The sequence below is a fragment of the Theropithecus gelada genome, chromosome 4 (assembly GCF_003255815.1).
Source record: "Theropithecus gelada isolate Dixy chromosome 4, Tgel_1.0, whole genome shotgun sequence".
Taxonomy (NCBI): Eukaryota; Metazoa; Chordata; class Mammalia; order Primates; family Cercopithecidae; genus Theropithecus; species Theropithecus gelada.
Window position 1 is genome coordinate 10940258 of NC_037671.1, and position 144179 is coordinate 11084436.

The 144179-nt window shown below is 40.6% G+C and overlaps 2 protein-coding genes across 6 annotated transcripts; both read right to left on the reverse strand.

Annotated features, from left to right (window-relative positions):
- Positions 1–17279: 17279 nt before the first annotated feature.
- On the reverse strand, positions 17280–78164 carry BLOC1S5 (biogenesis of lysosomal organelles complex 1 subunit 5). Of its 4 annotated transcripts, XM_025383882.1 has the most exons (6): positions 71482–71631; positions 69751–69833; positions 61959–62061; positions 49474–49603; positions 30491–30549; positions 17280–19552 (listed from the first exon to the last, which is right to left on the reverse strand). In XM_025383882.1, the coding sequence occupies exons 3-6, from the start codon at positions 61959–61961 to the stop codon at positions 19373–19375; spliced, it is 372 nt and encodes a 123-aa protein (XP_025239667.1). In that variant the 5' UTR covers positions 61962–62061; positions 69751–69833; positions 71482–71631; the 3' UTR covers positions 17280–19372. The 4 variants fall into 4 exon arrangements, with proteins under 4 accessions (XP_025239667.1, XP_025239666.1, XP_025239668.1 ...); XM_025383881.1 differs by lacking the exon at positions 61959–62061 and having other exon boundaries at positions 71482–71625; XM_025383883.1 differs by lacking the exons at positions 61959–62061; positions 69751–69833; positions 71482–71631 and adding an exon at positions 78109–78164.
- A 6756-nt stretch (positions 78165–84920) lies between these two features.
- EEF1E1 (eukaryotic translation elongation factor 1 epsilon 1) lies at positions 84921–109451 on the reverse strand. Of its 2 annotated transcripts, none has more exons than XM_025383886.1 (4): positions 109289–109428; positions 104002–104202; positions 96969–97064; positions 84921–85307 (listed from the first exon to the last, which is right to left on the reverse strand). In XM_025383886.1, exons 1-4 carry the CDS (start codon positions 109373–109375, stop codon positions 85233–85235), a joined length of 459 nt encoding a protein of 152 aa, XP_025239671.1. In that variant the 5' UTR covers positions 109376–109428; the 3' UTR covers positions 84921–85232. The 2 variants fall into 2 exon arrangements, with proteins under 2 accessions (XP_025239671.1, XP_025239670.1); XM_025383885.1 differs by lacking the exon at positions 84921–85307 and adding an exon at positions 86248–86691 and having other exon boundaries at positions 109289–109451.
- Positions 109452–144179: the final 34728 nt, after the last annotated feature.

A 144179-nucleotide genomic window follows, 5' to 3' on the forward strand; every position in this document is an offset into this window, starting at 1 on the left:
TACCTTAAGTGACTCTGTGGTATACTATATTTTTCTCATTCATTTGATTTTGTGATTTATCTAGAATAAAACATCACCTACTTTTTCTTTTACTCAAGGCAGAATCATTTTTAGTTAACACTGGCTTTTGGCTTTAGCATGTGGCATTAGTGCCAGGGCAGGGTCCGCTAGGAGAGAGGACAGCATCCAGAGTCCAGGAGCTGTGTGCGGGGGTGCGGCCAGCACCAGCATCCTCCATGTGCATCCTTTCTTTGGACTTTCTGGTTTTGTTCCCCCCAGCACAAGACCACATTACCTCACACTTTACTTGGCAGTTTCCCAAGTAAACTTCCAGCACCTCCACCCTTCCCCTCTTTGCTGCCTGGAGCCACACTAGTGGCAGAATAGCATCATGCTATTCTCCGTCCAGGAACTAGCTGGCTTTCCTGGTCTCTGTGGCATCTGGTCTGAAGTTCTCCCTTCAAGGTCCTACATAATTAGCTTCCATCTACTTTAGCCAATTACTTTTTCATGACTTCACCAACCCAACTGTACTTAAGGCATGCAGGGGACGTCACCTTTCTTTAGCAGACAAAATGCTTATTCTTATTCTCCCATCTGGAATTTTCTACCTGTTCCCTCTACAGGGTAATTAATATACTACGAAGAATGTAGACTTTGGAGTCAGACAAGATATAGCTATGACTCTCAGTCAGATTATCTCTCTGTCTCTCTTTCTATGTATTTTTAAACACATATTGAGCGGTTACAGCATATGAAAAACCGTGTGAAGATCTTTGTCTCATTAAGTAATTTATTCCTCACTGTATACCTATGAGGTCACTATTATTAAGTTCCCGGTTTACAGATGAAACAATGAAAGCACAAGGAGATGAAGGGTAGCCAGTCGGTGAGGAGCTGAGATTCAAATCTATCACTGCCTGGAATGCAGAGCCAATCATCCTAACCATGACTTAAGAGCATCTCACTAGTTGTATAAACTTGAGCAAACTGCTTAACCTCTCCAGTCCTTAATATTCTCATGTATAAACAGGGATATAAATGTCTACTCAGCAAGATTAATGAGATTATGTGTATAAAGTTGCTATCAAAGAGTCTGGCGTTCAAAAGAGGCTCCATAAATGTTTCTGTCTTGTCTCTTTTCTGCCCAATTACATTCCATTCATCTTTTACATCCTGCCTCTTCCATGCAGCCTCTTTGGAAGATGCAATGACCTATTGCAGCCTACACTGATTTCTTCCTCCTGTAAAATCCAGGCATTCTAAAACGTAGTTTTAAGCTGTTTCCCAATGATTTCATTTAACTTAGCCTTTGCTTCCTCAACAGAGGTTTTTTACAAGGCAGTAATCACATATTATATACCTCATTTACATCCCCTATAATTAGCCAAGGATACATGTGACTGGCCTAGTGATACAGTCCCTGCATACAGTCTAAGACAGACGTTGCTTTAGAAAAATTTCATTCTATATTTAACAATGCTTATAAAAAGGTATACGGCAAATACAAATTCATAATCCACCATTTATACAGTATAGGTAACAATGAATTAAAAATTCATACAGACTTCAATTTAACTTTCCTACCTGTGTATGCCTGTGCTATGCCTAGTCATTGAAGACTAACAGACAATTGGTATTTGCTTACGAAGCTATACTATATCTTGCCAAAATTCAGTATTACCAAGAAAATGACCATTCCAGAAAACATTAATAACACTTATCCTTAAATATAAACAGCAGCCCATTAGGGCTAAGTGCTTCACAGACAGCTTCATAGAGTTGAGTATTCATGGCTGGCGATTGCCCTCTGAGGTAGCTATGACGACTAGTAAGGTAACTGGAATTTACAGAATTGGGTAACTACTGTGTTAAGCCAATCCTGGGAGTGAGCCAAGATAAGAAAGCCAAAAATGATTCCACTGCTATAAACTAAAGCCAAACAATGAAGACAACTGATTTAAGACTCCAGACACTGTTCATTCTCAAGTTCTTAACTAGGCCTAGACCACTGAAATCTGGCTCCAGCATATTCCATGGAATGAACGATGTGCCAAGGCCTATGCCTGGCCCTCCTCCACCCAGGACTGCTTTCCCCACACGGCAGGCTGCACAGCCCCACTCGCTGTCCGTGGGGCAAGGTGGCACAAACCCTACTTCTGCTTTTAGCTTTTGTCACTGACTCTTCTTCAAGAGGTAATTTGACCTATTACCTTTTTAATAAAACAAATTGCCTCATTCCACCTATAGCTTCTCAATTTGAGTCTCCTGGCTTGAAAAGAGCCAGTGGGAGTCAAGAAACAATGAGAAAGGTAAGGGATTTTCTAACATGGATGTGTGGCCAACCACACTGTTCAGCCGGGCTGCAGCCAGGCCAAATGGAAAGATGTCTTAAAAAAAGAAAACCTCAATTTAGCGATTTTCATAATTTATGAGGAATTGGTTAATTTCAGATACAATCAGAAATAAGCATTTTTATTTTTTAATTGTTTTGTGGAGATGGGGTCTCACTACGTTGCCCAGGCTGGTCTCAAACTCTTGGGCTCAAGTAATCCTCCTGCCTCAGTCTCCTGAGGCTGGAGCCATCATATCCGGATGCCTGAAATAAGTAGTTTTAAATGCCAGTTTCACACTATACCTTTAAAAGTTATACATTTCACTACAGCAAATGTCAAGCAAATTGATTTTGAGGTGGAATAAAGACACACGACATCGATACCTAAGCTTCCACACAGGGAAGAGGATTTACAAAGACCCAGAAAGCCAGACAGAGAATGGTCTATCTTTCTGGGAAAAGTGTCCAGAGGCAGCCGACGAGACCCCATAAGTAATGCTGCAGTGTCTCAAGTCCCTCTTCAGTCTGCTCAGTGTCCCTCCCTGTGACTCTTACATGCGATTTATTACACCTTTCACTCACAGGGGAGGATGTGTCAACACAAAGGCAAATTCAAACATTCCGATGAAATCTAAAACACAATCTAGTTTCCAAACAGCTTTCTAGTTGGCCTTGTACAGGCTCAACAGCCAGATGACTATTCTCAATTTTTTTCTCATCCCTGATTAAATAATTTACAGTACTGACTTCCCTTCAAATGAGAATTCCAGAAAGCATTGCCTAAACATTAGCAATCTTCTTAATTGTTATTCTTTGCCATGGGTACCATCAGGCTACCTTGGTGATGTTTAAATTGTTAAGGATTATAAAGATGCCTCTTCATAGGAGTATCTACCAATCCACATTCAAGGTAAAGGAGCCACGGGGACCAAAAAACTCTTACACTACCTCAACACATGTTTTGCTGAAATAGATATTCATTCTTTTCTTTTCTTTTCTTTTCTTTTTTTTTTTTTTTGAGATGGAGTCTCGCTCTGTTGCCAGGCTGGAGTGAAGTAGCGTGATCTCGGCTCACGGCAACCTCTGCCTCCAGGGATCAAGCGATTCTCCTGCCTCAGCCTCCCAAGTAGCTGGGACTACAGGCATGTACCACCACATTCGGCTCATTTTTGTATTTTTAGTAAAGACGGGGTTTCACCGAGTTAGCCAGGATGGTCTCAATCTCTTGACCTCATGATCTGCCCGCCTCGGCCTCCCAAAGTGCTGGGATTACAGGCATGAGCCACTGTGTCCGGCCGATATTCATTCTTTCTAGAAAGTTTGCATTTCTTATCTGGAAAGTCTGAAACAGAAGTCCCAAATTCTCTTTAGGAGTAAAAGGAAAACAAAGCTGTAAAATAAGAATAGTTCAATAAACTGCAAGTAATCTCTGGGATGGTTCCCAAAAGTGTACAAAAAGGAACCCAGGGTCATCATCTCCCAAGAGGCTGGAAGGCAGTACAAAGACAAAGAGCCCACCATAGCCAGAGCCCCTCTCAACAGTGCCGAGTGCTTGCTGATTTATTACCTCTGGTCTCTGGACTGGACTGAAGGAAACTGGAATGTCATACCTTCATTCACAACACTGTCTCATGGAATTATTTTTTCCGGATTCCTTGGGAAGTTAAAGTATTTGAGAAGAATATCAGGAACTGTTGTTTCAGCCTGTTTTGTGAGTAGATAATTGCCTTCCAACTCCATTATTTCAGGAAATGATGTGTGCGGCATTGTTCCTAGATGAGGGGAGCAATGTGTTTCAGCAAGACCCATACATGCATATGAAAACAAAACAAAACAAAAGGCGTGCAGTCTAAGTCACTTCACTGAACTCAGACTTTTAAAATCTGGTCTCTAGATAAGAGGCTGGCCCCAGACAACCTACTCACATACCAGTAACATTCTTTTGAAAGGGTGTAAGCAAAATTTGTTTTAAGAAGTGAGAAATTTTTACGAAAATTACTAAATGTGGTAATAAATAACTTGGACAAATTAAGTGCTATCAAAATGGGTTCAGCAGAGACCTATTTGAAAGGCTAAATTTTTCTCTAATTTGGGTCTGAGTCAAAGACCAGCATGGGAACTAGAAGTAAAACACATTTCATCCTGAGAAATACCTTTGATTCTATGGAATATATTAGCTGATCTTCCTGAAATGTGACATCATTTGTGGTACCAGCTGTAAGGGTGTGCCATCTAAGGATTTACTAAACTAGTATTTCTTTGGTTTAATATGTATTTTAAGACCACAGAAAAAAGTCTAATCCAACTAAGTGGTCCAGGGGGAACTGTTATGGACTTTGTCCTAAGAAGCTTAAATTTCTTATGATCATGACCTGTTGACCTTTTAATGGATGGATTATACAAAGCAAATTCCCAAATGGACATCTAGAATTGATAATGATAAGAACTGTTACAAAGGAAACATTAAATATAGCACCTGTGAGGTTCTATTTTACATATATTAACTCATTTAATTCTCAAAACAAACTTATGAGGTTAAGTATTGGTCCTTTTACCATCCCTGTTTTACAGATGGAGAAACTAAGGCACAGATATTGAGGTTTGAGATGCCTATTAATCAGGCAGTCAAATATATGATGGAAAAAAACAGGGCTGCAGATACAAATTGGGGAGTTTATAGTTAACATCCTAAAACTGGCTGCAAGGAAGTATCTGCAGGGAAGAGATAGTTGGAGGTCTGGCCTTGAGACATATCAATAATTAGAGGTTGGAAAGAGGAGGAACAGCCAGAGAGGCAGAAAGCAAACCAGGAATAGCTGGTCATCAAAAAGCCAAGTGAAGAAAGTGTTTCTAGGAGGGAGTAATCAATTGTACCTACTGCTGTGGAAAAATAGTGTGAAAACTCAGGACCATCGGATTTGGCCCAATGAAGATGGCTGGTGGTTTCAGGGGAGGAGAAGTACTGAAAGCCAGGCTGGAAAGGGTTCAAGGGAGAATACAGAATGAGGTAAGTGGACACAGCAGCAAATACTGGCAGCTCTTTCCAGGTATTTTGCTATAAACGTGAGCAGATAAATGGCGCAGTAGCTAAAGGGAAAATGGGGAGCATAGGGAAGGCTTCTTGGGGTTAGGTGGCAGTTATAATGCATTTATAATATGCTGAATTAATGATTTTGCATAATCTAAATTTTCTTCATCTTCTGAAAAAATAAAATTAGTTTGATAATTAATGTTCAAAACATGCATTTTTGTTCTGCATACATTTAATCCACGTTGTTTTGTTTTGCAAGAAGCAGGATAGGTTACAAATGGTTGTCCACACTTGGTTCAGCCAGTCAGTCAGCCTCAGCAATGAGTGTTCCAGATTACTTTTCGGTTGCTATAGCCTGCAATTTTGCTGTCCCTAATACTTACAGAGGGAACTTGCTCTTTTCTTCATGAAAACTTAGTCTAGATGCTCCTAGGTGGGCAATGGAGGGGAAATGTCCACATAGAGAACAGTAACTAGACCTCATGGGACAACATCCACCTTCTCCTTTGAGATTGCTCCCTGCCATCACCACTATCCAATACATTTGGTGTTGAGGGACAACCCCTTGCTTAACTTCCTCTACACAGCCGAGATCATGTTGGAACATTTAAAAAAAGTTTCATGGAGAATTTGGGGGTTACAACATGGAAATGGCTGCACAATAAAATATAACTAGAAAATCTGGTTTACAAAGCATAACTCACTCATCTCTGGTTCAGGTGCTCCTACAAAGATGACCGTGTGACTTGTAGTCCACTTCCATGAGGCAGAGGTTATCTGTAACCCCTGCCCACTGCGGAGGGAGAGGGAGAAGAAAAAAAAAGGGGCAGGGGAAGAGAGAGGGTGAGAGAGAGAGAGAGGTAGGTTCTCACACCCACCTAGTCCTCTTTAAGAACGCATCCCTTTCTCAGGTGATTAACATTAGTAAGGTCTATTCATTTCAGGACTTAAGTATAGAATTATTCTGTGGCCTTAATTAGATACCTACATAAGATTTTAACACAATAAACCCAACATCCATACAAGGCACGCACACACACACACACACACACACACACACCAGATACAGAAGAGAAGAGGGATTTTGTTATGCTCTCATGGTTTCAGATACCACCAGGACCTGGGATCTCCAAGTGGGAGCCTAATTCACTTCATAAGATACCTAGGTCTGTGAAAGCCAGGAGGAGCCAGTTGGAGCAAGAAGGAAGGGGTGAAAACAAATCCTTGGGGACTGCTCTGCACTTTCACCAGTCATTTGTTCAGCCCTAGGGGAATCCCGTAGGCAGCAACCTCAGGGCCGACTTACCCCACAGAACACCCCACAAGAAGGAAACCAAGAAGAAAATGTTACAGACCTCGTTTAATGTGCACATGGAGATGCTTTTATCCAGTGATGCGTTTAGGGAACCATCAGTGTCACCAAGCGCTGTAAGTTGTGTGTGTGTGTCTAGTGGTGGTAGAAAGGGGTGCTTCTCATCTGCTTCTCCTTTTTGTCAAAAATCTTAGTAAAAACTTCAAAATCTCTTCAGCACCAGATAAAAGGGAAACTGTGAGACTCTTTCTGGAAGTGAGTTGAAGAACAAACTGTTTTGAGGTAGGAAGTAAACAGAAAGGGAAGCAGGCCGGTGGGAGGCTGGGGCTGCGGCTGCAGAGTGAATGGCCCTAAACAGCAGACGCCTCCTTCAGGGACCGGGAGCTAAGAGATTCTGCTCTGCTTTCCCACCTGGCAATATGATTTTCAGAGCTGCAGCCAAATGGGTACATCCCAGGTCCCACCAGTTAAGACTCAATACAGTTCTTTAAAAAAAAAAAAAACAAAAAACCTCAAATATAGTGGCTGATGATTAGCTTAGAGCATTACATATCACTACTGGCACTATGGTATTTTGAGGCATGATACCATCTTTGTGGGCCAGCTAAAAGCTAATCACCATGTGCATCATTGTTTCTATTGGGAGATGCATTCCAAGTTCCAAACAAATGACCTAAGTGAGGTTTTGGGGGAAAACACTGCTAATTGGGGTAATTTTTTTTCCAAAAAGGTAAAATTTCAAGTTTCTACTTTTGCAGTATATAGCTTACTTTAAAAGCTTCAAAGCCTTTCCAGAGAGAAATAGCAAAGTTTATAAACCAGGTGATGACAGACTATTGAGGATCCTGAAGTTTTGATTAGAAACAATGAAACACATTCATCTAGTCTTTATGCATTCGTCATATCCAATTATTGTAAAACATAAATGCAATGTAAATAGCAAGGATAACTCAAATCTTCCTTAACCAAACTAACACACAGTGAGCCTTGTAATACAGCAAGAACTTCCCTTTTCTTTTCTCTTTATTTCAATAGTTTTTGGGGAATTGGTTGCATGGAAAAGTTCTTTAGTGGTGGTTTCTGAGATTTTGGTGCACCCATCACCTGAGCAGTGTACACTGTACCCAATGTGTAGTCTTTTATCTCTCACCCCTTTACATCCTTCCTCCCGAGTCCCCAAAATCCATTAAATCATTCTTATGCCTTTGTATCCTCATAGCTTAGCCCCCACGAACTTCCTTTTTTAATATGTGGTCAGCACATGTCCTATGCAAGGGATATAAAACACCATAACAGCATAAAACACATTCTTTGTCCTTGAATAATTTAGTCTTCTGGGAAAGGAAATGGGAAATCCTTAATTAGAGGTAGCTGCTTAATAAAGCCTGATGTATTTTCACACTGATTATAAAAAGCAAAATACTTGCCTAAAAGACAAAGACCATTTAATAACTTTCTTGATTTCCTACTTATAGTAATGGTGTTCTCAAAAGCAAAAATTGAGTCACTTTGGGCTAAGAATTACTATTTTACATAAAAAAGAAATAGAGATTATCTAAATCTGAAGCCATGCCAGTAATTGTCATAAAGTAACATAAACAGTCCATAGACATATCTATATATGGATGTTAAAAATTCCCATAATCTTAAATTCCAAACCAAGATCTTCATCTCTATCCCTGCCCTGTCTAGACTAGGAATTACTATTTTCAGCTACATTCTAAAAAAATCCTTATGCAGGCTAATAATTTCCTCAATCTATCAGTCATACATCTGAGTCCACAGAGTAACCTTCCTGTAACACTTTCATCGTGTCACTTACGCTAAGGGTCCCATTACCTACAGGATAAGCACAAATTATTAAAGTTGGAAATGATGTGAAAACCATCTATGTAATGTGTTTAAAGTCTCTGTACAAATTTAGTGATGGACGCATGACCAAAATGCAAGTCTTCTCTCAACCCAGTGAACTTTCCAATTTCCAGACTGATCCACTACTGCTTCAACATCAAAGAAGTCTATGGATTATTGTCTAAACTTCCCAAAAGTATGCCCACCTGTGTTTTTGATAAACAAGGGCAGAAACCGAGCTTCAGTCAGCTTCTTAGCCCTAGTTCCTGGAACACAGGTGCTTGCTGAACTAAACTGAGTTGGAAAGGTTCTGCCATCCTTTTCATAATGCAAATCCTATTGCATTCAAGTTTTATCTTTATTACAAATGATTCTGTGATCACAACTCACAAAGACAGTTCCTACTTGGGACTCTTTAGTCATACACAGCCTGCTTAGCATATCACAGTCTTTGGTGTGGTATTATGTAATGTTACAGGCTTAGTTTTCTACTTTATTATTACATGTGCACAACTCAATTATAAATTCCTTTATGATAGAGTCCTATTTCTGACTTATCTGCTTTTTGGAATACAATCCTAACAGAGAACAATGCTCATATGTTTATTAAATCCTACTCTGGCTTCCATGCTAGGTGGGGAAAAAAATACTGACAACTAGCTCTTAAATTTCTATTTTCAACCAATTGCTGTATTTTTGTGCCTGTAAACATTAATTTAAAAATTATAACTGCCTTAACTTGGAGGAATGAACCAAGAGTTTTTTTCTCTTTTCTCTTTTTTTTTTTGGAGATGGAGTCCCGCTCTGTCACCCAGCCTGGAGTGTAGTGGCACAATCCCGATCAGTGCATTGCAACCTCCACCTCCTGGGTTCAAGCGATTCTCCTGCTTCAGCCTCCCGAGTAGCTGGGACTACAGGTGCGCGCCACCATGCCCAGCTAACTTTTTTTTTTTGTATTTTTAGTAGAGACAGGGTTCCGCCACGTTGGCCAGGCTGGAACTCCTGACCTCAAGTGATCCACCCGCCTCGGCCTCCCAAACCACTGGGACTACAGGCGTGAGCCACAGTGCCCGGCCAACTTTTCCAAAACCCATATAAAAACATTATTAGGAATATTCCATTTCTTAATTTGATTTTGGTTATACAAGGTGTAGCTTACTGATTTGTGTACCATTGTATACTTCAACATAGCCCAAATATAAAGGGATTTCTCACTGTACTTTTATTGCTAATAAAACCGCACACCACTTACGTAATGAAAGAATCTGTATGTTTATGACATGAAGAAAGTGAGAAAAAAATACAATTCTCCTAAAAATACAGCACTCCTAAAAAAATATAGCACTCATAACTATCACGGAACACATAGGCTTTTCCTACATTTTGGTATTTTTATTCAGCTATATAACTTACATTTATTATCTCCTACATATCTTTGTCCATAGATGGTATGCACCCATCCACATAAAACTGTTCAGAGGGGGGAAACATGTTATTACAGTGACACCTGCTGGTGTTCAGTTATAAATTTTATATTCTAACTGAAGGACAGATTTTTTGGTGTCAAAATTTTTCTTAATAAAATATAATATTAATGTTTTCCACTGAAATAACTTGTATAATTGTTACAAACAAATCTATGTAATACACGGCTGACCACCTAAGATTTTTATTTTGTGACAATTATCTTACTGTAATTTTATTAACATTTTCTTTAAAAAGACACTTTCCCAATAAAGCAGCGTAAGTATTCAGATGACATCAAGTTTTTTAAAAAGTGAAATAACGTGTGGTTTTCTTTTCAAATTCTCTACAAATTCTATTTTAAGGGAAACTATTATATTAAATCAACATTTACAGAATATTTTCTCTGAATGGTAATGTTAGCAATATAAACAATTTCACAAAAGTCAAAAATCAGGTCTATGTAGAGAAAATCTTAAGCACAACACAGATAAACTTGTACATTGACTTCTATTATGGTAAAACTTCACACTCATAAATGGTGATAATATTTGCAATGGAGGCTAACGTTTAATGCCTGCCAGGTCTCAACCAAACTTTTGTTTTTTAAAGTTAAAAGGGGAAAACAGGCTGGGCCCGGTAGCTCACGCCTGTAATCCCAGCACTTTGGGAGGCCGAGGCAGGCGGATCACGAGGTCAGGAGATCAAGACCATCCTGGCTAACACGGTGAAACCCTTTCTCCACTAAAAATACAAAAAAAATTAGCCAGGCGTGGTGGCAGGTGCCTGTAGTCCCAGCTACTTGGGAGGCTGAGGCGGGAGAATGGCGTGAACCCTGGAGGCGGAGCTTGCAGTGAGCTATCGCGCCACTGCACTCCAGCCTGGGCAACAGAGCAAGACTTTGTCTCAAAAAAAAAAAAGCTTAAACAGGGGAAAACAATTGCTCCAAAGAATGCTGGAATGCACATATCCTCATTCATTTGAAGTTTTTTTAAAAAAACCGGTACTGACCACATTGGCTGCAGAGTGGTCCTGCTGGCGACAGGGGACTGATGAAAGGGCTGGATCTTGTGCACACACTCTCTCCTCTCTTGCTATCAGTAAATGCTGCACCACTTGAGCCTGGTGTTGCCTGCTCTAAATGTCCTTGAATCATGCACTGGCCTCTTCCCAGGGTGGCACTTATCTATCTTAATCTTACCTACATTCATGTTACATTCTTTTTTTTTTTTTTTTCCCATTTTTGTGTAGAGACAAAGTCTCACCATGTTGCCCAGTCTGGTCTTGAATTCCTGGTCTCGTGATCCTCCTGCCCCTGCCTCCCAAAGTGCTGGGATTACAGGTGTGAGCCACTGTGCTTGGCTTTTTTAAATTGATAGATAATTGTATATATTTATTAGGTACAATGTGATGGGTTGATACATGCATACATTACAGAATGATCCAATCAGGCTAATTAACATATCTATCACCTCATGTTATATTCTATCCTATGGCAAGGCCTGACCACACAGCGAATGGAGAAATAATAGTAAGTATCTCTAATGATTCAAAATATTTCAGAGCAGAATTTCACATATTGACTTATTGTTTGTAGTACATGAGACTATCACTTTAGAAAGCAATGTAATTATAAAGAAAAAATTTTGGATTCATCTGTACTATGGATTTTCATATCACTTACGGAATTTTTTAAATACCATGAAGGTATTTAGTCTATCTGATGTGTTGTTGCTAGCTCAACATCAGGTGGGCAAAACACTATATTCCTTGTATTTCTGTGCTGTTTTGCTCTCTCTTTAAAAAAATATAATGGGTATTTCTTGGTTATAATGATGAAATAAGATTAAACTACATATGAGGCACTTAAAAAGTAGGCTCTACATTGTGTTATACAAATATGAGTATTGTGTTTAACTTACCTTAATTTTGACTATTTCTTCAGAGATAATTTGAACCTTGAGTTTTTGTGAGGATCAAATATTAATGTACATACTAACTTACTGCTCTTTGATGTGTATCACATCTGAAAATCCAAGTTTGTTTTCTCTTGCTTATGGAACATAAATAGGAAAATACCAGAGGAAATGCTGTTTTGCTATTGTTGCCAGACCAATCACAAGAAAGCATTATTTGTAGCAGTTAAGATTCAAAAATGAGCAGAGAGCTGGGCACAGTGGTTCACGCCTATCATCCCAGCACTTTGGGAGGCTGAGGCAGGTGAAGTCAGGTGTTTCAGACGCCAACGTGGCGAAACCACATCTCTACTAAAAATACAAAAATCAGCTGGGTGTGGTGGCAGGTGCTTGTAATCCCAGCTACTTGGGAGGCTGAGGCAGGAGAATCGCTTGAACCCAGGAGGCGGAGGTTGCAGTGAGCCAAGGTTGCACCATTGCACTCCAGCCTGGGCAACAAGAGCAAAACTCCGTCTCAAAAAAAAAAAAAAAAAAGCGGAATGAGGAAGAGCAGGCAGTAAGTGATATGATACAACTGATTTCCAGTCTCCATTCATTGTATGACCTTGATTTGCACCAAGTCAATAAAATATTAACATTTTATTGGGGTTGAAAATTATGAAATAATTATAAAACCTTTCTGAAAGACTAAGAACAAGCTACTAGAAAATATATCGTCTGTAATGGAAGCTTCAAATATTTTGACTGAATTAATGTTTAAAATATTTTTCAGGTATTTTTCATCCTGACAGAGACTTACAGCCCCAAATGGGCAGGGGGGGGGGGGGGGAGCCTCCAGGGTATAATTTCAAGAAAGGCAGACATTATGCTAAATTCCAAAGCAATCAAACCCTCTACCTTTTCATTTGCAATGGCAAACAGAAAACCCACTACCTCTAGACATATGCACAGTAGAAAACTGTTCAAACAGCACATGGAAATGTTCAGATAGAAAGTTTATGCATTATAAGAGCAAAGAAGAGAATTCACTATGTATCTTGGAGGCATCTGTGACTCCTCCAGATTTTCATGGCACTTTGGGTTTAATAGCACAGATCAAGCCCCTTCTATCTAACATGCCCATAATAGTAGCCTGAGACATTGTCGCAAACCACGATAATGTCCTAAAGATTAAAAATTCCAAAATTGAGTATTCAGATAAGAGTTATGCAGGTTTAGAACACTACTGGACTCTTCTTTGCCTTCATTAGCTCATAAACAGTAAAAGGCCAATCCAATAGAAGCAATAGAGACAACCATTATTAGTTCATGGATAATAGGAAATAATCTAATATAAAAGATTTAGTATAATATTGAAAGAAAAGTAAAAAACTATTCTTTACACTAGAATATGGGCATGTTCTTTTTTGGAGAAATTCTAGTATAATAAAATCACCATGTACTTGTCTAACATGCCATTTCTGTACAGAGAAATCTGTCTAGCCACTGAACACCAGTAATGCTAGAAAACAATTTAAACTTTATTTATTATTCTTGGTTGAATTTAAGGCAAATTAGTGACAACAACTGAAGGCAGATCAGGAGACAGGGACATTCCATAGGGTAACTGAGCTCTGGATAACTGCCCTAAAGGCGTCCCCATCCCTGCAGCCTAGGAAGGCCCCCACTTGTTAGAAGCCATACCTGCCTGAGGGACAGGAATCAAAGTGAGGGACTTCCCACCTGCCGTAACGAAACACCACAGGCTTGGTGGCTTAAATAAAAATTAATTTTCTTACAGATGTGCTGGCAAGAAGTCTAAGGTCAAGGTCCTGAAAAATGTGGTTCCTATGAGGCCCCTCTTCCTGGCTTGCAGATGGCTGCCTTCCTGCTGTGATCTCAGGACTTTTCCTCTATGTGCAGAAAGAGAGCTCTGGGGTCTCACTTCCACGCCCTATGACCTCATGACCTCATTTAACCTTAATTACCTCCTTAAAGGCCGTATCTCCAAATACAGTCACACTGGGGTTACAGCTTTACTCGATGAATCCAGGGGAGACAAAATTCAGTCCATGACCAGGACTGAGCTGGATGAGCAGGAGGATTTGTAAAGCCTCAGAGGGCACTGTCCTCAGGAAGTAAACTAGGAGAACACCTAAATTTACCCTTCTTCATTATTCAAGAAGAGATACAAAGGAAGGAAAATGTCTCCTCTGGGAACGCCTCATCACAGCCAACAGTCACGGGTGTGTAGGGCTGACATCCACATTGTGTGTGAGTGTGGGTGCAAAAGCTTAAGGAGCAGAAAAGGGAGAGGCAGGGAATCCAAGGTGAAAACTGATTTTGAAGTGGTCTGTGGTTTGTAGCGTTGCAAGAAACAAACTGATGCTACAGGGGGAAAAAAAATCTTCTCTGTAGGACTATACTTGAAATTTTTAAAAAACCTCCGAAAAGAAAGTTCAGAGGAATGTGAGCTTTAAATAAAAAATGACTGACCACATTAGGAAACTAGTCACCATAAACTTGTTTCAGCAAAAACAACAAGCAACAAACTATAAATTCAGATCCACAAAAAATATTGAAATTACCACACACAGAATGTAAAATAAGTACTTTTAATATGTTTAAAGAAAAGAAAAAGAGGGAATAATGGAACTATCCCAGGGAACCCAGGAAAGTTTAAGAAAGAACCAAACAACTCTTCTGAAAATCAAAAAATATAATAACTGTAATTAACAACTTAATAGATGGGCAAAATAGGTTAGAGATAGAGTGAAGACAGAATTAATGAAATAGATTTAAAGAAATTATCCAGAATTCAACACCTAGAGACAGAGAGATGGGAAATATGAAACAGGGATTAAGAGATACGGAGAGGACGGTGAGATCATAAAACGGAAGTGTAATCTGATTTCCTGAAGGAGAGAACAGAGAGAATGAGGGAGATACAATATTCAAAGAGGCAGTAGCTGAGAATTTTTCAGAATTTATGAAAAGTACCAATTCTCAGATTCAGGAATCTCAATGAATCCCAACAGGACAATGAAAAGAAATACGCAGCTAAACATACTGTAGTATGGCCACATTTGACTGTAGAACACTAAAGATAAAGATCTTAAATATGACTTGGGAAAGAAGGCAGATTAGCTACAAATACTGATCAGACTGACAACTGTCATTTCAGAAGCAGCAATGGAAGCAAGAAGACAGTAGAATATTATTAAATACTGAGAAAACAGCTGTCAATCTATAATCGTATACCTAGCTAACTTTCAAGGATAATAAAATAGTAAACTTCTAGGTAAATCTACATAAACATGGACTGTACAAAATAACTACTTTTGTAGTTAAACGGAGATAGAACTAGAATTCCAGGCAACAATTTGTAAGTTGAAGAGATAAATCAGACTTTGTACAAAAATCTCTAATGTACAGGAAGAGAGTAAAGATGTTTACTTTAGATTCTGTTAACTATGCAAGTTAAATTTCCTACTAAGCACTTCATTAAAAGTTAATTTTTACATGTAAATAAAATACATATCAAAAGTGATTTGGAAACTGGGAAATGTTTAACTTTGAAAGTAGAAGAAAAGTAGATGGAAAAACAAAACAAAAACTCAAGCTGAAAGAAAGCAAGAAACAGAAAAGGTGGGACAAAAAGCACAAAATAAGATGATATAAATAAATATCAATATATCAGTAATTCTGAGAAATGTAAATGGATTGAACTCCTTAGCTGACAAATGATCAGAAAGAAAGAAAAACATCCAGTCACACTTTTTTTTGTTTTTTAAGAAAGAGTCTTGCTCTGTCACCCAGGCTGGAGTGCAGTGGCGTAATCTTGGCTCACTGCAACCTCTGCCTCCTGGGCTCAAGCGATTCTCCTGCCTCAGCCTCTTGGGTAGCTAGGACTACAGGTGCACGCCACCATGCCCAGCTAATTTTTGTATTTTTAGTAGAGATGGGATTTCACCATGTCGGCCAGGATGGTCTCGATCTCCTGACCTCATGATCTGCCCACCTCGCCCTCCCAAAGTGCTGGGACTACGGGCATGAGCTACCGCCCTGGCCCCAGTCACACAGTTTTTAAGGGGCATATCTAAAACATAACAGCAAGGTTTAACAGAAGGATTAAAAAAAAGATATATCCTATAAATCTAGCTAGCTGGCATAATTATATAAATATAATATATATTTTATGTATTTTTATATGTCTATATTTATAATTATAACAAGACTTCAAAATATATAAAAATATATAAAACTAAAATTGACAAAATTATAGGGAGAAACTGGTAAGTTCAGTAGAATAGAAAATTTCAACACATCTCAGAGTCTGAGAGATTAAGTAGAAGACAAAAGAATAGTAAAATGGAAAAAAATTGAACTACATAATTAACAACTTTGGTCTAACAGACATCCAACAACTGAAAAACAAGCATACTTTTCAAGCAATCATGAAACATTTACAAAAACAAGTTATAATCTAGGTCATAAAGCAAATCTCAACAAATATTAACAGATCAGTCTTACCTGTACCTATTTTCTGTCCACAATTCAAATTCAATTAAAACAGAAATCAATAAACATAAAATTTAAAAATATACATGCTAGGAAATGGGAAAAAAAGCCTCATACATATGTTAGTCCAGAAAGAAATCATAATTAAAAATACACAGAACTTAAATCTTTCTATAGTGCTTTAAAAATATAAAACATTATTTCATTTGATCCTTACAGTAATCCGATGAGCAACGTAGAACCCATAGTATCTCTGCTCAACAGCATAAACACAGCAGAAATGTTACAAACTGGCTGGGCACAGTGGCTCATGCCTGTAATCTCAGCACTTTGGGAGGCTGAGGTCGGCAGATCACTTGAGATTAAGAGTTCAAGACCAGCCTGGCCAACATGGTAAAACTCCTTCTCTACTAAAAATATAAAAATTAGCTGGACATGGTGGTACATGCCTGTAATATCAGCTACTCAGGAGGCCGAGAAACAAGAATTGTTTGAACCCAGGAGGCAAAGTTTGCAGTGAGCCGAGATCACGCCACTGCACTCCAGCCTGGGTGACACAGTGGGACTCTGTCTCAAAAAAAAAGGAAAGAAATGTTACAAATTATGCAGTTATTAAAATTATTTTTTACATGTAAATAAAATACATATTAAAAGTGATTTGGCAACTGGGAAACAGAAGCAGAAGTGTTCACCACTAAAAATATCAAAAGGAAGGTAAATAAACCAACTCTTATAGAAGCTATGCTGAATAGTTAAAAATGTTACAAGGAAATAACTGAGTATCTTAATGTCTAAAGCTCAAAAAGCCCATCAATTCATTTTGGTTTAGGAAGTCCCTTAGGTATTTATGGAATATGTACAAACTTACAAGGTAAAGTATTATTCACATGAGATGAACACAAACTATCAGAAATCTTTGCTATACAAGCTGGGTAGCCACAGTTAAGAATATATTCCCCTCACACATACAATCTTAATTTCTTGGTTACAGCATTCGTTCAATGATGTGTTGGCAATTAATTGCATTCCAAAAAGTGTCCATGGTACAAAGGGAATTTTCATTTAAGGCTCCCCTCCCTTTTCATGTGTGGGATATTTTTGGAAGTATTTTTTTTTCCATCTACTGAAAGAGAATTAAGAAAATTCCAACATGCCTTGGTGTCAGCAAGTGTGCTTTTTAGTCCAGGTACCAGCAAATGATTGATGAGCCTGTCAAGCCTACAGTAGCGGATAGAGAAAGTTGGCAGAAGTTCAGTGTTACTGAAAAAAAATCTCAAATACTTATTTCATCTCCTCTATTAAGTTTAATCACATTTTCAACATGCAGCCAAGAATGAAGCTTTGACAGTAAGCCATACATTTACACAGGCAGGCATTGTCAATTTTCTGCAGTCGCCACACTGAGATAACACAAGAGAGCTGGATATTTTCTTTCGTGTGCCTTTCTTTACTAAAGAGCAATAAAAAGTATGTGAAAGATTTATCCATACCTCAAATTCGTTTACCATAAATCTCTTGAAATTATTGCATTTACTTTTGCTTGGTTTATGGCAAATAAAAAATCAACTTAGTTCTTCAGTTAGATTTTTTTTTTTTTTTTGAGACAGAGTCTCACTCTGTCATCCAAGCTGGAGTGCAGCAGTGCCATCTCAGCTCACTGCAACCTCCACCTCCCAAGTTCAGGTGATTTCCATGCCTCAGCCTCCTGAGCAGCTGGGATTACAGCGTGCACCACCACGCCGGGCTAATTTTTGTATTTTTAGTAGAGACAGGGTTTCACCATGTTGGCCAGGCTGGGCTTGAACTCCTAGTCCTCAAATGATCCGCCTGCCTCGGCCTCCCAAAGTGTTGAGATTACAGGTGTGAGCCACTGCACCCAGCCTCAAATTAGATTGTTAAATGCAGGTTTTTAAAGATCACAGTGATGACAGAACTGGTACATGTTTCATCATAATATACCTGCTTATGAGAACAGACATTAGCACTAAAAAGGATTTACATTTAACATGGACCATTTGCCATGTGGGCAAACACTTCTGGTTCATTCAAAGCCAGGAACTTTATATGGTTCCAGAGGGACTCCCTGGCAGATTTTGTTGATTACTCCACTAAACAGTCGAAACATGTATAGATATTATTTATCTTATAAAGCTTACCCACAGCAAAACAGACACAAAAATGAGGTAAATACTATGGGCAAGATTATAGTTCTTGGAAAAACTAAATGTCAAAATATATTTTTGGTAAGCTGTTCTTACTAAGCATGATGTAAAAGCTGAAAATAGTTAAGTGTTGGAAGGCCACAAAACTTAACGTGTCTTCTCATCCACGGAAGCCCGTGGCATTACGCTGCACTGTAAAATGAGCAACGCTTCCCAAGAGGCAGTTCCAATACCAACATGGCCATCTTTGCCGCAGTAGGGACAATGTTGTCACTCCCACCTCTCTGAAATGTGAGCTCTGCTCCAAGGACAGTTGGGTTTTTTTTTTTTTTTTTTGGTCTGCATTACTCATGCAGTAACACTTTGTACGTTCTTTCAACAGCCAAGGAGGCTGTGACAGCTAGCTTCTATACCTGCCCCTTAAGCCACAACAATAAACAATTGTTAACCCTATATAGAAATGAATTAAATGATCTTTTTAAGAAGTCTATACCTACAGTTCTCTGAGCTAATCAATGGAAAAGATGATCAATTCTGACTAACAAAGAGTACATTTATTCCATTGTCCTTCCTACTTCTCTTCATTCAAATAATCATATAGGCACTTAAAGCTGGAAAGATGTAGCACCTTTCTTTAAACATCCAATCAGAATGCCAGTAGAAGCTTCTTTCTTCTGATACAAGAGTGCCACTGAATATATTGCTAAGCTTGAAGCAGAGGCTAAATGGTTTGGTGGGAATATTTTTCAGGAGAGAGGTGAACATATTCACATTAGTTTGTGATTGTTGTGGTTCAAGTTCTTAAAAAGTTGAAAATTTCGCTAGGTCCTTCTCCATCTCAGCATATTGTTCTTTAAGCCTCCCCATGGCTTTTCTGTGCTCTTCATCCACTTCAGCCCTTTTGTTGGGTTGCTCCTTCATGAAGTCGTCCCACTGGAGCGTATGCTGTTTCTCACTAGCTACTAAGTGGTCACTATGAATCTGAGAAAAGAAATTAGAAAGTCACATGACATTTTCCAGACAATAATTTCATAACATTATCTCTTGATATTTGGTTACCGTAACAATCAGCTGGGAAGTCACAAGGAAAAAGTTGTGTTATAATATCCAAAAAAAGATGACACATTAGAGACAGCTAAGGCTTCTCTCATTAAAATTAAACATGGATATTCTCATTTCCTAAATTTTAAAAGCAGGCTGGGCACAGTGGCTCACGCCTGTAATCCCAGCATTCTAGGAGGCCAAGGCGGGTGGATCACCTGAGGTAAGGAGTTTGAGACCAGCCTAGCCAACATGGCAAAACTCCGTCTCTACTAAAAATACAAAAATTAGCTGGGTGTGGTGGCACATGGCTGTAGTCCCAGCTACCTGGGAGGCTGAGGCATAAGAATCGCTTGAACCCAGAAGGCAGAGGTTGCAGTGAGCTGAGATGGCACCACTGCATCCTAGCCTGGGTGACAGAGTGACCCTCCGTCTCAAAAAAAAAAAAAAAATATATATATATATATATATATATTTTTAAAGCGTATAGTATAAAACGATAAAATCAAACACAATCCAAGTATTTTTTCATATTTCTATTTCTCCTCAAATACCATTTCACTGCAGATATTTTAAAACCAATTTAAAAAAATACATACTAAAAGAATCATTGCTATAAGAAGTCAAAATGTCTGTCTTACATAAAATATTTTTAAGTGCATTAAAAAGAATCATAAATTATTAGTCACTAGAGGAGAACTCGAGAAATCTCTTCTGGGCTGGGCACAGTGGCTCGCGCCTGTAATCCCAGCACTTTGGGAAGCTGAGGCGGGCAGATCACCTGAGGTCAGGAGTTCAAGACCAGCCTGGCCAACATGGCAGAACCCTGTCTCTACTAAAAATATAAAAATTAGCCGGTGTGGTGGCGTGCACCTGTGATCCCAGCTACTCGGGAAACTGAGGCAGGAGAACTGCTTAAACCCAGGAGACAGAGGTTGCAGTGAGATGAGATCACGCCATTGCACTCCAGCCTAGGTGACAAAGTGAGACTCCCTCTCAAAAAAAAAAGAAAGAAATCTCCTCTGGGTCAGTTCTAGTCCTTAAAGCAAATCAACATCTCAAACATCTGCGTCAAATGTCTCAGTTCTTGAGATGTTCCTTAATACTGCTATATAAGGATGAAAGGTTTTTTGTTTTTCTTTCTAGCACCACAGTAATACAGATAAAATGCTGTATAAATAAAAAAGGTATAAATTTAGTTTTCTCCCTCCTTCCAAAGTATAATTTCAATTATTAACTTTGAATACGTACAACAAAAATCTAAATAGAGAGTATGAAAAAATAACTTTACATCCCTATTTCAACTATTCTACATGTATGTCATTAGCAGTTAAGTTTTGATACAGATTAGGTTCTATTAAACAAACAAAAACTGGGATATGCAAACTATAAAAACATACAAGGTCGAATTGCTTGAACCCGGGAGGCGGAGGTTGCAGTGAGCCAAGACTGCACCATTGCACTCCAGCCTGGGTGACAGAGCGAGACTCTGTCTCAAAAACAAAAACAAAACACACACACACACACACCCCCCAACAAAGCACCCAAAGTCACTGTTAATTCTGGCATATTAATTCCAGCACTTGAATGAAAAAGGGACACGCAGCGTACTCAGATGCTGGTTAACTCACATGTCAGCCACTAGAAAAACAGCTACTAGGAAAAAGAAACCATCTTCAGGCTGTTCATCATATTCTTGCTGTTCTATTTTCTCTCTCATTCGGGTCAGGACGACAAACAGGATGAAGGGCTGAATAAACCAATGTGCTCTAAGTACCCATAAAATGCAAATTTCTGCTAGTTGTTTTGCATAGCTACTTCTAAAAGCCTCTCCTTTAAGATGACATTATTCTCATTTTACAGACAAAGAAATTAAGGCTTAAGGACACTTTTATCCTCCATGGTCACTCACCTAATAGCTTGGTTGTAGATTCAAATTTAGTTCTTTCTGATACCCAAACCCACGCCTTTTCTATCACAGAGTACAAATCAGATCTTTCTAGAGGAAGTTTTACGTAGGTAGCTAAAAATCTCTTTCACAAGACAAACGCTCTTGTGAGAGCCTTTTTGCTAGGCTGATCTGAAGCTCCTCAGCACCAAGACTGTTCAACTTCAGACTCACGTCAACTTCTTTCCAATTGAAAATTCTTGGTCAAACATTCCTCTAAAATGTTTGACTGTTACTTTACAGTCAAACATTGCTCTAAAATATGTCCCACAGACACTTGGGATCTGAACAGATATTACAGTGGTAGGGAGAGAGGATTAGGGAGGGGTTTACTCATCCAATAAATTTGTTAAACAGGTTAAACAAAATGCAAAGAATTATTTTAACTTTTCAGCCTTATAGATTATAACTCTCCAAAAGATGCATGAAGAGTTTATTGAACTATTCTGATGGAACTTTAGAAATAACTGTTACAGTCTAAGAGAAAAGCCACAGTCACACTAGAAAAAGAAAAAATGCAGATAAACTTCATCAAAATGATATTTAGCTTTAGTTGTGTTTTAATAAACACAGAGAATATTAAACATGCATACTCAGATGTTATTTAATTTGGTCATTTCTTTGTAAATGAAAAGTCATCATTGGCTCAGCTGACCCTGCGATGTGGACCACAAGGCAAGAGCCCGTGTTCCCCCTCCCAACCAGAATGCATTTTATCCAGTACAGCCCAATAAAGAAAAATGTAGCTTTGGCAGGCATATAAACCTCGCTTCAAATTCTGGTCTACCTGTCACTAGTTGCATGATGCTGAGCAACTTAGTTTCTTTAACTTTAAAATGAGGAAAATAAATACTCCGCATCCATAAATAATACTTATAAAGACTAGAGGTAGAACATGTCAAGTTCCTAGCTCAGTGCCTGAGGAACTTAATAAAAGGTAAATATTATACAAATCACAAGCGAAGCATCTAGAAGGCAGATCACTCTACTTTTATCCCCCTGCCATTTCAGTTTTTGTTCTTTAATTTTAATAATTTTAGCAACATATTGTAATAATTCAAACAATATAGACAACTCAAGAGCAACAGACTTTCCCCTCCATTCTTATATTCAATTTAATCCTCGATGCAGCCATTATTAACCATTTGGCTATAAGAACAGCCTTTAAGATACTGCAATATATTAGTGAATAAGATACTGCCAAAGATCAGTATTTCTATTGTGTAGTTTCAGAATATTATGAATAAAGATAAACATATTCAAGTAGCCTGTTCATATCAGGCATATCGCTTATTGGCCTTGTAGGCTGAGTGAAAATAAGCTAAAAGATGACAATCGCCAAATCCAAATAAAAATCTAGTTTTGCTTCCTCATCAAGAAGTTCTTACAGTCACTCCATGCTATCGTTTCCTAGTTGCCCAGGCTGGAGGGCAGTGGCACAATCTTAGCTCACTGCAACCTCTGCCTCCCGGGTTCAAGCGATTCTCCTGCCTCAGCCTCCCAAATAGCTGGGATTACAGGCGCCCACCAACACACCAGGCTAATTTTTGTATTTTTAGTAGAGACAAGGTTTCACCACGTTGGCCAGGCTGGTCTGGAACTCCTGACCTCAGGTGATCCACCCACCTCTGCCTCCCAAAGTGCTGGGATTACAGGCATGAGCCACCGTGTCCGGCCCATTCTTACATTTTTTACAACAATTAGTAAAGAAAAAAGGGGAGGGGGTCGCCTATACATTCATGTATTGACAATACTGCGGTCTTTACATACAAATAAAACCCAGCTACCTGGAAATAACATTTATCTGAAACTTAGTTGAGAACGTGGTAAGACCTTTAAGTCATCCAAAAGAAAAAGGTACTACAAAGTCCATTTACAAATATTGCAGGGCTCATGAAAAGCTCTTCTGATTCTGAGCCTATTTGACCTACATCATACACAATTCTAACCAGCTTAGTTAACTGGTTTCTAAGACAACACCCTATTAAAAAATCACAAGTTAGAAAATGAAAAGGCTGATAAACGAGGGAAGAATAACAGGCATCAGCCTTATAGCAAAAGAGGAGGCAGATAAAAAACTTAAAACACACAGTATCTGAGGGCGGCTGCTACAGAAACAGCACAGTATCTTTCTCCTTCCCTAATGACATCACCATATTCACCATTATATAAAGTCGGATATGCTCAATAATGCCTGATTCCTACAAAATTATTCTGTAACATTTAATAAATTTTTTAAAAAACATAAAAGTATAGAATATCTTTTTTAAGATTTCCATCCAAAGTCATCAAAGTTCATGGTGACAGATGACAAGAAGACCCATCGAGACATGGAGACCTACAACATCTCCATTAAGGAGATGCCCCTCAATGTTGCTGACCTTGTCTGAGAGGCTGTCCTGCTACCTGGCCCCAGCTAGGGGCAGAGGAGCAGCAGGCGTGTGAGGATGGCATGGACATCTTGTCACTTTTTTCTCTGTACAAATACCACTTCCTGAGGCAAAAGAAGTTAACTGTGAACACGTCAGACACCCTTTTCTTTGGGGTAGGCTCTTGCCCTAGGGGCCATTTCTTCTCCCCAAAAACACTAATTCATTTCCCTAAGCTAGTTACCTCCAGATTCCAGAGGTTCTCCCCACCCCAGCTGAGTTTCTCTGGATATCATTCAAGGGACTATGTCACTGAACTTCATTTGCTGGAACAAATCTGGAGGGAGAGCTCATAAAACTCCTGAGTGAGGCTGCCCAGGGGATTGTCCCCATGTAGGGGAAGCAGAGGAGAGAAAATGGTAGCCATTTTTACATTGACATTGTTTTGTATAGTGTTTATTGATTCAAGAAACATAAAATTCTGAATAAAATGACGTGGAAACTGCTCCTTAAAGATAAAATAAAGAAATCAGAAAAACAACAAAAAAAAGTGGTTAAAGTTATAAGAACGTTGTGCTTAAAGAATATAAAAACCTTGGTTTTTTCATAGAATTACCATACAAAGCAGCAATTCCACTATTGGGCATATTTCCAAAAAAATTAAAAGTAGGAACTTGAACAGCTATTTGTACACCCACATTTACAGCAATGTTATGCATAATAGCTAAAGGTGGGAGAACCTAAATGTCCATAGACAAATGAACAGATAAACAGAATGTAGTCTACACATACAATGGAATATTATTCAGCCTTAAAAAAGAAGGAAATTCTGACACATGCTACAGCATGGACGAATCTCGACGACATTACACTAAAGAAATAGGCCAGTCACAAAAGAGACAAACGTTGTATGAGTCTACTTACACGATGAACCTAGAGCAGTCAAATTCATAGAGCTAGAAAGTAGAATGGTGGTTTCCAGGGGTGGAGAGAAAGGGGAATGAGGAGTTACTGCTTACTGGGTACAGAGTTTCAGTTTTGAATATGAAAGAGTCCTGTGGGCTGGGTGCGGTGGCTCACGCCTGTAATCCCAGCACTTTGGGAAGCTAAGGTGGGTGGATCACCTGAGGTTAGGAGTTCAAGACCAGCCTGGCCAACATGGCAAAGCCCCGTCTCTACTGAAAATACAAAAATTAGCTGGGCATGCTGGGCATGATGGCAGGCGCCTGTTGTCGCAGTTACTCGGTAGGCTGAGGTGGGAGAATCGCTTGAACCTGGGAGGTGGAAGTTGCAGTGAGCCGAGATCACGCCCCTGCACTCCACCCTGGGTGACAGAAGCAAAACTCCATGTCAAAAAATTAGCAATAAATAAATTTAGAAAAAAAAGGTTCTGTGGATGGATGGTGGTGATGGTTGAACAACAATGTGAATATAGATAATGCCACTGAAATGTACATTTTAAAATGGTTATGAAGGTAAATGTTATGTTATATGAATTCTGCCACAATAAAAAAAAAAGTACATCAAGTTTCAGTGGGCTCTTCTTAAATGGAATCAACTGCACTCTTCAAGATAAACTTAGAAAATGCCAACTTTAAAAGAAAATGAAGAGAATTTATTAATAATCTATAACTACACACCAAAAGCAATTAACTATAATGGTGCTATCTCTTTCTACTTAGTAAAATATATACATAAGTTACAACAGAGAAAGAAATAATAATAAACTGGCATGCATGCAGGCACTCACCGCCCTCCACCAATTAAAGATAATTTGAAATAGAAACCAATCCTGAAGACAGGTGTCTAGAACCAGGTATATAAAAGAAGTCTGGATTACGAAATAGAAACACACTTCTGCAGAGATTCGTCTAAGTCAGTGATTTTCAATGGGGGGCAGGGGAGGGCATTTTACACCCCTCTCCCCCAGGAGATTGTTGGTTATCATAACACAGGTTGTGGGAAGGTGCTACTGGCATCTAGTCGATAAAGGTCAAGGATGCTGCTAAACATCCTGCAATGCACAGGACAGCACCCACAATAAGGAATTACCAGGTCCAAATAGTGCTGAGGTTGAGAAACCCTGGTCTACAGGAAAACTCTGAATAATCCAACTAAGGTCTAAAAGGTCTTTTAGAGCATCTGCCAGTAATATACATGCCATTAATTTTATATATGCCTTACAGAGACACAGGAAAAACCATTTCCTTTGGTAAGGAGTGTCAGTATAACAACTGCCAAAAACGATTTTATATAGAACAGTATGTACTGATACGTTACTCCATTTTCAAACTCTATTAAAAACAATGTATAAGCCATTTGAACTTGCTGCTCTCATGAAAGTAATCATAAAGAAGGATAACTGCATCTAATAAATATTTGTGGACAAGGTGAATCAAAAGCATTCACATTTACTTCATAATTACTTCCAGTCTGGTTGAACAGGGCTTCAAAAATTGACACCTGTGCATGAACCTAAATTTAAATTATTGACAGATATTATTAACCATCTCATCTCCACCGGTGGCATATTTTTAAGAGCCAGTGAATTTTATAAGCCAATAATATTTTCCTTTCACTATTCTTATTGCTAGTGCCCAAAATGCAACTTTGTACTAGTGGTAGTTTTGAAGACATGTCAAATAACTAGGGAATGTGCATTTATTGTTCTTCTGAATGTACTTTTAGATATCAATTGTGGGAAATATGATTTGTATGAATGACGTTTATCAGTTTACTTCCTACAGAAATCCACAAATTGTCTTGACATAAAAGAATTAATGAATTCAAGATCAGCCTGACCAAGATGGTGAAACCTCGTCTCTACTAAAAATACAAAAATTAGCCACAAGTGGTGGTGTGTGCCCGTAATCCCAGCTACTTGGGAGGCTGAGGCAGGAGAATCGCTTGAACCCAGGAGGCAGAGGTTGCAGTGAGCTGAGATGGCGCCACTGCACTCCAGCCTGGGTAACAGAGTGAGACTCCATCTCAAAAAAAAAAAAAAAAAAAAAAAAAAAAGAATTAATGAGTAATGGCAGGAGTCTATTTGATTTCATTACTACTCCCATCTTTGTTCTGAGAACCTTTCAAATATATAAAATGTATGCAATGGTATAACCAAGGGCAACAATTAACATTAGGTTGAAAATGCAGCTAGAGGTCAGGTCTTTTGCTTTGTTTACATTGGCTAGATGAGAAATTAAACTTTACCTTTATGACATATGTGTGTGTGCACACACGTGTATGTGTGGGGTTTGAAACCTCTGCCATGTCACAGTTTCAGAAGAAGCTACATATGGCAGTAAAACAAAAAAGTAAAAGAAAAAGAAAAAAGAAATAAAGACACGACTGAAAGTTTATTGCTCTAATAAAAATGTAAAGAATTTTTACTTTTCTCTGAGCAAAGAAGTACATCTGTTTATGACTTTAAGCTGGTTAATTTATTAAATTATCTTCAGGAAAGAAAATCAGGGTAACAAATCTAAGTCTGCTTACAAACTAAGTCTCACAGACTTACCAACTTCTGGTGAAACAAAGTTTCAGTATATTTTAAAATACTAATTTTTAATATATATTCTATAAAAATTAGTCTTAAAATACCCCTAGACATAATATCTATAAGAAATGTCCTTCAGGCTGGGCACAGTGGCTCATGTCTGTAATTCCAGCACTTTGGGAGACTGAGGCGGGTAGATCATCCGAGGTCAGGAGTTCGAGACCAGCCTGGCCAACATGGCGAAACCCTGTCTCTACTAAAAATACAAAAATTAGCTAGGATTACAGGTGTAATCCCAGCTACTTGGGAAGCTGAGGCAGGAGAACAGTTTAAATCTGGGAGGTGGAGATTGCAGTGAGCCATTGCACCACTGCCCTCCAGCCTGGGCGGCGACGGAGTGAGACTTCGTCTCAAAGAAAAGAGAAAAAAAAAAGAAAAAGAAAAAAAGAAGTATACTTCATATTAAATATTAAAATATTCTTTTTTTTTTTTTGAGATGGAGTTTCACTCTTGTTGTCCAGACTGGAATGCAATGGTGCAAACTTGGCTCACCGCAACCTCCGCCTCCCGGGTTCAAGTGATTCTCCTGCCTCAGCCTCCCCAGTAGCTGGGATTAAACGAGGCATGCACCACCACATCCAGCTAATTATATATTTTTTAGGAGACACGGGGTTTTTCCATGTTGGTCAGGCTGGTCTCAAACTCCCGACCTCAAGTGATCCGCTCGCCTCAGCCTCCCAAAGTGCTGGGATTACAAGTGTGAGCCACCACGCTCGGCTTAAAATATTCTTATTTCTTGTGACCAGTGCTTTTTAAACCATGGGATAGACAGCACTTTTTAATTTGCAAAATTATCAATGGGAAGGTTTCTCAAGTGCTTCTTCACAGACTCTAACAGACTATGGCAGGGCTCTTATCCACACAGTGACTGCTCGCATCTTAAACAAATAGTGAGTTGGCAGGAAAAAAATGCTACTCTACATTTTGACAGTGAGATACAATTTTCAAAGTCATTTCAAATAATTTTTATAATGCAATTTACCCTTCGATCTATCAGATAAGTAGAATAGATCATTATTTTGCAGACGAGGAGCTGGAAGCTCAAGGATTTGTCCAAGGGCTTATAGCTAGCTAGTAAAGGGAACCAATACCAGAAATAAAAGAAGCCAGGTATTCTTACCCAATCTGGTCATCTTCCTACTATACACAGGGCCAATACACCACATGTAGAAATAGTTCAAAGCGACAAGAGAAACTGTTCAAATTAAAATTTAATTTTCAGTTCCTTCTGCTCAAGAATGACAAAAATTGCCATTTTTCAGAACTATAACTGCTTTGACAATGTCTTAGAAAAACAGACCAATTAATGTGCTGGTGCACACTCACCTGAAATCTACTTAAATCATATAGCAACATGTCAGAGAGGTAACATGTAGCATGCGATACGTCTTCATTTTTATTTTGAGAGCCAAGAGAACCGCATGTGTTGAAATATACAGCCAGTGTTCTATCAGATAGTTATTCGGCTTCTCAAAAAACGGAAAGTTTCTGATGTCCCCACAACAAATTGTTTAATACAGCATTTAAGATCATCCACAATAATCTCTAGAAATGTCCATTTAGACAGTCTCCATACCAGGTCCACGAGACAATATTGACTTCTCACATCTTTCGCCTTTACTTACAATGTATTCCTTGCCCTACAATATCTCTCTTCTCATCTTCCAGTAACTGAATTCCTACCAATCAAGGTCAGGCTTGAATGCCATCGTCTTCCTAATAAATTATACTTTTGCCAAGATCCTAAAAAGTTATTAGTAATGATCACAGTTCTCACTTTATCCTCTATTATTACAGGGTTAGTGCTTTGGGACTCCAAGACTTTTAGCTCCTTAAGTGTAGGAACTGCCCTAAAATTAGCAAAATCCATCATCCCCAGTGGCACCTAGCACAGCAGAGGAATTAAAAATGTATCTGCTGTCCAGTCTGTCATGGTCCACTTACGTCCCCCAGCCCTGCCTGCCTTTCCAGCACTCCCTGCACGCTGTGCAAGCACCCCATCCTGACACAAACCTCCCTGACCACAGATCTGCCTGGCCACTGCATCCAGGAGCTCAGCCATGGCCCTGCTTCCCGAATGGCCTGCGGGGTCCCACTATCCTTGGGCAGCATTCCCATCTGTCTTAAATGTCAAGTCCTTTCAATAAAGTGTAAATTAGCAAATTGTTGACTTTTCAAACTTTATATTAACGTTTAGATTTAAGCAGAGGGTACAGAAACTGAAACTCTGAGAAGGCTCATTCCATTATATTTTTATACAGGGACAGATCTGAACTATTATTGTGGATTAACCACAACACATTCCAGATAAATGGAGACAGTAACATTTGTCGATACACACACACAAGCAAAAAGGTATTATTTTCAGAGTGACTTAGTCTTTTCAATGTTTTTTAATAAGTGTAAGATGTATCTTCATCAGTTTAGAGCAATGAGTAAGTTACAAAAACACTTGATGATAATTGCAAGTGAAAAACACCAAATTATCACAGGAACTTAAATTCTTGTGCTATTTTTCCACATCTGAATTTAGTTAACATATAATTCAAATAAGCAAAGCACTGCCCAGCAAATGATTCAAATACTCCTATGGCTATTCATTAAATAACCTATCCACAGGCATGAATGCTTCCTTTTCTAGAAGAAATATACATAATATACTCAATACTTCAGGCTCAGAGGAAAGATTTATATCTCCAATCTGGTGGATATTTGTTGTTACATGTAAAAGTCCTATTTTCTCTCTCCTCCAGGAGACAAATACCACTTTCAGGGAAAAGATGGAAATGTTGAAAAGGAAAAAAGAGAGTTCTGCAATTTCAATTTATAAAAATATTGATGGTATGACCACGTGACCATACCTTCTCAACACATCTTCAATGAATCAGCCATTTTAAAATATGTAAAAATCACTGCATTCAGAGAATTTTCTGATCAAAAGCAATTGCTAATAATGTAACAAACACCCAAGACTTATATGCCCCGTTATCTAAATGATCTTTTACCTTTTTTCGTTCCTGTTCCCTCTGTTGGAGTCTACAGACTGAATCATTAGCTGCTTGCACTGAAATAAAAAAGACATGGGTTTTCAGTCAGCAGACCGTGTTCAAGGAAACACATACCTGGGGGAGGAGTATGTGTGGAGAGCATGTGGATTGTTTTAGATCTCAAAAAACTATGAGAAAACTGACATTATTTTGGTGGTGGTGAGATGGCCAGAAAGGGAAAGTAAGTTTTGCCAATATATTCAGGATGTCATAATTAGAACAATAATTCTTGAGCTTTGAGCTATAAGCTGAAGGACATTTAAATACTAACTCCAATGACAGACTGTCTACGACCACCTCAGAATTCTCCAAAAAGATATAAAATGCCAATAAATTTATCACAACATTCTGATTGTGACGTTACATTGTCTGTCTGTCCCCACCGTCCCCCCTTTCTCTCATTCATACTACTGCTCTCTCACTGCAGTACCTGGTAACTACATGACTTCAACACCTTTCTACTCTTCTTGCCTGTGCTCTCTTGATTTCTAATTTATCCCAGCTGCCACTGCAAGATTCCGCTTCCTCTAGACCATCTCCATTAAGTCATTTCTCTTTCTCAAGAACTAACTGCTAGTAATAATTATTCTAATTATTTATTGAGTATTTACTAAGTGCCAAGATCTATGTATTATCCCTCTTAATCCCACATTCGTATTAGGAAATGATCACTATTCCATTTTACAGATGACAAAACTGAGGTAAAGAGAGGTGAAGCTGTCAATCAAGGAGGTTATACAACTAATAAGTACAGGAAACAGGATTTCAAATCAGATCTTTCTGGCTATAAAGACTTGGCTCTTACTATCAACACTCTACTGCCTCTTTAATTATTTCATCAGTGAAACCAGTTGTAATTCTTCCCTTATTTAAACCTTTTCATCTGCCAGACACATTTTTTTCTGTCGATAAATGTTCTCACTTACTTCATCCAAATAAAGACATGTAGTGTGCAGGCTAAGAGTGAGCCTTAGTCAGTCAAATTTGGCACTCAGTTGTGTGAATGATCTTGGGCATGTTCGCTCGCTCAATTATTCATTTGTCAAATGTTTACTGAGCATTTGCTTTGTGCCAGGCACTGTTCTTGTTGGCGCTCCTATCTCTCAGCACCTTAGTTCCTCATCTGTAATATGAACATAACTACTAATGACAGGGCTTCAGAAGTGACATAAAATTTAAATGAGAACACAGTACATACTATGCTTAAAAGTAAATAATTTCAATATTAATAATGATAACCACTTAGAGTAGTTCTTTATATAAAATAAGCAGTCAGGCCGGGCGCGGTGGCTCACGCATGCCTGTAATCCCAGCACTTTGGGAGGCTGTGGCGGGTGGATCACCTGACGTCAGGAGTTCGAGACTAGCCTGACCAACATGGTGAAACTCTGTCTCTACTAAAAATACAAAAATCAGCTGAGAACGGTGGCACACGCCTGTAGTCCCAGCTACTTGGGAGGCTGAGGCAAGAGAATCGCTTGAACCTGGGAGGCGGAGGTTGCAGTGAGCCAAGATCGTGCCACTGCACTCCAGCCTGGGTGACAGAGCGAGACTCCATCTCAAAATAAATAAATAAATATATATATATATGTGTGTGTGTGTATATATATATAAAATAAGCAATCAAGAACTGTTCACTGTTACCAATATTCTATTTATTGTACTATCCCTAAAGAAAATCCTTTCCTTATTTCTTTTCACTAATTAAACTGTTTTGTTTCAAAAGCCCAGTTCAAGGTTTACTGTCTTCATAAAGCCCTCCTGTTAGTCTCTTCCCTCTGAGGATTTTCCCTATTTGAAATTCCTTTATCAGATGTGTGTGTGTATCCTACCATTTATTAATATCTTGCATTTGCTGAAATTGGAGGTTTGTCTAATTGTTTTAAAATTATGTCTTCCCACCCCACCCCAATCCGGCCCCAACTAGGTCACAAGTTCCACAATAGGGCAGGGACTGTGATTTCTCTTTCAGAGAAATGTTAGGCCTTTCCCTCTGGGAATATGGTAGAAGAGAAGAATTTTGTTTTCAAAAAGTTGTGTTTTTATCAGTAACCATTAATTTTAGCTATATCAAAAGTAATATTTAAGTACTGAAAATTAGGTTCCCAATCATTTTTTTTTAATAAAAGAAAATATTTTTTTAAAAAAGAGTTGATTAGATCTGCCTTCTTTCTGTGGCATATTAATATGACATCATCTTTCCCAAGCAGTGCTTCTATCATTTCCTGGGCTGGTTTTTTCCCCCACTGGCTCTGCGAACATAACTTAAAATCCATTTGGCAGCTGTTAGGAGCTTCATCACTTTCAGAAGATTCTGAGCCTAACCTAAAAGAAGAGTTACAGGCTTCTGCCACCTACTTTGTGATTTGTAACGTCCTTTAAAATTGTAATCAGAACACATCTGACAAAAGTGCACTTCTGTTCCGCATCACGATTGCTACGTTTAGACAGAATATCCACTTTCAGAAATCACAGTCCCTTTGAAGCAATTTGCCTTTTAACTCTTCAGGCACACAATGGAAAAGGTTTACTTTCTGAATTTATGAAACTTGCTTTTCTAAAGTTGAAGACAATCACCATACTGCACCAAACATTCCCTTTTTGATCAATTAGTGACACCAAGAAGGCCCATTTCTCTGAACCTTCCCATCACATCTGCATCACTTACTGGTTGTATAACTCAGTACGAAGCCATCTGCCCTGTTGTCTCAGTGTTTTAGGAGAGACTTAAAAAAAAAGTCAAGAATTTATCAAGTGCTTTTCTCTTAACCAAAAGATTATTCAAGTAGATCTGTGCCACGCACCACAGTTAACAATGTCCTATTTTCCTCACATAAAAGAGAAACAAATTCACTATATCATGGTGTCTATAAGTAAACCTCAAACACACACATAAGAAAATAATTTCAGGACTTGCAGTTCCAAAATGCGGGTATAGAAGCGAGCTAGCTTCACTCTCCACAACAGAAAACGAAAATCAGGTACACAGTGCCAGCAATACCCCAGAACTCAAACATGTGGGTGAGACAGTTCTCAGGGCCACAGAGACATGAAAACACTCTGAGGAGACAGGAACAGAATCGCACTTCCATCTCTGTACCATTCCTTCCCCAACCTGCCTTGGCACCAAGCACATGGGAAATTTCCCTGACTCATGGTTTCTATGCTAAAAGAGGGATCACAGTGGACGATCAGCTTCCCCACCATCTTGGGCTCCCTGGCAGGAGAACTGTCCCTGCCTTAACCCATGGAAAGCATTGGTGATACCTTAGAGGCAGACATATCCTCGAGGACAGCCAGAGATAAAGGAGAGAGGTGCCACTTCCACCCCCAGCCTTTTAGAAACTCTGTTCTGTAACTCAGCCAAAGAAGACATCAAATCAAAGTGGCTACTCAGCAGCACCACACTGCAGGAGATTCGTTCCACAGGTGCCCTGGGTACAGAGGCTGCCTAGCCAGCCTTCCCACACTAACAAGATATCCCTTTGGGGACCTCCCCTATTCAAGATGAGTGGCATTTTGATTGTTTACTAGAACGGGTTTAAGACGCCATCTAGTGCTGAAAAGAAGCAGTGACCTAGTGAAAGAAAAAAGAAATCTGCAGGTAAAATACAAAGAATCTGTAAGCAAATGGATCCAATAAAAACAGAAACAAGACAGAGGAAATGGGAATAAATAACTAATGCTTCAATGCAAAGACACACATGTACATCCACAAGAAACAACAGCAAACAAGGAACGTCTGAAGACCTCCCTAAACAGACAAAGCAAAGAACCAGTCAGTGAATGACCTCAGTGAGATGGCAATAAATGAACTCTCTGACCAACAACGCAAAATAGCAGTTTTAAGGAAACTCAGTGATCTACAGGATAACACAGAAAAAATAATTCAGAAATTTAACAAAGAGATTAAAATAGATTTTTTTTCTTTTGAGACAGCTGTTGCCCAAGCTGGAGTGCAGTGGCACAATCTCAGCATACCACAACCTCCGCCTCCTGGGTTCAAGTGATTCTCCTGCCTCAGCCTTCTGAGTAGATGGGACTATAGGCGTGCACCACCACCCAGCTAATTTTTGTATTCTTAATAGAGACGGTGTTTTACCATGTTGGTCAGGCTGGTCTCAAACTCCTGACCTCATGATCCACCCGCCTTGGCCTCCCAAAGTGCTGGGATTACAGGTGTCAGCCACCACACCCAGTCAGATTAAAATAATTTTAAAAAATCAAACAGAAATCTTGAAACTGGGAAATACATTTGCTGAACTGAAAAATTCACTAGAGACTCTCAGCAGTAGAATGAATCAAGCAGAGGAGAGTCAGTGAGCTCAAGAAAGGTCAGACACAGTGGCTCACTCCTGTAATCCCAACACTTTGGGATGCCAAGGCAGGCAGATCACTTGATGTCAGAAGTTTGAGACCAGCCTGACCAACATGGTGAAACCCTGTCTCTACTAAAAATAGAAAAATTAGCTGGGTATTGTGGCAGGCGCCTGTAATCCCAGCTACTTGGGAGGCTAAGGCAGGAGAATCGCTTGAACCCAGAAGACACAGGTTGCAGTAAGCCAAGATCACGCCACTGCACTCCAGCCTGAGCGACAGAGCGACAGTCTAAAAGAGAGAAAAAGAAAATCACATCTCAACAGACTCAGAAAAAGCAACTGACAAAATCCAGCATCTCTTTATGATTAAAATCCTCAGCATAACTGGTATAGAAGGGACACACCCTAAGGTAAAAAAGCCATCTATGACAAATCCACAGTCAACATTAGACTGAATGGGAAAACGTGAAAGCACTCTCCCCGAGAACCGGAACAAGACAAGAATGCCTACTTTCACCATTGCTATTCAACATAGTACTGGAAGTTCTAGCCAGAGCAGTCAGACAAGAGAAAGAAAGGGCATCCAAATCGGTAAAGAGGAAGGAAAATTGTCAGTGGTCGCTGATGATATTATTGTATACCTAAAAACCCCTTAAGACTCATCCAAAAAGCCCCCATAACTGATAAATGAATTCAGAAGGTTTCAGGATACAAAATCAATGTACACAAATTAGGAGCACTGCTATACACCAATAGCAACGAAGCTGAGAATCAAATTCAGAGCTCAACCCCTTTTAGAATAGCTGCCAAAAAAGCAAAATACTTAGGAATATACTTAACCAAGGATGTGAAAGACCTCCACAAGGAAAACAACAAAACACTGCTGAAAGAAATCACAGACAACACATATGGAAACATATCCCATGCTCAGGAATGGGTAGAATAAATATTGTGAAATCTCCATAATGCCAAAAGCAATCTACAAATTCAATGCAATTCCCATCAAAATATCATTATCAATATTCACAGAACTAGAAAAAAAAATCCTAAAATTCAGATGGAACCAAAAAAGAGCCCACATAGCCAAAGCAAGATTAAGCAAAAATAACTAACCTGAGGTCATCACATTACCTGACTTCAAATTACACTACAAGGTTATAGTCACCAAAACAGCATGGAACTGGCATGAAAACAGGCACATAGACAAATGGAACAGAATAGAGAACCCAAAAAGAAAGCCAAATACTTACAGCCAAATGATCTTTGACAAAGACAACAAAAACATAAACTAGGGAAAGGACACCCTATTCAACAAATGTTGCTGGGATAATTGGCATGTCACATGTAGAAGAATGAAACTGGATCCTCCTCTCTCACCTTATGCAAAAATCAACTCAAGATGGATCAAAGACTTAAATATAAGACCTAAAACCATAAAAATTCTAGAAGATGGCCGGGCGCGGTGGCTCAAGCCTGTAATCCCAGCACTTTGGGAGGCCGAGACAGGCAGATCACGAGGTCAGGAGATCGAGACCATCCTGGCTAACACGGTGAAACCCTGTCTCTACTAAAAAACACAAAAAACTAGCCAGGCGAGGTGGCGGGCGCCTGTAGTCCCAGCTACTCGGAGGCTGAGGCAGGAGAATGGCGTAAACCTGGGAGGCGGAGTTCGCAGTGAGCTGAGATCCGGCCACTGCACTCCAGCCTGGGCGACAGAGCAAGACTCCGTCTCAAAAAAAAAAAAAATTCTAGAAGATGACAGTGGAAAAACCCTTCCAGACACTGGCTTGGGCAAAGACTCAAAAGCAAATGCAACAAAAACAAAGATAAATAGATGGGACTCAATTAAACTAAAAAGCTTCTGCACAGCAAAAGAAATAATCAGCAAACAGACAACCCACAGAGTAGGAAAAAAATAAAACTATGCACCCCACAAGAGACTAATATGCAGAATCTACAAAGAACTCAAACAAATCAGCAAGAGAAAAACGATGCCATCAAAAATGGGCTAAGGACGTGAATAGACAGTTCTCAAAAGATATACAAATGGCCAACAAACATGAAAAATGTTCAACATCAATAATTTTTGGGGATATGCAAATCAAAACCAGAATTTGATACCACCTTACTGCTGCAAGAATGGCCATCATTTTAAAAAATTTTTAAAAATTGATGGAACGTATCTCAAAATAATAAGAGTTATTTTATGACAAACCCATAGCCAATATCATACTCAATGGGCAAAACCTGGAAGCATTCCCTTTGAAAACCGGCAAAAGACAAGGATGCCCTCTCTTACCACTCCTATTCAACATAGTGTTGGAAGTTCTGGCCAGGGCAATCAGGTATGAGAAAGAAACAAAGGGTATTCAATCAGGAAAAGAGGAAGTCAAATTGTCCCTGTTTGCAGATAACATGATTGTATATTGAGAAAACCCCATTGTCTCAGCCCAAAATCTCCTTAAGCTGATAAGCAACTTCAGCAAAGTCTCAGGATACAAAATCAATGTGCAAAAATCACAAGCATTCCTATACACCATTAACAGAAAAATAGAGAGCCAAATCATGAGTGAACTCCCATTCAAAATTGCTACACAGAGAATAAAATACCTAGGAATCCAATTTACAAGGGATGTGAAGGACCTTCAAGGAGAACTACAAACCACTGCTCAATGAGATAAAAGAGGACACAAACAAATGGAAGAATATTCCATGCTCATGAAGAATCAATATCCATGAAAATGGCCATACTGCCCGAAGTAATTTACAGATTCAATCTATCCCCTTCAAGCTACCAATGACTTTCTTCACAGAATTGGAAAAAACTACTTTAAAATGCATATGGAACCAAAAAAGAGCCCACATTGCCAAGACAATCCTAAATCAAAAGAACAAAGCTGGAGGCATTCAAACTATACTACAAGGCTACAGTAACCAAAACAGCATGGTACTGGTACCAAAACAGATATATAGACCAATGGAACAGGACAGAGGCCTCAGAAATAATGCCACACATCTACAACCATCTGATCTTTGACAAACCTGACAAAAACAAGCAATGGGGAAAGGATTCCCTATTTAATAAATGGTGCTGGGAAAATCGGCTAGCCATATTTAGAAAGCTGAAACTGGATCCCTTCCTTACACCTTATACAAAAATTAATTAAAGATGGATTGAAGACTTAAATTTTAGACCTAAAACCATAAAAACCATGGAAGAAAATATAGGCAATACCATTCAGGACATAGGCATGGGCAAGGACTTCATGGCTAAAACACCAAAAGCAATGGCAACAAAAGCCAAAATTGACAAATGCGATCTAATTAAACTAAAGTGCTTCTGCACAGCAAAAGAAACTACCACCAGAGTGAACAGGAAACCTACAGAATGGGAGAAAATTTTTGCAATCTACCCATCTGACAAAGGGCTAATATCCAGAATCTACAAAGAACTCAAACAAATTTACAAGAGAAAAACAAACAACCCTATCAAAAAGTGGGCAAAGGATATGAACAGACACTTCTCAAAAGAAGACATCTATGCAGCCAACAGACACATGAAAATATGCTCATCATCACTGGTCATCAAAGAAATGCAAATCAAAACCACAATGAGATACCATCTCATACCAGTTAGAATGGCGATCATTAAAAAGTCAGGAAACAACAGGTGCTGGAGAGGATGTGGAGAAATAGGAATGCTTTTACACTGTTGGTGGGAGTGTAAATTAGTTCAACCATTGTAGAAGACAGTATAGCAATTCCTCAAGGATCTAGAACTAGAATTACCATTTGACCCAGCCATCCCATTACTAGATATATACCCAAAGGATTATAAATCATGCTACTATAAAGACACATGCACCCGTATGTTTATTGCAGCACTATTCATAATAGCAAATACTTGGAACCAACCCAAATATCCATCAATGACAGACTGGATTAAGAAAATGTTGCACATATACACCATGAAATACTACACAGCCATAAAAATGGATGAGTTCATGTCCTTTGTAGGTACATGGACGAAGCTGTAAACCATCATTCTCAGCAAACTATCACAAGGACAGAAAACCAAACACTGCATGTTCTCATTCATAGGTGAGAATTGACAATGAGGTCACTTGGACACAGGGCAGGGAACATCACACACCGGGGCCTGTCGTGGGGTGGGGGGCTGGGGGAGGGATAGCATTAGGAGAGATACCTAATGTAAATGACAAGTTGATGGGTACAGCAAACCAACATGGCACATGATACCTATGTATCAAACCTGTACGTTGTGCACATGTACCCTAGAACTTGAAATATAATAATAAAAAAAATTGATGTTGGCATGGATGTGGTGAAAGGGGAACACTTTTACACTGCTGGTGGGAATGTAAACTAGTACAACCACTATGCAAGACAGTGTGGAGATTCCTTAAAGAACTAAGAGTAGATCTACCATTTGATCCAGCAATCCTACTACTGGGTATCTACCCAGAGGAAAATAAGTCATCATACGAAAAAGACACTTGCACACGCATGTTTACAACAGCAGAATTCACAATCACAGAAATATGGAACCAGCCCAAATGCCCATCAATCAACAAGTGGATAAAGAAAATGTGGTGTGTATATATATACATACACACATGCACACAGATATACACACACACTGTGGAATACTATTCAGCCATAAAAAGGAATGAAATAATGACATTCACATCAACCTGGATGGAATTAGAGACCATCATTCTAAGTAAAATAACTCAGGAAGAGAAAACCAAATGTCGTTATGTTCTCACTTATAAGTGGGAGCTAAGCTATGAGGACACAAAGGCATAAGAATAATACAGTGAACTTTGGGGACTCAGGGAAGGATAGGAGAGAGGCAAGGGATAAAAAACTACACATTGGGTACAGTGTACACTGCTCAAGTGATGGGTGCACCAAAATCTCAGAAATCACCACTTAAGAACTTATCCATATACCCAAATACCACTGTTCCCCAAAGTCTATTTTTAAAAAGGAATAAGAATCCATTTTTTTTTAAAGGCATAGAGTGGCTGAATAAACAAGACCCATCTCTATGCTGCCTATGAGAAAGGCACTTCACCTATAAAGACATGCAAGGTCTATGTGCTGATGAAAAGAACACATATTCTGCAGCAGTTGGGTGAAATGTTCAGTAAATGTCAGTTAGGCTTTACATTTCCATGCAACCAGAAAAAGATATTCCATGCAACTGGAGACCAAAAAGAGCAGGAGTAACTACACTTAAATCAAATAAAGCAGACTACAAATCAAAGACTGTAAAAAGAGACAAAGAAGGTCACTATATAATCATACAGGGGTCAGTTCAGCAAGAGGGTGTAACAATTATAAATATCTACGTACTCAACACTGGAACTCCCAAGTACATAAAGCAAACATTAATAGATCTAAAGGGAGAGACAGAAAGCAATAGAATAGCCGCAGGAGACTTCAACTTCCCATACTTAGTAATGGACAGATTATCCAGACAAAATCAACAGAGAAACATTGGAGAGTTCAACTACAAACTCGACCAGGTCTTAGTGACACTTACAGAACCTTCACCCAACTGCAGGAGGTTACATGTTCTTTTCAGCAGAACACAGAACATTCTCTGGAACAGATCATATCTTAGGCCACAAAACAAGTCTTAACAAATTCAAAAAGATAGACATCGTTATCAGGTATATTTTCTGATCATAATGGAATAAAATTAAAAACCAACAACAAGAGGAAACTTGGAAAATACACATACACATGGAAAGCAAACAACAGGCTTCTGAACAACCAATGGGTCAGGTAAGAAATTAAGAAGGAAATTTAAAAATCTCTTGAAAAAAATAAAATGAAAATACAACATACCTAAATCTATGAGATACAGCAAAAACAGTACTAAGAGGGAAATTTATAGCAACAAAAGCTTGTATCGAAAAAATAGAAAGACTTCAAATAAACAACCTAACATTGAACTTCAAGGAACCCAAAATTAGTAGAAGGAAAGAAATAATAGAGACCAGAGTAGAAATAAATAAAATTGAGGCTAAAAAAAATCAAAGAATCATTAAACGATTATCAACAACTATACACCAACAAATTGGAAAAGCTAGAAGAAACAGATAATTTCCTAGACACATACAAGCTACCAAGCACAAACCATGAGGAAACAGAAAGCCTCAACAAGCTAATAATGAATAACAAGGCTGAAGCCATGATAAAGTCTCCTGTCAAAGAAAAGCCCAGGACTCGATGGCTGCATTGCTGAATTCCAACAAACATTTAAAGACAATTTAACACCAATTCTACTCAAGTTCTTTAAAAAACTTGAAGAGGAGAGAATATTCCCAAACTCATTCTACAAGGCCAGCATTACCTCGATATCAAAATCAGACAAAGACAAAACAAGAAAAAAAAAAAAGAAAACTACACACAATATCACTAATGAATGTAAAGGCAAAAATCCTCAACAAAATAGTAGCAAACCAAATTCAACAACACATTAAAAAGATCATTCACCATGGTCAAGTGGGATTTATCCCAGAAATGCCAGGATGGTTCAACATATGCAAATCTATAAATAAACCATACGGTAATTTCAATAGATGCTAAAAAAGCATTTGATAAAATCCAACATTTTAATGATAAAAGCTCTCAACAAACTGGGTATAAAAAGAACATAGCTCAAAACAATAAAGGCCATATATGGCAAACCCACAGCTAACATACTGAACAAGGAAAAATTGAGAGGCTTTCCTATAAGATCTAGAACAAGAAAAGGATGCTCACATTCACCACTTTTATTCAACATAATACTGAAAGTCCTGCCAAAGCAATTAGGCAAGAAATAAGGGCACACGAATTGGAAAGGTATTAAGTCAAATTATCTTTGTTTGCAGATCACATGATCTTATATTTAGAAAAACCTACTGACTCACCAAAAAGCTCTTAGAACTAATAAATCTACTCAGTAAAGTTGCAGGATACAAAATCAACATACAAAAATCCATAGCATTTATATACGCCAACAGCAAGCAATCTGAAAAAGAATCAAGAAAGCAATCCTGTTTACAACAGCTACAAAGAACATAAAATAGCTAGGAATCAACTGAACCAAAGAAGTAAAAGATCTATACAAGGAAAACTATAAAACACTGATGAAAAACATTGAAGAGGGCACACAAAAATAGAAAGATACCCATGCTCCATAACTGGAAGAATGCCATTAAAATGACAATTATACCCAAAGCAATTTACAGACTCAATGCAATCCCTATCAAAATACCAATGACATTTTTCATAGAAATAGGAAAAATAAACCCTAAAATTTATACAGAACCACGAAAGACCCTGAATAGTCAAAGCAATTTTGAGCAAAAAGAACAAAGCTGGAGGCATCACACTACCTGATTACAAAGCGTATTATTAATACAAAGCTACAGTAACCAAATCAGCACGATACCGGCATAAAAACACACAGACCATGCATGGCACAGAATCAATAACCCAGATATAAACATGCAAACTTATAGCCAGCTCATTTTCAACAAAGGCACCAAGAACATACAATGGGTAAAGGACAGGCTTTTCAATAAATGGTGCTGAGAAAACTGGATATCAATATGACTGGGAAAACTGGATATCCATATGAAGAAGAATGAAACTAAACCTCTCTCTCTCACCATACACAAAAATCAAACAAAAATGGATTAAAGACTTAAATCTAAGACGTGAAACTATGAAATTACTAGAAGAAACTCTAGGGGGAAACACTCCAGGACACTGGTCTGGTCAAAGACTTTTTTCCGTAAGACCTCAAAAGCAGGCAACCAAAGCAAAACCAGACAAACGGGATTACACCAAGCTAAAACGCTTCCGTGAAGCAAAGAGAATAATCAACAAGTTGAAGAGACAACCCACAGGAGAAGAAAGTATTAGCAAACTATTCATTTGACAAGGGATTAACAATCAGAATATATAAGGAGTTCAAACAACAATATAGCAAAAAACCCAAAGAATCCAATTTTAAAAATAGGCAAAGATCTATTTCAAAAGAAAGAGACGTTTCTCAAAAGACATAAAATGGCCAACAGGAATATGAAAAAAATGCCCAAGATCACTAATTGTCAGAGAAATGCAAATCAGACCCACGAGGTAGCATCTCTAGTTAAAATGGCTTTTATTAAAAAGACAAAGAATAATGGATGCTGGCAAGGATGTGGAGAAAAGGGAACTCTCGTACACTGTTGGTCAGAATATAAATTAGCACAACCACTATGGAGAACAGTTTGGAGGTTCCTCAAAAAACTAAAAATAGAACTACCATATGATCCAGCAATTCCACAATACTGGGTATATATCTAGAAGAAAAGGAGAGAGACATCTGCACTCACGTGTGTATTGCAGCACTAGCCAAAATATGGAACCAACCTAAATTTCCATGAATGGGTAAGAAAATGTGTTATACACAATGGAATATTATTCAGCCATAAAAATGAACGAAATCCCATCATCTGCAGCAACATGGATGGAACTAGATGTTACTATGTTAAGTGAAATAAGCCAAGCACAGAAAGACAAATACTGCATGCTCTCACTCATATGTGAGAGCTAAAGAAATGGATTTCACGAATATAGAGAGTAGATTGGTAGCTACCAGAGGCCAGGAAGTATAGTGAGGAGGAGGGCATGAAGACAGGTTCATTAATAGATATAAATATACGGTCTGATGGAAGAAATAAGACCTAGTATTTGATACATCAGTAGGCTGACTATAGCTTACAATAATCTATTACGTAATTCAAAATAGGTAGAAGAGAATAATTTGAATGTTTTTAGTGAAAAGACAAGACAAATATTTAAGGTGATGAATATGTGAATTACACTAATTTGGTCTTTACAAATTATATGAAAGCATTAAATTACCATAAGTATCCCCAAAATATGTACATTATACAATAATACAAAAGTAAAGTTATTTTCAAAAAGCTAAGTAAATGTAGTATTAACTTAAAAAAAAAATAATTTCAGCTTGGCATTAGGAACAGATTTTGGCCGAAGGCTCACTCATTCACTTCAATGAACAAATAACTACTGAGTGGCTATAAAGTAGCAGGCACTGTTGTAGATGCCTGAGATACCACAGTGAACAACAAGAGTCCTGAGCTTACAGGGAAGACAGGGATTTGGGACCAGGCTAAAACCACAAATGTGGAATTTAATTATTGATTGGTATACAGATGATATTGAAAGGCGTGATTCTGTATGAGCTCACCAAGCAAGTGAGTTTAAACAGGAAAGAAGTCACGGAACCAAGCCTGCAAGCGCCCCAAGGTTAAAAGTCATGAAGGTAAGTGGGAACTAACAAAGTAGACTGAAAAGGAGGAGCCTGCGTTGTAGGAGGAAATCCAAGAAAAAGTGATAATCCAGGAATAAAGGCAGACTTTTCTTACTACCTTTTCAAAGATATATAGAAGTAACATCCTGAAGTGGAACTTGAGCTCTGGAGGCAGAAGAGCTAGGCTTGCATAATAGTTACTCCAATTATTATTGGAGAATCTGGAGTGTTTAACCACCATAAATTTCAGTTTTCTCAACTATAAGGCGGGGAAGATGATAAACACTTATTTTACTGGGTTATGAGAAAAAAATGAAAAAATACAGGCGAAAAGTCTAACTAGTAAAGTGCTATATAAATTAGTTTGTATTTTAAATTACAGTGTGTTCTTAAAGATTTCTAGGTAAAGATGGCAGAGTGAAGCAAAATCACACAAACAGTCCCTTAGATGACTCTCAAAACAAAGTTTTTTAAAAGGTAAAATACTTCACCATTTACTAAACAGTAAAGAATTATAATTGCATACAATAAACTTTGAAAAGTAGTAACCAAGAACAGGAACACAGATTGTAGTCAAGAACTGAGATTCGTGGTGGCTCATGCCTGTAATCCCAGCACCTTGGGAGGCCGAGGCAGGTGGATCACGAGGTCAAGAGATTGAGACCATCTTGGCCAACATGGTGAAACCCCGTCTCTATTACAAAATTGTTAGAACTCTAATACGCTTTAATTTGTAGAAAAACAGACAGGGGAGGGGAGAGGAAAGAAAGGAAAAGAACATATGAAAGACAGATAAGACAAAGTATCCATCCTGGAAGAAAACCTAATAAAAGTCTCTATAAGTCCTTTGCAATAGAAAGTAGCATTATAAGCTCAATAAATGTGATCAAACCTGATGATAAAAATACAGAATGAAATGAAAAATGAAACTACAAAGCCAAGGAAACAGAGAACTGTAACAACATCATTACAGATACAATAAATAAAATCAGAAACAAAGGAATTGAATCAGGTTGGTTGTGGTGGTTCATGCCTGTAATCCCCAGCACTTTGCAAGGCAGAGGCAGGCGGATTGCTTGAGCCCAGGAGTTTGTGACCAGTCCGGGCAACATGGCAAACCCTGTCTCTACGAAAAAATTAGCCAGCATGGTGGCGCATACCTGTAGTCTCTGCTATTTGGAAGGCTGAGGTGGGAGGATCACCTGAGTCCAGGGGGTCGAGGCTGCGTGAGCCGTGACCACACCCCTACAATTCAGCCTAAAAAAAAAGGAATTGAATTGTCTACAATTAAACATTGGCAGAATTTTAACTGTAGAACAGAAAGCAAGTATTATAAACCCTGACAAAGTTAAATTCACAAGTGAGAGAGTAGTGGAAGAGTGGCAGGAAGGGAGGGTTGAAAATCCTCCATCTCTCATGGCAAGGCATTAATTAATGCTACTAACAATTTGAACATAATACAAATGAACAGAAACAACATGACTACAACTTTTAATTGTTTTCTATAATTATTTTCCTCATAATGATCTTTTAGTAACTACTATATTTGATGGTACGAAGTACTTGTTTCAAGGTACTGTCTTCCATTTTACTTTTTGTTCTAATTCAAATGAAATTAAAGTTAATACTTTAACTTAAAAGTTATATGAACCCATTCTTATCAAATGTTTTCTCTCCCTCTCATACCTTCCCCCCAACTTCTCCTCTCCCCTGCTCATTTATCCAGCTATCATTCTCCATACATCGTTCTTGAATACATATAAAGATGCCTGGAATGGTGTTCACCAAAGTTAAAAAGCAACAGCTTTTTTAAGTAGGTTGTTGTTGCTGTTGTTGCTGTTGGTTAGAGATAGGATCTCACTCTGTTGCTCAGGCTGGAGTGCAGTGGCATCATCATAACTTGTTGCAGCCTTGAACTCCTGGGCTCAAGCAATCCTACCACCTCAGCCTCCCAGGTAGCTGGGACTAGAGGCGCACCTCACCACACCTAGTTAATTTTTTTCAATTTTTTTGGTAGACAGAGGGTGTCTTGCTTTGTTGCCCAGGCTGGTCTTGAACTCTTGGCTTCAAGCAATCCTCCAGCCTAGGCCTCCCAAAGTGCTGGGATTACAGGTGTGAGCTACCATGCCTGGCCTGTTTCTTTCTTTTTACGATTTATTTTCTTCTTTATTTTTTGCTTATTACTAAAATACATTAGGTTTTACTTTTAAATAATGCAAAAATAAAGTCACTGTTCTTAAAAAGAGAGAGGGAGACAAGGAGGGAGGGGGTATTCTTTTATTATGGTCATGTTAGTTTATTTGAATGAGGAATAACCTAGAAGCTGTCCATCCTCCTTACTCTCTAAAAATCAAAGGCTGAGTCCTTGATACTAAGACAAGATCTCCTGACACCAAACGTGGTGAAATTTACAAGTCTATTAAATAATTAATAAATAGAACACAGACACCTTGTCTCAAGGATGAAAAAAAGGTAATGGCTATATCTTCATAACAAGTTACTTTATGGGTTGCTCTTACATACCTTGATGGAGCTCCTATTTACTTTTTTGTGGTTCTTAAGGAACTACAGAAGAGTTTTGGTTCTAAAGCCTCTGCTCACCTAATCTCAGGACACTCTGCAAAGTAGGTGGCAATGCAGCCAAAAGCAGAAATGGTTCCAAGCTGAGTTCTGTACTAGGTCTCCATTCAGAGAGTTCTAGCTGGTCCCACCTTCTTGGCCCTTCATCTGTTAGTTTTGTGCACAATGTCAGAACAATGTGTAAGACCCACATTTGTAGTGTTCTGAGAGGCACAGCTGACCACACACATAGTGTCAAACACGTATATGAAGAGATAAATGTGATGGTTCTATTAAAAAGCACAAAATGAAACCCAACTTATCAATAGTCTTGTACTATTAAATACTGAGATCAATATATTCGATACATAAACTTGCTTAAATGATTTTGCACAACTCCCAGATCGATTGGTAGTGAAAATAAATAAGTCAATACATCATTTAAAATGTCACTTTTAAACATGAAATTTGCCATGAAAGACAGCTTGGCCCAGACTAATTTTCAAAACTACATCAGTTTTAAAGGCAGCGACACTCAGCGATAAAAGGTACAAGAAAATACTTCTGTCAGAGCTTACTACAGAAACTTTTCCTGCTTCCAGCAGAAAACTGTTCGGAAAGCCATTGCCTGGTTTCTACAGCTGGCAAGACCCAATGTATTCCACACACAATGGAACCTCAATTACTAACTTCACATTTTTATGTTTTAATTCTGCCTTTCAAGAAAATGCACTTAATCTGGATTGTAAATTATCAGTAATACTTTTGTACTTCACTGAGAAGACCGTAATTTTAAGAGGCTCGTCCTCACATCTTCAATAACTCTAGCCCCAGAATGAAGTAAGTCAAAATAGTTTTCACTCAGTTTTACAAAATTTAGTTTTATATACTTACAATGTGGAAAAGGAAAGGTGTATACATGTCTGCAAGGCATACGTAAACATCTTATTGATAACTGTTGCAGTTTTCCTTTTAGCATGCTAACTAGAATGTTTGACAGGGTTAAGGATGTGGTTATGAACAAATGAGGGCATGTTTGTTGTAAAATGCAAAAGCCTAAGGCCAATTTTATACTTCTGCTCTTCCACTCCGAGAAACCAAATGTGACCTGGGAGATCTATGTTTTCCAACCTCCTTTTAGCATTAGAGTACACAAGAGCATTAACTTGGACCTGGACACAAAGACTTATTTAATTCAGTTATTAACCAAGATCTCTCTGCTGCCTTTCTTCACCAGCCATTCTACTGCAGGTCAGGTTTTTTGTTTTTCATGGGGTTTTTTTTGGCTTTTCTTCCCCTTCAGAAAGATCTGTTTCCATTTTATACTTCAGTAACCCATCATTATTTACCAGCGTTATCCCCACTTGTTGCTCTTGAATTCCTTCCTGCACAACACTTGGACAAGCTGAATATTGGCAATATAAATCTGGATTTTCTTAAATACTTCAAATTTCTAAATCAGTTACTAATAAAACTTTTATTTATTTTGTTATGGTTTGATATTAAAAATATTCATTTTGATCAACTATCTCTCCACATTGAAATATTTTACTTAATGAAAAAAAGTGATAAAGTATAAACATTTATGAAAACATTATTTTCTAAATAAAGCTACCTCTAGTCCCCTGTGTGAAAAAGAAGTTTCATCTCAGATCTTCCCAGTTCCTGGTCATCAATTTTTTTGTTTTTTTTTTCCGAGATGGCGTCTCGCTCTGCTCACTGCAACCTCCGCCTCCTGGGTTCAAGGGATTCTTCTGCCTCAACCTCCCAAGTAGCTGGGACTATAGGCGCGTGCCATCACGCCTGGCTAATTTTTGTATTTTTAGTAGAGACGGGGTTTTACCATATTGGCCAGGTCGGTCTCAAACTCCTGACCTCGTGGTCTGCCTGCCTTGGCCTCCCAAAGTGCTAGGATTACAAGCATGAGCCACCGTGCCCAGCCTCAAATTTTATATATATATATATATATATATATATATATATATATATNCCTGACCTCGTGGTCTGCCTGCCTTGGCCTCCCAAAGTGCTAGGATTACAAGCATGAGCCACCGTGCCCAGCCTCAAATTTTATATATATATATATATATATATATAAATTTTTTTGTAAAAATAGGACGGCCATGGTGGCTCATGCCTGTAAAAAATTCCAGCACTTTGGGAGGTTAAGGCAGGTGGATCACTTGAGGCCAGGAGTTCGAGACCAGCCTGGCCAACTTGGTGAAACCCCATCTCTACTAAAAACACAAAAAGTAGCCAGGCGTGGTGATACACACCTGTAGTCCCAGCTACTCAGGAGACTGAGGCACGAGAACCACTTGAATCTGGGAGACGGAGGTCGTAGTGAGCCGAGATCCCACCACTGCCTTCCAGCCTGGGAGGCAGAGTGAGACTGTGCCTCCAAAAAAAAAAAAAAAGAAAAATTAGTAAAAATAGGTGAAAAATATTTTGACTTTCTCACATACTAAACAGACTGTCTCGTGTACCACAGATGCACACAACTCACTTTGGAGATTAATGCTGTTTGGAGATTAATTAATGGCAACACACATTAATCACTAGAAAACCACTTTCTCTGTAACTGAGCTTCCCTCTCATATATCCAGGTTAAGAACTTTCCCTCTCCACTTCTCACCATAATACCCAAGAAAATACATTGTGGTGTAGCATTCATTTGAAATGAAAAGCAATTAAAAAAAAAATCGCTAACTCACATCTCTGGAGAACTTGGCTGAGGTTGTCTCGCATTGTGTCTCTACATTTGGGAAGAGTATGTTCATTTGTTTCATGGATCATATTCTTCAAATTTTCAAGAACTCGCATTTCTCGAAGACCACGCTTTTCCTATTAAAAGAAAGTAAATGACTAATAAATATGGTGTCTTTTTCTTTTTTTTGTTTTTGAGATGCAGTCTCACTCTCTCACCCAGAGTGGAGTGCAGTGGTGTGATCTCAGCTCACTGCAACCTCCACCTCCCGAGTTCAAGTGATTCTCCTGCCTCAGCCTCCCAAGTAGCTGGGACTACAGGCTACAGCCACTATGCCTGGCTAATTTTTGTAATTTTTTTCTTTTAGTAGAGATGGGGTTCCACCATATTGGCCAGGCTGGTCTCAAACTCCTGACCTTGTGATCTGCCCACCTTGGCCTCCCAAAGCGCCGGGATTACAGTTTGGAGCCACCATGCCCAGCATATTGTGTCTTAAATCTTAGTAATTACTTTCTAAGATATCCACCCAGGTTTTGGTTGTTAGGTTATGACTTACTACTGAAAATTTATGCAGACTCCTTCTAATTATTTGGCAATAAATGCCTCATAACCCAGAGGCATTTTTAAAATTATGAAATGCTCCAAAAGTTGCAATATGAGTAATATTTTTATAGCAATGTTAAAAAATTGGCAAGAGAAATACTAAAAGAACCAGAAAAATGGCCCAGATTGCCACATATTTTATTAGAAGGAAATTAAACACCCCTGATTTGATCTTAAATTTCATTTTGTCATTCTTACTATCATATAGCTTCTATTATTATGTGCTATATTTTTTATCTGATTCCTTTTTTTTTCTCAAAATAAAAATGGGTAGTAAAAGTAATATGTAGATACTTCCCTATATAGAAAAGAACACTGAAGGCCTGAGGCTATTATCATTAGAAAGACCTCCTCATACGGTTGGCCCTGGCTTGGGGCTGGAAACTTGACTAGTAAACAGTTCCCTATGTTGGTATAAAACCCTTCCATAAATTACAAAAGTGGTTCACTGTGCCTGAATGGTTTACACCAAGCTTGTCCAACCCGCGGCAGATGGGCTACAAGCGGCCCAAGACGGTTTTGAATGCAGCCCAACACAAATTATAAAACTTCCTTAAAACATTATGAGATTTTTTGTGTGACTTTTTCTTTTTTAGCTCATCAGCTATTGTTACTGTTAGTGTGTTTTACGTGTGGCCCAAGACAATTCTTCTTCTTCCAGCACAGACCAGGGAAGCAAAAAGATTGGACACCCCTGGTTTACACAAACAATGTGATTAATGTTGAATATCTCTTTCCTTCTGGAAGTCTGAAAATGTACATCCTAGGCAGAGGATGCCTCCTTGACCAGTCCCCAATGAAACCCCTGGACACCTAGGCTCAGGCAAGCTTCCCTGTAAGATTACACTTTACATGTGTTGTCGCAACTTGTCACAAGGGGAATTCAGTGCATCCTGTGTGACTCCACGGGGGGAGGACTCTTGGACACTTCTACCCGGGTTCCTCCAGACTGCTTCCCAAGCACCTTTTCCCTTTGCTGACACTGCTTTGTACTCTTTTGCCATAACAAAGCTTGCCACAAGTATGGCCATATGCTGACTTCTGTGAGTTCTTCTAGTGAATCACTGAACCTGCAGGTGGTTTTAGGAACTCCGAAAACATCTCCATTACAGAAAGTAGAGCAAAACCACCCTCCCTGCCCAAAATGAGGGTGGGCTATACTTAGTAACTTGCTTCCAAATAATAGAACAGGGAAAGGGAAAAATAGTAACATTATAGTAGAGAAAACTAGCAACATGATAGTTGAGAAAACCAGCAAATGCAGTAATACCTCAACCAAGCCAAGAAGGTTCATGTTATCAGTGGTGTCATGTTGATAGCACGCACTCCTTGATATAATGTGATAAGGGTACTTTACCTTTGTGGTATTCTTTCCCAATACCCAAAACCCCAGTCTAGTCATGAGAAAAACAACAGACAAATCCAGATTGGATACCTAGCCAGTACTCAAGACTTATGTAAAGGTCATAAAAAATAAGGAAAGGCTGAGGAACTGTCACAGACCAAAGACTAAGGTGGCATGATGATTCAATGCAATGTGGTACCCCAGATTAGATTCTGGAACAGAAAGGGGATTGTAATAGAAAAACTGGTAAAATTCAAATAAAGTCTGGTGTTTCATTAACAGTAACGTATCAATGTTGGCTTCTTAGCTTTTACAAATGCAGCATGGTAATATAAGAAATTAAATAACGAAAGAAAGTGGGTGAGGTGTTGATATGGTTTGGCTGTGTCCCCACCCAAGTCTCAACTTGAATTGTACCTTCCAGAATTCCCACATGTTGTGGGAGGAACCTAGGGGGAGGTAATTGAATCATGGGGGCCAGTCTTTCCCATACTATTCTCATGATAGTGAATAAGTCTCTGAGGGACTTATCATGGGTTTCCACTTTTGCTTCTTCCTCATTTTCTCTTGCCACCACCATGTAAGACGTATCTTTCAGGCCAGGCACGATGGCTCACGCCTGTAATTCCAGCACTTTGGGAGGCCAAGGCGAGTGGATCACGAGGTTAGGAGTTTGAGACAAGCCTGGAAGCCTGGCCAACATGGTGAAACCCTGTCTCTACTAAAGATACAAAACAATTAGCCAGGCGTGGTGGCACATGCCTGTAGTCCTAGCTACTCAGGAGGCTGAGGCAGGAGATTCCTTTGAACCTGGGAGGTAGAGGTTGCAGTGAGCCAAGATTGTGCCACTGCACTCCAGCCTGGGCGACAGAACGAGACTCCACCCCCCCCCCCCAAAAAAAAAAAAAAGGAAGTGTCTTTCACCTCCTGCCATGATTCTGAGGCCTCCCCAGCCATGTGGAACTGTAAGTCCAATTAAACCTCTTTTTCTTCCCAGTCTTGGGTGTGTCTTTATCAGCAGAGTGAAAACAGACTAGTACAGTAAATTGGTACCAGTAGAGTGGGGCGTTGCTGAAGATAGCAGAAAATGTGGAAGCGACTTTGGAAATGAGTAACAGGCAAAGGTTGGAACAGTTTGGAGGGCTCAGAAGAAGACAGGAAATGTGAGAAAGTTTATCAAAGCTGAATGGCTTTGATAAAAATGCTGATGGTGATATGAACAATAAGGTCCAGGCTGAGGTGGTCTCATATGGAGATGAGGAACTTGCTGGGAACTGGAGCAAAGGTGACTCTTGTTATGCTTTAGCAAAGAGACTGGTAGCATTTTGTACTTGCCCTAGAGATTTGTGGAACTTTGAACTTGAGAAAGATGATTGAGAGTATCTGGTGGAAGAAATTTCTAAGCGCAAAGCATTCAAGAGGTGACTTGGGTGCTGTGACAGGCATTCAGTTTTATAAGGTAAGCAGAGTATAAAAGTTCCGAAAATCTGCAGCCTGACAATGTGAAAGAAAAGAAAATTTCATTTTCTGAGGAGAAATCCAAGCTGGCCGCAGAAATTTGCATAAGTAACAAGGAGTCCAATGTTAATCCCCAAGACAATGGGGAAAATGTCTCCAGGTAATGTCAGTGGTCTTCATGGCTGTCCCTCCCATCACAGGCCTAGAGGCCTAGGGGGAAAAAGTGATTTCACGGGCCAGGTCCATGGCGCCCGTACTGTGTGCAGCCTAGGGACTTGGTGCCCTGTGTCCCAGCCGCTCCAGCAGTGGCTAAAAGGGGCCAACATACAGCTTGGGCTGTGGCTTCAGAGGGTGGAAGCCCCAGGCTTTGGCAGCTTCCAAGTGGTGTTGAGCCTGTGGGTGCACAGAAGTCAAGAATAGAGGTTTGGGAACCTCTGCCTAGATTTCAGAAGATGTAAGGAAATGCCTGAATGCCCAGGCAAAAGTTTGCTGCAGGGGCGAGGCCCTCATGGAGAACATCCGCTAGGGTAGTGCGGAAGGGAAATGTGGGGTCGGAGCCCCCACACAGAGTCCCTACTGGGACACTGCCTAGTGGAGCTGTGAGAAGAGGACCAGCGTCCTCCAGACCCCGGAACGGTAGATCCACTGACAGCTTGCACCATGCACCTGGAAAAGCCGCAGACATTCAACGCCAGCCTGTGAAAGAAGCCAGGAAGAAGGCTGTACCCTGCCTCCCGGCCACAGGGCCGGAGCTTCCCAAGACCACCCACCTCTTACATCAGTGTGACCTGAATGTGAGACGTAGAGTCAAAGGAGATCATTTTAGAGTTTTAAAATTTGACTGCCCCACTGGATTTCGGACTTGCATGGGCACTGTAATCCCTTTGTTTTGGCAAATTTCTTTCATTTGGAACGGCTGTATTTACCCAATACCTGTACCCCCATTGTATATGGGAAGTTAACTACTTCACTTTTTATTTTACAGGCTTACTAGGTGAAAGAGACTTGCCTTGTCTCAGTGGAGACTTTGGACTGTGGACTTTTGGGATTAATGCTGAAATGAGTTAAAACTCTGGGGGACTGTTGGGAAGGCATGATTGGTTTTGAAATGTGAAGATGTGAGATTCGGAGGGGCCAAAGGTGGAATGACATGGTTTGGCTCTGTCCCCACCCAAATCTCAACTTGAATTGTATCTCCCGGAATTCCCGGGAATAGAATTCCAGGAATTCTATTGTGGGAAGAATCCAGGGGGAGGTAATTGAATCATGGGGGCCGGTCTTTCCTGTACTATTCTCTTGACAGTGAGTAAGTCTCACGAGATCTGATGGGCTTATCAGGGGTTTCTGCTTTTGCTTCTTTCTCATTTTTGCTTGCCGCTGCCATGTAAGAAGTGCCTTTTGCCTGCCACCATGATTCTGAGGCCTCCCCAGCCATGTGGAACTGTAAGTCCAATTAAACCTCTTTTTCTTCCCAATCTTGGGTATGTCTTTATCAGCAGCATGAAAATGAACTAATACAGGGGTACATGGGAATTATCTGTACTATCTTTGCAATTTTTCTACAAATCTAAAATTAATACAAAACAAGAAGTTACTAAAAATAGAGTGGTAACCTTGACTATGAAAAAATAATAGGTTAGTTATGTTACTGAAGTGTTTTTATTTTTTTTTGAGCCATTCTTATATGGCCAGCTTCTTACTTTTTCTAATTTTCTCATAATAAGATATTAACAACTTATACAAATGTTGCAAGAGAATAATATAATGAACTCTCATATACTCATCACCAATCTTCAACAGTTCTTACGACTGATTTTTTCCCCTCCATAATGCTCCATACACCTCATCCCCTCTAGATTATTTTGAAGCAAATCCAAGAAAGTATATCATTTCAACTGTTAAATATTTCAACCTGTATCTTTTTGTTTGTTTGTTGTTGTAGAGACAGGGTCTTGTTCTATCACTGAGATCACACTACTGCTGGAGTGCAGTGATGTGATTATGGCTCACTGCAGCCTTCAACTCCTGGGCTCAAGCAATCCTCCTGTCTCAGCCTCCCAGTAGCTGGGATTACAGGTGCACACCACCACACCTGGCTCATTTTTCTTTTTTAAAAAATTTTGTGTAGAGACAGAGTCTCACTTTGTTGTCCAGGCTGGCCTCAAACTCGTGGGCTCAAGCAATCCTTCCACCCTGGACTCCCGAAGTACTGGAATTACATACATGAGCCACCATGCTCAGTCTCAACATATATTAGTATCTTTAAAACACAAGACTTGCCTTAAACAAACAATAAGACCAGTTCTCTCTCTATCTCACACACACACACACACACACACACACACACACACACACACACAGTTAACAGTAATTTTTTTTTTTTTTTTTTTTTTTTTTGAGACAAGGTCGGGCTCTGTTTTCCAGGCTGGAGTGCAGTGGCACAATCTTGGCTCACTGCAACCTCTGCCTCCCTGGCTCAAGCGATCCTCCTACCTCAGCCTTCCAAGTAACTGGGACTACAGGCGCACATTATGACACTTGGCTAATTTTTGTATTTTTTATAGAGACAGGGTTGTACCCATCTCTCTATAAAAGACATTTGTTGACCACGTCTGGCCAACAATTTTTTAGTATCATGAAATATCAAAGTAATGTTCACATTCCCTCACATGTCCTATGTTTTTTATCTCCCAGTTTGTTTGAACCACAACCTAAACAAGTTTTATGTACTGTAATTGATTAATATGTTTCTTAAGTCCGTTTTAACCAATAGATTTCCCCTTTCACTTTTTTCCTTTGCAATTTGTTGGAAAAAAGTGAGTCATTTGTTCTGCACAGTTTCCCACAGTCTGTTGTTTGCTGAATGAATCCCCATGGTGTAATTTAACATACTCCTTTGTCTGTTCTCTTTCCTGTAAATTAGTCGTTAGAACTAAAGCCCTGATCAAATTCAGGGTTCTATTTTTTGTTTGCAAGAATTTTTCAGACATGAGTTGTATATTCTCAACAGCATCTTGGTAGCATTCTGTCTTTGTTTACTAGCAGAAATACTCTATGAAGAGAAACTGCCCCTATCAACAACTTGGTTACTCCGAGGAATGTTCACATACAAAAGGCAAAACAGAACACTTGATTCTTTCTCCCTTATTTACCAGTTTCAAAAATAATGAGTTTGCTCCCTAGTATTCACTAAAGGTGATTAGAAAGGTTTTTTGTTTGTTTGTACATATCCCTATGACTCACAGATTTAAAGATATTTGAAGTTTTTCAATCCATTGCAGTATTTCTCACAGAATGAACGCAAGGCCTTTTGCACCAGATAATTGGTACTCAGATTATCCTAGCTTTGTCCAGTGGGAGCCTATTCAAGCTGGCTCTGGAATGCTTCAGACAAAACTCTAGTATTTTGTAGTAGGTCATTTGCTTTCTGGCATGATCTGATGCTCCAGGTTCATCCTCTCCATCTCCTGCTCTGGACTTGGAATGAGCATGTGTCTAACTCCCACTGGGATGGAGAAAAGGAATTCGGAGACTGAAAACTAAGGCTGCTCACTGCTATTGGGTTGGTCACTATTTCTAACTTTTCAGTGGACAAGGCTAGGAAATATGTATTTTTAAAAAGAATAGATATATCTTGAGTTTATATTGATAGTCAAACTCAAATTCAAGACCATAGAATTTCTAATTACCCTCTTCTGTTTTATCTCTTCCCAGTTATCAAAACACCAACATAATTATTTTTTATCACTGATTCAATCAAGTCGTAATACCAATACTAGCATCAAGAAAATGATTACTAAAAAAAGAAATTTAAGATTTTTTAAAAAATTTTTTATTTTGAAGATATATTTCACTAGGATGTAAAGTCAAATCATTGTGCCTTGAAATTACATGGAAGAGTTGGCTGGGCACAGTGGCTCACGCCTGTAATCCCAGCACTTTGGGAGGCCGAGGTAGGCGGATCACCTGAGGTCAGGAGTTCAAGACCAGCCTGGCTAATATGATGAAACCCCATCTCTACTAAAAATACAAAAATTAGCTGGGTATGGTGGTGCGCACCTGTAATACCAGCTACTCGGGAGGCTGAGACAGGAGAATCGCTTGAACCCAGGGTGGCAGAAGTTGCAGTGAGCCGAGACCACACCACTTCACTCCAGCCTGGGCGAACGAGACTCCACCTCAAAAGAAATAAAAGAAAGGAAATTAAGAAAGAAAGGAAAGAGGCCGGGCGCAGTGGCTCATGCCTGTAATTCCAGCACTTTGGGAGGCCGAGGCGGGCGGATCACCTGAGGTCAGGAGTTCGAGACCAGCCTGGCCAACATGGTGAAACCCCATCTCTACTGAAAATACAAAAATTAGCCGGGCATGGTGGCAGGCGCCTGTAATCCCAGCTAACTGGGAGGCTGAGGCAGGAGAATCTCTTGAACTCGGGAGGCGGAGGTTGCAGTGAGCTGAGATCGTGACACTGAACTCCAGCCTGGGGGACGAGCAAGGCTTTGTCTTGAAAAAAAGCAAGAAAGAAAGGAAAGAAAGAATGTGGAACAATTTCTCTCTAAGTAGCAATGTCGCCATCCAAAAACACAGACTTGTTTCTTTAAATTTTACTTGACTTTTAGGAATTGCTCTTTAAATTTAAAGTTTACCTTAAATTATGTAAAATATTTATATGGCTCCAAAACTACATCTGTAAAACAAAATACATTCAAAGAAGTCTAGCTTCTACTATCCTCCTATCCTTTGCACCTTATCTCCTCCATAGCTTTCCCTTTAGGTAATTATTAACTTATTCAACCACTGTTTTAAGTATATACATGCATATACAAATGCATACGTGTCAATGTGTATATAATTACGTATATACCTTTTTTTTTTTTTTTTTTTGGAGATAGGGTTTCACTCTGTTGCCCAGGCTGGAGTAAAGTGGTGTGATCCTGGCTCATTGCAACCTCCGTTTCCTGGGCTCAAACGATCCTCCTGCCTCAGAACCCAAGTAGCTGAAAGAACAGGTACAAGCGACTATGCCTGGCCAATTCTTGTATTTTCTGTAGAGACGGGGTTTCATCATGTTGCCCAGGGCCGGTCTCAAACCCCTGAGCTCAAGCAATCCATCCACCTCAGCCTCCCAAAGTGCTGGGATTACAGGTGTGAGCCACTGTGTCCGGCCAATGTATATACTTCTAAGTGTACACAAGCATACCTCACTTTACTACGCTTTGCAGATACTATGTTTTTTAAAAATTGAAGGTTTGTGACAATCCCGTTTCAAGCAAGCCTATTGGTGCCATATTTCCATCAGCACGAGCTCACTTTGTGTCCCTGAGTCACATTTGGGTAATTCTCATAAAATTCACAAGTTTTCATTACTATTACACCTGTTAGGGAGATCTGTGATCAGTGATCTTTGATGTTGTCATAGTTTTGGGGTGCCACAAACCACAATCATATAAGACCACGAACTTAATCTATAAATGTTGGGTCTGTTCTCACTGCTCCACTGACCAGCCATTCCCCCATCTCTTTCCCTCTCCTTGGGCCTCCGTATTCCCCATGACACATTGAAATTAGGCCAATTAATAACTCCACAATGGCCTCTAAGTGTTCAAACAAATAAAGAGTCATACATCTCTGACTTTAATCCAAAGCTAGAAATGATTACACTTAGTGAAAAAGGCATGTTGAAAGCCAAGGCAGGATGAACGCGAGGCCTTTCGCACCACATATTTAGCCAAGATGAGAAGGGAAAAGAAACATTTTTTTTTTTTTTGAGACAGAGTCTCTCTCTGTCACCCAGGCTGGAGTGTAATGGCATGATCTCGGCTCACTGCAACCTCTGCCGCCAAGGTTCAAGCGATTCTCCCACCTCAGCCTCCCAAGTAGCTGAGACTACAGGCAAGCACCACCATGCCTGGCTAATTTTTTTGTATTTTTAGTAGAGACGGGGTTTCGCCATGTTGGCCAGGCCGGTCTTGAACTCCTGACTTCAGGTGATCCGCCTGCCTCGGCTTCCCAAAGTGCTGGGATTACAGGCATGAGCAACTGTGCCCAGTGGAAAAGAAAGATTATTGAAGGAAATTTAAAATATTACTCCATTGGGAGGCCAAGATGGGCAGATTACGAGGTCAAGAGATCGAGACCGTCTTGGCCAACATGGTGAGACCCATCTCTACTAAAAATACAAAAATCACCTGAGCGTGGTAGCGCACTCCTGTAGTCCCAGCTACTCAGGAGGCTGAGGCAAGGGAATCGCTTGAACCCAGGAGGTGGAGGTTGCAGTGAGCCGAGACTGCACCACTGAACTCCAGCCTGGTGACAGAGTGAGACTCCATCTCAAAAAAAAAAAAAGGTTATTCCAGTGAACACACAAATAAGAAAGTGAAACAGCCTTATTGCTAATAGGGAGAAAGTTTGAGTGGTCTGGATAGAAGACGAAACCAGCCACAACATTCTCTTAAGCCAAAGCCTAATCCAGAGGAAGGCCCTAACTCTGTTCAATTCTATGAAGGTTGAGAGAGGTGAGGAAGCTGCAGAAGGAAGGTTTGAAACCAAGCCAGCAGAGGTTGGTTCATGAGATTTGAGGAAAGACACCACTTCCATAACATACAAGTGCAAGGTGAAGCAGCAAGTGCTAATGTAGACTGCAGGATCTAGCTACGATCATTGGTGAAGGTGGCTGCACTAAACAACAGACTTTCAATGTATATGAAACAGCCTGCTACTAGCAGAAAACGCCATCTAGGACTTTCATAGCTAGAGAGAAGTCAATGCCTGGCTTCAGAGCTTCAAAGGACAAGCTAACTCTCTTGTTAGGGGTTAATGCAGCTGGTGACTTGAAGTTGAAGCCAGTGCTCATGTACCATTCCAAAAATCCTAGGGTCCTAAAGAATTATGCTAAATCTACTCTGCCTGTGCTTTATAAAAGGAAGAACAAAGCCTGGATGACAGCACATCTGTTTACAGTATGGTTTACTGAAGCCCACTATTGAAACCTACTGCTCAGAAAAAAAGACTCCTCTCAAAATAGTACTGCTCAATGACAATACACCTGGTTACCCTGGAGGTCTGATGGAGATACACAAGAAGATGAGTGTTGTTTTCATGTCTGCTGATACAACATCCATTCTACAGCCCGTGGATTAAGAAATCACCTTGCCTTTCAAGACTTATTACTTAAGAAATAAATTTCTTAATAGCTGCCAGAGACAGTGATTTCACTGATGGATCTGGGCAAAGTAAATTGAAGATCTTCTGGAAAGGAGTCACCATTCTAGATGCCATTAAGAACATTAATGATTCATGGGAAGAGGTCAAAGTATCAACATTAACAGGAGTTTGGAAGAAGTTGATTCCAACCATCATGGGTGATTTTGAGGAATTCTAGGCTTCAGCTGAGGAAGCTGTTACAGATGGGGTGGAAAAAGCAAAACAACCAGAATAAGAAGTGGAGCCTGAAGGCCAGGCGCGGTGGCTCACGCCTGTAATCCCAGCCCTTTGGGAGGCTGAGGCTGGCAGATCACGAGGTCAGGAGATCGAGATCACCCTGGCTAACACGGTGAAACCCCATCTCTACTAAAAAACTACAAAAAAATTAGCCGGGCGTGGTGGCAGGCGCCTGTAGTCCCAGCTACTCAGGAGGCTGAGGCAGGACAATGGTGTGAGCCCAGGAGGTGGAGCTTGCAGTAAGCCGAGATTGCGCCACTGCACTCCAGCCCGGGCAACACAGCGAGACTCCACCTCAAAAAAAAAAAAAAAAGAAGTGGAGCCTGAAGATGTGACTGAATTGCTGCATCTCATAATAAAACTTGAACAGATGAGGAGATGCTTCTTATGGATAAGCAAAGAATGCAGTTTCTTGAGATGGAATCTACTCCTGGTGACATCAGGCCAATTAATAACCCTACAATGGCCTCTACAAGTTCAAGTAAAGAAGAGTCACACAACTCTCACTTTAATCAAAAGCTAGAAATGATTACACTTAGAAAGACATGTTGAAAATGCTGTGAACACTATTGAGATGACAACAAAAGTTTTAGAATATTATATAGACTTAGTTAATACAGCAGCAGCAGGGTTTGAGAAGACTGAAATTTGGAAAAAACTTCGACTGTGGGTAAAACACTACCAAGCAGCATATTATGCTACAGAGAAATCTTTGTAGAAAGAAGAGTCAGTTGATGTGGGAACTTGATTGTTGTTTTAAGAAATTGCCACAGTCACCCCAACCTTCAGCAACCACCACCCTGATCAGTCAGCAGCCATTAACGTCGAAACAAGATTCTCCATTAGCAAAAAGATTATGACTTGCTGAAAGCTCAGATTAGCAGCCTTAACGAGAAAATATTTTTAAATTAAGGTATGTACATTGTTTTTTAGACATAATGCTACTGTAAACTTAAAAGACTACAGTATAAACATACTTTTCTATTAATTGGTTACCCAAGTAATTTGTTTAACTTGCTTTATTACAATATTCACTTCATTGCAGAGGCCTGTAACCAAACCCACAATATTTCTGAAATATACCAATAATATTGTACATACTTTTAAATTACCTTTCTTAAACAGAAACGTGATACAGACTTTTCTTATTTCATGAGTCAAATTCATACACACATACATAATATACATATAAAATCTTTCTCTATGTGATCTTTGTTTTCTCTTTTTGGTGCATCTTTTTGTTATTTAGAAAAGTTGGTGTTCTTGTTCTCATGGTTATGTTTATATTAACACAGATCAAAGATCCCTAACTCGAAAATCCAAAATCTGAAATGCTCCAAAATTCAAAACTTTTTGAATGCTAACATGATGCTCAAAGAAAATGCTTATTGGAACATTTTGGATTTTGGAATTTTTGATTAGGGACATCCAACCTATACTTTATATAACTTTGTATATAATACCTTCATCTTTTTGGTGACTGTTTATTGGTTCCTTACTTATTAGCAATATTAATATTAGGTGTTAATCTTCTCTTTTCCCAGCTTTTCCCTCCTTTTCGGGATCCAATTTGAAACAGCATCCTTTTACTTCCAGTTAATATTTACAAGGCAATCGGTAAGGAAATCCTACTTTTCATAGACGCTCACCATTTCCTTCTATTTTCTGATAGTTACACTACATCTTCACTGTCAGAACACAGAGCCACTGGATATTACACTGTCTGCCTTTAACTATGGTTTAGTCTTAATTCTGAAAGTAAATATATATTGAACGCTTACCCACTGTTGTTAGGTAGAAGTCTCTCTAATCATTTTGGTTAGCTGAAATTCACTCTGTTGTATAACAGATTCCTTAGGAAAGGCTCATTGGAACAATCATCCCAGAGTCCCTGCGTGACCTAATAGTCTGTGGTTCCTGTACCTGGGGGTCAGTTTGGCTGGATATAAAACTCCTGGCTGTTATTCCGTTGTCTTCTGGCATGAGACAGATACATCTGTTAACAACTGCGTTTTCTTGCCCTTATAAAGGACTTAGCCATTTTGTCTGGATGCCCAAAGGACTTTTTTCTATAAAGTCTAATAGATTTATTGTTAACTATCTTAGTGTTGTCTGTTCTGGGTTAATTTTCCCTGAATGTAGTGTGCCCTTCAATATAATTTTAGTAGTATTGTACTTCAAGAAAGTTTTATTGACTCCTAGTTTTTATATTTATATTTTATATTTGCTCTATTATATTGCTTTGGTCTTCTTTTCTAGTGGCTCATTATCACACATATTTCAATTTTTCATTTCAATTTTCAACTTCACTTAAGGACTCTTCAGTTGTTTATTCACTCGTGTTCCTTTTAGTTTAGTTTTCATTTCTGACATGTTTTTAAATTTCTTTTTCCTGAATTCTTTCACCTTACCTTTTATTTTTGCTAATTATTTTACCTGACCATTTCTGAGTTTTTCCTTTTATGAGGTATATTGTTCTTTCCTTGCTTCTACAATTTTTTTTTTGTTTGTTTCTTGTTTGTTTGTTTGTTTGTTTTGAGACGGAGTCTCGCTGTGTCGCCCAGGCTGGAGTGCAGTGGCACGATCTCGGCTCACTGCAAGCTCTGCCTCCCGGGTTCACGCCATTCTCCCGCCTCAGCCTCCGAGTAGCTGGGACTACAGGCGCCCGCCACCACGCCCGGCTAGTTTTTTGTATTTTTAGTAGAGACAGGGTTTCACCGTGTTAGCCAGGATGGTCTCGATCTCCTGACCTCGTGATCCACCCGTCTCGGCCTCCCAGAGTGCTGGGATTACAGGCTTGAGCCACCGCGTCCGGCCGCTTCTACAATTTTCTTATGCTCCCAGAGCTCATCTTAAAATACTAGGTTTGGCGTGGTGGCTCACGCTTGTAATTCCAGCACTTTGGGAAGCCGAGGCGGGTGGATCACCTGAGGTCACGAGTTTGAGATCAGCCTGGCCAACATGGTAAAACCCTGTCTCTATTAAAAAATACAAAAACCAGCCAGGTGTGGTGGCGGGTGCCTGTAATCCCAGCTACTCGGGAGGCTGAAGCAGGAGAATCACAGGAACCCAGAAGGTGGAGATTGTAGTGAGCCGAGATCACACCACTGCATTCCAGCCTGGGAGACGAGTAAGACTGTCTCAAAAAGTATATAAAATAAAATACTAGGTTAAAGTTTTATTTTTTGTGTAGTCAAATCTTTCTTATTTCCTTGAGGAATATTATTCTGTTCTTTATCCTCTAATAAATTGTGTGGGATTTGACTCTTGCTCAACTGTAAGTGAAATTAGTTTTCCACTATTTTTAGAAGGGAGGGGTGGTCACAACAGCCTTTTTAACTTCAGAGTTGTAGAACTCCCTTTTTTGTTTCACAAAGTATTCAGTTTCCTACAGCTTTTCTACAGTGTAAAACATTATTGTGAAAGGGTGTTTTGGTTTGGGAGTTCCAAAGCCCCTGACTGCTTCAGCACCGTTAGGCTTTCCAACAGCCCGCTAGCACCTACTCCTAAGTTGGAGCCTGTGAAGTCCCCTCCCAGTTTCTGCTGCTGTTCTCCAAATGGCCCACTGCTACAGTTTGAATGTACCCCCCAAAACTATGTGCTGGAAATATAACACCCAATGCCACAGTGTTGGGAGGTGGGGTCTGGGCCTAATGAGGGGTGATTAGTTCATGAGGGCTGTGCCCTCATGAATGGGTTAAGGTCATTATCAAAAGTATGGGTGCCTTTATAAGTAGACAAAGTTCAGACCCCTTATCTTTCTCTCTTAACTTTTCTTACCTTCTGCCTCCCACCATAGGATGACATAGTCAGAAGGCACTCACCAGATGAAGCCCCTTTGATAACTTCCCAGCCTCCAGAACTGTGAGCAAAATACGTTTCTCCTCATTATAAATTACTCAGTTTCAGGTATTCTGTTCTAGCATCACATGACAGACTAAAACACCCATCAGGCTTCCCAAATCTATCTGGTGGGAATTTTGAGGCTGTCTAGCACTCAACGCTCTCACAAGTCCCTCTGCATTCTTTCCACTCCCTCTGGCAGTTCTTATACCACAGAAGCCTTTTAGCTGTTGGTGACTTGGCCACTGGTATCATGGGTACCCTGTCGCCTGGTTTTATTACAGATGTAGATTGGTTTTGCTATGCTAATTGCTCTGTTTTTAGATATATTCAAGGAGAAAAAAAAAAAACATAAAACTATGCCACCACCACTGCCACCTTCTCCAGATGGCACTGTAATACGGAAAAATCAAGAGAGTAGGGGAAACGACTTCATTGCTTATGGCAGACTAATTTACATGTACAAGAAAATGATCTCTCAATTCAAAGACAGACAAAACTAAGAACAGAGAGGGGAGCTATGCAGTTCCATTCACAGGACAGATTACTCCGGGGCCTATAAATGGGCTTTGGGGTTCCAGGGTGCTCCTGAAATTGTAGTCAAATTGAAGACATATGTTCTCTATGCATTTTTCTGGGGAAAAAAATTCTTAAAGGAGTCCGTGACCTACTAAGAGAACCACTTATTTAAAGGGTTATTTATTGTAGCAGGCAAACTGGTACTTACAGTAAGTGAATTAGTAGCCATACCTCTCTAACAGCCCATTAATAATTAATTTAAAAGACAAAAAAAGGCCTGGCGTGGTGGCTCACACCTGTAATCCCAGTACTTTGGGAGGCCAAGGCAGTTGGATCACCTGAGGTCAGGAGTTCAAGACCAGCCTGGCCAACATGGTGAAACCCTGTTCTCTACTAAAAAATATACAAAATTAGCTGGATGTGGTGGCATATGCCTGTAATTCGCCTGTAATTCCAGCTACTTGGGAGGCTAAGGCAGGAGAATTGCTTGAATCCGGGAGGCACAGGTTACAGTGAGTTGAAATCACACCATTGTACTCCAGCCCGGGCAACATGAATGAAACTCCATCTCGGAAAAAAAAAAAAAAACTCATGACACTATTACACAAAAAAGACATTAGAAAGTCTCTTCCCTTAAACTCACCATCTGGTATGCGTTTGTTTTTATGCTGATATTTTTAACTGAGGGGTACTGTTCACACTTATCACACAAGGAAGAATATAAACTAACATTTGTTTATTTATATATGTATATTGTTTCTGGCATGAAAATTCTCAGAGCAAAGCTCAGCACTCATAAAACTTGGTTTCTGATGTAATCTGACAGCATCAGAGAGAAAATGAGAGACTGATATAATTTACATTTTTCTTTCAGTCACAAGATTTTAAACCATACAGTGTATACATATACTTATCACGTTATATGGAACAGACACTCTGATAAAATGTTTTAACCTGACAGTGTCTCTAGTAATCTAACTAAAAACAAGAAATCAGGAGGTCAAGTGAAATTCTTGTGCTGCCTTTGGAGGAATTTTCTCTTGCTCAATTTAACCCACATTGGAATTAATTAAAACAGTCCCTCTCAACTCCTGTGCTTACTGCACTGTTAAACACTTTTCTTTCTGCCTCTAATTTTAACCAACATTGCCTTTACTTTTCCTAACCCCTATTTTTCTTTCAGTCCAAACAGCACCTGCTCTATGAAAATTTCCCTGAGCTCTCTTAGAAGCTTCTCCAGTTGTTTCCTCTTCTGAGCTCTCAAGTCTTTTGTGCTTATTTTATTATAATAATTACACCATGACGATTCTTTGTTTACATGCCTTTCTTCTCCCTAGATGGTAAACTTCATGGAGGTAGGAATTGTTTCCTATTTATTTTTTACATGTCTGGTATGACAGGTATCTCTGCCTCCATTCTCTTCTCTCTCATTATCAACACCTAAATTTCATTTGGAGTGGCAACATGCCTATAACAGAGACTGCTAGCTACTTCCTACCTGCCTTCCTTTTTGCTACATGAAATGCACATGTAATGGGTGGAGGTCCAAAAGCCACCTTGTAGGCTGAGCATGGTGGCTCATGCTTATAATCCCAGTACTTTTGGAGACTGGGGTAGGAGGATCAATTGAGCCCAGGAGTCCAAGTCCAGCATGGGCAACATAGTGAGACCCTGTCTCTACGAAAATTAAACAAAAAAAAAAAAAAAAAAAAAAAAAAGGCCGGCCCCGGGATTGTAAAATGTAGAAAAAATGAGAGAGCAGGGTAAACTATTTCATTCCTTATGGCAAACTAATTTACATGTACAAGAAAATGGTCTCTCAGTTCAAAGACAAACACAACTGAGAACAGAAAGGTGAGCTATGCAGCTCCATTCAGAGGATAGGTTACTGTGGTCCCAGCTACTTGGGAGGCTGAAGTAAAAAGACTGCTTGAACCCAGGAGGTTGAGGCTGCAGTAGGCCATGATACTGCCACTGCACTCCAGGCTGGGTTACAGAGTGTGACCTTGTCTTAAAACAAAACAAAACAAAAAAGCCAACTTGTAAGCATAAGGACAAAGGCAACATCCCAGGGGGATAGAAGGTAAAACTGGAAGAAAAAGCTGACATCATAGGACCACCATTCCAGCCCTATGCTAACTCTAAACTCTGCATATTGTGATAGAAAATTAAGCACTTGTTAAATCCACTATTTTTCAGATATCTGTCACTATCGACTAAACATATTCCGTACTAATATACATAGGTATTCAGTAACTATTCCATAAAGCATTGCATGAATAAAGTTTGCTAAAAACGAAACAAGGAACTTATACAGGATTATATACTCTCTAAGCATGTCTAAATACTTATTGACTACCATGAGTCTCTGCTCTTTTCTACATGAGAAAGGCCATAACAGTTCCTCCAAGGCTAGAAAGACAGTGGCACAGAGGACAATGCCTTTACCCACTGATACTATGACATGAATACTCACTGGAAGGTTTTCACCTGAAAGGTGAGATCCTTATGAATCTCTGTCCATAATGTCCATTGGAATCAAGGGGAAAAGAGTTTGTATAAAGTTAGGAGAAAGACAGTCAACTGTCCTTAAATACTAATGAAAACAAAAAGAGAGTTTAAAATAGCCTAACAGTGCTTCAGTAATTTAAGTAATGCTGCCACCATGTGGCACTTACTCCCTTCTTTTACAAATAAAATTTTATAAAGAAAAAGCTAATTGTTGCCATATATCTTAAGTTTTTTAAACATATAAACAACTTCAGCTTTAAGTGCTAGCCAGTTTTTCTTAAAGTAAACAATATTCAAATGGCACAGAAAAGACAACACTTCCAGGAGGTACCAGCAGCTCTGCTTCGCCGCTCTTCTCCATCTAACCATGCCGCTTTGGGCAAAGACCACATCTATTCATTATCTGATATCATTGTTTCGGCCAAGATAGAAAAGAAGTACAAATAATGCAGATGTATATTCAAACCTAAAGCCTCTGAAACACGTTCAGCTTTTTCCCTCTAATCTGAGAGGAGAGTATAACAGACAGAAAAGGCATTTGAGCCTGAGGTTCTACGCTACACTAAACCCTCAGGAAGACCAATGAGGGAGGGAAGACCAATTGCTCTTGTGTTGGTCACTGTGTGAAAAGACTGGATCAAGCACTTTTCAAGAAAAGCAACTCAAACTTAGCTGATAAAATGTTCTTGAGCCCTTCAGAGATCATTCTTCAATAATAAAGACCATTCTTCAAAGCACTGTAAGAATGAAGGGTGGGACTATGTCTGTCTTATTCACTGGTAAATCATTACTTCCTGATATTATGCCTCACATAAAATAAGCGCTCGACACATTTTATTTGACTTTATATAATCAGCTGTTACTATAAGCTGTTTTGACCTGTTAAATTTGTAGTAATTTATTACATAGACTTAGAAAATGAATACAGTGCTATATAGAGAAGTAAATTAGGGTGACATGATAGAGTGTACTGATGACGGCCTTGGACTAAAGGGCTGGAGGTGATATTTAACCTGCAATCTAAACCAAAAATAATGAGTCCTGCGAAAAATGAGAAGTAGCAGCATCTTAGGAAGATGGAATTGCTGATGCTTAACAATAGTGATGTGTTAATGAAAAAGAAAGGAAGAATTGTGGCTGAAACACAAGGAGTGAAGAGTTGTATACAATAAAGTCGGAAAGACAAGGAGAGGTCAGAGATCATCTAGGATTTTTAAGAACAGCCAAGATTTGTAGGCAGCACGGTAAAGGAACAGTCTCTGGATAATTTTCTGTGTCTCCCACATTATTCTTATTCATAATAATAAAAAAAAATGATGACAAATAAATAAATATCAAAAAGATAAAAAAGACTTAATTTTTTTTAATGATGACGATATGGTATAATCAGATTGTGGGAACTTACTGCTTAATGAACAATGAACCAATTATGTACATTAATTAACATATTAACTAAACCAATTATACATGTTAACATACATGTTACTTAACGTGTATAATTAACTGGGTTATGTACCTAGTTAATTCCTAGGTACCAGACAATATTCTAAAATGCACATATCCTGTAAAGTATTACACAGTTTTTGAGTCACAGCATCTTTTGCACCCAGAAATGGTTACCTAATGCAACAGCTCTGGCCCTCTACCTGAGTGCTCTGTACCAACTGGGTTTATTAAAAGGTTCTCTCCTTTTGGCATGTTTGCACATCCTGATTGGTCAGTCTCAAAAAAACTGAAACTTACACAGAATTACAAAATTGTTTGTGTAACACCATTTACCACCCCAACGGTAGTTTGAGAAGTTACCACTTAAAGCACAATAAACCAATTATACATGTACAAAGCTACAGTAATATGAAACAAGATGGCATGTTCGTGCATCACTGTCACTGAAACATAGTATGTAAGGTAGAGTGGCAGGTGGTTAAGCTAGAAAAGCAGGAGCCAGGTCACAGAACAATGCTTGGACTTTATCCTGAAGACAGAAATATTATCAAAAGTTTTAAAAAGTGAAATAATGTTAGATTCCCCGGCAGCAGGGTGAAAACTAATTTGACTTGGTTGATAAAGCAGGCAAACCTGTCAGAAAGAACGGACATTTATGAGGTAAACATCTAGGTAACGTCTAAAAGATGTGGTCACTGAATGTGGAACCTATAAGAAAGGAAATAGCCAAGGATAATTCTCAAGTTTTAATTTGACTGCTTGAGTGATTGGTGATGTCTCAATTGAGGAAAAAAAATACAGAAAATGAGTCTGGAAAACTCAGACCCATCAATCTCTAAAATCCCTTTTTTTTCACTGTATCTCATTTTATAGATTTAAAAATCCTGAGATCGACAGATATTAAATGCCCCAGAGTAGGCACCAGAACTTATGTCTCCTGCTGTTTAGTATGGAATTTATCCCATTAAAAACAACAATTTTTACCTCTTCATCATTTTTACTTCGTATATTTTATGAACACATGAACTAAAATCAGATTTTAAAACTGGGGAATTTCTCTTCTGTATAATAACACACTAACAATTAGGGAAGTACTTTTATAAAATAAGTTTAAATACTCACTTCAAATTCTTTTACAAAATAACGAGTTTCACCTTGAATAACTGGTCTGTGATCCAAAAGCCTTGAATGAATTTCTCCAAGATCTGTAAAGATAAAATGAAATTCAGGGTTAATCCATGCTAAATGGCATCATCTCTAGCTTGTTTTACTCTCTGTCTTCCCCACCAAGAGATGAAGGTTAAAATCCAGTTTAGACTACGGACTAAGAGGAAATCTCATCCACTGCCAGTGGATGCGTGCACTGATGCAACTGCTTTTGAGAACAATCTTTCAGTATCTAATAAAGTTGAAGACATGTATACCTAGCATTTTCATGCCTAGGTATGTAGCCTAGAAAACTTGCACAAATTAATAAGGCCATTTATATATATTTATTACAGCATAGGTGTAATATCAAAAGAAAAAACGGGAAACACCTTAACCATACTCATATAATGGAATTCTATGAATCATCAAATAAAAATAAATACATCAGAGTTACACTTATCAACATAAATAAAAAATATAATACGTATTTTATAATAAATATAATAAAAAGCAAGTTTCAAGAGGATTAAAGCCACTTACATAAACCTTTAAAAATATTCAAAATATTTCCTTTTGGGATAGAGATAGAAGCCACAAAACTATAAAGAAATGCGCAAGAATAATAAACACCAAATTCTGAATGGTGGCTACCTTGAGAGGGGGGAGGGGAATGAGTGCAATTAGAGCAAGACACAGTGGGGCTTTTAGTAATTTATTTATCACGGTGGATGGTGAATGTTCACTGTAAGTCTCTTTTTCATAAGTCTGAAAAAGTCATTAAGAAGGTCTGAATTTAAGTCTTTTGGTGACTCAATTTATTATTCTTCTTAGTTACAGCTATGCAGTTTAAAATGCAAATCTCAAAATTCCTTGAGAAATTAAAGTAAGAAAATGTGGTATTCATGTTCATTCACTGGCAATGTTCCCCAAATTTTTCATTTTTGCAGACATACGATGGGCAGATTTCAACTCTCTATTTTAATGAATTTTATTAGGACATATCTTCTTAAGCAAGTCAAGTAGAAAAAATACGAATACAAGCACTGTATATAAGCACCGTATATATCTGGTATATATAAAGAACTACAATTCAACTGTCAAAGACTTTCCCGCAGGAAACAGCGTTGTGAGCTTTAGGAGTCAAACCTAATGCAGGTTCTGTGAGAATCTAGGTTGTAACCTTCTCCCAGCTCAAAGCACACAGGACACACGGACATTTCTGAACGTGAATGGTTCTTTACGGTGCTATAGGGCGCTTTCGTAAGTGTATCTCTCACTTACTCCTCGCACGACCAGGAACAGATCGGGGAGGAGAGTGGGTAAAGCCAATGACCCGAAGTCACTCAACTCCTAAGCGACTGCCCCCGCCTCCCAAGTCCAACGCCCTTTTCACTATACGTCGGTCACGAGGCTGCCCAAAGGCTCTGCGCCCCGGGGTCCTGAGCTTGCGGAATGGACAGGGGCGGGCCTGATGGCTCAGGCTGCGGCGAGGAAAGCGGGGAAACACGAGGAGTTGGGCTGGTTGGTTGTAGTGGGACGCATTTGGAGCGGGGAAAAAGAAGGGAACCAACCACCACGCCCCCACCCGCACAAACGCACGCGCGCCAGCCCGGGAGCCGGGGGTCGGCCCGGGTCAGAGGGCGCCGCCTGGGAGGTGAGGCTGTGCTAGGAACCACCAGGGACTATAGCCCTGACACTCCGTACCCTTGATAATGAGGTGCGCTGAGCCTGCAGTCCCCAGGGAGTCCCTCTTCTTGCTGCCACCGCCCGGGGCGGCCTCACAACCCACAGGGGTCTCTGTCCCTCCGCCACTCATCCCGACCAGTTCCGCCCACCCGCGGCCGCGCTGCGCCTGCGCAAACCTGGCCGCCCTCTTTCAAGGCGCGCTCGGGGTTTTTTTTGCGTCATCACAGGGCGCCGGAGAAATTCAATCTACTCAGCGGGCGGTGCCGGAAAGGCGTCTGCCGAGTAGTCAGGGTGTTAACTGGCAGAAGCTCTTGCCGCCATGCTGGATCAGGGCGGATGCTGCTGGAATAGGAAGGTGCTTGAACGTTGGAGCTAAACTCAGAGCCCTGGTTATTTGGCTCAAGGTTGATGCATTCCAATGCAGTTGCCACCTATATCTGCTGAGAATACATTCCAAGACCCCCAGTAGATTCCTGAAACTTCATATAGTACTGAACCATGTATATACTATGTTTTTTCCTGTATATACATATGATAAAGTTTAATTTATAAATTAGGCACAGTAAGAGATGAACTATTAGAACAATTTAATGAAAGTTATGTGAATGTAGTCTCTCTCTCTCAAAATATCTTATCGTACTGTCCTGCAGGTAATGAAACCGCAGAAAGTGAAACCTCAGATAAGGAGGGACTACTGTATAGCAAAGTCAATCAGTTGGGGGCTGTTTCTCTATTATGCCATGAGTGTGGCAGACTATTCCTGCCTTTCTTTTTAGATACCTGTTTCCTAGAATGCTTTTCTTGCTCCCTCTGCCTATTCAAGTCAGTAAACTTATGCTGTATAATAAAGAATTTGACTGGACTTTGACTCTGGTTCCTGGGAGGTACCCTCAATCCTTGGAATTTCCCAGGTGATAGAATTGTCTTTGTTATTCATGCTGGGCCTCTGGGAATGCACCTGAGTTTATGCTAATGAGGTGACTCATGGAGGGCCCAAGATGATTTCAGAATGGCGGTTGGCCACGCCAGAAGGGCCGGCCAACCATGAGGGCTTAGGCTTTGAGCCACATAAACAGGCCTACCTCTGGGGAGCAGATGAGGGCTGGAGACTGAGTTCAGCCATGTGGCCAATGATTTAATCAACTATGCCTACATGATGGAACCCCAATGAGTACTCTGGACATGGAAGCTCAGGTGAGCTTACTGGTTGGTAATCATTCATCAAAGTGCCAGGAGGGTGAAGCGTTCCTGAGGACACGTAAGCTTCTATTTGGGAAATCTCCCATATCTCGCCCTGTGCATCTCTTCATTTGGCTGGTCCTGATATGTGTCATTTATAATAAAACTGTAATAGTAAGGAGAGCACTTTCTTGAGTTCTATGAGTCATTCTGTGAAACCTGAGGGAGTAAAGCAAATAGCAATGAAACATCATGTGTAGAGAGAAGCTGCATGGGTGAGAACTGAGGCACCCTAGCAGACAGTGCTCGGGCCCTGGGCATATGACAGAGACAACTGGTCAGAAATGCAGGTGGCCTGGGAACCCCAGAGCTTGTGGCAGGTGTCTGAAGGGGAGTCTTGAGGAGGAACATGCTTTGACCTCTGAAGTCTGTGCTAACTTTGGATAGCACTGCGGTTTAACAAACACTTACATGGCACTTGCTACATGCCAGGTAATACTGTAAGTGGTCTACAAATTTGCATTCATTTAATCCTCATGGCTGGCCTTAGAAGTCGTTATTATTATTGTCCTCATTTTACAGATGAGGAGGCTGAGGCACAGAGAGGTTAAATGACTGCCTGACTTGTATGTGGCAGAAACAACTGACTCTGTGTATGTGTTTAAGTATAGGTGGTGGGTGAAGAGAGAATGGGGAAGGGAGATTTGGAGAGAAGGAAGAGAGAAGCCATATTAACTTTAACAGGCCACATGGGCTTTTCATTTTATCATTCAAAACATTGAACAAATACTTTATTAAGCAGCTGCTATGTGCCCAGCACAGTGCTAGGAACTAAGATATAGTGGTGAACAAGACTGATGCAGCCTTTTCCCTTCCTCATGGAGCCTACAGGGGCGCCAACACTGAATAAGTACACAATTACTTTTCTGCAAGTCTGTTGCTTGTAGCCTGTGAATATGTGTTCTAGCCATTTGATTATACACTATTGAGTTGTATTGTTCTCTGCGATGGTGAGGTCCAGCATATGCCTCTGTTCTCTCTCTGCTTTTACAGAAATCTTTACACAGCAGCTCAGACAGCTAGGAGACTGAGAAGCAACACTGGCAGTGCCATTTCACCTGGCACATTCAGCTGCTATGAGTGTGTCCTTGGGCTTTAAACCATGAAATCTCAAGAGTTTTGGGACTCTTATCCTCTCCCTGAAGGTCTTGTATTATCTCTTATTGTCTCTGGATTGACGAGACTTTTCTTGGATTTTTTAATGAAATTTGTATTGAGATATTTGTAGATTGTCATGCAGTTGTAAGAAATAATAGAGTTTCCTTTTACACTTTGCCTAGTTTCCCCCAGTGGTAACATTTTGCAAATGCTAATATTACAACCAGGATATTGACATTGATACAATCCACCAATGTGATTCAGATTTCACCAATTTTCCTTGCATTCATTGTGCGTGTATATGTTTAAGTTTATGCAATTTTATTATGTGTAGGTTGATGCATCTATTATTACAGTCAACATACTGACCAGTTCCAGTGCCATAAGGATCCCGTTAAGGTTCCTGTTTATAACCACAGTTACCTTTCTCCCTGTCCCCACCCTGACTTCTGGTAACCTATCATCTGTCCTCTATTTCTAAAAATTTTTTCACCTCAAAAATATTATAGAAATGAAATCATACATTAAGTACCTTTACATTTTTAAGAATAGCTGTACTCACATCATAGCCTCTCTACAAGATTGGAGAATCGATATCATATACAAATATAACCATGGGATTATAAAGGGATTTTTCCAATTACTGTGCTTTTTGAGAGTCAAGACATCTAAATCATGGAAATATTGTCAATTTAGTAGAAGTAAAGTTCTGACTTTGGGGATAATTATTTGCTGTAATCCCATATTGAATCTTGTGAAAATTTAAAAATAAATGAGTAATTACATGTATACAATGAATAAAATTATAATTTATTCCTTAGTATAAGCCCATCAAGGGGAACCATAATCGGCACAGGGTGGGAGATGGAGGGACTCCTAAGTTTGTTTTGTGTTCTATCAAATCCACGCCACGAGATTTCCTCTGCAACATCTTCTATTGACATTATTTCTTATCTTCATTTGTCTAACCTAATTTAGAAATGGGTTAAAAAATAAAAAATAATGCAAAAACTGATTAAGGCAAAGGAGGAGAAAAGAGTAGGTGGTCTTGCTGTTCGCAGTGGCTCATGCCTGTAATCCCAGCACTTTGGGAGGCTGAGGCAGGCGGATCACCTGAAGTAGGGAGTTCAAGACCAGTCTGACCAACATGGAGAAACCCTGTCTCTACTAAAAATACAAAATTAGTTGGGCATGGTGGCACATGCCTGTAATCCCAACTACTCGGGAGGCTGAGGTAGGAGAATCGTTTGAACCCGGGAGGTGGAGGTTGCGGTGAGATGAGATTGCACCATTAATCTCCAGCCTGGGCAACAGGAGCAAAACTCTGTCTCAAAACAACAACAACAACAACAACAAAAAAGAGCAGGTGGTCTTTTTGGGTGAGGTACTAAATATTACTGTGTAGCAATCTCATAAAGTTTTGGAAATGCGGCCGGGTGCGGTGGCTCACACCTGTAATCCCAGCAGTTTGGGAGGCTGAGGCGGGTGGATCACCTGAGGTCAGGAGTTCAAGACCAGCCTGACCAACATGGTGAAACCCCTCTCTACTAAAAATGCAAAAAAACTTTAGTATTAGCACCGTGTGTGGTGGCAAACACCTGTAATCCCAGCTCTTCGGGAGGCTGAGGCAGGAGAATCGCTCAAACCTCGGAGGCAGAGGTTGCAGTGAGCTAAGATTGCACCACTGCAGCGCAGCCTGGGCAACAGAGCAAGACTCTGTCTCAAAAAAAAAAAAAAAAAAAAGTTTTGGAAATGCTTAGGGCACACTGGGCAGGAAAGCCAGTTTACTGTGAGGTAACATGCTTTGTATTAGCATTAGCGGTCTTTTAGGCTGAAGCAACTTTATAATCCAGTACTGAATCTTCCTGTACCAACTGCTGCTAGTAGTTCCCCCAGAGAACTTCTGGTGTAGCTCCACCATTCGGAGAACATGCAGGGCTTACTGCAAGAGCTACTAGAAAGTAACTGCTCCGGTGACAGAGCCAACGCACTGGAACACAGAATGCATTCCCTCCACCACCCTGGGCACACCTTCATTAAACTGGACTCAGCTGTGCAAAAAGACAAAAGCATGAGTTGTTGTGTACATGCAGCTAACTCTGTGTATGCCTGTCACCTAAGCTTTGGACAGGTGTAGTGCAGTGGTTTGCATGGTATGGTCATCACAGCAGCAGTATTAGAATCCTCCTGAATCAGAAACTCAAATTGGATCCCAGAAATCTGTGCTTTGAGAAGCCCCAGGTGATTCCCATGCATGCTAAGGTCTGAGAACCAGTGCTTTATTGCAGTGTCTATTTCCTGTTCCCTCAGCATCTGATAATGAGAGTCAATGATAGAGTTCTTGTATCCAAGTGACAGTGCTCAAGTCAAATGGTGAAAGCGGTCAGGAACTGGAAACCTCATGAGGTCAGTCTGAGAGTTGAAAACTTCTAAGGGTTTTTAAGACAAGGTATGTGTGTTGCAGAAGGTCAGGAAAAATGGGGATGGGGAAAAGGAGAACTTACATTACATGAACAGACTAGTTCATAGACTGCACCAAAGCAGCTTTGGAATTTGTAATCAGGTGGCTGGAAGTTTCTCATCTTGCTCAAAGCAAGCCTGCGGCCTTATTGTTTAGAGCTACGTATGCCTTGTCAAATTGGTCATATGGCTACTGTATTTCAAGCTTAACTTGGATAGACAGGCCTGCCAGGCACAAATTTCTCAAGCTGATGATATTGGGGAGAACAAAAATTATCCACTGCAAGACTCCGAGGACAGATGACACCCAGCAGGAATGGCAAGCCAAATCTGCAGGAGACATAATACTATTGGCTAGCCCTAGAGACCTGGCCTCTTTGAAGTGGAAGAGACAGTACGAATGAGCCATTAAATTAACTCACTGGGCTGAAAAAGATGCAATGCTTTCATTACCCCCAAAGAAACAAAAGTTTAAAACATTAAAACATTCCTAAAGGAATCATGATAATGGAAGCAGAAATCCTTGAGATAACAGCAAAAATGGCCAGCATCTCAAATTCTCCTGCCTTCCTGCCTACCTTCTTTTGGCCTCCCTTCCTTAAGTGAAAGATGAGTTTTGCTAGATTAGGTAGCAGTTGGAATTAGTTTTATTTGCTAGCAGTATTGGGAATAAAGGCAAAGCCTGCAGGAATGTGGGCGCCAGCAACAAGTAATCATTATTGCAAAATCAAATTCTCCATCTCATCTCTGATATGCCTGTATGTAACCCTAGAGCTGGGCTTCACAGTGTTATAAATCCAGCATACAAGCCACAGACAGTGGGATGTGGAGCCCCTTGTGTATCTAAAAGCTCTGCCCAGCAAGAGAGATATATGACGGTAACTTTCTCCCCATTGCTTTTGCAATAAAATTCACCCAGTGCTCCAGGAAGAGTTACGGATGTAATTCAGCTTCAATAAATCAAGACTAAAATTAAGATGGCCAGATATATAGCAGCCTGCTCAGGTGTATGGAGAATTTGAAATTTAGTGCCCTGGTAATGGGTAGTAGCAGATTATCTAATTATAGAGAGAAAGAAGAAATATTGCTCTCTGGGGGAAAAAGCTAAATGCTCTAATCCATTAAACTACCACCTCCCTGCCAAAGCTAGATTAATATTTAAGTTCATGTAACATCTGACTTTTTTTTAAAAGGAATTAAGTCAAACGTTAGAAAAAAATGTAAATGAAAAAGCTATAGTTCACAATAATTCTAATTTGACCACTTGTCAAATAGTGTATTTTATCTTTGGGTGTGATGTACATGTACCTGATTATAATGGAGTTCTATTCCATCCTAACAATATATCTGCTTAAATTTTTATCAACATATCTTGAAGCTATTCTGGGCAGACTTGCTATTCTGGACGGACTTTTAGCGAGTCTCTCATGAATGACTTTTTTTTTTTTTTTTTTTTTTTTTTGGGGGTTTTGTTGTTTTCCTTCCCCGCGGTGGAGGGGTGGGGTTCTCAACTTCGAGGTCCCCCCTCTCAGCTTTGGGTTGNCCAAACTATTATTTCAAAGTAGTAAAGATACACTTTTTTCCTATATTCTTCATGGCTTGTTTCACTTGCTTATTTCTTAAGGTATATATAAAAGGATTTTTTTTTTTTTTTTTTTTTTTTTTTTTGAGACGGAGTTTCGCTGTGTCTCCCAGGCTGGAGTGCAGTGGCGTGATCTCCTCACTGCAAGCTCCGCCTCCCAGGTTCACGCCATTCTCCCGCCTCAGCCTCCCAAGTAGCTGAGACTACAGGCGCCCACCACCACGCCCGGCTAGTTTTTTGTATTTTTAGTAGAGACGGGGTTTCACCATGTTAGCCAGGATAGTCTCGATCTCCTGACCTCGTGATCCACCCGCCTCGGCCTCCCAAAGTGGGGGTGACTTTTTTTTTTTTTGAGACGGAGTTTTGCTCTTGTTGCCCAGGCAGGAGTGTAATGGCACGATCTGATCTCGGCTCACTGCAACCTCTGCCTCCCTGGTTCAAGCGATTCTCCTGCCTCAGCCTCCCGAATAGCTGGGATTACACACATGCACCACCACATCCGGCTAATTTTGTATTTTTAGTAGAAACAAGCTTTCTTCATGTTGATCAGGCTGGTTGCGAACTCCCGACCTCAGGTGATCCGCCCACTTCGGCCTCCTAAAGTGCTGGGATTACAGGCGTGAACCACCGCGTCTGGCCATGAATTACATTTTTAAGGGGGCACTGACGGTATGACGCACTGGCAGTGGGTGATGGTTCACATCCATTCCACTCCTCCTTTCCTGCCTTCTTCATCCCTGTGGGAGATCTAATGTGCTTATTACTGACTGTGGTTAACCGTGGGTTCAGGTATAATTGGGTGGGGTCAATGGAAGATCAACGTGTAACTGGGAGTAAACATGAGAATTCCTATATATCTGCTAAAAACCTTAGTGAATAATCTTATTGCTGAACTGGGGGTGGGAGATGGGGTGTTTAACTGGGAAGTCAGGTCATGGATGAATGATTATGTCATTCTTGGAGCTATGTCACCTTTTCTACCATATTGTGATAGGCGTCGCTTGGGAAGAGACTCGCAACCACAAAACTACACAAAACACTTCAAGATCTCTTGGATACTTGGGTATAACCGTGGCTGTGGTCGTTTGACATTGTTCCCATTCTAGAATTTCTATTTGTTTTAAAACTCGTTTTTATTCTAATTAATGAAAAAGTTCACGGATGTTTGGCTGAAGAGTGATTCTTCCCTACTTGGAACTTTTGGTCTGTTCTTGAAAGTTACACATGGAATAGGGACATATATCTAATCAGGGCAGTTGAATCAAATCCAGTGAACATGGCAACAGATGGTCTTCCAACCCTGAAATCATACAGTTCCCATTTCAGCCATGGTCTAACCAAGGTGGTGGTTAGCATGTGGGTTAGTCTCTGCCTCCTCTCTAGCTCCTAAATTAACACGAGATCATATTACTGTTGTAAAATTCCCATACAGAGCTCAGAACATATTAAATACTCAGTAAATGATATCTAATTATTTACTTTCAAACAATGCTGAGTGGCTGGCAGCCTCCCAAAGAGTGCTCTATACACCCTGTTTCAGGAATATGTTCACAGACCATTGGATTGTAAACTTTATGAGAGCAGGGATGTGACTGTGTTATCTGCAGGGCCTAGCAGAGTGTCTGTTACACAGTATGGCCTAAATAATATTTGGGTTATCATTGGTCAGTGCTGTAGGCTTCTTGGAATTACAGAAAGAAAATCCTTGGAAAGGGGCTTTCACTTTTCTGAAGGAAAATCATTCACAAAGATAACTGTACTGTATCTTAGACAGGTCTCATCAATCTTTGTTTTTAAGAGACAGGGTCTCACTCTGTTGCCCAGGCTGGGATCCAGTGGCACAATCATAGTTCACTGTAATCTCAAATCCTGGGCTCAAGTGATCCTCTTGCTTCAGCCTCCCAAAGCACTGGGATTACAGGTGTGAGCCACCACACCTGGCTCACTGAGCTATTAGAAACAAAATAAGAAAGACAGCATCGTCCTTTTTTTCAACAGCTTGAAAAATGTAAGAATCAGACTTTTTTATTTTTTTATTTTTTGAGACGGAGTCTCACTCTTTCACCAGGGCTGGAGTGCAGTGGCACAATCTTGGCTCACTGCAACTTCCGCCTCCCGCGTTCAAGTAATTCTCCTGCCTCAGCCTCCCAAGTAGCTGGGATTACAGGTGCCTGCCACTACACCCAGCTAATTTTTTGTATTTTTAGTAGAGATGGGGTTTCACCATGTTGGCCAGGCTGGTCTTGAACACCTGATCTCGTGATTTGCCTGCGTCGTCCTCCCAAAGTGCTGGGATTACAGGCATGAGAGACTTTTTAAACTGGTAAGTAATGTAAATTCGTGTTTTATCAAAATCTCAAGATGCTCTGCCACCATTTTTATCTCAGATAGGCTCACATGTTGAGCAGGTTGGTACTTCAGGGATGATTGGCAGGTGGGAAAAGTCTTAATGATTTGGCTTTATGATTTTACAATCTTCCATAGCAGTTTGTCCTTTACTCATAACTTTCTACATATTAGGCACAGTGCTGGGTAATTTTTATACATTCTCACTGCAAATTAAACGAGATCAGTTATCTTTACCCCCATTTCATATGAGAAATTCCATGTGCAGTAACTCGAGTGAGGTCTCATAGTTAACACATGGTGAGGCTGGTGTGCTCGACTCCACTGCTTCCCCACCCCCAAATTCTTTCATGCTGTAATTCACATATGACAACATTCACCATTTAACGTGTACAAGTTAGAGGTTTTCCATATATTCCCAGAGTGGTGCAACCATTTCATTTATTCTTAAAATTATGCACCCGTTTATTTTATCTAATACTTAGGGCAGCTTTTTCTAGGTTGGCAGAAACTGATTCCACAAGTTAATTAAGCGGCATTTTATGGCACCCCCTGTAAAGCAGTTTACGGTGAAGTTTGAGCAGACATTTGTGTCTGAATCTCAGTCCCTTGACTATTGGTTGGATGATGTTGGGTTAGTTCCCCACCTCTGTGTGCCTCAGCTTCCTTATCGGCAAAAGGGGACAAAAAAGGAGTGAATTCACTTAAAGCACTTAAAATAGTGCCTGATATTCACTGAATGCTCAATAAATGTTAGCTATTATTGTCGTTATTAAAAGTTTTAACAGATATTTTAAAAAGCATTAACAGATCTTCATAACTCTGCATACTACAGAATCCTAAAATTAGCTCTGAATCATGAAAATTAAACTGTCAGTGCAATGTGGTCAGTGGAAATTGTATTATATCCCAATTCTTTGCAAACTGATGATCCATGTGATGTCAGCAATTTATTAATAAAAGATCTTACACAATTGATCATTTGGCACTCAGAAGGCATTTTCCCACTTAAGCGTTACTCACTGTGACAGAGGTAGCTGGTTGCCCATGTAGTATCCCTTTTCCTTCTTTTCTCATTGACAGAGCAGAGCTTTATTCTGGGTGCCCTCCGACTACACATCTGGCCTCCTCCCAGCTGGAGTGGCCAAAATTGTAAATCAATACAGCTGAATAGGGCTTCCAGGAAAGGCCGTCCAGGGGAATTGAGAAGGCTGGGAGAGAAGCCTTTTGCTGTCCCCGTCTTGCTCTTTCTTTGGGTCTTAATCAGATTTGATGTCTGGAGCTCTGACATTAATATTGGACCATACATTGAACTTTAGAATGGAAACCACTCGTTCAGCATGGAGCAGCAGAGACTGGAGCTGGATGCTCACACCAAAGGTGGACTATTTCCTAACTTCTTTTACATGAGAGAAAAACAACCCACCTTGATGTTATTGGGTCTTTCTGCAATATACAGCTGTACCGGTAACATATACATGTAATTTACACTTATACTTTTCTCAGTCAGCTCAAAAGGAACTTAAAAGAACAGAACATTCTTTTAACAGACTGAGCACCGACTGTGGTGTGCCAGTGATTGTTCTGAGGGCTGGATAAGCAAGGGAAAATATAGTCTCTGCTCTCAAGAAATTACTAAGCCTGGCAGAAGAAACAGATAATCAAAAACAGTACAATGATGCCAGTGCCAGAATCAGGGGCTAAGGGCGAGACAGACTTGCCTTCCATGAGGACATTGACAAAGTAGAATACTGAAGAGGTCATCAGGTGAGAAGACAAGGGCATTTCAGGCAAGTGCCCGACAGAAATGACCCAAGAAGCACAGTAGAAATTCTATAAGGAAATGAATTGTTTTGATCTGGATGCTGAGAAGATGATCTAACCCTTGGCTGCAGAAGCCAGGTCTTCATCTTTCGACCATCCCTTCATCCTCCAAGATCTAAGTTAGTTGCGAGAAGTCCTGGGACTTGCTGGTACCAAGTAATACCTGTTCCATCAGTGTTTTGCACAATAAAGAATTGCCTAGTGGACTGAGGGATTCAGAGGAATTTAAGACACAGGAAGAAGTGGGAAGAGGGGTCGCTTGACAAAGAGGTGGTCTCCCTCTCTGTCCTCCCGCCCTTTCCTCAGTGCTGACCTAAAATGAAGGAAAAGAGTGAAATACTTGGGATGAGAATGCTTGGTGGCCTATTTCCTGTTGCCTCTATCTGTCCTGCTTCAATCCTCCTGCTGACTGGGAGGAGAAGACAGAAGTGTTGGGGCTAGGCGAAATTTGCAGCAGTGAACCATAATGTGGCATGCTTATAGCAGCCCCAGTGGTTAGCGCGAAAAGTACACAGACTTGGCCTGCCCCTGTAAGACACATAACAACTCCCGCAATTAATGTGAACCCTGTAGTCTCCGAACATACACGAATACAAATTTACAGTTTTTAATTTAAAGATCATGTCATAAAACTAAAAATACTCTGAGGGCAACGAATTGTGAAATACATCATGTAAAAACTGTCTTGATCTGTTATACAGGAAGATGTGAAAGACTGTGGGTTCCTTTCTAGAGCACCACAATAAAGTGAGTATGACAACAAAGTGAGTTGCACAACTTTTTCAGCTCCCTAGTCCATAGAAAAGTTACGTATATACTATACTGGAGTGTATTCAGGGTGCCACAGTATCATGTCTAAACCACAATGTATACACCTTAACTAAAAAATATTTTGTTGCTAAAAACAGCATTAATGATCACCTGGGCCTTTAGGAATTCAATCTTCTTGCTGGTGGAGGGTTTTGCCTCCATGTCAATGGCTCCTCATTGATCAGGGTGGTGGTTGCTGGAGGTTGGGGTGGCTGTGTCAATCTCTTAAGACAACAATAAAGTTTACCACATTAATTGACTCTCCTTTCAAAAAACATTTCTCTGTTGCATGTAATGCTATTTGATGGCATTTCAACCAAAGTAGAACTTCTTTCAAAATTGAAGTTAGTTCTCTCAAACCCTGCAGCTGCTTTGTCAACTAAGCCTATGTAATAGAATAAATCATTTGTTCTCATCTCTAGTGTTCACAGCATCATCACTAGGAATAAAGTCCACCTCAAGAAACCACTTTCTGTATTCACCTGTAAAAAGCAACTCCTGCCGGGCGCGGTGGCTCAAGCCTGTAATCCCAGCACTTTGGGAGGCCGAGGCAGGCGGATCACGAGGTCAGGAGATCGAGACCATCCTGGCTAACATGGTGAAACCCCGTCTCTACTAAAAATACAAAAAACTAGCCGGGCGTGGTGGCGGGCGCCTGTAGTCCCAGCTACTCGGAGGCTGAGGCAGGAGAATGGCCTGAACCTGGGAGGCGGAGCTTGCAGTGAGCCGAGATCGTGCCACTGCACTCCAGCCTGGGTGACACAGCGCGAGACTCCGTCTCAAAAAAAAAAAAAAAAAAAAAAAAAAAGCAACTCCTTGCCGGGCACAGTGGCTCACGCCTATAATCCCAGCACTTTGGGAGGCCGAGGCCGGCGGATCACAAGGTCAGATTGAGACCATCCTGGCTAACACGGTGAAATCCCCTCTCTACTAAAAATACAAAAATAATTAGCTGGGCGTGGTGGTGGGGGCCTGTAGTCCCAGCTACTGGGGCGGCTGAGGCAGGAGAATGGCGTGAACCCGGGAGGCAGAGCTTGCAGTGAGCCGAGATTGCACCACTACACTCCAGCCTGGGCAACAGAGCAAGACTCTGTCTCAAAAAAAAAAAAAAGTAACTCCTCATGTGTTCAAGTTTTACCAAGAGACTGTGGCAATTCAGTACCATCTTCAGGCTCTACTTCTAATTCTAGTTGTCTTGTTATTTCCACCACATCCGTAGTTGTTTCCTCCACTGAAGTCTTGAACCCCCTAAGTCATCCTTTAGAGTTGAAACCAACTTCTTCCAAACTGCTGTTGTTATATTTTGACTTCTTCCCGTGAATCTCACAAATGTTCCTAATGGCATCTAGAATGCTGAATCCTTTCCAGAAGGTTTTCAATTTACTTTGCCCTCTCCATCAGAGGAATCACTGTCTATGGCAGATATAGCCTTACAGAAATGCATTTTTTTTTTTTTTTTTGAGACGAGTCTTGCTGTCGCCCAGGCTGGAGTGCAGTGGTTCAATCTCGGCTCACTGCAAGCACCGCATCCTGGGTTCATGCCATTCTCCTGCCTCAGTCTCCCGAGTAGCCCACCACGCCCGGCTAATTTTTTGTACTTTTAGTCGAGACAGGGTTTCACCGTGTTAGCCAGGATGGTCTCGATCTCCTGACGTTGTGATCTGCCCGCCTCGGCCTCCCAAAGTGCTGGGATTACAGGTGTGAGCCACCACGCCTGGCCTACAAAATGTATTTCTTATTAAGAAATAAATTTTTATTTATTCCGTTCACCTCTGCATCTCAAAGTGCTGGGATTATAGGCATGAGCCACCTCACCCAGCTAGCACTTTCAATTTCCTTAAAACTTTTCCTTTGCACTCCCAAGTTGGCTGTTTGGTCCAAGAGGCCTAGCTTTCAGCCTGTTTTGGTTTTGACATGCATTCCTCAAGAAGCTTAATCATTTCTAGAGAGAGAGATGTGCAACTCTTCCTTTCACCTGAACACTTAGGGGCTACTATAAGTTTACTAAGTGGCCTAATTTGAATACTCTTGTGTCTCGAGGAAGAGGGAAGCCCGAGGAAAAGGGAAGAAACGGGGAACAGCTGGTCAGTGGAGCGGTCAGAACACACACAACATTTATTAAGTCTGAAGTCTTATATGGGCATGGTTTGTGGCACCCCAAAAATAATAACAATAGTAAAAAAGGTCACGGGACACAGATCACTGTAACAGATACAGTAATGAAAAAAATTCAAAATAATGTGAGAATTACCAAAATGTGACACAGAGACATGAAGCAAGCACAAGCTGATGGAAAAATGGTGCCAACAGACTCGCTCAAAGCAGGGTTGCCACAAACCTTCAATGTGTTGAAGATGCAGTGAAATGAGGTGTGCCGTGTTCACACACCTGGCCTGTTAAGCCTCCTGACTCAGTAACTTGAGAGGCAAAAATGGGGGCCTGTTACAATCCTCATTTTGTTATAAACAACAAAATCATGATTTGCCTGGAGAAGAGAAAGGAAACTAACCTTACTGATGGCCAAGAGCTACGTATTAGGCTTTTTTCTTCATGTTGTCTACATTAATCCTCCTAATTTAGCATTATCTTTTTATTTTTGGAGATTAAGAAAACATGATTAACTGCTTTGTTTACAGTCATACAGCTACTAAGTGATAAAAACAGGACTCAACCTGAGTGCTGTATATTTCCCAAGTATCTGCTCTTTCTGCTAGAACTTTGACGGGTCCACTGGTCAGACTCAGCATCAACATGAAAACATTAAGTAGCATTAAACGGGAAAGCCCCCGAAGACCCCATTTTTCTCATTATTCGTAAAGATAAGGTCTTTAGCGCTACAATAACTATTATTTATTCAACCAGCAAGAGTTATAAAATATACAGATCTTTTAATGAAGGGCCTCCGCTCTTCACACAGCACTTTAACAGCAGTTCTTTCCATGAGAGTTGGCTTTCAGTTTGGAAAAAATCTAGTAATTAAAAATCCAAAATTAGTGGGACAGTAAGACTTTGCCATCTCCGTTTTTATATTTATCTTCCTCCTTACAGGAGGAAGAATTTCCCATCTCTTTTTGACCACTGCATATTACAATAAGCCTAACAACAAAAAAGAATCATTACCTCAAGAGGACCTGGAAGAACGTATCTTCCTCCAGTTTCCCGGAGGGCAGTTCGGTAGTTAGTTTCACCCCAATGAACACTGACTACAGAAAGAAAGGAACAACCAAGAAATATTTTTTCAACCACATTTACTAGCTCACATAAATATTTAAAACAAATCCATCTGTCTTCCCTGTTTCCTTGGCACAATTTATCACAGTTCTTAACAAACTACCATAAATATCCATAAGGGGAAAATGAATTTTAGCATATGAAAGAGAGATTAATAAATAGCCAAATATGTCAACCATTGAAAGGACCACCAATTTTTTTAAGATTAAGCCCCTGATTTGCAACTTTTATTGAAATAAATGTCATCTATTAAAAACAAGGTTAATTGATAACTTGATCTCAACTTGTTTAAGAGCAATTGAATTTTGACATAAAAATTGCAAAACTTCAACTAAAGAACAAATAAAACATTCAGACACAAGTTTACACTTCAAAAATTCTATCAACTTCAACAAATAATGACTGACTGTATATTAATTTACATTAGTCCTGTGGCCCAGAGTACATTTTCCATTTAAAACATTTTTAATACATCTTCTGTATGGCATGGACAGCTTCTAGTGGGAATTAGTATAGAGTCTGTTCTTGATGAAGACAACACTAGACAGATGTTGCCTGATGCCTGGATAATGCTGAATGTGACAAAACCAGCGAGACACATTAAGGTATTTCTCCTTTTCTTGAACTGTCAGGTCAACCTAAGTAGAGATTAAAAACATACACACACAACACAGATGTTACATAAGCACAACTATTAATACCACTTAAGTAGGAGATAGAAGTTGAAAAACAACAACATCAATCCCCCAAGAGTTCTCAAAAGCCAACATATTCAGATAGGAGTAAAAGTTTCAGCCCAATGAACACTGACTTGTAAAAGTTCTTCATGTTCAATGCTATGTTCAGTTCAAAACCAGATGTGCTTCCTGGGAAATATCAAGTTTTCAACAAATGCAAAATTTACATTAACTGAGGATTTGGAGGTCAAAGAATTTGTTTTTTACTTCATTGAAAAGGAAGATAGATTAAGATACAGTTCTTTCTCTACTATTTTTTAGTAACCTAAAAAACCGAAATGATCCATTTCAAGTGAATATTGCTTAATATAAAGGGGGGCTATTGCTAGTGGCATGTGACTCAGATGAAGGAGGCTGAGTAAATGCATGAGAACAGACTTTCGTAATTCTGTTTGCAATAAAGCTGAACTCAGTCTTTTAGTGAATGTAGCAGTTCACCCAATTTGCTATCAAGCTACAAGAATGCTCAGAGATTTGGTTAGAGGGAGATGTGATACAAACTGCAGGTGCTTATCATTTCACTGGGCTCAAATTCCGAAGTAGGTGACTCAAAGACTTTTCTCTAAGATAAATTTTGGAATTATTGAGAGTTATCAGGTAAAGAGAAAACCAGCAGGGCAGTAACTTGCAGCCATGCCCCATGAATGGGTAGTGTAGTTCCTTCTCCTAAGTCACATTTACTAAACAGATAGTGCAAGTCTCTATAACACTGACAGGAGTGTCTGCAGAAAGAAAGAACTCAGTCACCCCGCAAGCGGTACAAACCCACCAGCTGCCTGCTTGTTGGGAGACATTTTTAGTGAGATGGCTGTCCTTTGCTTTTCAGAATTTAGCACATACTTGTTCTACAGGCAAGCATTCTGCTAAGTTACCAGATCACCAAAGGTGAAGGACAAATCACTCCACATGCAATCATTATTACAGAATACAAAAGGATATTAACAATACAATTAAAAAGTAGGCAGTATTTTCTCATTAAATGTTCATTTGGAATCATATTTGTTGGCTCAGTTTACGTAAGTTGTTAGCAGGGAGAATCTTCACTGCTTCTGTTTCATAAAAATGTAAGTTCCGGGTTTTAGTGATACTTACTGAAATCCCACACACAAGCTGCTCTAGCACATCATAAAAACATATTCATCTGTTTAAGGTGTGTAGGTTGTGTCTACTTAGAAAGATGTTACTATAACTGTCTCATCTATAACAGTCAGTCCATGGCACAGAGATAAAGAACACATCAGTCAAGAAAACTGGCCAAGAATGTCTTTTTTAATGTAAAAGTTTAATGTTTATTAAGAAAATTCATGGTTTCACATGTAAAGAATTACATTAGGCTAACTGGTAGATTCAAACTGAAAGGAGCATCTCCGTGTCAGGTGTGTTTTCATAGGCAGCACTTAATCTTGTGGACTAAACTGAGCATCAGTCTGTATTTCAGAAATATTTTGAAAAATATTTTGTAAAAGAGCATTTTGTTCTCTTTCTAAATCTTTACTATATGTAAACTTCACCAAGGACTTCAAAAGAAAATGTACGATTTATTAAAAGCTCAACCAGTAATAAACACACCTGCAAATCTAACAAGAAATGGAAGCTTTCTTACGAAAAATGAATGAATGAATGAATAAAATTCAAAATCAACTTCGACAAATTTCTTTGCTGATAGTTAAAGCAAACAGATGTAATAATAAGTTTTACTCCAACCTGATTTCATGTTAGCTGCTGAAATATATGATGATTCAAATCTGACCTCTTTCTTACCATTTTAGTCCTTTCATAGCTCTTTCATTTCAGGTAATTCTCCACTCAGCTATTTGGTAAAGCACTTCCAAACAACAGGGTACTAATGCTTGTTTATATTCAAGTTGTTCACACAGATTTTAAACTAGGTAAAAAGGGCAATGTTATCTGTGATATTTGTATTTCAGAACAGCATTTGCTGTCACAGAGGACTAGTATATGTTGCTCACAGGCCTATTATTTAAAACAATAATAACACACAGAACACAGCAAAACAAATATTCTCCAACTTAAACATTTTACATTTGGAGTCTCCAGTGTCAGGATTATCAACAGACCCACAGTACAAAATAGTTTTTATTCCAAGAGCTCCTAAAGCTTCTAATGATTCCTAATTTATTCCAATGATTTTTTTTTTTTTTTTTTTTTTTTGAGACGGAGTCTTACTCTGTTGCCCAGGCTGGAGTGCAATGGCGCGATCTGGGCTCACTGCAACCTCTACTTCCTGGGTTCAAGTGATTCTCTTGCCTCAGCCTCCTGAGTAGCTGGGACTACAGGCACATACCACCACGCCCGGCTAATTTTTTGTATTTTTAGTAGAGACGTGGTTTCACCATGTTGGCCAGGCTGGTCTTGAACTCCTGGCCTCAAGTGATCCACCAGCCTTGGTCTCCCAAAGTGCCTGGGTTACAGGCGTGAGCCACCGTGCCCAGCCCCCTATTCCAATACTTTTTAGCTAGATGATCCATTTTACAATAATTTTAGATGATCTATTTTAGAGACTACATTTATTCATTTTCCCTCAGGAAACTTTTGCCAGAAACTCACAGAGTTTTTCAAAAAGGATGAGGTTATGGTTACCAGTTTCACCTCTTTTTACAGTTTAAACTTTGGAACTTGTCCCTTTGAGTCTGAGATAATTATGAATGACCTTGACTTCTTAACTCTGCTACTTTTTTGGAAGACATTCCCTATATAAACTTCCTGTAAACAAAGAAATGAACAGATTTCTCCCCTCACCAAATTTACAGATTTTAAAAACATTTCTGATGGGATCCCCTGGACTACTTCACTTACAACACTGGTTTTCCACCATCCCTTTCTAGCTAAAGTTCTTTTTCCTTTCTTACAACAGGAAACAATGCAATTGTTCTAGTTACCATTTCCTGCTTCATGTCGGTCTGCATGCCAGTGTGTCTATAGTGGTGCTTGACTCTTTCTGCCTAATAATTCCTTTTAATTTATATTGGCACTCTATCACGACTTTGAACTTTAAAGCCAAGCAGATAATATTCTGAATCACTAATTTTCCATGAAGTCATGTGAGAAACACTTTAAGTGACCCATTCCAGATCAGGGTGACACGCTGCTTTGTTACCTTTCCAACTGGCACCACGCTGCCGCCTTTGGGACATTCTTTAGGGCCAGGGCTCCTGGACTATTTTGCAGTTATTTCTGTTATTTTTCCTTTCTTATAAAAGAACCACATGCCTCCAATGGTGCTCCAAACTTCAGAACAAAAGTATTTCAGTTGATAACAATCTTACAGTCAAGAAGCACATAATATTACAAAGGATTTTAATAATCTTGAGTAACAGTCTGTTCACAGGGATGACTATCTACTAGTGAAATCACTTTAAGAAAGCAGTGAGTCACTGGTGTTATAATAAACAGCCACACTAACAGGCAGTATAACAAAGGAAAGGCAACATAATATTCCTCAAATGGAGTTAAGATAGACCAGATCTCAGAATAACTCAGCCATGACTAAAACTGGGCTCACAATGAAACAAAATACAGTGGGATTATCTGATGACTCGAAGGTTCCTTGACTGCTGTTTTGTACACTGTGCTGATTACATATTCCGTACTGAATAACATGAACAAACAAATGAAGGAATGCATGAGGCCAAAAATAAGTAATACTGCCAAAGCAAACAAAGCACAAAGACCTGGTAAATATCAGCAGGTGGTCAACCTGCACCTCACACCTACCCTACCTTAATTTAACACCTAGAAATCATTTATTCCACATTTGTATGTATTTGTACCCAACTTAACAGGAATGCCATTTAACACTGCAGTGCGATTCTGCCATTGTGTAGGTTTTAGTCTGTGAGGCCTGTTCCTTGAGAAGGTGTTTATTTCTCTGATTACTTTGCCTGCACTTGGACTAGAGTGGGAGAGATACTTTGACTCATGACAGGAACCCAAAAGGATGCTCAACAGTGATTTACATATTAATCTACTCAATTTCACTTTGAAAAAGATAAGGATATCTTTAATCATAACATCCTAGTCACTATATATGAAGAGGACATACATTCCAAAATAGAAAATGTTAACACATAGAGAGTGCTAAATATTGTTAAAGTAACCCTAACTTTAACATGCAGTACTGAATGAAACACTTCTAACCTGCCTAAAAACCAAGTGCCCTCCAGTGCACTTAGACTCGTAATTAAATAACTTTGCAGATAGTGCTATGAATATTTTGCACTATAGGATTATGACCTTGTTCATTCTGCTGGCAAAGGAATTCCAAACAAGTTCCCTCCTTTTCAGAGTATTTCCTTTCCTTACTGCAAAACCTGCATAAACTAGAGGAAAGGAAAATTTAATTACACACTTGGATTATGAGTTGCACTTCAGTATCATCTTTTTTTTTTTTTTGAGACGGAGTCTTGCTCTGTCGCCCAGGCTGGAGGGCAGTGGCGCATTCTCAGCTCACTGCAAGCTCCGACTCCCGGGTTCACGCCATTCTTCTGCCTCAGCCTCCTGAGTAGCTGGGACTACAGGCGCCTGCCACTGTGCCCAGCTAATTTTTTGTATTTTTTAGTAGAGACGGGGTTTCACCGCGTTAGCCAGGATGGTCTCGATCTCCTGACCTCATGATCCGCCCGCCTCGGTCTCCCACAGTGCTGGGATTACAAAAATACTCTCCTTCTTAATGACAGCCCGATGCCACAGCAAGCCAGATCTTGTGGGTCTGACGAGACATTCACTAGCCTGCTGGCTGTCATCACACAGGATGACTGATGACATTTTTCCTAATATAAAGCTTAAAAAGTTAAATGTCAAAACATATGTCACATTTAAATATATATATTTTTAAAAAGTCAACAAGTTTGTTATTGTGGTTTTCAGATAGAAATTGTTCTTGGAGCCCTGTTGGGTAGCCATGCTCACAGCAGCACAGTCTTACTAAAATCAAGTACAGACTCCCCCAAGTTCAAAGACTGTATATAGGCTGAGACATGCTTAGATACCTTAGCAGCAAATCCTCTTTACCTTGGAGGCTTTTTCATTTTGAAATGAGGTAAGTTGTGCCTCATCATCATTTTAAATTCCAAAAGCTACTAAAATATATTGAATCTAGAATGGAATAAAAAGAAGCTGCTAATCAATGTATTTCAACTCCAATAAACTTTCTCTACATTTAACTAACATCACTTAAATTATATTACACTTTCACTACAAAGATAAAAAATCTGAAATAGGAACTATAAATGGGTACCAGTTGTTAAATATTGTTTTATTTATTTTTTTAAGACAGGGTCTCTCTGTTGCCCAGGCTGGAATGCAGTGGTGCAATCATGACTCACTGTGGCCTCGACCTCCCTGGGCTCAGATGATCCTCCTACCTCATTCCCCCAAGTAGCTGGGACTACAGGCGCAGAGCTACCATGCCTGGTTAATTTTTTTCTTTTTTTTTTTTTTAATAGAGACGGGTTTTGCCCTGTTGCCCAGGCTGGTCATGAACTCCTGGACTCAAGCAATCTACCTGCCTCAGCCTCCCAAAGTACTGGGATTACAAGCATGAGCCATCATGCCCAGACTTAATATTGCTAATCTCAGTAAGTATTTAGCTGTGCAAGGCACTGTGCTAAAAGCCAAGAGGGGATGAACAGAAATCAGACACATCCTCTCCCGTCCCTTATTTTGTGTAAATTGAATCATATTCTTTGTAAGTATGGGAAACATTCATTCTACTTCACTCCTGTTGTCCCAATGTAATTATTAACAGGCCTTCTTTCACAGTCAAGTGTTTTGGATGAGAAATCATGTGGTCACCCTATTTACAAAGAACATGTGTAATCAAACTTATCATAAGCTTTCCAAAACAATGAAAATTCCCTTAGATAGCCAAGGCCATCCAAATCTTCAGATATTTTTCTGACAATTTTATGATTCTATATTCTACTCATCTGCCTCGTTCATTAATAACATAATATTCTGACCAGAGATTAGCACTGGATTCCATTTTCTCTACTTCATTAATTGCTTTCATGTAAAACAGTCTAATTTCTTCAATAAGATTAATATGCCCCTGAAAATAGTTTTATACTTCTGTTGTCTCCCTCCCAAGTATAAAATAGTGGGCATACACAGTGGGCTTTCAATAAGTCATTTAAAACTCATAATAGTCTTACACTAAATGAAGGATCATTCTAAGCCATTACAATAATGTTGTAGAATTTAACATAATCACTGAGGGATCTTTGAGGAACAATTCACAATAAAGTCAAGTAAATTCAAACCTAGGGATTATAGCTTGAGTAGGGGACTAATAACTGTATTATGCATTATTACAGTATGTTTGTGGGGTGAGGGGAAACCAAAAGGAATCCACTTCTACGACTGTCATGAAGCCCAGGAGTTCTGGAGGGAACTACATTCCATTCTGAATTTTCTGGTTACAATCCCTGTCTTCTCTCTTCAACCTCAACTGAAAACCCAGACTCATGAGGCCTCAATCTGTGCCCTCTTATTCTTGGCAAATGGCAAAGCCAACTATGTAGGAGGCTTTTTCAGAGGAGAAAACGACTTTGTTTTTCCAAAAGACAAACCCTCCACTTTGCTTTATGAGGCAGATAGCAGCCCCAAACCATGGACAGGTTGGGGCCTGCGCAGGCCTCAATTATTACGGTATTTCATAGTTTATAACACAAAGAGCTTCCCCACACATTAAGACACTTCAGTCAGAAGACCTAGTTTGGCCCTTCCAAAAACTGAGCGCTGCGCCTTTAAACCTCAAGTTTCCTAAGCATTAGTTTCCTTCTCTGTAAAAGAGGCTAATAACACTGGTCCTATTTCCTTCTTAGTGATGAGGCACAATGAGAAAGTATATAGGAAACTCCTTGAAAAGCATAGAGAAATACGTTTAAAATTTTATTCAGTGTTTATGCAGGGGCGACTACATACACGTGCCAGGAATTACCTCACACAATGGTGTTACAAATATGTGCCGCTACACTCATTGAGTCAAGCAGCTTATAATTTAGAGAGAGAGATTTTCAAAGAATTACAGTAAGAGTGAAACAAGCTAGACCTAAGGTGTATATGAGGTACAAAAACACACACAGGAAGGAGCACCTCAATACGGTTTAGGGGCCTGAGAGGGATTCAGCCGAGGAATGAGCGGGAACCGAGAGATACTTGGAAAATGCAAATGAAGTGGGGAGGAAAGGAAGGGCTGGGACCAGGGAGCAAAAGAGAAGAGCAATGCAAGGACGCTGGGTAGAAAGAGCCCAGCATCCAACAGGCTCTGGGCACATGTTGTGGCTGAGAGAATGACAGGAAGGATAGCAAGGGAGGTAGGAGTCAGACGAGTTGAGACAGAATTTCACTCTTGTCGCCCAAGCTGGAGTGCAGTGCTGCGATCTCTGCTCACTGCAACCTCTGCCTCCTGGATTCAAGTGATTCTCCTGCCTCAGCCTCTGGAGTAGCTGGGATTTCAGGCACATGCCACCATGCCTGGCTGATTTTTGTAGTTTTAGTAGAGACGGGGTTTCACCATGTTGACCAGGGTGGTCTCGAACTCCTGACCTCAGGTGATCCACTTGCCTTGGCCTCCCAAAGTGCTGGGATGACAGACGTGAGCCACCACGCCCGGCTAATTTTTGTGTTTTCAGTAGAGATGGGGTTTCGCCATGTTGGCCAGGCTGGTTTCAAACTCCTGACCTCGGGTGATCCACCCGCCTTGGCCTCCCAAAGTAGCTGGGGTGAGCTACTGCGCCCAGCCGAGTTAATTATTTTGAGAAAGAAAAAGACGCGGTCATGAGAAAGACTGCTCCAGGGGTCACCAATCTCATGTCTTACAGTCCATCCTCTTTAGATGAACAAAAGATTCTAAATACTGGAACCTGGGCAATGTCATCGGGATCAGAGGAAAAGACACATGTGAGAGGCATTCAGGAGCTGGACATCAGGATCTGACTGACTGGATGCATGAGGCGCACAATGCACAAAAATGCATGAGTTTGTTTTTTTCCACGGGGGAAGATGGGTGTTGGGGTGATGGGGAGTTGAGCCAAGCTTTCAGGCAGAGAGATGGGTGTAAGAAAGCACACACTCTGGGGCCAAAGTGTCTGGTTTCTGGACCTTGTTCCACCACTTACTTAGGCAATCTCAAAACATTTGACCTCTCTATGCCTCAGTTATCTCATCTGTAAAATGGGGCTGATAATATTAGTGCCTACCCTATATGGCTGTTATTAGGACTAAATGAGTCAACATTTATACAGCATGAAGAACAGTGCCAAGAACATACTGAATATTATGTCATTGTTCACGAACAAATTTAAAATAAAGAGACTGACCATGTAGGTAGTGGGCAAGACTGAAATAAAAAGAAAGGAAATACAATCTGGAGCAAAGATCCAGAAAGGGGGCAGGAGGTGGAGAGGAGATTGAGGTAAGAGTCAGATGAATGGTGATATGGTTTGGCTGTGTACCCACCCAAATCTCATTTTGAAATGTAACTTCCACATGTCACAGGAGGAACCTGGTGGGAGGTAACTGTGTCATGGGGCAGGTCTTCCCTGTGCTGTTCTTGTGATAGTAAATCTCATGAGATCTGATGGTTTTATAAGTGGGAGTTCCCCTGCACCAGCCCTGTCTGCCTGCTGCCATCCATTTAAGACATGACTTGCTCTTCCTTGTCTTCTGTCATGATTGTCAGGCTTCCCCAGCCATGTGGAACTGTAAGTCCATTAAACCCTTTTTTCTGTTTATATTACCCAGTCTCAGGTATGTCTTTATCAGCAGCATGAAAATGGACTAATACAAATGGATTGGTCTAGGAAAAAGGCAAGGCTGAGACCAGGAAAAGGAGACAAGATAGACAAGGATGCACAATCAGGCAGGCTGGAAAATGAAGGGATTCAGATGAACAGCCTCCATTTTTCTAGTCGAATGATGGAGGAAGGGTTGGTGATAAGGACTAAAGATAAAGAAGGAAGAAGGAAGGGGCTTAAGGAAAGAAGTAAAGGTTTGGAAGTATCCCTGGGAGAAAAAAAAAAAAAAAGGAGCTGATCCAGTATGAGAGCCCGGCTGCAATTGGATAGTAAACATTTTTAGTGGCAGTAATCTACAGTGTTGTAATTTCTCCAGTAGAGCTCAGCTTGGATCTTGGATGTAAGAATGAAGACATTTATTTGGACTGGCCAAGAGCCAGGAACCTACAGGGAAAAGGTGGTGACTGTAGGGTAAAGCAAAGGAGCTGAAGATATTAAGAGGATGTAGCTGAAGTTACACAAAAGGGGGTCTAGGTTGGGTGGGGAAGAAAGTATACAGATTTGGAAAAGAGGAGTCAAATTACATCAGATAGAAATTAGACACTAAGAGATTAAAAGAGCTAAGATAAGCCGTGTATTAGTCAGGGTTCTCTAGAGGGACAGAATTAATGGAATACATAAATACATAAACAAAGGAGTTTATTAAGTATTAACTCACACAATCACAAGGTCCCACAATAGGCCATCTTCAGGCTGAGGAGCAAGGAGAGCCAGTCTGAGTTCCAAAACTGAAGAACTTGGGAGTCTGATGTTTGAGGGCAGAAAGCGTCCAGCATGGGAGAAAGGTGTAAGCTGGAAGGCTAAAGCAGTCTAACCTTTTCATGTGTTTCTGCCTGCTTTATGTCCGCTGGAAGCTGATTAGATGGTGCCCATCCAGATTCAGGTTGGGTCTGTCTGCCTTCCCCAGCCCACTGACTCAAGTGTTAATCTCCTTTGGCAACAGCCTCACAGACACACCCAGGATTAATACTTTGCATCTTCAATACAATCAAGTTGACACTCAGTATTAACCATCACAAGTGGTTACACAGAAGATGGGGGTACTGAAGTTAAGATCTAGAGGTAGAATGGTAGGCATATGGGGTCCAGGGGATGACGACAAAACCTAAAGCATGGCTGGAGAAGTCACTGCTGAAGAAGAGCAGAAGCATAGGAAGAAAATCAAGGTCAAAGAAAAGGAAGCAACTGTGTTAACTGGATATGTGAAAGGAGTTTTTACATAGGCACCTTGTATACGGTAATTCCTTTCATTTTTATTTGATAAGCTGAAAATGCAAATCTGATTTAAATTCAAGATAAAGTTTTAAAAATCATTCTGAACACTACAGAAAAAAAGCTAGTAACTATTCAAATACTCACTATAAAGCGATGAAGTCCATAGTACAATAGGATATCTGCTAAGGTAAAGTTATACCCTGTAAGGTAGACTTTATCTTCAAGATATGAATTAAGATCCTAGAAAAAAAAAAACAAATAAATATTAATGTAAAAAACAGTAATAATAAAGTTAATTACCATATAACAACTTAAAAGATTTAGGCTACTAGAAAACAAAATATCGCCATTTAATAAATTTACTCTTTGACATTAATATTCATTCAAAATCACAAATCACACGCCAGTCACCTTATTTTAAAAAAATAGGCTAAACATTACTAGTCTTAAAGAAACAAGAAAACATTAGAAAATGATATTCAAAATGCCATCTATGATCATTTTAAAGTCTAGCTTTTTGTTTTTAGAAATATTTTGTTACTCATGCTCATTAGTTACACTTATTTTTTCCATTACAATATAAAAAATTCCCCAACAATTTCAATCTCTTTAGAGAATTCTAAGAAACTCTACATCCATGAAACAATAATTCACCCATTTCCCCTTGCCTCTAGGTCCTGGCAACCACCATTCTACCTTGTTTCTATGAATGTGACTACTTTAGATACCTCATATAACAGCAATCACAAAATATATGTACTTTTGTAACTGGCTTGTTTCACTGAATATAAAGTTCCTCCATGTAGCATGCAGCACATGTCAGAATTTCCTTCCTTTTTAGGGCTGTATAATATTCCACTGTGTGTATAGACCACATTTTATTGATTCCTGTATCAATAGACATGGTTGTTTCCACGTTGGCTATTGTAATGCTGCTGTGAACAGGAGTGTACAAACATATCTTCAAAACCATGCTTTTAATTATTTTGGGTATATACCTACAAGTACAATTGCTGGACCATATTGTAATTCTATTAATGTCTTGAGGAAGTGCTATTCTGCTTTTCATAGCAGTTGTACATTTTACATTCCCACCAACAATGCACAAGGGTTACCATTTCTTCATATCCTCACCAACACATGTTACTCTGCGGGATTTTTTTTGGTAGTAGCCATCCTAATGGGTGTGAGATGATATCCCATTGTAAACGTGATCTACATTTTCCTAATGATTAGTGATTCCAGCATCTTTTCATATGCTTGCTGGCCACTGATATATCTTCTTTGGCTAAATGTATACTAAAGTCCTTTGCCACTTTTGAAATCAGGATATTGGGTTTTTTTGTTGCTGAGCTGTAGGAGTTCTTTACATATGCTGAGTATTAACGCCTTATCACACATATGATTTACAAATATTTTCTCCTACTCTGTGGGTTGCCTTTTCACTCTGTTGTCTCCTTTGATTATGTCCAGAAATGTTTAATTTTGACATAGTCCAATTTATCTATTTTTACTTTTGTTAGAGGTATTGTCTGGCAGACCAGCATGAATACGTCAATTTCCTGAGATGGAAACTGTTGGCTTCTCTTAAAATTAACACTTAAATTTAGCAGAACAGGAATTTACATTGAATTACAGTCAATTAAGTGAAACAACAGATTCATAAAACATTCAGAGGAAGATTTTGTAAATAAGTTATATGAACTATTATTAGATATTCTTTGAGGCTCCTCTAAAGACTAGATATAAAACACTGTCCAGTGATCAACAGCATTTATTCTAGAAGAATTCCTTAAACTATAGAGAGGGCATTTTGTTCCGATTCTCAAATCACATCTGTCTTAGTCCACTTGGGCAACTGTAATAGAATATATAGACTGGGTGGCTTGTAAACAAGAGAGATTTATTCCTCACAGTTCTGGAGGTGGAAGTCTAAAATGAAGGTGATGGCAGATGCAGTGTCTGGTAAGGGCTTGCTTCCTGGTTCACAGGCAGCCGTCTTTTCACTTGGTGGAAGGGGTGAGGTCTCTCCCAGGCCTTTTTTTAGGGCAATAATTCCATTCATGAACGCTCTGCCTCCAGGACCTAATCACCCCCAAAGACCCCACCTCCTAACTCCATCACTTTGGGGGTTAGAATTTTAACATATAAGTTTGGGGAGGGGGAGTCAAACATTCAGACCATAGCAACATCCCAAAGTGTCTGGGATATAGTGGTTCAGCAGTCAATAAAAAATGTTTGCAGAATTTAATTTAATCTCTTTGAATTTGCAAACAAAGTGAACATGATACATGCTCAACATGAAGAGAACGCGGAGGAAGACCTTTATGATAATCCACTTCCACTTAATAAAGAGTAAACACATTTTCTCTTATGATTTTCATTTAAAGACAGTCATTTTCAAAACAGTATATGAATATGGGACCCTAAAGGTGGTACAGATGAGAACATAAAGGAATATAGACACAAATGAGACAGGCATAGAAGAATCAAAATAAAATTTCGGTGGAAAGGGTAGAATGCATTGGTATATTAGGGACCACCACTTAAATTTTACGGTAATCTGTTGAATGGATATGATTTCTCTCCAAATATCTTCAGAGAAATCAACTTTGAGAAAGTATAAGAAATTAAACATCTTAATTAAATTTCAAATAAAATAAATACATCTTCATTTAATTTCAAGAAGAAAGACCTGAAACAATAACAGTTTTGTATATTTTCTCCAAAAACAGAATCTATATGCATATTTTAGAGATAAAGACCCCCCCGCCTTTTTTTTTTTTGAGACGGAGTCTCACTCTGTTGCCCAGACTAGAGTGCAGTGGCACGATCTTGGCTCACCACAACCTCTGCCTCCAGGGTTCAAGCAATTCTCCTGCCTCAGCCTCCTAAGTAGCTGGGACCACAGGCACACAACATGCCCGGCTAATTTTTTGTATTTTTAGTAGAGATGGGGGTTTCACTATGTTGGCCAGGCTGGTCTTGAACTGACCTCGTGATCAGCACGCCTCAGCCTCCCAAAGTGCTGGGATTACAGGCGTGAGCCACCGCGCCCGGCCAAGACTCTTAAAAATGTAGTTTTTATAAACGATGACTAGGTAATATTTTCTGGGTTCATGATATAACTAAAATTTTTCCTACCAAAAGACAGAGTTTCACACATTCAAAATATTCACAGGTGAGAACTAATTATGTCTGACGTTTGTGTCTTTTTTTTTTTTTAACAATTCTTTCTGATGCTATTGTCAAACTTTTTAAATACTTCCCCTACAATTCCACCTGATTTTTATTTTTCCTTCCGTCTATCAAACTTTCTAATAATACAAAAAAGTTGAAAAAGCAGTAAAATAAACAACTATATATACCCTCCATCTAGATTCAACACGTTAGTGTTTTGTACTGCCTGCTTTTTGAAATTATATACTACCTTATTTATGAGGCATTTAAACTTAGCATTGTGGTTTTAGCACTGAAATGGAACTTTGACAAATAAGAATTAAACCCTTTCATAATATCCTAAAAGCAAGAGTTCTAAAAATAAATAATAAAAACCTATACAGCCCGGCATAAACACAGGCAAAGAACACATGTAAATTTTTAAAAATAATAAAATAGCTAATAAGCAGTATGAAAATGACACATTATTAATTGTATTCAAAAAAAATAAGCAAATAATTTTTTTTGTTTGTTTGTTTGAGACAGAGCCTTGCTCTGTTGCCCAGGCTGGGGTACAGTGGGGTGACCTTGGCTCACTGCAACCTCCACCTCCCAGGTTCAAGTGATTCTCCTGCCTCAGCCTCCTGAGTAGCTGGGACTATAGGTGTGCACCATCACACCCAGCTAATTTTTCTGTTTTTAGTAGAGATAGGGTTCCACCATGTTGGCCAGGCTGGTCTCGAACTCCTAACCTCAAGTGATCTGCCCGCCTCGGCCTCCCAAAGTGCTGGGATTTCAGACGTGAGCCACTGCGCACAGCCTCAAACAAATAATTTTTAAATTTTCTTGTTTTGGTAATTAAATTGGGGTAGTGAAGGAGAAAGAGGTAATACCATGTTAGTTTTGGGGAAGAGGCCACTCTATTATGCTACGATACTATAATGATGTACTTTTCTAGAGGACAAATTAGCAACATAGCTTAAACATATATAGCTTTTAGGCTAGCATTTTATCTTGTAGGAATTTAGCCTAAGGAGGCTGGGCGCGGTGGCTCACTCCTGTAATCCCAACACTTCAGGAGGCCAAGACGGGCAAACCTCTTGAGGTTAGGAATTCAAGACCAGCCTGGTTAACATGGTGAAACCTCATCTCTACTAAAAATACAAAAAAATTAGCTGGGTGTGGTAGCATACACCTGTAATCCCAGCTACTTGGGAGGCTGAGGCAGAAGAATCACTTGAACCCGGAGGCAGAGGTTGCAGCCTGTGTGACAGAGTAAGACTCTGTTTCAAAAAAAAAAAAACAAAAAGGCTAAGGAAACAATGGGAATGTGCTCAAATATTTAGCTACAATCTAGTAACTACCAAGGGATACATAATTTAAATTGTGGTATAATTACAGTTAACCCTTGAACAATGCAGGTTGGAATTGCACAGGTCCACTTAAACACAAATTTTCTTCTGCCTCTGCCACCCAAGAGAACAAGACAAACCCTTGCTCTTCCTCCTCCTCCTCCTCAGCCTACTCGATGTGAAGTGAAGACTATGAGGATAAAGACCTATATGACAATCCACTTCCACTTAATGAATAGTAAACGTATTCTCTCCTCATGATTTTCTTAATAATATTCTTTTCTCTAGCTTACTTTAAGAATACAGTATATAACACACATAAAATACAAACTATGTATTAATTTGCTTTATGTTACAGGTAAGGCTTGCAGTTAATGGTAGGACATTAGCAATTGAGTTTTTGGGGAATCAAAATTATACATGGATTTTCAACTGCTCAGGGAGTCAGTGCCCTGCATTGTATATGATGCAACACTAACATGTTATTAAAAGGAGAATGTAAGTGAATACTTGTTGACGTAAAAAGGTGTTGACAAGACATTGTCAGTGAACAAAAAAACAGTTTACTGGCCAGGCGAGGTGGCTCACACCAGTAATTCCAGCACTTTGGGAGGCTGAGGTGGGAGGATCATTTGAGTTCAGGAGTTAAGACCAGCCTGGCCAACAGAGAAACCCTATCTCTACTAAACACACACAAAAAATAAGGCATGCATGGTGGTGCGCACCTGTAATCCCAGCGTACCTGTAATCCCATTTACTTGGGAGGCTGAGGCACATGAATCGCTTGAACCCAGGAGGAGGAGGCTGCAGTGGGCCAAGATTGCACCACTGCACTCCAGCCTGGGTGACAGAGTAAGATCCTGTCTCAAAAACAAAACAAAACAAAACAAAACAAAAAAAACCCAACAGGTTACCACGCCCAGTAGGTGTCTGTTTTGTTTTTTTTTTTAAATACATACACAAGTACATACACAAGGAAAAAAAAGCATAGAAAAAACACAGAAGGGGTTTAGTAAATATCTGATGGCCGAACATAAGCATTATTAATAGTTCTGTCTTGCTGGTGGGACTATGGATGTTTCAAATGTCTTCCATTTGCTTATTTTTACTTCTTAAATTCTGTAACATTTACTGCTTTTAAAATAAGAACAACACTGTTTTAAAACAGCAAAACAAAACAAAACAACCCTTTTCTCATCCGTGCATGTGGCCAAAATCACATGCGCAATCCACTCTATACATAATCAGTCTCACCTTCCAGTCTGAGTTCTGTAAGGGCAGAAACTGTGTCTAATGCACCACCAGCCCTTAGAACTGCATCGTGGTGCATTGCAAGTGCTTATGTTGTAGGTGCAGATGAGCAGACTGCGGTCAAACAAGGAAGACAATGCAAACTGCCCAGCTCCACATACATTTCAAAAACAATGCAAATTGCCCAGCTCCACACACATTAAATAGAGGCTCCCAATTAAATATTTACATGTCTCAGAGACAACACTTTGGAAGTTACTTCTATTCTTCTAATACCACATCTATTAATGTAACTTTTGAACCTTAAAAACCCAATTCATTGAAATTCTGTTCCTATCTTTCAGAATCAAGTTCATTACTATCCTTTCCTTTGGAAAACTATAAAAGAAGGTTGTGTTCACTTTTTATTTGCCTGAAATCTCAAATTCACTTGGAGGGAGGATATGACTGCTTCCCCCTGGAAATACTGTCAATAGTAGGGGCACAAGAGAAGGGTCCCTGTGAATGACCACTACGGTATTAAAAATAAATGGTTGATCACGACAGACATACAGAGGGCCAAGTTCTGAAACTGAATTTCTACCAATTCTCTTGATGGCATCTATCAAGAACACAGTTTGAGCCATTTTGCCCAACGTGATAAAGGAAGACCTTTCTTGCGCAACTTTTATTGCCATGATAAAACAATCACAATAAAATTAAGAAACAGAAGGAATTTCTACAGCGATATGCTGTTGTCTGGATAATCTCTCAAGTTTCTCTCAAATTTAAAGCTTCAACAAAATCTTTTAAAATCTGCTTTCTTTTTATATAAATAAATTAACAAAAATAACTTTGGAATTTTTTTTATTCTTGGTAACTCTGAAGCTATATCCAGTAGATTATTTTATTATTTGATGCCTTTGAAAATAAAAATTTAAAGCAATGATTCTCAAAACAGGGAAAGGTGAGCTTTCTCAGATGAGAGTTTTTTCAAACTACAGCCCTAAAAGATTCTGATTCTCTCTTGCCTCTAAGAAAGTACTTTACCTCTTAGAGAATCGAGATTGTCGAGTGGAGCATCACATTAAAAAAACAAGAAAAGTCATATTATGATACTGTAATTACTATGACAAAGGTTCTGAAGGAAAAGCACAGGGTGCTGTGACTGCATATAGAAAAAAAAACCTGATCCAGCTGAGAGAGAAGTAGTCAAGAAAGTTTCCAAGGCAGCATACCTCAGCTGAGATCTGAGGGGGAGGGCGGGGCGGGGGGAGGACAGAGTCTGTTCCAGGCAGAGGGAATAACAGATGCAAACTACTGAGGCAGAAGGAAAGAGGTGAAGAAAGCCAACAGCTGCAGCTTTTTAATCTGAGGGGAAAGAAATTTCTGATTAACAGTTCATGCATTTCAGCCTATAAGAGAAGTCATGATACCTTCAGCAGTGTGTGGATATCATTTTTACTGGAGTGTCCATCTATCTGAGTGACCCTGTACTCTAACCATTGCTGAACGATTGCTTTTTCTTCTGCAGTACTCCCCAGCAAATATTCTTTGTTGGCTTGCTTGACGAGATGAGCTGCTATAGTAGTCAATCCTGTTAGACTTGGACCATTGTTTGTCTGAAGAACTGGAATCTTAAAAAGAAAAAAAAAAAGTTCACAGAATTTAAAAAACAAAGACCACATCATGATTACAACTTCTAAGTAACCACAAAATCCCTCAACTGTTTTTTGAAATAATCCCGGATTTTACTCTAAGATACTAAATTACATACAAATGAAAGTCTGGAAAATAGCAGTTAAATAATTTACAATGTGGTAACAGATGCTTGATGATGAAACTGCTATTAACATTGCAAAAATCAGTATAATATTACTACAATAATTTTAAGCTATGTACAATGAGAGAAAATGGAAACTCTAATTATACAGTATTAATTTCAATCAAGCTTACCTGCACCCTATTATATAGCAAAGTGATCATATTTAAATAAACCTGACTTCATGTTTCCCCTATTACAATAGCAACACAAGTTTGCTTGTGTATAAGAAATTGACAATTAATTTAAATTTTCTTGATACACAAATAAGCATAATGCATTATGAGAAATGTAAAAGAAAATGGAAAGTATTACCTAACGGGAAGACTGACCAAACACAAACAGTAACTATACAATCTCAATGACTTTAAGCAAATGAAAAAAGAACTATTTTTTTTTGGTAAGACTGCTGCTTTTTTCTGCAATAAAATAGCATCTTTTTTTGGGGGGGGGGACGGAATCTCACTCTGTCACCCAGGCTGGAGTGCAATGGCATGGTCTCAGCTCACTGCAACCTCTGCCTCCTGGTTCAAGCGATTCTCCCACCTCAGCCTCCTGAGTAGCTGGGACTACAGGCACGTGCCAACACACCCAGCAATTTTTTGTAATTTTAGTAGAGACGGGGTTTCACTATGTTGGCCAGGCTGGTCTCGAACTCCCGACCTCGTGATCCACCCACCTCGGCCTCCCAAAGTGCTGGGATTACAGGTGTGGGCCACCGCATACAGCCGAATTATATCTTGTTCTCTGTAATGATTTACACTTTGCAAGGCATTTTCATACACCTACATCAACAGCACTTGGTGAAGTCTCCAAGGAGATTAATACTCTACAGGATACAGATTCAAAGTCAGGAAGTAACTTCAAAGTAAAGGTGGTAAAAGTTCTTTCCACTTTCCATTCACTATTCATAGCTCCTTGACTTCTCACTTCTGCCTTCAACTCAAATGAAACCACAATCTCTAGGATCACCAATAAATTAAATGTACTGAAAGAAAACAATACGGAACCCTCTGAGGGGTGCCAGTAATGTTCTGTTCCTTGACTGGGTGGTTACCTGAGTGTGTTAACTTTGTGGTAACACCAAGATGTGTGTACTGAATGTATGGTATATTTGGGGGAAAAAAGAGAAATCAAATGACTCACAATGGCTGGGCAGGAGGGGACAGAACTAACTCTAAAGACAATTATTTGTAAAAATAAATTATCCACAACCCAACCATGCTCTAAAAAAATTCCCAGTTACCTTCTCATCTAAACATTACATCTTGTAAGATAAGGTAAGTAATCTCATCCTCATTTTACAGATAATAAAAACCAAGGTCGCTAGGTTTGCAATGGCAGAGCCAGTGTTTGAATAAAGTCCTATTGGCTCAAACGTCCATTTTCTTTCCTTTACATAGCCCTAAAGTACACAATTCTTATGCAGTTGCAATTATGAGACATATACTATTTTCACATTCATTTTAAGGTTCCATAGTCCTCAAAGTAATTACTTTTAATGGCTGCATTATGCAATAGCTGTGTACTGCATAATGATGTTCTGGTCAACGATATTCTGCATGGCATATCCAATGGCAGTCCCCTAAGATTACAGTCAAGTATTTTTACCGTACCTTTTCCATGTTTCAATATATTGAGATGCACAAATACTTACCATTGTGTTACAACTGCCTACATTATTCAGCACAGTAACACATGCAGTACGGGTTTGTAGCCTGAAGGAGCAATAGGCTACAGGCTATATCATATACCTACTGTTTGTGAAGTAGGATATACTATCTAGGTTTAAGAATACTCTAAGGCTGGGCGCGGTGGCTCACGCCTATAATCCCACCACTTTCCGGAGGCTGACGCGGGCGGATCACCTGAGGCCAGGAGTACGAGACCAGCCTGACCAACACAGAGAAACCCCGTCTCTACTAAAAATACAAAAACTAGCCAGGCGTGGTGGCGCATGCCTGTAATCCCAGCTACGCGGAAGGCTGAGGCAGGAGAATCGCTTGAACCCAGGAGGCGGAGGTTGCAGTGAGCCAAGATCGCGCCATTGCACTCCAGCCCAGGCAACAAGAGTGAAACTCCACCTCAACAAAACAAAACAAAACAAAACAAAAAACCCCCAGAACATTCTATAATGTTCACACAATGATGAAATTGCCTAACGATGCATTTCTTTAAACATATCCCTGTCCTTAAATAACACGTGCTGATGTACCATAATTTAGAGAATCACTCTCCTGGATAAGGATCTCTGAACTGCTTTCAGTTTTTAACTATGACTGGTAATGCTGCAGAGAATGCCTTATTGCTGGCTCACTGCTATCAGCTGTCTTCCCAAAAAATGGCTGAATCTTACCACATATGGCCAGCACTTTCCCCATACAAGCAAACAGAAATTTTCACTAGCTGCTCACTGCTAAAATGCTTTAATTAAAATAAAATTTAAAACTACACTCTGAACTCCAAAGTCTTCACAGTTGGGCCTCAAACTGTTGATTTGGGGTTTACCTTGCATTGCATCATTCCTCATACTGGTTTACTTACTGCCATAAACTTCCCAATCCTTCATCATTTATTGGTTTTACACATCTTTCAAAGCATAATCCCTTAAACGCCAGCTCTTCCATGAGTTTATAAATCCATTTTTAGAGTCAGAATTAACTTCCCTTTTCACACTCCTCAACAGTGTTTTCCTCCATGTGGAGTCCTAATTAGTGAAAAGAAGTCAGGTTGAGGGGACCAAGGGAAAGCAAAAAGAGAAGGCCGATAAGCTACAAGTCTGCCTTTCTTCATGGTCCAGGACACAGCCTTTCTGCACAAATAACTCAATAATCTTCCCGTGTCCAGCTATCACCGAACCTCTGGCTGATAGAAAACTCAAGTTAGCTCACTGCAACCTTAGTGTTATCAGTACTGCACAAATCCCTCTTCAGCACACAGCAGAAGTACTATTCCTGAAATCCCCGGCCAGCCTTTGTTTCCTTGCAGTTAGCTCCTCTCTTACTAACTTGCCCGTTGCACTCTCGAAACATATTTTCATACTTTCTCTAATAAATCTGCTTTTCTTTACCTACAGCTGTCCTGGTGAATTCTTGCCCTGGCACCACCAGCCCCAGAGAGTTGCTGCTCACCCGCGACAGTCCATAAAGTGCTTATTATGTTGTGCTTTAAATTATTTGCTGATGATTGTTTCTCATACTAGGTAATACTCATATCTTGGCAATGGTCCCTAAAAAATATAAACTACACCAGGCGCGGTGGCTCACGCCTGTAATCCCAGCACTTTAGGAGGCCAGGGCAGGTGGATCACCTGAGGTCAGGAGTTCAAGATCAGCCTGGACAACATGGTGCAACCCCATCTCTACTAAAAATACAAAAATTAGCCAATCGTGGTGGCGCACACCTGTAATCCCAGCTACTTGGGAGGCTGAAGCAGAAGAATCGCTTGAACCCGGGAGGCAGAAGTTGCAGTGATCTGAGATCATGCCATGGCACTCCAGCCTGGGCAACAGGCGAGACTTCGTCTCAAAAAAAAAAAAAAAAATCTATATATATGTATGTGTACATATATATGTATGTGTACATATATATGTGTGTGTACATATATATGTGTGTACATATATATGTGTGTGTACATATATATGTGTGTACATATATATGGCACTCTTTCCATTTAAATGGTTGCAATGTTTGTCCACTCGGTCATATATATTATATTTATATTATATATGTATTACGGAATATATACAGTAAACTAGCGAGTAGGGGCTTGAAGGGACAGAATCATCACTGGGGCAGAGGAAACACCAAAAGAAGGTCACTTTGGCTCCGATGCCTACTCTGCCACCAATCACAGGGCTGAACACTTAACCTCTCTAGGCTTCAGGTTAACTTAAATAAAAACTATACTACTACTTTCTAAACAAGATCTTCACATGGACCAAATGAAGAAGAGAAAAAATTAAAGACAAAAAACAAACATCATTTGGAAAAAGATCTCAAAGGAGCAAAAAAAAACATATCCAAAGTAGTCTTCCTACAACCAATTTCCTTCTCTAATACATTCCAATACATTCCCTCTACGACAAACAACTGTAAAACACAAACGTTTTAACAGTGCCTCACCAGGCAATCTCATACCTTGTGATGTAATCTCCTCCTCTAATACATTCCCTCTACGACAAACAACTGTAAAACACAAACGTTCTAACAGTGCCTCACCAGGCAATCTCATACCTTGTTATGTTTCCCTCATTCTCTGTGGGTCGCACACTTAAATTGATACCCCAAGGCTTTAGAAACGCCTTCCCCGAATCGCCTAGATTGGGCCAAGACTCCTTAGGTGTTCTCTTTGCCATTTATGGTGCAACGTGGCACTCCTTCAATTTAAATGGTTGCAGTGTTTGTCCAACCGGCCAAAAAGCAAGCTTCCTGAGGGGAGGAAGCGTGTTCCCCTAAATCAGCACTGAATTCCCCAGGCCCAGCACAGTGCTACCTGGTACCCTGTTAGCTATCACGGAATCGCTGAGTAATAACTGAATGAAAGGTGCGATTACGGTTAAAAAAAAAAAAAAGCCAGTTAATACTGAATACAAACGCGGGGCTTCCAGGTTGGTCTAAGAGCCCTGCAACTGGTTTCGTTTCTTCATAATGGGATGATTTCCCAGGAGGTGAAGTTCAGGCCGAGCCCGACCTGAGCTAGTTACCCCCTCCCTCCGGGAGGTAGGGCGGCAGCGGCCGAGGCCCAGAGGTGCCAGCCTGCTCGCGGCGCAGACACGTGGGGAGCTGGGTAGCAGCATCCTCACTCCGCCGGTATTGGGTGGCCGGCCCGGGTACTGCCAGGGCTCGGCAGGCCCCGCTCCCGTCCACCTCTTCCCCTCTGCGCCGCCTCTCCTTCTCACCTGTCGCTCGCCCTGAGCACTGTATTTGTTCCCCTTACTCAGTCCCAGGGACTTCTCCAGCAGCGACAACTCTGCGGCCGCCGCCATCTTCCGGCCGTAGCGCCGTAGCTCCTGGCAGAGGCGAGACCTGCAGAACAAGAACCTCCCGCATTGGTGGAAACGGAAGTCCCACTGCTGCAAACTTCAGCGGCGATTGGCTGAACGGAATGGGCGTGGAGAGCGCGGGCCAAAGCGCAGGAGGTGGGGCCAGTGGAAGGGGCGGGGCTGAGGGCGGGGTGTGAGACAGGTGGAGAAGTGATGGCAAATTTCCACTCGAAGTGTTGGGCAGTTAGTGGTAGAGCGGCCCCAGGGCCGGGCTTCGGTGGCTGCAGTAGACTGGATCTCTAAATAGCAATCTATTGACATGGCTGCCAGCGGTAACTCGTTTATTAACTCATTTGCTAGTCTAAGAGAATTTATATATGATGGGAACTGAAATTTACCTTAGTTTGGCTCAGAAATCTATACATTTGAACAATCAAATTGAATAGCAAAGAGTTCACAATCCATTAGGAGTTTCTTTTTTTTTTTTTTTTTTTTGAGACGGAGTCTTGCTGTGTCTCCCAGGCTGGAGTGCAGTGGCGTGATCTCGGCTCACTGCAAGCTCCGCCTCCCGGGTTCACGCCATTCTCCCGCCTCAGCCTCCCAAGTAGCTGAGACTACAGGCGCCCGCCACCACGCCCAGCTAGTTTTTTGTATTTTTAGTAGAGACGGGGTTTCACCATGTTAGCCAGGATAGTCTCGATCTCCTGACCTCGTGATCCACCCGCCTCGGCCTCCCAAAGTGCTGGGATTACAGGCTTGAGCCACCGCGCCCGGCCCCATTAGGAGTTTCTAACGTGTAGCATAATTCATGAGGATTTTAATTGTGTTATAGTGGTGAATTCGAAAAACTGGTTTTTCTACTGTTAATCTGCAGCTCAACACTAGCAGTAGAATTATACATTTAAAGATTATTCACAGACCCCTATGTTAGATAGGGGTCAAATAATTACAGCTCAGGGAAATCAGCCGTTAATGGAATTAATGATCTTTATTTGCAGTACCAGAAAGCTAGTTACGTAATTTATGAAGTTTTGGTATATAAACAAGGTGCATAACTTTGCGCCACTAACTTGCTACATTCTTGTATCTTCAAAAAAAAAAAAAAGAAAGAAAGAAAGAAAATTAGTAGTATATTAGTAGTATATATTGAATATTTCTAAAAGATTTGTGAAAATACTAAATATTTTCCACATTGAAGAATGAATAAACAAACTATGTATTAGTCTGAGAGAAATAGAAAAATCCTACAAGGTAATTCATCATTGAGTCAGAAATATCAAAGTGTAGTGGGGAATGTTGTTACTGTGTTACACCTTCCCTATCCCAGAATACTTAATGAGTTTACCCTGGCAGCAGAAGTAAACATAAGGAAAAGAAACTTTTGCCAAATCAACATAACAAAATACAAAATAAATTTCAGTATAAGTGGATTGTTAATGCACTAATTATCTGTATTACTTTCCATATTCAGATAATTGAATGACTATTCTACTATTTAAAAGACTAGCCCTCTAAGATAATTCACGTATCTATTTTCAGTGTTTAGGTACACTTCTTGCTTGTAATAAAACATTAAAAAAAAATTTTAACATTTATCCAATGCCAATGGGTGGTATAATTAAAATAAGGTTTGACCTTCACATAATTATAGAATATCAAATTAAAAAAGAAATCTGTAAAAAAACTGAAAGCAGAACAAAGCATATTGCACATCAAATTGATGACATCATCACCCAGTGTGGACCTCTTTTAAGTGACTTTATAGCACAGTCATTTAATTGTATACTCTTAGTAAGATATGCTTTAAGGACAAAATTCATGAAAAACTGTTTTTGGTTCTTTTTGTTTGTTGGTTTGGTTAGCATCTTGGCAGTGTCAGTGTTGGTATGGTGCTGCATATGTACTGTGGAATAAAGCAAAGACTCAATCATGTGGTGTTGCTGGGAACTTGGGTTTTTGTTGTTGCCAAAAACAGAAGCAGTTGTAAGGTAGATGACATTAAATCAAAACTTTCTGGTCCTGAATTTGAATTCTAATATCAATATGAACTTATGATGCTTTTATCTTAAGGAAAATGAAAAGTATTTCCTACCTAGTTCTGTTTACTTAAAAGGCCTAGAAACAAGGACAATTGAACGGCAATGAGCATCCCAGCACCCAGATTCTGGTTTCAAATACTATTTCCCACAAAAATAAATGAGGGCTCTTTGGAGATTGGCTGAATCCAGACCTGGGCAGGAGATCAGTCTGGACCACCTTGTTGTGGTAGAAAGGAAAGAAAGTATCTAAGAGTAATGAGGGGAGTCAAAGGGTAGGGTCAGATCACTTGAGGGTCAATAATAGTCATTACAATTTGAGGGTCAATAAGAATAATTGCAATGAATTGAAACATGTTGAATATGTTTAAATCTATGAGTTCATAATGATACTAAAAAAAATAAGAACAAAATAAAAATAACCCTCATTGGTCATCTTTGGAGGATACTAGAGATCCAATTCATTATTTTGAAAAATTATAAAGAAAACACATAAAGAAACCAACATTTTTTTTTCATGATTATTCTCAGGGAAACTAAACTCTGATGAGAAAAATGTCTTTATAGAATTCTAACTAATAAAAACAGAACAATAGAACATCATTGTTTTGCAGCTACTGATATAATAATGAATCTAGGTGACAATTATCAATAACTATTCACCTCATAAAAACAGAGACAAACAGACATAAAGTGCTTCTGAGAGAGGGGTAGATCATTGCCCAGTCTTGCCAATCGAATGTGAATTTGACCAAGCCTTTTGATCTGTCAGTCAATTTACAAGAAATAATAGTGGGAAAGAGGATCATGTTAAATGATGTCATGGAGATGCAATGAGCAAATTCTAGATCATGAAAACTATGGGACAAATGATCCAGTTGTTTCAACAAGTAAATTGCAAAGCAAAAAGAAAAGGCAGAGAGAGGTGAACCTATAAGTTGAAAGCGTTATAAAGGAACTGTCAACAAATTGCAATGTATAAATCTTTTTTTCAAGTCTGATTCCAACTAATAAACTGTTAGTTTTTTTTTTTAAGTGGATTGTCACGTCATGATTGTGGCCAATGTCTACTACATTCCATTTTATATACTATGGATATTGAATTACATGCCCAAATTCACATAACTAATAGAATCATCTGGGGATTTAAAAAAAAATCCATGTCATACTGGAGATTCTGACTCACTTTATCTGGGGTGGGACTGGGCACTATTATTATTATTTTTTTAATCCCCAGCTGTGTCTAATATGTGGCTGGAGTTGAAACCCTCTATGGCTGATGGAGAATTTCAACTCTGCTTTCTAGCTTTTAAACAAACCACACCATTCTGACTTTCTAATGTCTCCTTTCTCTGTTATTATGGTGAGCAGGTGCAAGCTTTACTTAACATTAGACATAAGAAAGAGGAGAAAGCTTATATTTTATTAGAAAGAATCAATAAATGTATTTTTAGATGGTCTGCATATTTGATCTGGAGATATCTATATCAAGACAGCCTTCCTCATAATAAAAGTAACTTGATGAATTGATTTTGTCAAATAGAACACTTCTCTAATCTGCTATTATCATAGTCAAGTTTTAAATCCACAGTACCTCAGGATATAAATTAAATGTCAAATGAAATTAATTTGGCAAGTGGAACATGAACTGGATGGCTTTTCTTTTTGGAGCATGCCTGACAGCTTTCTGTATGTCATACAGGCATCTGTTAAAATGAGCTGCATATGCCAGAAACTGTTACTGTATCAGATTGCTCTTAGCAATGCCATCATCTGCAAATTTTCAGTTTTAGAAGAGTTTAACTTTCTGTTTCAGAATATGGTAGGGTTTTAAACTTAGGTGTGAATGATATTAAATATGTGGTAAGTGAAGTGATGCAGGTGCCATACATGCATTTTGTTCTCTCTATAGATACCTCTCATATCTATGTATGTCTTGCATTTATCACACTTGTTTATTGAGCCCTTACTATGCACCAGGCACTGTACAATGCACTGGGGACACATTGATGAACAATCCCCATCAAGCTTAGAGTATCTTGAGAGGAAAGACACTAGAAAAATTTTGTGATAAGGCAACGATCAGGAAGTGGAAGGCATGATAAAGAACGCAGAGAAGGCGCCCGGCCAGGTGTGGTGGCTCATGCCTGTAATCCCAGTATTTTGGGAGGCCGAGGTGGGTGGATCATGAGGTCAGGAGTCCAAGACCAGCCTGGCCAAGATGGTGAAACCCCGTATCTACTAAAAATACAAAAATTAGCCAGGTGTGGTGGTGGGCACCTATAATCCCAGCTCCTTGGGAGGCTGAGGCAGAGAATTGCTTGAACTTGAGAGGTGGTTCAACCTCACTGGGAGGTTGCAGTGAGCCAAGATGGTGCCACTGCACTCCAGCCTGAGTGGCAGAGTGAGACGCTGTCTCAAAAAAAAAAAAAAAAAGATTGCTTCCAGGAGGTCATGGTGCTCAAGTTGAGACTTGAAGGATGAATAAGAGTTGGTCAGGTGAGAGGTGGGGTGGAAAACTGAGGGAGAGTTCTGAGCAATGGGAATTGCATGTGCAAAGGCTGCAAAGTGGAAGAGAGCATGATTCTTTGGAGTAACTGTTCAGGCTAGACAGGTAAGCAGATGCTGGATCAGAAGGGTCCTTGAACGATGCCTCTAAAAATTTTTAGAGGCATCTGGGCATCCTTTGTTTTTGGTGGTTAATTTTGTGTGTCACCTTGACTGGGCTTCAGGATGCCTGGCTATCTGGTTATACATCATTTCTGGGTGTGTCTGTGAGGGTGTTTCCAGAAATGATGAGCATTTGAGTTGGTGGACTGAATGAAGAGGACCACCCTCACCAGTGTGGGTGGCCATCATCTGGTCTGTGAGGACCTGGATGAAACAAAAGAATGAAGGAAGGTGGAATTTGCTCCTGACCTGACTGCTGAGCTGGAACACTGATCTTCTCTTGCCCATAGTGCTCCTGGTTCTCAGGTCTTCAAACTCAGATGGGAATCTGCACCATCGCTCTCCAGCTCTCAGGCTTTTGAATGGTACCCCCATGGATTAGTCTGTTTTCACGCTGCTGATAAAGACATACCTGAGACTGGGCACTTTACAAGAGGAAGAGGTTTATGGGACTTACAATTCTACATGTCTGGGGAGCCCTCACAATCATGGCGGAAGGTGAAAGTCACATCTCACGTGGTGGCAGACAAAAGAAGAGAGCTTGTGCAGGGAAGCTCCTATTTTTAAAACCATCAGATCTCATGAGACTTATTCACTGTCACGAGACCAGCATGGGAAAGACACACCCCTATGATTCAATAACCTCCAACCAGGTTCCTCCCACAACACGTGGAAACTGTGAGTTACAATTCAAGATGAGATCTGGGTGGCGACACGGCCAAACCATATCACACCATCTTTCCTGGGTCTCTAACTTCCAGATAGCAGATCACTGGACTTCTCAGCCTCCATAGTTGTGTGAGCCAATTCTTGTCTACGATCATATTATTTATATACACCTATCTCTATGTATCTATATCTTTAGGTATTGCATTCGCTGTTTGTATCTCCTGTTAGTTCTGTGTCTTTGGAGGACTCTAAAGCCTCCTAGGCATCTCAGACTCATGTCTGACCTGAACTATTATTTTCCCCCAAGCTGCTCCTTCTGCACTAGTCTTGATCTTACTGACTGACGTTCAACCAGTTGCTCACATCAGAAGTCTACATGCCATCCTTGACTCTTCTCCTCGTTCATGTTCTATATGCAGGCAACAGTGAATGGACTCAAGCCCCGTGACAAAGAAATCCTCCTTATCCTGCCACCCCAGCATGGAAAGACTGGCTAGAAGTCTGTACACTGGATTTGTGTTTGGGCCCAGACTTCCTCTGATTTCTGTGGATCCCCTGATGGCTGCCTTTACAGCCACATCTCCCATCCCTACTGCTCATGCCTTAGCACACCCACCATCACGGGCCATCTGAAATTTGTCAGTGGTCTCCCACCTGAGGTCCCAATATCTATTTAGTACCCTGCCCCATCCGTCCTCCACTCTGCAGCTCAGGTGATCTTTCTTTCTTTCTTTTTTTGAAAAAACTTTTTTTTTGGAGGGGGGACAGAGTCTTGTTATGTCATCCAGGCTGGAGTGCAATGGTGTGATCTCATCTCACTGCAACCTCCACCTCCCAGGTTCAAGCAATTCTCCTACCTCAGACTTCTGAGTAGCTGGGATTATAGGCGCGCACCACCACGCCCAGCTAATTTTTTGTATTTTTTAGTAGAGACAGAGTTTCACCATGTTGGCCAGGTTGGTCTCGAACTCCTGACCTCGTGATCCACCCACCTCAGCCTCCCAAAGTGCTGGGATTACAGGTGTGAGCCACCACGCCTGGCCTCAGGTGATCTTTCTTAGCTGCCAATCTGTTTGGTGACTCCTTCCAGAAAACATGCCTGTGGTTCTTCACGGCACTTAGAATTTAGTCCAGACTCCTTCATCTGGGAGCTAAGGTCCTTTGTAACCTGATCTCTGCTGCCTTTTTCATGCTCACTTCTAGACACTTCCTGCGTGGCATTTTTTGCCGCCAGCCCTGGCCATCTCCTCACAGTTCCTGGGAGCCCAAACTATTCTCTTGTCTCTGGGCCTTTCTGTCTCTGGTTCACTCCAGCAGGAATGCCCCTCTTCCTCTCTTAGGGCTGAATCTGAGCACTCATAACAGCCTTGGGAATGCTCCCGACACAAGACAGACCCCAGTGTGCTGAGGCTGCCTTCTTGGTGTCTGCCTGCCCTGGCTGGCACACTGACTGAGAACACAGACCGCATCATGTTTGTTACTGAGTCATCGCACTGGGCACCAGCCTTGGAACAGGGTGAGCACTGGGTACATTCATTTGCTGAATAAAGAATCATGCAAACATATGAAATGATGTTGAAAGCTAGGTCAGTGGGTCAAAACAACTAACATGCGAATTGTGAGGATCTTATACAGTCTCATCTTTAAGCAAACATTAAAAACCAAAAATTTAAAAACCCTTATGTGGTGGGTTGACCGGTGCAAATGAAAATGACTCGAAACTACAAGTCAGGAATGGGCAACCAATGTACTGAGAGAAAAATTGTTTTCTTTCACTAGTCTCCCAAACACTCATTCATTGATCCCCCAAACCACCTTCTTTGGGCTCAGGAAGTGGCCATTTATTACATTACCACCATCATCATCACCATCGTCCTCATTCTCCTCCCTCTCGGTATCTGGCTGTCAAGCATTTATTGATCATTGCTGTGTGCTGGTCTGTGTTCTAAGCTCTTGAATTAACTCATGAATTATCACACCAGCCTTTGAAGCAGATACCATTGTTATCCCTATTTTATAGATGAGGTAATTGAGGCTCCAAGAAAGGTAAGAAAATGAATTTTCAGAGCATTGCAGATAGAAAAGTATCTTAGAAAAGAACAAAGTATCCCCCAGGTTATGAGGCCTGCCCTGACATCCTCTCTGTCGCCTCCTAATTCTCCAACTCAGCGCCAACTCAATTTAGAACTCCAGGCTCTACTCAGGGGATGCCAGTTCATCAAGGCTTGGGTGGATCTTGGCTTGAGAGCCATGCTGGGGACCCTGCTGCACAGTGTCACTGAGATTGTTGCAGAGGAGGTGTGAGAGGGGAGCTGTCAGCACAGCTCCAACCACAGCCCTGGGGACAATGACAGCAGAGAGTCACAGGATTTTTAGCAGCAGAACATCTTTCCCACACTCTCTGGAGGAAGGCTCAAGGGTGGAGCATGTCCTTGGTGCCACCCTTCAGGTGAAGAGTCAGCCTGATCTGACTCTTGTTGGTGACAGGCCAATTCTTTCTGTTCAAGAGCAGCACAGGCCATTGGAGGGACATGTGTCCTGAGAACTACTTCCTTTCAGACTGTGCCCAGGGTCACCTTCTCTCTGAAGACTTTCCTAATCCCTTCCCACCCTCACCCCCAACCCAGGCAGCACTGGTCACTCTGTGTTGTGGGTTCTGCTGAAACCCTACATTTGCTCCCTACAAAGAAATTTGCCATACTTCATCGCACCTATTTATTCACATTTTGGACTCTTCCAAATAGACTCTAAGTCACTTGAGATGAAACTGACAGAGTAGGCATTCAATAATATTTCTAGAATGAGTAAATGAAAGTTAAATGAATAGTAATCATTGGGGTGAAATATTAGAGGGACAGAGGAATGTTGAAAGAGAATGGGGCTGGGTGTGGTGGCTCACGCCTGTAATCCTAGCACTTTGGGAGGCTGAGGCAGGTGGATCACTTGAGGTCAGGAGTTTGAGGCCAGCCTGGCCAACATAGTGAAACCTTGTCTCCACTAAAAATACAAAAATTAGCTGGGTGTGGTGGCGCACGCCTGTAATCCCAGCTACTTGGGAGACTGAGGCATGAGAATCACTTGAACCCGGGAGGCAGAGGTTGCAGTGAGCTGAGATCATGCCACTGCACTCCAGCCTGGATGACAGAGTGATACCCTGTCTCAAAAAAAAAAAAAAAAAAAAAAAGAAAAGAAAAAAAAGAAGATGGACTTTAGAGTGGTGCAAAGGCAGCTGGGCATGGTATCATGCACCTGTGGTCCCATCTACTTGGGAGGCTCAGGCAGGAGCCCAGGAGATTAAGGCTGCAGTGAGCTATGGTTTTATTGTGAATAGCCACTGCACTCTAGCCTGGCCAACAGAGCAAGACTTTGTCCTAAAAAACAAAACAACAACAAAAAACCAAAGAAACACAAAAAGAATAGAAAGGAAGAAAAAAAAAAAAGAAAAAGAAACAAAGCAATATACAGGCTCAAGGACTAGCCATCCACAAGCTGATGTTGAAGGGCTCCATGTGTTCCCATCTGTGACAGGGACTGTTGGTTTCCTACCCCAAAGCTATTTTCCTCTCCTTTTTACCATATAATGGAGCACAGCTTGCATAATACTGCCAGGAAGTACAGGGGCAAAGCTTATAAAACAAACAAGGTTGATAACTTTGGTCCCAAGTCGGTAACTTATTCTTTCATGGCATTTCTCCGCTAATAATTTTTCAAATGGTTTCTAAAGAGTTACCTTAGAATCTTTTGTAAACTTCAGTTCATTTTAGACTTTTTCTTTCTCCATAACATTCATGTGTGTATTAGTTACAGTTGTCTTGATAATAAGTACTTCCACTGTCTCAGGGGCTTAGCACATAGAACACTCACGCCACAGTTCAATGTGGGTCTCTGATTGCCAGTCATTTAGGAACTCAAACTTACAGTCTAGTGATTCCATCATCCTCTAAGGCCTCAAAGTCCCTTTCTGGGCCCTAAGCTCTTGTCATTTGAACTATAGATGAGGCAAGAGGGAGACCATTGAGGACTAACTAAGTATTATGGGCTAGGTCTGAAAATGTTGCACATCACTTCGGTCCACGTCTCATTGGCTGACACTCAGTCAGGAAGACACACCTGGCTAAAGGGAGGCTGAGTGAAGTGATCTGATCTGTGTGTCTGCTGGTTATTCTGCACCTGCCACACAGTTTTATTCTCCATTCTCCTTTGCCCTGCTCTTTGACACAGAAGACTGACACTGTGGATGAAATTACCCAGAGTCTCCTACCTTCTGGCTTCCAGATAGGTTCAGTGTGGGAGGCACAGTTAAGAGATTGGAGAGCACGAGTTTGGAGTATTTATGCCTTTCTCCCTTCCTGCATTTGGCTGTGCAGTAGAGTCTGACTCTGTTTGTAATGTTTGACTGTTCACAGCATTTAGGCCTCCACCCACCCTTGCCCTGCCCACCATCATGCATCTGGGACTTCATGTAAGGAACTCCCCATCCCCAAGCTCCTGAGCTCTTGATGCAGTGGTGTGTTTGAACCCCTCAGCTTCATCCAGCTTGCACCTGCCCTTCCCCAGAAGTCCTCCGTATGTTAGTAATAGGCTTTCTTTGTTACTCTCTTGGTGCATGAAGGAGGGTCATTAGTCTCCACATCTGATCTATTGATTGGGAAGAAGTCCGTTCCCTGTTGGTGGAATGACCAGAAAACAGGCTGTGTTATCTGAGAGCAGCTGGTAACCTAGAAGTGGTCATGGCTTTCTATTCTTGCGAGTCCATGGGCACCTCAGCTTCCCAGATTGATTTTCTTAATGCTTTCCATGCTTCTGTATCTAGTACTTTCTTTAGAGTGTCTTGGAGCATCAGAGTCAGATTCTGTTTCCTGCAGGAAACCTGATGGTATGGGAAGAAGAGGGAACTGGTTTGGTGAGCATTTAGTCAGTTGCTGCCACATTATGGTCAGTGCCAGTTTTTAAGTTTTATCCTTGGTTTGCAGTGAATATGGATATATATGGTCAACATCATTTGTCTAATATAAATGTACTTATATATATATAAAATACATGTACTGATGAAAGTAGATGGACTTTTATGAGGAAATTTAGTAGATGAGGGTCTTTATCATATTGAAAAATTTTACTTTCAGATGCTTTTTGACATTAAAATGGCATTTGAACATTGGGATGAAGACTACTCATCTGAAATTGGGCTTTGGCTAACTGGGGACAAATATGCTTTGTATAAATTTTCACTGTAGGGTCCAAAGTAATTCTTTTCTTTTTTTTTCTGAGACAGGGTCTTGCTCTGTTGCCCAGGCTGGAATGCAGTGTCGCAATCTTGGCTCACTGCAGCCTCCGCCTCCTGGGTTCAATCAATTCTTCCACCCCAGCCTCCCGAGTAGGTGGAATTACAGGGCCATGCCACCACACCAGGCTAATTTTTTTCATTTTTTGTAGAGACGAGGTTTCACCATGTTGGCGAGGCTGGTCTCAAACTCCTGACTTCAGGTGATCCACCCTGCCACTCCTAACCTCAGCCTCCCAAAGTGTGGGATTACAGGCGTTGAGCCACAGCTCTCAGCCAGCCCAAAGTAATTCTTAGCGAAAGAGTACTGCTGTAAAAATAAGTCTGCAAACTAGATGCATTTCCCTCTCCAATTCATCCTGCTGAGATGCACATAGATGTGTGTGTCTCAGAATCAGCTGTTGCTGGGAATAGATTCCTTGTCATTAAGAAGGAAGATGCCAAGGGAGTCAGGAGGAGAGGTATGTGTTCCCACAGTGCTGCGTGGAATTCCACAGATGACCCAGCTGCTCGTGTCTTGCTGTCAGTTTCTGTAGTTAAATCAGGCAATTGTAACTTGTGTTTCTCTACTTTGTTTGATTTCATATCACGCATCCTGCAAATTGGCGGGCATTTTTCAAATTCCCTTAAAGTTTGTGAACAAGAATCTCCAAGGAGCACTTGCCATCCCTGTGCCTGATTTGTGTGTGCTCACTAGCTTACAGCTTTTTCCAGGCTCTCTGGTGTTAAATTAATAACAAATGATGTAGAGCTGACAGGCAGGTGAAACTGGAGAGAACCGTGATATTAAAAAAAAAATCTCAATCTATTATGTAGCACAATGTGCAACACTTTGTCAGATTTTGCCTGTAGGTATCTTAATTTTACTTAAATATTTTGCTCATATCTTTTTAACCCAGAGGATGGGAACATAGCCCTTAGCATCTCTCAAGCAGACTGTGTAGCATATGTTAGTGTGATACAGAATACCAAACTCTGCCAGTTATTTGGCATTCTTTGAAAAGGCACTAGATAAAATAAAAATAAGATAAAAATACTTGCATGGTGGAGGAATTGTCTGATTCTCACTCGAAGTTATAAGGGGCATATTTTGGATCAATATAAACATTATTTTCTCACAGGCAGAGCCATCCAACTATGACTGCCTCAAAGTTAGTGTACTGTTTGTCATTGGAAGTATTCAAGCAATTGGAGATCATCTGCCAAGATTCTTTGGAAATGATTCGTTGCAAGTATGCAGAATATTGGAAGAATACTTTGCAGTTTTTAAACTACATATATTAATCTGTTTTACATATTAAATATAAACATAATCTTTTAAAAATACTATGGAAAATTAATATACACACAAGTAGGGATAACAATATAATGAACCCTTATTACTGATCACCCAATTTCAGCAATGAGAACATTTCTTTTAAAGAACAGTGCCACTGCTAAAAACAAATTTAGAAGCTTCTGGATTGGATGATGCCTGAAGTCCCCCAAATTCTATTTTAGAGGCAATGTAAGGGTCAGCTTTTCCGTCTTGCAGGCCATTTTCTTAGTGTAAATTGAAAGATATTTTGATTGTTCCTCCTGTGCCCCAGAGCTGTCCTCTCGGTCACTGGTCTTCTTAGTCTCCACTCCTAGCTTTGCCGGGGACAACTACTTGTTTCCCTGCTGGCTCATGTCTAAAAGTTCTAGATATAACTCCTGGATAAATATTGCTCCTTCTCTATGGTGACCATGGAGGGTGAAGATGGGGCAGGCTTCACGCCCCTTTTCTGCTCTTTTCCTTTGTTTCCTTCCACACCACCAGGCTTTACTTTTTTTTCTATTTGCAAATCATTTATCTGCAAAGGGTCTAGAATACAGAATCCAGAACTCTTACAACTCAATAATAATAAGACAATAACCCAACATAAAAGTGGGCAAAGGATTTGAACAGACATCACTCCAAAGAAGATATACAAAGCTGGACATGGTGGCTCACACCTGTAATCTCAGCACTTTGGGAGGTTGAGGTGGGCAGATCACTTGAGGCCAGGAGTTCGAGACCAGCCTGGCCACCATGGTCAAACCCCATCACTACTACACATACGAAAAAAAAAAAAAATTAACTGGGCTTGGTGACACACCTGTAATTCCAGCTACTCCGGAGGCTGAGGCACGACAATGCTTCAACCCAGGAGGCAGAGGTTGCACTGAGCCCACATCGCCCCACTGCACTCCAGTCTGGGTGACAGAGTGAGACTCTGTCTCACATAAAAAAAAAAAAAGATATATGAATGGCCAAGAAGCACGTGAAAATATGCTCCACATCACTAGTTGCTTGGGAAATATAAATGAAAATCACAGGTGTACTTCGCAGTAACTAGGATGGCTTTGATTATTTTAGAGAGGCAGAATAAGTATTGTTGAGCATATGGAGAGATTGGAACACATACATACTGTTGATGGGAATGTGAAATGGGGCAGCTTCAGTGGAAAACTGCTTGGCATCTCCTCAAAAAGTAAAACATAAGACCATAAGCCCCAGCAGTTCTACTCCTGCACGTATACCCAAGAAAAACAGAAGACGTATGTCCACACAAAAACATGTACATGAATGTTAATAGCAGTATTATTCACAGTAGCCAAAAAGTGAACACCACTCAATGTCTATCATCTGATAATGAATAAATGTAGTATGTCCATACAATAAAAAAAAAAAACCCACCAAGCTTTACTGAAGGGTTGAGGCAACTGCAGGGAATGACAGCAAAAGGAAAAAGCCTAAAATTTCCTTCCAGATTTGACTGTCCCTTTCACTCAAGAACTGGCCCCATCCAGAAGTTATACCTGTCCCTAGGGGTCCCCTCATGGACATTCACAGACCCCAATTTCATTTCTTCTGTCCACAGATTGGCACAATTTCATAAAGGTGCTTCTTTTTGCTAAACTTCCATGATGTGGCTGTCCTTTGGTCTTTCAGAAAACCACCTCTTAAGCACCCTAAGACTGATCTCTCTCTTCCAGTCAGTTCATTTCCCCAAGGCTGGTCTGACTTATTCAGTTTAGGATACCATTCCGGAAGAAGGGTTCCAGGATGACAGTCGATTTTGGCCTTGTCTTGCCAATGACATGGAGTAGTTCAAGGAGATATGAATGTTCCAAGCCCACCCTCACCAGCGGGGCCACTATCTCCCTTTATTCCCCATTTTATTCAGTGAGTAACTGTTAAAACAAATGTAATCACTCATTTCCTAAGGATAAACAAATGTAATTACCCATTTCCTAAGGAGCGTTGAAGCTGTACACTTGAAACTGAAGGTCACAAACTCTGTAGCCGGCAAATTGGACCTAGTACGTGGATATGTTTTGTTTATCCAGTATGATGTTGGCTTATATAGTTAAAAGAAATTGGAATAGCTGGCAATCCTTAAAGTCGAGAGATTTTACATAAAAATCCAGATTTCTGGCTTTGCTTGAGGAATAGGAAAACCTGGCAACTGAGCGTTCATTCCTGCTTTGGAACCAAGTGTCTGGAGGTGAGCGGGTTCTGCTTCTCCTGGAAGAACGGTGATCTCTCTTTGGTTCGACTCAGACCTCATTTTCTCCTTAGTATTCCCCAGAAATAAGGCAGTGAATTAGTTACTTTTTATCATCTTGCACAGGCCCATTTCTCTTTCTTACCTGGCCCCTTAGGCATTTGAATTTGTGAGCCTTGATTTAAAGCCATAAAGAAGAGCAATATTTTCCTGACTGCTCTGTTAGCACCCCAATGTTATTGTCTGCTTCTTATGCTAAGAAGTGTAGGTCCTTTTTAAAAAATATCCTCCCCATGCATTCAAATTTGTCTTCCCCAGTTCTGCAGCTATTTTTTTTTTTTTGAAAGGCTCATTACTGAGCAGACATCTCTTTACAACCCACCTCTGTAAATCCCTAAATGAATAACGAACTTTGAAATGACTTCATGAGGTTCTCAGCTAAAGTAAACTATCAACTGTACAATCTGGGGAGAAGAGACTAAGGGGAAAGAAGTGACTTTATTTTTTAGTAATACATGACTCAAAACCTCTACTATTCATGATATCACCCCTACCCATGCATGGCTTGCTTCTGGGGTCTCTGAAATAGAATGAATTAATATTTCCATTTAGTTTTATTCTTGAAAGGGTGAGTTTCTCCACACGCAGCATGACTTTGTCTTCTGGATAGAGGCAGTAAATAAGCAAACAGTAAATAATTTAAAAGATTCAGTAGTGATAAGTGCTGTTGAGAAAATAAAAGAGATTTATGTTAGGAGGTGGGTTCAGGAAAGGTCTCTCTAAAAGGGTGGCACCTGAAGTGAGATCTAAATGACATGAAAGAAGGTTTCTGTGGTATAGCAAGTACAAGATTCTGAAGCACAACAGATATTGATTGAAAAGGGGTTGAAGAGAACTTGGTGAATAGAGAGGGGGAGAGATAGGGGATGAGGTCACAGTGAAGCATAAGGACTAGAACATCAGGGGCCATGATAGGGTCTTTGGGTTTTATTTCAAATACACTGGGGAGCCTTCAGAAGCTTTAAGCAGGGGCATGATGTAATTTGCTGTACACTTTTAAAGATCATACTGGTAGTCATGTGAAGAAAGGATGGTGGGGCAGAATGAATGGCTGCAGGGAAATGAACTTGCAAGCCATCTACGGGGTTCAGGTGTGGGATTACACAGCTTGGTCTATTACTTAGGATTAGGATTGTGATACTAATGGGTGATTATGTCATAAACTCAACTACATTGGCTTCATCAAAGGGGTTTCTCACATAATAAGAAGTCTCTTGATGGCAGTCCATGGCAGTCCATGGTTGCTTTTTTTTGCCTTTAGAGTCCAGGGTCTTTCTGTTTTCAGCCTCTGTCATTCCAACATGTTGCTCTTGTTCTCATGGTTGACAGATGGCTGCTGTACCTCCATTGCATGTGCCTTTTTAGGCCAGGAGGCCAAAAGGGAAAAGGCACTTCCCTTTTATCAGGAAAATATTGTACTGGCTATGGTTATCTGCAGAAAACTGAATTTACTCTAGCAATACTACTGCAATCCTACTTGGCCCCTGTGATGTTCAAGACCAGATGCTAAAGCTTCATCACCACTGCTCCTGGAAGATCCAGATCAGACTGAGTTCCCAGCACAGCTACCTCCCCTATTCTCTTCTTCTTCCCTAGTAATGGAAACCCTGATTCATACATGGACTCATGACTGTCCACAAGAAAGACTACATTTCCCAACTCCATGCATCTAGGTGAGGCATATGGCTCGGTTCTGGTTAGTGGGATTTAGGCCAAAGTGTCATGTGAATGAGCCCTCCCTTGTCTGACCTTCTTCCTTTTGCTGACTGGAAAGCAGATGTGATGGCTTGAGCCACAACAGCCATCTTGGATGATGAGGAGGAAGCCGTACATGAATGTGGCAGAAAAACAAGAGAAGAAGCCTGGCTTGCTCATGACTATGGCGTTGCCACATCTTGCTTTCTTCAAGAAAAGTGTCTAAATGGCTTTCTTTCTAGTCTCCAGTGAGAATCCGAAAATCTCTATTGTTAGGAAAAGCCCCATCTAGAGGAAGGGCAGAAAGCAACTGAAACCTAGCTCCCCTCCTCACCCCTGTCCCTGTTCCCCAGGGACTAAAGGTTGGATGGGCCTGGGTGATATGATGAAATATGCCAATCTTGATCATGTGCCAGATGCCTCCATGTCAATCTCCTGGCTCCCCTGGGTCATATTGGAAGAAGGATTGTCCTGGGCCACACATAAAATACACTAACACTGACAATAACTGATGAGCTAAAAAAAGGAATTGCAAAAAATCTCATAAGTTTTAAGAAAGTTTATGAATTTGCTTTGAGCCACATTTAACGCTGTCCCAATGCATCCTGAGGGCCATAGGTTGGACAAGCTTTTTCTATGTAATCAAGAAATAAAATTTGTTTTGCTTATGCCATTTAGTTTTGTGGGGTTTTTTTTTCTGCCACATATGTAGCTAAACCTAGTCCTAATTATGTCAAAGATTGTATTTGAATGTCTTTTGTCTACCTGGCAAAATCTTATTTATTCTTCAACACTCAACTCAGTATAAACTAACTACTTTCTTGTCTTCTCCACGATAGAACTATTCACTCTCCTATTTCTTGTTTAAAGTATTGTTTGCAGCCATCTTTTCCAGCACATATATATCTATACATTTTTTTTTTCTGATGCAGTCTGGCTCTGTTGTCTAGGCTGGAGTGCAATGGCACGATCTTGGCTCACTGCAACCTCTGCCTCCTGGGTTCAAGTGATTCTCCTGCCTCAGCCTCCTGAGTAGCTGGGATTACAGGTATGCACTACCATGCCCGGTTATTTTTTGTGTCTTTTAAGTAGAGACAGGGTTTCACCATGTTGACCTGGCTGGTCTTGAATTCCTGAACTCAGGTGATCCACCTGCCACAGCCCCACTTACAGGCGTGAGCCACCATGCCCAGCCTCCAGCACATCTTATATTATGTTATATTAATGGCTTATATCATGTCACCTTTGCCTGTCAGTGAACTACATGAGGATAGAGACGTTATTTATCTGTGTATATCTGGTCTTACAACAGTGCCAGATAAATGGTAGATATCCAAAGCTAACTTGAACGTTTACTTTTTTTTTTTTTTTGAGACAAGGTCTTGCTCTGCCCCTCAGGCTATAGTGCAATGGCACCATGATGGCTCCCTGCAGACTGGACCTTCTGGCCTCAAGTAATCCTCCCACCTGGCCTCCCAAGTAGCTTGGACTACAGGTGCGTGCCACCGTGTCTGACTACTTTTTAATTTTTTTTTGTAGATATGAACTCTCACTATGTTGCCCAGGGTGGTCTTGAACCCCTGGGCTCAAGTGATCCTCCTGCCTTGGCCTGCCAAAGTGCTGAGATTATAGGTGTGAGCCACTGTGCTAGGCCTGAACTTTTAATGTTTAATTTTTGTCTTTTTCACGTTTCAATCATGGTTGTATGGTTTTGATTTTTTCTTTCTTCTGGTGGGGATTACTGGGGGAATCTGAAAGCTTTATGCATGAGAAAAAAAGTTGCTGTTTTATACAGATCAATGACATTTTGCAAAATTTATTTGTAAAATTACCCAGAAGTGGAAGTCTTACAGTGTCACTTCTGTCACACACTGTTCACTGGGGCTGCCCAAATTTAATAAGAAAGGAAATAGATTCTACCTCTTGAAAGAGTGGTGGCAGCCAGGTGCGGTGGCTCACGCCTGTAATCCCAGCACTTTGGGAGGCCGAGGTGGGTGAATCACTTGAGGTGAGGAGTTCGAGACCAGCCTGACCAACATGGTGAAACCCTGTCTCTACTAAAAATACAAAATTAGCTGGGCACAGTGACGGGCACCCATAATCCCAACAACTGGGAAGGCTGAGGTAGGAGAATCGCTTGAACCCAGAAGGCAGAGGTTGCACTGAGCTGAGATCATACCATTGCACTCCAGCCTGGGCAACACGAGTGAAACGCCATCTCAAAAAAAGGAAAAAAAAAAAAAAAAGAAAGAAAGAAAGAAAGAAAAAAGAAAGAGTGGTGGCAAGATTCTGGAAGGGCATATGGGACTAAAACTATTGTTGCAGCCAGTTTTGAAAAATGCAATCCGCTACCATCTACCTTCTGGCCACAGCAATGCATATCCCTCACACATTCAAAATACATTTGCCCTAAAGCTTCATCCCATTTGGACTTCAGGCTGTGTCTCAAGGTCTAGACTCCCAACACTTAAATCAGGTCCAAGTGAGGATGAGGTTCTTCAAATATTGTTCCTCTCAAGCAGCTCCTTGAGAACTGTTCCTTTTGATAGGAAGACCTGTAACTAGAGGGACACATTATCTGGGTCTCACTTTCTCAACATGCAGTGGTGGGATAGGTTTGGAATGGCCACTAGAGATACTCCTGTTCAAAAAGAGTGAAGGGACTCCCTTTAAAAGAAGTATCTGAGTTTAGAGGGTTTATATTTAATCCAACCTTAGCCATCTTATCTTGTTTTCTTCAGGAAATGTTTCTAACTTGCTTTTTTTTCTAGCCCTCAGTTGGAATCCTAAAATCTCCATTTCCAGGGAAACTCTTGTCTAGAGCAACAGCAGAAAGTGACTAAAATCTGGCTCCTCCCGTTGCCCCATCCCACCTCCCCAAAGACTAAAGTCTGGGTCAGGTTGGATGAAAACCATGGGAGTGGAGGGTAGATAATTTTTGAATTAGATTTCTTTGAGGGAAGGAAATGTCCTTGTAATGTGCTGGTGAAAGAGAGAACTGGCTGGGCGCAGTGGTTCATGGCTGTAATCCCAGCACTTTGGGAGGTTGAGGCGGGTGGATCACCTGAGGTCAGGAGTTCAAGACCAGCCTAGCCAACATAGCCAACATGGTCTCTACTGAAAATACAAAAATTAGCCGGGTGTGGTGGCACACGCCTGTGGTCCCAACTACTTGGGAGGCTCAGATGGGAGAATCGCTAGAACCTGGGAGGTGGCAGTTGCAGTGAGCCAAGATCACACCATTGCACACCAGCCTGGGCAACAGAGTGAGACTCCATCTCAAGAAAAAAAAAAAAAGAGAGAGAGAGAACTAAAGTGAATGTTAGTCATTATGTGGCTTTAAGCTTCCTCACCAGGGAGGTAAGGTCCTAACCACATTCTTTCCAAAGCAGCTGTCTGATTTGAAGACACTGTAACATCTGTGGGCTGAAACTCACCTTTCACCTGGATGCAGAGATGTGAGGGAGGTGTTACCTTATCTCAGTGTTAGACTCAAGGAAAGTACTTCTCTGGCAGGGGAGTGGGCAGGTGTGGGGTTCTGCAGTATGGTGAGGAGACTTCATCCAGTTGGACAGATTGTGGATCTGGATCACTTGGAAAGGATGATGAGGCTTCCTTGGGCTTACTAGCAAGACAAAAATGATGGCTGCCATATGAAAGGATGTATTTGTGACAAAGACGTGTTGACAGCACACGATGAGGGAGACATGTTCATTATCTTGATTGTGGTGATGATTTCACAGTTGCCACTTATCAAATTGTCCAATTTAAGTACTGTAGTTTTTTTATGTCAGTTACATCAACAGAACTGTTTTCTAAAATGTGAAAATAAAAAAAAAGAAAAAGAAAAAAAGGGTAAGGGCACACAGCAGTTTATAGGCACACAATTCTGAAATCCAGCATGTGCTGCCAGCTCTGTGATTAGGGCTCAATCCTAATGTCTAGGTCGAACACTAGGCCTTAGGATTCAATGTGGCTCTTGGCTCCATCTTCTGAAATCCTCTTTTTTTTTTTTCCATAAAATGTGGCCCCTGTGCACACTTGAGTAATTTTCTCACTCTGTTTCTTACTCACAGAAATTTGAGGTTTTAAAAGCTTCATTTTATTTTTTTACTATCTATCCCTTTTACTTCAAGTAATGGTATTCCTTTGAAAGTGTTGTATTTTATTGTGTGAATCAATTTGTAATTCATTCCGTTAGAAAAGCCACAAATCTCTTCCCAAATATCTCTAGCTTAGACTCCCTGTAAGGCATCTGAGGGACAATGACATGAAGACTCATCTTACAGGGACTTTTTTTTTCTGTTTGGAAGGGCAATGCCTTCCGAGACCATAACACATGGTTTTACAGTTACATCCTTGACTTCATCCTTAGTTCATGCTTCCCTGATAGTGCCCTGGAGGTCTTTTTTTTTTTTTTTTTTTTTGCATAGGGGAGGGTTGGGTCTGGAAGGTGTTTCTTACTTTTTGTATTTTTTGTATTGTTATGTGGAAAGCCAAGGAAGGAAAACAGTTTTATTTTTAAACCTAGCAAGACCTAGCTGCTTTATATTAACAATTCTTTCTTTATTTAGTTCAGTTCGTTTCTCTGCTTACATTTTACTGTAAGTGGCAAATAGAGTCAGGCATCACCTTCACCACTTTGCTTAGAAATCTCCTCAGCTAATGTATAGTTCATTCTTACATTGCTATAAAGAACTACCTGAGACTAGACCATTTATGAAGAAAAAGAGGTTTAATTGACTCCTGGTTCTGCAGGCTGTACAGGAAGCATAGCTGAAGAGGCCTCATGAAATTTACAATCATGGTGGAAGGGGAAGGAGAAGGGGAAGCAGGCATGTCCTACCTGGCTGGACCAGGAGGAAGAGAGAGAGAAGGGAGAAGGGCTACACACTTTTAAACAACTAGATCTTCTGAGAATTTATTCACTCTCATGAGAACAGCAAGGGGGAAGTCTGCCCTGGTGATCTAATTATCTCCCACCAGGCCCCACCTCCAGCACTGGGGATTACAATTTAACATGAGATTTAGGTGGGGACACAACTGCAAATCATATCAGTTAGATTGTCGCTTTCAGAATAACGTTTTCTTTTCTTCATATTTTTGAGACAGAGTCTTTCTCTGTTGCCTAGGCTGGATTGCAGTGGCATCAACTCAGCTCACTGCAACCTCCAGTTCCCAGGATCAAGTGATTCTCTCACCTCAGCCTCCTGAGTAGCCAGGACTACAGGGGTGTGCAACCACACCTGGCTAATTTTTTTTTTTTTGAGATGGAGTCTCACTCTTTTCCCCAGGCTGGAGTGCAGTGGCGCGATCTTGGCTCACTGCAAGCTCCACCTCCCAGGTTCACGCCAATCTCCTGCCTCAGCCTCCCAAGTAGGTGGGACTACAGGTGCCCGCCACCACGCCCGGCTAATTTTTTTGTATTTTTAGTAGAGATGGGTTTAGTAGAGATGTTAGCCAGGATGGTCTCGATCTCCTGACCTCGTGATTCGCCCGTCTCAGTCTCTGGAAGTGCTTGGATTACAGGCGTGAGCCACCGCGCCCAGCCTAATTTTTGTATTTTTTATAGAGATTAGGTCTCTCACCATATTGTCCAAGCTGGTTTTGAACTCTTGGGCTCAAGTGAGCCTCTCACTTCGGCCTCCCAACGTGCTAGGATTACAAGCATGAGTCACAGTGCTTGGCACTCAGTGACATTTTCTATTTCCATGTTCTCATAGTGCTGGAGTTTAGATATTTGTCTGCTCTGAATCGCATGTTGAAATTTGATCCCCGAGGCTGGGAGTGGGGCCTCAACAGAGGTGACTGGGTCATGGGGCAGATCCCTCATGAATAGATGAATGCCCTCCCTTGGAGGCGAGTGAGTTCTCACTCTGTCAGCTACTGAGAGAACTGGTTGTTAAAAAAAGGCTGGGACCTCCCTCTTTCTCTCTCGCTCATTCTCTCGCCATGTAACCGCTGCCCACACTGACTTTCCTTCACCTTCTGCCACGAGTGGAAGCAGCCTGAGCCCCTCACCAGAGGCAGGTGCTGGCATCATGCTTCTTGTATAGCTTGCAGCATCGTGAGCCACATACAACATCTTTCTTTCCTTCCTTCCTTCCTTCCCTCCCTCCTTCCTTCCTTCCTTCCTTCCTTCCTTCCTTCCTTCCTTCCTTCCTTCCTTCCTTCCTTCCTTCCTTCCTTCCTTCCTTCCTTCTTTCCTTCCCTCCTTCCTGCTTGCTTGTCTCTGTCATCCAGGCTGGAGTGCAGTGGCACAATCTCAACATACTGCAGCCTCTGCCTCCCAGGTTCAAGAGAATCTCCCTGCCTCAGCCTGACAAGTAGCTGGGATTACAGGCATACACCATCATGCCCAGCTAATTTTTTTTTTTTTTTTTTTTTGTAATTTTAGTAGAGACGGGTTTCACCATGTTGGCCAGGCTGGTCTCAAATTCCTGGCCTCAAGTGATCCACCCACTTTGGCCTCCCAAAGTGCTGGGATTACAGGCGTGAGCCAATGTGCCTGGCCGAAACATTTTTCTTTATAAATGACCAACTCTCAGGCATTCCTTTACAGCAGCACAAAATGGACTAAGACACATAGGCAACAGTGTTACTAGATTTTTTGCTACTAAATAACAAGGATCCCCTTTCCTTCCTCTAGCTTCTGGTAACATTTTCTTAACTTTTTTTACGAGCCCTCTATGACTACCTCTTAGGGGCCATGATCAATTCTGTTAATGGTCTCTTCGGGGTCCTTAGGACTTCTACTGACGACTAGTTCGTGAAGCCACTAGCATATATTCTACGGTCTTACTAGAGCAGCAGCCCACTTCCAGGTACCAAAATCTGTTGTTTTTTCTTTTGAGACGGAGTTTTGCTCTTGTCCAGGCTGGAGTGCAGCGGTGCAATCTCGGCTTGCTGCAACCTCCGCCTCCTGGGTTCAAGCGTTTCTCCTGCCTCAGCCTCCCAAGTAGCTGGGATTACAGGCACCTGCCACCACGCCCCGCTAATTTTTGTATTTTCAGCAGAGACGGAATTTTGCCACCTTGGCCAGGCTGGTCTGGAACTCCTGACCTCAGGTGATCCGCCTGCCTCAGCCTCCCAAAGTGCTCGGAATACAAGCGTGAGCCAGTGTGCCTGGCCCCAAATCTGTTTTTAACTTATCTATGTAGTCCGTAGCACAGCACCTGGTAGACGCGGATATTTGCTGTAGAATTATATTTTTCAGTTCTTTATTTTTGTCTTTTTTCACATTTTAAATGATGGGCATAGGTAGTTATGGTTATTTTCATTTTTTCTTATTAGATGGGGTCCAGTGGGGAATCTTAAAGCTTTCTGCATGAAAAGAGAGTCGTAGTTTTTACAACAGATCAATGACATTTTGAAAAATTTTTCTTTTAAAATTACTTGAGCACACAGTTTGAGACACTGTAATTTGTTTCTATTCCACAAGGACATTCACAGGGGCCAGGTAACAGTTTATCAAATAAACACAGAGACCAAAGTCATTTGAAATTCAGACTGATTTTCTATCTTTTTTGGGGGAGATAACGGGAGGTTGTTGAAAAAGATAAACCTTTCATTCATTTTTATTTAGGGCCATTCTTGCCAGCAAGGGAAATTTAATCCATTCCAACCACCAAATCATTGACTGTACATTTATTCATTAAAGTAATCAATCAGCAGGAACAGGGTTTTCTTTCTTTTAATATATTAAATGGTAAAAATGATGGGTTCATAAAAGTGTCTAGGAATTTTCATTTCTTATCTTAAGTCAGCTGTCTGCAACAGTGTAATCCCAACAGTGGGACTTTGACATAGCTTGCCTGCCTTTTCAGTTGTTTGATGTGCACATGTGCCATTTGTCCATATATGTAGCTTCCCATACGCCCCTGTGCAAGAAGAGAGTGCCGGCAACAGTAATTCAGATTAAGGGCACAAGAGAGAACAGAAGCATCAGAACTGGCACATATCTGGAGACAAACACTGGCACCTTAGTCAGTAGTTGATGCACTTCTCCAACTGTCCCTGCAACTGCTCAGTCCTGGTGTCTATGACTGACAAGCCCTGTGGTCTGTCCTCTGTCATAGACCCTGGCAGGAACAAATCCACTCACAGTCTTTGAATTTCAAAAGCAGATCATAAATGAATGCAATCACACAATCATTTTTCTGTCATCATAAACAATTTATGAGGATGGTCTTTGATATTTTTTAAGATGGTTGATATTTTAAAGAAAATAGCACATTTGGCCAGGCGTGGTGGCTCATGCCTGTAATCCCAGCACTTTGGGAGGCTGAGGCGGGTGGATCACCTGAGGTTGGGAGTTCAAGACCAGCCTGACCAACATGCTGAAACCCTGTCTCTCCTGAAAATACAAAATTTGCCAGGTGTGGTGGCAGGCACCTGTAATGCCAGCTGCTCAGGAGGCCGAGGCAGGAGAATCGCTTGAACCCAGGAGGTGGAGGTTTCGGTGAGCTGAGATTGCACCACTGCACTCCAGTCTGGGCAACAAGAGTGAAATTCCATCTAAAAAACCAATAGCACATTTAAACAGTTTTTATTGCTGCACAACTTGCACACAGAAAAGTGTGCCGGTTGTAAACATACATCTCAACATTTCACAAAGAGAACACACCTGTGTAACCAGCACCCAGATCAAAAAGCGCCCTCTCATGCACCCCTTTCTAATCCTTCCAGTTACTGATCCTAAAAGTAACCACCACCTTGACTTCAAATACCATAGATTAGTTTTGCCTGTTGCTAGAACTTTATATCAACATAGGTATATGGTAAGTAGCTTTTTAAAAGCATTTATTTTTAAAGCTTTGTTCAGGCATGATGTTGTATGATACATTCCACATATTTAGAGGATACAATGTGATGAGTTTTGACATGTGAATACACCCATGAAACCATCACCACAATCAAGATAATGACCATATCCATCATTCCCAAAGTTTCCTTATCTACCCTCTCCCTGCCCCTCCTCTACTCTCCCCAGGCCACCACTGATCTGCTTCTGTCACCATAAATCAGTTTTCATTTTCTAGAATTTGATGGAAGTGGAATCATAAGGAATGTATTCTTTTTTTGGTCTTTCACTCCCTATAATTATTTTGAGATGTACCCATGCTATTTCGTGTATCAGTAGTTTGTATTTTTATTGCTCTTTAGTATTCTGTTGTTTGGACACACCACAATTTCTTTATCCACTCCTCTGTTAGTACTTTTTTGCATGTGACTGCCTTTGCTTAACATTATGCTTGTGAGATTCATTCTTAGTAGGACATTTACGGAAGAAAAGGGAAAGTTACTGAGTAACATACCAGGGGATAAAACTCTGCACCAGAAAAGATGAATCAATCTACATTTGTGAGGCTATGGTCAACTTAAGTCATTCATATATTAGTTCAAAGCATTTATTGAACATCTACTTTGTACAAGATGTGTGAGACAGTGAGTATATAGTGGAAGGGTAGATTGTATTACTGTTCCTACTTGTTTTCTGCCTTCCCTTGTGAGAAGATGATAGATCCCTGTCTCTAGCCATGTGGCTTGCAGTACATCCCTAAGTGAGGATTATACTTTTCTGCCCTACTTATGTCAGGGGTGGGCATTTGACTTACTTTGGCTGAGGAAATATGAGAAGAAGCTTGAAGAGCTATTGGGTGGTTTGGCCTTAACCCTTTTTTCTCTGCCACAAGATCATTATGCCCTCAGATGGGGGTTGGGGTGGGGGTTCTTCAGCCTGTATTTGAAAGAAGGCACACAGATCAGAACAAATGTTGACCCGTGGCTGATACAGGTAGTGAGCAGGAAATCTTTGCTGTAGGCAGTAGTTACAAATAAGAGTGTGGTCACTCCACACAAGAGAAAATAAATTCTTCAATTATTCAATAATGTATTGTGTTTTGATGATAATACAACATGCCAATGCACTTAAATTTGTTATTTTATTTTATTTATTTATATTTGTTGAGACAGAGTCTTGCTTTGTTGGCCAGGCTGGAGCGCAGTGGTACAATATTGGCTTAGTGCAACCTCTGCCTCCTGGGGTCAAGCCATCCTCACACTTCAGCCCCTTCCTGAGTAGCTGGGATCATAAGCGCATGCCACCACGGCTGGATACTTTTTGTATCTTTTTCCAGAGACAGCATCTCGCTATGTTGCCCAGACTGGTCTCAAACTCCTGGCTTAAGCGATGCTCCCACCTAAGCCTCTCAAAGTGCTGGGAGTACAATTGTGAGCCACTCTGCCTGACAGCCCTTTACATTTTTAACACTTTTTGAGTTTTAATCATCTCCCCCCATTTTTCCTTTACCAGTATATTTTCTTTACCTTTAAAAGCAAGTTTACCTTTAATTAAGAAATAAATAATTTCCTGCATGCCTCATTTATCTCATTTAATACTTCGCTGCCTATACAAGTGACCAAAAACATATGAAAAGTGTTTAACATCAGTAATCATCACAGAGATGCAAATCAAGACCACGATGAGATACCATCTCACACCAGTCAGAATGGCTATTATTAAAAAGTCAGAAAATAACAGATGCTGGCAAGGTTAAAGAGAAAAGGGAATGCTTATACATTGTTGATGGGAATATAAATTAGTTCAGCCTTTGTGGGAAGCAGTTTGGAGAATTCTTTCTAAAACTAGAATTACCATTCAACCCAGCAATCCCATTACTGGGTATATACCCAAAGGTAAATATATATACCCCAAAAGAGACCTGCACGTGTGTGTTTATCACAGTGCTATTCACAATAGCAAAGACATAGAATAAATCCAAGTGTCCATCAGTGGTGGACTGGAGAAAGGAAATGTGGTACATAGACACCATGGAATACTACACAGCCATTAGAAAGAATGAAATCATGTCCTTTGCAGCAACATGGATGTAGCTGGAGGCCATTATCCTAGGTGAACTAACGCAGAAACAGAAAACCGTATACCACATGTTCTTACTTATAAGTGGGAGCTAAACATTTGATATACACAAACACATAGATGAGAACAATAAACATTGCAGATTCCAAAAAGGGGAAGGGAGGGCAAGGGTAGAAAAACTACCTATTGGGAACTAGGCTCACTACCTGGACGATATCAATCGTACCCCAAACCTCAGCATCCCACGATATACTCGTGTTGCAAACACGCACATGTACCCCTGGATCTAAAAAACCGAGAACTTGGTCATCTGATTTCTTCTCCTCAGGATACTAGGAGGTTTTAGGGCATGCATGATGGTGTATGCCTGTAGTTCCATCTACTTGGGAGGCTGAGGCGAGAGGATCGCTAGAGCCCAGGAGTTCAAGGCCAGCCTGGGCAACATAGGGAGATCCCATCTTTTAAAAAATATACTAGGTGGTTTTAGACTGTTTCTTGGGATCCAATGAATCCAATGATCCCAACAATTTTCCCCCATCCCCTCTCTGCCTGCCTCAGGGTATAAGCATGATACTCTCCATTTTTCTTTCCCTACCTGTCAGCCTCCTGTTCCTGCATTTATGTTCTACTTCAATCAGACTCTCCCATATTGTTAGGACAGTGGGCCGGGCGTGGTGGCTCACGACTGTAATCCCAGCACTTTGGGAGGTTGATGTGGAAGGATCCCTTGAGACCAGGAGTTCAAGATCAGCCTGGGCAGCATAGCAAAACCCCGTAAAACCCCGTCTCTACAAAAAATTAGCTGGCCGTGATGGTGCACACCTGTAGTCCCAGCTACTTGGAAGGCTGAGGTGGGAGGATCACCTGAGCCTGGGAGGTCAAGGCTGCAGTGAACAAAGATCGCGCCACTGCACTCCAGCTTGGGTGACAAAATGAGACCCTGTCTCCAAAAAAAAAAGCAAAACACAGGGTTAAGAAACTATCAGCACCTTGTCAAAATTTCTACCAAAAGGTCTTCCTCTGTTAAGCAGTGAAGGAGGACATCTGGACTAAGGTCGACTCAGCTATATTTTCTTATGACCACACTACTGAATGGTTAATTTTCTTGTATTATTAGTTTACACCGGGCCTAACTGGCATAGCTGTGCATCTCTCTAAAAGGAGCCTTTTATGTCTCAATATTGTCTGAGAATCCATCTACACTGTGCTGCAGTCTCTACCTTATATTGTAAAATTAAAATTTACTCATGAACTATGAAAGTCATGCTCTTTATTTGGGCTCATGATCATACTTGTTGTCCCTGGAAGGTTTAAAAATTCCCATTTCTGAGAGCTTAGTTCCAACTTGCACTGACTACCAACTACCAGTATTACCTGTTTGAAGGAATCATTACAAAATACTCTGAGAACGTAGCTTATGTGAAGGTTGGAAAAATACATTTACCTGGTGATTCTTGGCTGTAGTTAGCTTCAGGTGTGGTTGGATGTGGAGTGATTTTGTGTACTTGAGGCCCTCTATCTCTTTTTTTTTCTTTTTTTTGAGATGGAATATCGCTGTGTCGCCCAGGCTGGAGTCAGTGGCACTATGTCGGCCCACTGCAACCTCTGCCTCCCGGGTTCAAGCGATTCTCCTGCCTCAATCTCCTGAGTAACTGGTGTCCACCACCATGCCTGGCTAATTTTTTTGTATTTTTAGTACAGATGGGGTTTCACCATATTGGCCAGGCTGGTCTCAAACTCCTGACCTCATGGTCTGCCCACCTCAGCCTCCCAAAGTGCTGCGATTACAGGCATGAGCCACTGCGCCTGGCCCAAGGCCCTCTATCTTTTTTTTTTTTTTTCTTTTTTTTGAGATGGAATATCGCTGTGTCGCCCAGGCTGGAGTCAGTGGCACGACGTCGGCCCACTGCAACCTCTGCCTCACAGGTTCGAGCAATTCTCCTGCCTCAGCCTCAGGCAGGAGTAACTGGGGCTACAGGTGGCCACCACCATGCCTGGCTAATTTTTTTATATATTTAGTAGAGATGGGGTTTCACCATATCGGCCAGGCTGGTCTCGAACTCCTGACCTTGTGGTCTGCCCACCTCAGCCTCCCAAAGTGCTGCGATTACAGGCATGAGCCACTGTGCCTGGCCCGAGTCCCTCTATCTTTGCGCTACCCTTAGCTAGGACCCAAGAGCGGCATGGCAGATGGGGAAAATCCAGGTATCCAAGGCCAGGCTCCCCGTAGCATTCCCTTTCCTACCACTTACTAGGAGTATAGCCTAGGTGAAGCTACTTCACATCTCTGTGTTCAGAGTTTCAACTGTTAAATGGACTATTTCTAAAATACTACTACATACCTCTAAAGTTAGTCATGAGGGCTAGCTAAAGGAGCTAATGTAAGTAGAGCACTTAGAACAGAGCCTGGCACCTAAGAAAGCGCTATAGAAATGTTAGCGTTATTACTTGGCTGGATCAGCCCACCCTGTCCCTCCATGGGGTGAGCATCCTGTTGGGATCTGCTGGGGCATTCCGGTCTGCAGATGGAATTGTGAGGTGGTTCACTAATGCTGCAGTTTCATCTAATTCCTGAATAGGACTGGCACCAGGCCGCTTTGAGCACTGAAGTTGGTCTTCAGGAGTATTTGGTTCTTCCCGTCAGTGTTTGAGTCTTATTCTTCTCTTTGTCCCAGTTGGCCAATGTCTTGCTGAACCAGATCCTGACAACAATGGCAATGGGATGGGTCCATTCCTATCAGAACTGACACATACATATTTCCAATTTCTCATTATACTTTTTTTTTTTTTTTTTTGAGGCAGATTCTCCCCGTGTCTCCCAGGCTGGAGTGCAGTGGTGCGATCTTGGCTCACTGCAACCTCTGTCTCCTGGGTTCAAGCAGTTCTCCTGCCTCAGCCTCCCAAGGAGCTGGGACTACGGGCACATGCCACCACACCGGCTGATTTTTTGTATTTTTAGTAGAGAAGAGGTTTCACCATGTTAGCCAAGATGTTTTATTTTACTTTAAATGTATCCAACAGAAGATGCATCCATCCACCCACCCACTCACCTATCCATCTATCCGTCCATCCAACAAACATTTATGGAGCACCTCCTATGTGCTAGGCAAATTCAAGGCATTGGGATATGCTAGGAAATGGCATCATTTCTGTCTTCAGGAAGCTTGACGTTTATACTGGGTTAACCCACGGGAAATGACACGAAATGCTGAGAAGTCTGGCATTTTGATAGGCTACTAAGAGAGATATTTACATTTTCTTTAAGGGACTATTTAAAAACCTTTACATGGTAACATGTAAAGCACCCTCTACTTATTTAAAGGCATGATTCCTTATACAGGTATTTAAAACGGGCATGAAGCTGGGACATTCTAAGAGCCAAGAAGTTAGGAAGGCTGTGAAAGGGGAGTAGGTATCATGGATAAAAGTAGAATTTTAGGTAAAAATTGTGCGTCATGAGCTCTGTAGCTGGGACTTATCTGCCCTGCCCAAAACGGGTCAGTAGTTGTGCACCGAGGCTCATCAGCACAGCATGAGGATGAGGTGATGATTGGATCCTTCCTTCTGGCTGCAGGATCCAGGTTGCTATTGCCGCAGCTGGCGAGGATGATCACAGCACTGTCCAGACATCTCCAACGAGTCAGGCACCCGTCTGATGGTGCTGCAATGCTCATTCTATTTCCAGCAAGTTATGAGAAAAATGTGCATAAGCATTGTGTAAAATGCCAACAGAGTTACCTTTGTTGGTTTTTCTCACTTGAGATCTCAAAGTCAAGTCAAAATTCTTGAGGGGCTGTCCCTGTCCTTGGTAACTGGATTCCCACCTCGTTCAGCCCAATGTCTCCCAGGACTTCCTAATGTGCAGCTTGGCTCTGTCAAGCTGCTCTCATTCTTGTTCACTAAAAATGACCTAATTCCCTTGGCCGGGTGTGGTAGCTCACGTCAGTAATCCCAGCACTGGGAAGCCGAGGTGGGCGGATCATGAGGTCAGGAGTTGGAGACCAGCCTGACCAACATGGTGAAACCCCATCTCTACTAAAAATACAAAAATTAGATGGGCGTGGTGGCATGCACCTGTAATCCTAGCTACTCAGGAGGCTGAGGAAGGACAATCGCTTGAACCCAGGAGGTGGAGGTTGCAGTAAGCTGATACCGCACCACTGTACTCCAGCCTGGACAAAAGAGCGAGACTCTGTCTCACAAAAAAAAAAAAAAAGAAAAAGAAAACAAAACAAAACAGCCTCATTCCCACATCAAGGCTTTCACTTCCCTTCTCCCCCTTGATTAGATACTTTTTACTTTCTCCCACACTTTTCTGGTTCCACTTAAAACTTCTTCAATGAAGCATTCCAGAATTGCTTCACATCCTTTAATAATCTCTATTTCCCCCTGTGAATTTCCAGGCTACTGTGCACATAATTTGGATTACACAATTTAGTCTTTAATTACATATTGCATTGCAGCGCTGGCTAGTTATTTTGTGTGCTGATGTGGTTAACTGATCGAGTAGGAAGCTTCCTGCTCCTTCCCTGGGCATGTCCCGGCACCTAGCACAGTGCTGAGGATATAGTAGGTATCCAACACTTGTACCAGTACATCCACTGTATACAGTATTGCAGTTATGGACCCCAGCTTTTCAAAGTCTGAAGCTTACACAATTTGCAGGAGCCTTTTCCTTAAAGGAAAAGACTACAAGATTAAGAACACAAATCAGGAGCCAAAGTGAATATTTAAGTGAATACATCCCTAAGGCCCCATTTTGGGGAAGAAACTTTCACAGGAGAGAGACTCCGGAGCTCCAGCAGCCCTGAAATGGACAAATCTAGAGGTGCTTTTGGCCTTCGCAATCCACATCTGTCACATACAATCTGAACTTCAGGCCTCATTCTCTCTCCCAAAGGCGCACTTTCCCTACCTTGGTAAACCGGCAAGGACCTCCCCCTATTTAGTCTACACCAGCTCATAGGGCTGGGCGTGTAATTGCTAGGGAGGAAAACGGTGGTTGACAATTAAGGATCAACAGTGTCATTGATCTTTTGGGGAAGAGAAGAGGAGCTTGTAACAGCCAAAGTATCTACACATTTATGTATTATGTATTTATTCTATAAATGTATTTATGCCTTATACGGCATATGTCATTTAAATTGGAACGGGCAGAGTGTCAAGAGGCCAGGGCTGTATATTTATCACCTGAGCACAGTGCGGGGGGGGCTGAGCCATTTCCTCTCCATCTAAGCTGTTGTTTGGAAACTGACCAGCTGGTGTCACTATGGGACCGTGAATACAGGCATCTTCAAGAGCCCTTGGATTAGAAGAATTTTGGATTGGCGTTGTAGGCCTGGGAAAGATACCCTTCCTCCCACCAAGCGCCAGCTTCCGCCCGACCTCCTCTCTCCCCCTGCCTGCATAGTTTGTAAAATTGAGAACTAGCTGACGGATTTAATTTTGATGGAGAATTACCTGTAGGCAAGAGGGCAATCAAACCCATACTGTTAAGGGGTGGGGGAACAAAGGTAATGAATCTGTTCTGTACATTTAGCAAATGGAGAGTGTCAGGCTAATAATCCATCAGTTCCTTTTTCCTATGCAATAAGCTTCCGTTACATCTTGTTAGGTACAATGAACTCAGCACTGTCTATAAGGGGCTGATTAACCAAGCAGTGCCTTTTCCAAGCTTCTCATTTCCCATATCCTTTCTGCCACCTGCCCTTCATCTATTTGGACCATCAGGGAGTCCCAGGTGAAATGCAGATTTCAAATCAGTCTCTCAGTCACCAAGTGTTAGCAAATTATGGAGGTTTGATATGGGAGAAGCTTGAGAATAAAAGTAAGAAGTGCTTTGGAATTCACTGCAGGTGGAAGGCATTTCTGCCTGTGTTTCCTGTCGCTACTGAGAGCCATGCACAGTCTTTCATGGACCACAGGTGATCAGATAAAGCTCTCTGAGTTTAAATTTTGTTAAAAGAAGAGTCCTGCTGACCCAGGGTCATTAACTGGCTATCCCCAGTTTGCCAAGGCTGCCATCGTAAAGTACCACAGACGGAGCAGCTTCAACAGCAGACATTTATTTCCTGACAGTTCTGTAGGCTGGAAGTCCAAGAGGAAGGTGCAGGCAGGGCTGGGTTCTGGTGAGACCTCTGTCCTTGTGTTGTAGGTGGTGCCTTCTCACTGTGTCCTCATGCCGTCTTCCCTCTGTGTGTTCCCACCCCTGCTACCCCTTCCGTGTCCAAATTTCCTCTTCTTATAAAGACACCAGTTAGTTTGGATTAGGGCTCACCCCAGTGGCCTCATTTAACCTAATCACCTCTTTAAAGGCTCTATCTTAAATACATCTCATTCTGAGGTACTAGGGGTTAGGGCTTCAACATAAGAATTTGGGGGAAACATAATTTAGCCTCTATCCCTGTCCCCATCCCTTCACTGGTCTGGATTGAAGTTGACCAGTTTGAGATGCTGATTCTCTGACTGAAATGTGTCTCCTCAGCTTTTATTTTTTTTTATTATTATTTTTCAAGACAGGTTCTGGCTCTGTTGCCTAGGCTGGAGTGCAGTGATGCGATCTCAGCTCACTGTAGCTGCTACCTCCTAGGTTCAAGTGATTCTTGTGCCTCAACCTCCTGAGTAGCTGGGACCACAGGTGCACACCACCACACCTGGCTAACTTTTTGTAATTTTTGTAGAGATGAGGTTTTGCCATGTTGCCCAGGCTAGTCTCAAACTCCTGGGCTCAACCAATTCACCTGCCTCGGCCTCCCAAAGTGCTGGGATTCCCTTCAGCTTTTATATGCCATTTTGAGTAGCATGGTTCATACTCGCCAACAGCCCATGATCCTCCTCTTCAGAACCATGAGAACATAAAGAATTTCTTTTCGATGCCCAGAGACCCTCCCTGAAGACCACAGAACCTGGGAGGACAGAGGGACCTGTTCAGGTGACAGGACCTAGGGCCTTGCCCAGGGTCCCTAAAGAGTTTTTGATTGATCTCAGGGTTCCCTAGCTTGGTCTTCTTTCTTTTGTCTTCAGGTTTTTGCTGGAGTGCAGTGGTGTGATCTCAGCTCCTGCAACCTCTGCCTCCTGGGTTCAAGCAATTCTTGTGCCTCAGCCTCCCTAGTAGCTGGGATTACAAACATTTGCCACCACACCCGACTAATTTTTGTATTTTTAGTGGACATGGGGTTTCACCATGTTGGCCAGGCTTGTCTTGACCTCCTGGCCTCAAGAGATCTGCCCACCTCAGCCTCCCAATGTTCTGGGATTACCGGTGTGAGCCACCGCAACCAGTCTTCAGGCTTTAGATATGCATTTTAAAGAAATTCTTCTGCCAAGATGTTGTAAAGTTAACTTATTGAAAATAGAATTGATGCAAAAATAATTGAATTCACAATGTATTTTTGCTATGCAGTACAGAAAGCTTTCACCTTTTACCACATAAAAATAAAGCAATACGCATTAAAATAATGTGCCGATGTTATGCTCTTATCAAATTAGCAAGTAATAATGTTCATGCTAGAAAATTTAGAAAGTATAAACAAAAGGAAGAAAAATCAATTATATGCAGCTCTTAATATAGAGTTATTTATCTCTTCTTTACTTCTTTTTAGGTGTAAACATATTTTACCAAAAAAAAATATAGAGAGAAAGATTATACTATAATACTGCTTTTTTTTGGGGGGGGGGAGGTGTGTGGAATCTTGCTCTGTCGCCCAAGCTGGAGAGCAGTGGTGCCAACCTCCGACTCCCATGTTCAAGTGATTCTCTCACCTCAGCCACCCGAGTAGCTGGGATCACAGGCACGTGCCACCACATCCAGCTAATTTTTGTATTTTTAGTGGAGACGGGGTTTTGCTACGTTGGCCAGGATGGTCTTGAACTTCTGACCTCAGGTGATCCGCCCACCGCGGCCTCTCAAAGAGCTGGGATTATAGGTGTGAGCCACTGTGCCCGGCTTATAATACTGCTTTTTAACAAAGGGAAAAAAATTACCTCCCCCCACCCAAATTAG

Bases quoted from the DNA above. Each gene is read 5' to 3' on its own strand.
- BLOC1S5 (XM_025383881.1), bottom strand. From the start codon at position 71,593: ATGAGTGGCGGAGGGACAGAGACCCCTGTGGGTTGTGAGGCCGCCCCG. The intron at 49,604-69,750 runs GTGAGTATTTAA...TTCTTTTAATAG, and splicing joins ATTTTGTAAAAGAATTTGAA to GAAAAGCGTGGTCTTCGAGA. The intron at 30,550-49,473 runs GTGAGTTAGCGA...TTTTTATTTCAG, and splicing joins CAGCCAAGTTCTCCAGAGAT to TGCAAGCAGCTAATGATTCA.
- EEF1E1 (XM_025383885.1), bottom strand. From the start codon at position 109,375: ATGGCGGCGGCCGCAGAGTTGTCGCTGCTGGAGAAGTCCCTGGGACTG. The intron at 104,203-109,288 runs GTGAGAAGGAGA...TTTCTTTTTAAG, and splicing joins GTGCTCAGGGCGAGCGACAG to ATTCCAGTTCTTCAGACAAA. The intron at 86,692-96,968 runs GTGAGTATTTGA...ATCTCTACTTAG, and splicing joins ATGGACTTCATCGCTTTATA to GTTGACCTGACAGTTCAAGA.